Raw genomic sequence first — 144179 nt, forward strand, 5'->3', positions numbered from 1 at the left:
ATTTCTATAAGAATGTAGGCGAGAATATTTTAAAACTACTTCCCAGTTGACTTCCCAAGAACAAGAGGCCGTAGAAGCACTTTGTGCTTTCATCTTTCGAGCCTGGTTTATTTATCCATTTGCACTGTGAAAGTACAATGTTCATAAATAAGAAAAAACAAGAAAACAAATTGCCGGAGGGATTTAAAAAAATCGAGGTCAATGTTCCCATTTTTGGGGTTTGTTTAGGTAATATCGCCTCCTTATAAAACAGTGTCATGTACGGTGCGCTCTAACTAACTTTAAATGAAAAAAATGCGTAAAAACTTATCTGGTGTAAGTACCTTTCATTTAAAGTTAGTTAAGGCGCACCGAGTTTGGTATCCCACACGACAACAACTGAGTTTTATAAATGAGAGTGTGGGTTATTGATTTTACAAAACGTATAATGAAGAAAATAATGTTTATATAGACATAATATAGAATAGCTTGGGTAAACATAATCAATAGGGTAAAAAGGAATAGAGACAATAGATTGATTTTAATACAAACAAGTAAAAAAGTGTCAGTCGGCTTTGCCGACAGAGATATACCCTCAGCCTATGTGAATTGAAACATTCATTTAAGGACAGATCGAATCTATTTAGGGTCTCTTCAAAATTTTGTGGCCCTTTTTGGACATTTGAACTTGCCTTTGAACGTAGAAGTTAAACCAAATTTGGACAAAATATTAGGAGATTCTAAGTTAGGACCAAATTGTTTGCACCGTTCAAAAGATATCGTGCATACCATTATAGTGACATTTTTTAAATGCTGGGGTGAAGTACCGGAAGTTGTGAACCGGCATTGCCCATCTTCGAATTGAAACTACCGGAAGTTGTGGACCGGTATTGTTCATCTTCGAAGTGAAACAAAATTTGAACAAATATGACTAAGGCCAAATTTTGGACCAAATCGGTTGATCAGTTCGAGAGTTATCTCCAGCCACTACATATGGTGCCATAGTTTTTACACCTTTTGGTATGTTTTTTCAAGAAGTATGGATTTGCCTTTACCGTCGTAATGCAGCGAATGCAAGTTGGTTCGAAAATTTTCCAAAAATTTGTGTGGGAGATATCCGAAGAAGTGGACCGATTGAGTCCACATTGGAACCTCATCTAAGCCTGGTGGAAATATCACGATGTGCAAAGCATGGACCAAATCGGTTACTCCCCAAGATGGTGCACACAAATTTTCCGAATATTTTCAAACTTTTGAGTGGAGGGAGTGGACCGATATAACCTATTTTCGAACTTAAACTAATTTTGGGCAAAATATTACGAAGGTCAAATTTTGAACCGAATCGGCAGATCCGTTCGAGAATTATCTTGCGCTCCAACCACTACACACGGTGTCATAGAGGTTTTTTTGTACCTTTCAGGTTATTTTCTCAGGAAGTACGGACTTGCCCTTGATGAAACTTGTACCGCTGTATAGGGGGAAGTAAATAAAAATTGTTACAATAACAAGTAAAAAGTCGTTAAGTTCGGCCGGGCCGAACTTTTTATACCCTCCACCATAAAATAGTCTTAATTAAAACGGAATATTTAGGGTCCTTTCACAATTTTAGGTGTAACAACTTTTCGACAATGGATAGACTCCTACTGCCTCCCACTATTGCTTAAATTACACTGTGAAGACAAATGTTGGGGCAGATATAATTCCTTTTGGAGATGAAAGCCCTTAGTGTGTATATTAAAAACCCCGACGGACAGATGCGCCGTGATCGAACTTTCGAGTTATGGCGTGATGAAGTTTTTGCAAGAGACCCTGTAAGCCATCATGAATTAGCATTATATCTTTGTTTGTTGTTTTTGTAGAGCACTTAAGCAACAGTGAACAAAGATATAACGCTAATTCCTGATGGCCCACCGGGTCTCCAACAAAAATTTCATCACGCTATAACGCGGAAGTTCTTCCCCAAGAGGAATTTTCCGTGCCCCAGACTTTCACCTCCATTTTGTTGCACAGTGTAAAAAATGCGTTCAGCTAGGTGAAAAGTACCACCTACGGGGCTATATCAAAGAGTCAACCTATCTTTAAATTTTTTGGCGGAAAAGTTTTATAGCTGCAGGGAACTTCAAGAGGCAAATTGAGGGTAGTTTCATCAAAACAATGTAGACCTTCAAAAATGGACCCATGTTGACGAATTTTAGTGAAGAATTTTCGTGACCACTGAAAATTCCCGAAAATCGGGAGGTACAGTTATATGGGGGGATATACCAAAACATGGACCTATATTGACGATTACTTTTGAATAGACAAAATTGTAGCTAAAATTCTCAAAATACCGATCATTACTGCTAGTTCGATTAAAAATTGCAGCTAAAATTCTCAAAATACCGAAAATGGGGAGATACCGTTATATGGGGGCTGCACCAAAACATGGACCTATGTTGACGATGTTTCGTTGGAGATGTTTTATGATCACTGAGAACTTCAAATGTCAAATTACAGCTATTTCGGTTAAAAACTGTAGCTAAAATTCTCAAAATACCGAAAATCGGGAGGTACCGTTATATGGGGGCTATACCAAAACATGGACCTATGTTGACGATGTTTCGTGACCACTGAGAACCTCAAATGGCAAATTACAGCTACTTCGGTTAAAAATTGTAAAAATTCTCAAAAATTGATAAAATTCTCAAAATACCGAAAATCGGGAGGTGCCGATATATGGGGGCTATACCAAAACATGGACCTATGTTGACGATGTTTCGTGGAGATGTTTCATGACCACTGAGAACCTCTAATGTCAAATTGCAGCTAGTTCGGTTAAAATTTGTAACTAAAATGCTCAAAATACCGAAAATCGGGAGGTACGGTTATAAGGGGGCCATATCAAAACATGGACCTATGTTGACGATGTTTCGTGGAGATATTTCATGACCACTGAGAACCTCTAATGTCAAATTGCAGCTAGTTCGGTTAAAATTTGTAACTAAAATGCTCAAAATACCGAAAATCTGGAGGTACGGTTATAAGGGGGCCATATCAAAACATGGACCTATGTTGACGATGTTTGGTGGAGATGTTTCATGACCACTGAGAACCTCAAATGTCAAATTGCAGATAGTTCGGTTACAAATTGTGGGTAAAATTCTCAAAATACCGAAAATCGGGAGGTACCGTTATATGGCGGCTATACCAAAACATGGACCTATGTTGACGATGTTTGGTGGAGATATTTCGTGACCACTGAGAAACTCAAATGGCAAATTACAGCTAGTTCGGTTAAAAATTGTAGCTAAAATTCTCAAAATACCGAAAATCGGGAGGTGCCGATATATGGGGACTATACCAAAACATGGACCTATGTTCACGATGTTTGGTGGAGATGTTTCATGACCACTGAAAACCTCAAATGTCAAATTGCAGATAGTTCGGTTACAAATTGTGGGTAAAATTCTCAAAATACCGAAAATCGGGAGGTACCTTTATATGGGGACTATACCAAAACATGGACCTATGTTGACAATGTTTGGTGGAGCTATTTCGTGACCACTGAGAACCTCAAATGGCAAATTACAGAAGTTCGGTTAAAAATTGTGGCTAAAATTCTCAAAATACCGCAAATCGGGAGGTACTGTTATATGGGGACTATACCAAAACATGGACCTATGTCCATATCCTCTGAGATATAAGTTTGTTGATCACTAGGAACCCTAAGTGCCAAATTATAGCTAATTCGGTCTGCAAATGTGCCGAAGAAAGTCAAAATACCTCAAATCACAATTGAAAAAATGACAAAAACACCCTGAAAGGTACCCTTAGTATTTTGGGAACAAGTTCCAAAGTTGCGGAGAGATGCAGCCGATATTTTGAAAATAGAATATGTATACTATAGCACTATCTTCTAAAAAACTTTCATTGGGGGAAAAGGGGGGAACATAACTAAAACTTTACATGAAATTTAATTATACTGATGAAATGACATTTTAAAAGTCCTTCAGTCAAAACACGTATTCAATAATTAATCCCAAACCTTAAAGAACACAAACCTGCATAAAACTTAAGTTAATACATTGTTTTTTAATATTGGAATTAAGTTTGGTCAATATAGAGTTAATTTAGTTTAGGGCTACTCAAGGGCTCTGCTGTCGGTGTGTGTAAATTTGCTCACTCACACAATTGAAAAAGAGAGCTTTTGTTTTTGAAATTAACATTTTCAATACACACCTGTTTTCCATTACACAAGACAACCCAAAAAACCAACATTACTCGAACAAAACATCATATTTGAATTATAAATTTTTGTGTAGCCACTGGAGAATAAACGAAACTTGATTCTCATGAAAATAATGAATGTGTATGCTAATTATCAGCTTATCCGTGTAATTGTAGAATGTATTAATACGAATTGTTTTTCGTAAATTTTATAAAATCAGACTGAAACTATCAATATGTTTGTGTTTCAAAACCAACACAATAACAAAATATGTTTGTAGTTGTATGAACAGCCCATATTTAGTTTGATATTAATATTTTACTTTCACCTTACTTTTGCACTAAACACACCTCGAAATCCTCCAACCTGTTAAAATGTCTCTTTTTTTGATGCTATTCTCAATGAGTACAATAAGAAGCAATCAATAAAAAATATTTTGGAGAAATTTAACATGTTAGGAGTAGATACGAACCCATTTGGTACCAAAAATTAGACTTTTATTTTTTTATACCCTACACCACTATGTGGGGAGGGTATTATAAGTTGGTTTCGGCCAAAAAGTTTGCAACGCATCGAAATAATGGTCGTAGACCCATTCTATATATACCAAAATGAAGGTCTCGACGAGCTGAGTCAATCTGGCTATGTGTGTCCGTCCGTCCGTCTGTCCATCTAAACCTTGTAATCACGCTTACTTACTTACTTACTTAGCTGGCCCGTTACAGAACATTTGTTCTATAGGCCGAACTAAGAAAAGATCTCCAATTCTCTCTATTTGTTGCTTCGCTTTCTGGAATACCGCGCCTTTTCATCTCATCATCCACTTGTTTGCGCTATCTATTCCTTGGCCTGCCAATTCTGCGTGCACCGCCAAGCGGTCCGTGTTTATACACCTTTTTAGCGGGGTCATCATCGCTCATTCTCATGATATGGCCTAGCCAACGCAATCGCTGCATCTCGATACGTTTAACAATATTGATGTCGTTGTACAGCAGATACAGTTCGTGGTTCATGCGACGTCGATATTCACCGTCAACGCAGATTGGTCCGTAGATCTTTCGAAGAATTTTTCTCTCAAACACACCAAGCACTGCCATGTCTGCTTGCGCAAGTACCCAGGCTTCGGAGCCATACATCAGCACGGGTAGTATCAGTGTTTTGTAGAGCGTTATTTTTGTTTGACGAGATGTGGCTTTGTTTTTGAACTGCTTACTTAAACCAAAGTAGCATCTGTTGGCCAATATAATTCTTCTTTTTATTTCACAACTGATGTCGTTTGTTGTGTTTACGGAGGTGCCGAGGTAGACGAAGTCTTTTACTACCTCAATATTATAAGAACCAACTTCCACAGTCGGTCCGAGTTCAATGGACGCATTGCGCGTCGACACCATCAACTTGGACTTCTCACCGTTTACCGCCAGACCCACTTTAGCAGATTCTCCTTCGGCCTTCATAAAGGTATCAGTTATATCAGCTATATCATCAGCATAAGCAAGTAACATGTGACTATTGGTGTAGATTGTGCCACTTCTTTTGACGTTTGCCTCTCGTATAATCTTTTCCAGCAGGATGTTAAAGAGATCACACGAAAGGCTGTCTCCTTGTCTGAAACCTCTTTTGGTACCAAACTCTTCGGAGAGGTTCTTTCCTATTTTAACTGAGGACCTCGTGTCAGTTAAAGTCATTTTGCAAAGACGGATGAGCTTTGCGGGGATACCAAATTCAGACATGGCTTAGAATACCTTTGAACGCAGCGGGCTGTCGAAGGCTGCTTTATAATCGACAAAAAGGTGGTAGGTGTCGATCTGCATCTCTTGGGTCTTCTCCAGGATTTGCCGCAGGGTAAATATCTGGTCAATGGTGGACTTGCCAGGTCTAAAGCAGCATTGATATGGTCCAATTATCTCGTTGACCATAGGCTTTAGTCGTTCGCACAATATCCCTGACACGATCTTGTAGGCAATAGGGAGTATACTTATGCCCCTATAGTTAGAGCATCTAGTCTTATCTTCCTTCTTGTGGACGGGGCACAGGATACTCAGGTTCCAATCGTCGGGTACTCGTTCTTCCTGCCAGATGGTGCTAACTAGCTGATGAATACACCTTATCAGCGTGTCGCCTCCGGTTTTGAACAGCTCGGCTGGTAAGCCATCAGCTCCTGCTGCCTTATTATTCTTCAGCCGATTTATTGCTGTCTTTACCTCATCTTGGCTGGGCGGTATACATTCAATACCATCTTCTGGGATTGGGATTGTGGTGTCATCGTCGTTTTCGCTGCTATTGGATACCAACAGTTTTGAAAAATGTTCTTTTCATATCCTGAGTACACTATCTGTATCAGTTGCCAAATTACCTTGCTGGTCTCTACAGGAGGATGTGCCTGTACCAAAGCCATCAGTTTGATGCTTGACTCTTTGGTAGAATTTTCGGACTTCATTCTGGCTCCTGTACATCTCGATTTGTTCGCACTCCCGCTTTTCCAACTCTCTCTTTTTCCTGCGGAAAAGACGTTTCTCCTCTCTCCTTTTCTCCCTGTATCTCTCTCGTGCGCTACGCGTTGCTACGGATTGTAATGTAGCCCTATATGCCGCATTTTTCTCTTCGGTGGCAGCAAGACACTCCTGATCATACCATGGATTCCTTGGTGGAGGCCTCTGGTATCCAAGTATGGATTTTGCGGCTGTTTGCATGGAGTGGGCAATGCTTTGCCATTGCGCTGATATGTTATCGGGATGAGGAGTGCTTTGATTAAGCAATTGGGCTAGTTGAGTGGAATATGCTGTGGCCATCTGTTGTGATTGCAGCTTACCGATGTCTAACTTTCGTGTTGTGTCTGTTCGTACTTTGTTTGCTACGTTTAAGCGGGTGCGTACCTTTGCTCCAACAAGGTAGTGGTCCGAATCAATGTTTGCGCCTCGGAACGATCGTACATACAACACGCTCGATGAATGTCTTCCATCTATCACAACATGATCAATTTGATTTCTTGTTTTCTTATATGGAGACAGCCAGGTGCCCTTATGAATATCGAGATGATTAAATCTGGTACTGCTAACTACCATGTTTTTTGCAGCTGCAAAGTCTATCAGCCTCATACCATTGTCAGATGTTTCACTGTGGAGGCTGTTGGGCCAAAGATATTCTCCTTTCCAATTTTGGCATTAAAATCGCCTAGAATGATTTTAATGTCATGGGCAGGGCAACTGTAATATGTTTCTTCTAAGCGCTCGTAAAATATATCTTTGGTCTGTTCGTCCTTTTCTTCAGTGGGAGCATGAGCGCAAATAAAGCTGATGTTGAAGAATTTAGCTTTTATTCGAATTGCAGCAAGTCTTTCATTCACTGGAGTGAAGCTGGATACCAGATGTTTTAGTCTCCGACTAACTACAAATCCGCAACCAAACTCATGCTTTACGTCATGGCAGCTATAATACAGTGCGTCACCTTTAGGTGTTGTTGTGACGCCTTTCCCAATCCATCGTATTTCCTGTATGGCAGTAATATCGGCCTTGTACTTTTCAAGTACGTCTGCCAATGCGAAGACTGCACCTTCTCTATAAAGAGTGCGAACATTCCAGGTGCAGATTCGCAGATCATGGTCCTTAAAACGTTTGCGGGGTTCGTCAACTTTAGAGGGGGTTGTTTTTCTTTTCTTTCGTTTTTTCATAGTATGCTGTTTTTTCTAGGGGAGGGTTACTAACCCGACGCCTAAACCCAAGTTTTTAACGTTCTTATGGGAGAACATGTTAGCTCACTACCTTCAACGGGTGTTAAAGGCAGTTCCCCAGGTGACAACACGGGGAGGTCAGTGTCCACTTGAGATGAAAGAGGGACCAAGATAAATCCTGGGCTTTGCCATGTTAAAACCGGTCAGGACCGTTGCTTGGAAGATACCATCCCCTACGTCACGCTACAGGTCGCAATTTTGATCGGATCGTCACGAAATTTTTGAATGTTGATGGGGGTCCCGGAGGGGAAGATTGATTTTGGTGATGGTCGGATAATATTTAGGGGTCGGAATGGGAAAAACATAGGTGGATAAAAAGACAAAGTTTTTTTCCAAAAGCAAAAGCAAAACCTGACAATGAAAGTAGAAAATATCACAATTCTAAAGATGTAAAGTAGGTTCTCGTAGGCGATCAAACAACGAAGATATCAAAATAGTGGCAAATAAAACCCAAATTTTCATTTTTGCTATTTTAATTATAATGACGAATATCACAGCTTTGGTTGGAAACTTTCCAAAAGCAAAGCCTGACTATGAAAGTAGAATATCCCATCTTTACAGTGATGAAAACTAGGTCGGCGTAGGTGACCTACTAACGGAGATGTCGCAATAGTCGGTAATACATCCCATTTTTCCATTTTTTTGGAAATTACGCTACAGTTCGCAATTTGTGGGTCTCACAAGAGAAGAAGCCTATTGATTTGTTTCATGGTCGGATAATATTTAGGGGTCGGAATGAGCAAAAAAAAAATATTTGGAGAAAAAGTCAACATTTTATTCCAAAGCTAATATCTCAGAGTCTATAAAGTGGTCAAACAAAGAAGATATCGCATTAGTCGCTAATAGAACCCAACTTTTCATTTTTGCGATTTTAATTATAATGACGGATATCACACCTGACTAAGAAAGTAGAAAATCCCATCGTTAAAATTATGCAAAGTAGGTTGGCGTAGGTGGTCAAATAATAGAGATATCGCAATAGTGGGCAATGCATCCCTTTTTCCACTTTTTCTGCAATCACGCAACAGGTCGGAATTTTGATCGGATCATCACGAAATTTTCTCACAGAGATAGAAGCCTATTGATGTTGGTGATGTCGATAGTAGTCAAATATAAAATTAAATTTTAATTATTTTGGTTCAGTTCACCTTAAGTCATTTGGTATAAAAGTTAGATAGGTGAAAACTTTCGTATCTCCCTAAAAGAATTGTTTTCGAGTGAAAAGATTATGCATAGAGGTAGTGGTGTATGCTATCACATAGTCGGCACCGTACCGACTATAACCTTTTTCTCACTTGTTTAATTTTGGCCTATGGCAGAGACCACTGTGCATTGTCTTTATTATATAGAATTCAGTTATATTTACAATTTTACTTGTTCATCAAGAAATGTTAAGAACAGAATGGTCTTTAATTTAATGCATAATACGTGCAAAAAGCTTTAACCATTCCAGAGATATGATCGTCAATGTTGTCAAAAAGCCAAAAAATCGAAATTTTCATAACTTCGAGGTCCCATATTCCAATTGTGCTTAAACTTTGACAATCTTATCTGTGATAACCTACAACACTACCCCTGTGCATAAGCTTTTGACTGGTAAAATTTAAAATATTAAAATTTGGATAGCTTTGCGCCTTTGCTCTGAATGTCTTCATTAATACAGGTCAATTTTGTTGGAACGCATTTAAGTGCATCGTCAGTACAACTCAAATAAAAAATGGAAAAGTGGGATGTACGCCAACCATCAATAGGCTTCTTTCTCTGTGAGACCCCCATCAACCCCCAAAACTTCGTGAGGAGCCGATCAAAATTCCGACCTGTAGCGTGATTACAAAAAAATTAAAAATTGATATTGATTGATGATATACCCCATATAAAAGCGAAGATGTTCGCTTTGAAATAAAATGTTGACTTTTTCTCCAAATAAGTTTTTTGCCCATTCCGACCCCTGAATATTATCCGACCATCACCAAAATCAATAGGCTTCTTCCCCTTCGGGACCCCCTTCAAAACCCAAAATTTGGTGACGATCGGATTAAAATTGCGACCTGTAGCGTGATTTCAAGGTTTAGATGGACAGACAGACGGACGGACACACATAGCCAGATCGACTCAGCTCGTCGAGACATTCATTTTGTTATATATATGCATGGGTCTACGACCATTTTTTTCGATGCGTTACAAACTTTTTGACCAGAAACAACTTATAATACCCTCCACACATAGTTGTGTAGGGTATAAAAATGGAAAAGTGGGATGTACGACAACCATCAATAGGCTTCTTTCTCCCTGGAGTCTTCGATTTTGACAACGCCTTTTTCTCTTCGTACATTTGCTGCAGTCGAATCCCCTCATGCTAGCACACATTTAACACATTCTGGAGTTGTTCTGCGATTTTTACAGCTGTCCCATTTTTCAATTTGAGAGCAGCTAACTTGATTTCTATAGATTCATTTTTGGGGACCACGGTATAATATTCAAAACTCTCATGGTGTTTGTTGTCAGATTGCATTGCTCCTCTTCTCCAGATAAAGTGTGCTTACTAAGTAATCCTCCCCCCCGAGTAGAAAGCCTTATGGATTTATGACTGACATGGGGTTGCAATTTCAATGCGTTAAGCTGGTGGTACACCATGGCTGTCTTTTGAAGTACCTATGTATGTTGGAACCTGACGGTATGTTTTGTTCATCAATATCTGTGTGCATTTGTGTGCAGGGTATTCGTAAATGGAGTTCAGAGAGAACTGGAAATGCTTTTCAAAAAGGTGAGTCGGGAATAAATGTCCAATCTTTAGTAATCGCCGTATAAATATCCTACACCACCTTTTTATATCATTAATCATAGTATGATACTCTCCATATTTAGATTATTTTTCTACCGTTATGAAATAATTATTTGCCACCCTTTAAAATACATACTGGCATAAGTTGTTGATCAGTAGCGGAATTCTGTAATAGATTTTTCGAGTTATCGACAAAAATCGGTAAAATTAAAAGGCTTATAATTTCGGTAATTAACGAAACTTTTCGGTAAGTTATCAACCAAGATAAAGTTGTCACTAAGTACTACCGATATCAACAGTGTTTTCAACTTTTATTGATACCTTTCATTAAAAATTTTTAATTTTATCGATTTTTGTCAATAATTCGAAAAATGAATTACAGAATTCCACTACAAGATAAAATTCTGAGTTGATCTAGCCATGTCCGTCTTCCCTAACCATGTGATTCTAGCGTCCGTAATAATTGAGCTAGAGTAGTTCTAATTCGAAGATGGCTATATCGGTTCATTGGTATAGCCCCAATATAACTACACTATTTGACATTTTATGTTCTCAGCTGTTCTAATATTTCTCCAACAAAAATGGTCAATACAGGTCCATGTTTTTGGTGTAGTTCCCATACAACTTTTAACCGAACTAGCTATTATTTAACCTTTGAGTTTCCCAGTGGTTACAAAACACCTCCACCAAAAATTGTCAATATAGGTCCATGTTTCCGTATAGCACCCATATAACGGTATTTGAGGATTTAATTAGATTGTTTGACCGAACTACCTGTAATTTGACGTTTAATGTTACAAGTGTTTACAAAACTGTTCAACTTAAAATTGTCATCATATATAGGTCCATGTTTTGGTATAGCCATCATAAAACGGTACCTCCCGATTTTCGTTATTTTAGGGATTTTAGCTACAATTTTTATTACAAATAGCCGTAATTTGCCCCCTTTAGATGCCTAGCGGTTCACTAAAATTAGGTGTAGGTAATGATTGCAATAATCGATCTTTCGGCTTTTTGATTTGGGTCTAAAACACAGATGGTCGCCCATAGACGTTATCGGATATACACCAAAAACATAAGACTTCCTCAGAGAGATTAATGCAAAAAATATTATGAGCACTAAAGATGCGATTTTTCGGTCTGGCGTTTTAAATTTTCCTAAAACTTGACTTTCGACTTTTTGATAACCGCAGAAAATCGATTATAATCGACTATTCGTACATTTGCGAGTTTTATTTGATGTTTGCACAGAAAACTGCAGAGCCGCCAATGTCAACTAAGGGGTAGTTTACACTATATGTAAATGTCATATGACATGATATTTTCCATCATTATATAGCCGCTAATACGTGCAATATTGGGGATTTTCCTTACGCCATTTACTTTGTGCGTCCACATCAGCAAAAATGTAATAAAATTACGTCTCCACATTGCCTGCGTGGGTAGATATGGAGTGTTTTTATTTCGTGTCATATGATATTTACATATAGTGTAAACTACCCCTAAAATCTATGAGCAATCTCGAAAATCGATCACAAAATAATCGATTATGCGATTATTTACTGTATACCTGTGAGGTTCTGTGACCACTGGGAACCTTAAATGTTAAATTACCGGTAGTTCAGTCAAAAAATGTAGCTAAAATCCTTAAAATACCGAAAATATGAAGGTACATTTATATGGGGTCTATATCAAAACGTGGGCCGGTATAGCCATTTTCAGACTTGACCTGCTTATGCTCGTGGGCAAAAATATAGCGTTCTAGCTCAATAATTCGCCTGTATTAAAAGAAAATCTTTTACTTCTGATAAATTTTCGAAAAAGAAAATGAAATAGAAAATGAGAATAACAAAAGATAATATTTTTAGTGCAGCTTATCGTGATCGTTGATCAAAGCGAAATTGACTCAGATATGAACTTTGAAATGCGTTTTTCTCGAAATGCCATTTTTGCAATTGGTGTTCACTCTAAAGGGGTGTTTACACTAGCCATCAATGTCACATGACCCGAAATAAAACAATATATATCTGCCCACACAGACAATGTGGAAGAGTAAATTCACTGCATTTTTGCTGGTGTGGAATGGACCCTTGGAATCGACCCTTGTGACTAATATTAAAAAAATACTTTCTTTAAACATTTTTTTGAATCATTTGTTCATAGTTCATGAAACATTGCCAGTGTGTTTAAAAATATATTCCCAGTAAAAATACCCATTACAAAACTCCTTATTAATTATTTTAATAAGGACATGTCGCGTGAAGTAAGTACTTATTTTTGGCTACTTAAATAAGTAGTCGCGGCTTTTAGTACCTACCTTTTAAAGTACTTATTTTAGTGGCCAAAAATAACTACGCATTATGCGCGACATTCCCTTGTAAAAATAATGGGTTAGTAGGGGGTTTGTAATGATTTTTTTCTGTGTTTTATGAGTCATTCAGATTTCAAGAATTAGAAACAATATTCCAAAAATAGCTTCCAAAGTTCATACAAATTATCGTTACAGCACATGAGATCTGCTATGTTCGAAAAGGACTAGAGTTGTGTCAATCTAGTTCAGGGACGTAAGCAGGGGGGGCCCGGCCCCCACCCAAAATGGTTTGGTCGACTAAAATTTTTTGAGCTTCTTTAAGAAATTATTACGTTTTTTTACTAAAATATTTTTTTACTTTTGGAATTTTCAAGTGAAAACTTAGATTGCTCTGAATGTCATGTAATAAAAACTTAGTTTATGAACAAGTTGTCTAAGAAATATTAAAAATTTTTTGTTTGAATACTCTTTTTGAGAAAACTTCCAGTGAAATCTGTATTACTTCTTTTTCTCATGTAATTTCATTATGAAATAATAAAGGGTCGAGGAACTTTATAATAAATATAAAGGTCTTGAGGCTTTAAACTCATTCTGTATTCAAAAAATTACGTGTTTGGTTTTGTGCGGATTGGAAGTGCATGAAATTACATGTTTACTGGACAAAATGTACGATATATCAGGTGTTTTCCGTGGATCATATCTCTAAAACCAATAAGAAAATTCTTTTTCTGCCTTAATTTTTTACTATTTATTTTATGGAGAAAAATTTATTGTTGTGCGTCATAAAGTGCTAATATCTGCTATAACCCAGCAAAAAAAGTCCTCCCAAAATCATGGGTTTTGTAAGGGAACTACTCACAAACCCCCTCTTTCTTCCCCATTATTTTTACAAGGGCATGTCGCACTCAGTTTCTAGATATTTTATGACCACTAGAATAACTAGTTATTCTGTGGCCACTAGAAGTTGAAAAGTAAGGTGAAAAAAATTCTATTTTTAGAACAGTTGATGTAGGGAATTTGTTGTTAATTTCATAATATCTCCTACTTTTATTTTACTTTTTTATTTCGCAGTCTTGCGGAATTGAACCCACGAACCCTCTGATTTCTAGCCAAAGACACTACACACTGTGCCACACACACGAATATTAAGGATTGCTTAAGAACTTAAATGTGCACGAACTGTAATTTTTTAATTAACAAAAACTCGCGTGCCGACGGTGAGCGTTGAACACACAACCCTAGGATTTATAGTTGGAAACACACACACTGTACCACCGTTCCTATTACTTAGTGAGGAGTAAAATAAGTAGGTTCACCTTGTAAATTTGTTAGAAAGTAACCCATTACTTTTCAGATTACTTGTAATGGGAAAAGAAGCTTGTTTACATTAGTTTGTAATGGGTTACGTAATGACTAACGGATCCGAATTTTTGCTGGGAAGTAGCATACCCACCTTTCCTATCATTAACAAAGTTGTAGCTGAAAACAACCGCAAACAAAATTAATGCTCAGACATTGGTTAAATGGTATTAAAATCTGCTGTTATTTCGGGCTTTAGGCTAACGATAAAAATGTACCTCATCGAAATAATGGCCGTTGACATCTCATATGTTTCGAAAAAATCCGCTTCAAATAATTTGGTGTCGATTTAGCCCAGTTCTTTCGTCTGTCTGGCTCGAGCATGATAACTCTCGAACGGATTAACCGAACTTTAAGTCATATCGGTCCAGTCCTTTTTTCCCACAAGTCTACCTTTGTCGAAGATTCAAATCGATTTCTTCGAGACATAGATTAGGTTCGAATATGGATTATATCGGTTCACTCCTTCAGGTACCTCCCATACAAAATTTCAATATCCGATTTCACCGAAACTTTCAACATCCTAAAATTACTTCCGGACGTACATATGTATGTATATCAAGTACCAAGAGGGTCTATATGGGACAACATCTTCGGATACTTTCCTCCCAAAATTTCAAAATATGTGTAATATAAGGGCTGTTCGAGAATCCATTGGACATTTTTGCCAATGCTACTCCTTGCGGTCTTGTTTACAGCGATATTCAATTTTTCGTGGGTAAGTCGATGCTTCCTGACATAACGGCTCAAAAGCTCTAAATCTTACCATGACCAACTAAAATGACGGATTGACACGATAACTATCAAGAGGAATGACTTCCAAAGTTAGGTCCACTTCCAAAATGGACCATTCTTGCAGGTATCTTCTCCACAAAAGTGTCGAAGTCAAATTTATGATCACAACATAAACATTTATTCGCAACGATCACAATCGTGAAGTTTTATTCCCAAATGCTTCGATATTTTTGTCGGAAAGTGTATACGTCCTAAAAAGACAACGAAATTCTGAAACTCCCTGACTACACAATTTATAGGACAGAGATATTGGGTATGAAGCCCGTATTCGATCTGTCTATAGATTAAAGTCTATACTTTTACTTTACTTATACTTTTTTTTACTTGTTTTCGAGAAAACTAAAAGTTATGAATTTTCATAAGTTGGTGCCGACAGAAGTGCATAATCTTTGGTCATAGTCCTTGGAAAGTTTTAAATGTCATCGAGTTCATAAACATCTAATCTTATAATTAAGGTAGAAATAAGGCCGAACAACCATTGGGATATCAGATGGAGTTTTTCCGACTTAACCTATTTTGCCAGAACTTAGCTAAAATTTTGCCGAATGTGGTTTCGTAGTCTCAAACAGTACTGCGTGTAGAATTCGGAGTATATGAATCGTAGTTGGTATCGCCCTAATCCTGATAAAAATGTTTTCTGTTCTAAATGTCTGTTCCAGAACCGTCAAGAATCTACAAATTTTTACTACTGAAATGAGTAGATTCTTGCAGAGCTGGAACAGACCATAAATGTAATTTTCTGAATTTTTCAGTTGCATGGACTCTATAACTTCTGGTAAAATAGTAAAGTTTTCGTGTTTTTATGACATAAAAGAATATTATTTTCTTACAATAGCTGGCAATGTTTGATTGGAAATGTTCGCTACAAGTCTAATCTGCTCTCGTGGATTCGAGTTATTCTTTTTTTTGGATTTATTTATTTCAATTAATTCTTCTTCTTTATTTGCTAATTCGTTTTCCGAATGTTAGCGACCAATACAATAATTTTTTTTTTATAAATTCATATGGATACAATTGGTATGTTCCAGAACTGCAAGAATCTACTAATTTTTACTATTTTTTCCGATAACATAAAGGAAAAAATGTTATCGTGGTAAAAAATAGTAGCTTCTTGCAGGTTCTGGAACAGAGCAAATATTTGTAATTTTTTTTATAGATTGCTTAGTATATCTGCAAACGCCTCTCTATCTCTAGCCTTAAACAATAGGGTTGTAATGTCTCGGATGCCAGTCCATTCTGTGATGTTATCGATCCATGTTTTCTTTTTTCTACCTCTAGCAGGCCTTCCTTCTATTCTTGTGCGGATTACAATTTGCAGTAATTTATATTTTTGATTTTGCATTATATGTCCCAAATACGCTGTCTTTCGTCTTTTTATAACTGAGATAAGTTCTCTTTCGCAGTGCATCCTTCTTAGAACATCGGCATTTGTCACATGGGCTGTCCAAGGAATTTTCAGAACTCTCCTATAAATCCACATTTCAAAAGCTTCAAGTCTTCTTATATCAGCAGTTTTTATGGTCCATACTTCCATTGCGTACAATAGCACTGACCAGACATAGGTTTTGATAAAACGAATCTTTGTTTCAAGATTAATGTCATGACTCGTAAACACTCGTCTGTATTTTTAAAATGCTTCTCTGGCCAGTTCAATTCTGCATCGTATTTCTTTTGAACAGTCCCACTGTTCAGTTATTCTAATTCCTAGATATTTGAAACTTTTAACCCTCTCCACATTGGGGTTGTGAATTTTCAATGTTGCATTATGGTGGTCATTCTTTTTGCTTACAACCATGAATTTTGTTTTACTGATGTTTATTTTCAAACCATATTTCTCGCTGTGTGTTGTGAGCTTATTCACAAGATTCTGGAGTCCAGATATGCTATGCGACAGTAAGGTTGTATCATCAGCATATAGTATGTTGTTCAGAAATGTTCCATTTAACGGAATGCCGAGTGGAATTTTGTTTATCGATTCTTGAAAATTTTTTTCTGAATAGATATTGAATAGCAAAGGTGATAATATGCACCCTTGTCTGACTCCCTTGGATATATCAATACTATTTGTCATTTCCCCGTTCACTTCTATTTGTGCATTTTGATTCCAATATAGACTTTTAATACATTGTACTTCTTTCTGATCTAGGTCAATGGAGATGAGGATGTCAATCAACTTATCGTGCAACACTGTGTCGAAAGCTTTTTCGTAATCAATGAAGCATAGAAAAAGGTCTTTTTGTGCGTTTTTACATTTCTGAACCAATGTTTGTATTGAAAAAAGTGCTTCTTCCCATACCTTCCTTGAATCAAACTGGGATGTTCCCATGGCTTTTTCACATTTTGAGTATATTATACGCATAAATTTTTTTAGAGCTTGGCTCACAAGGCTAATAAGTCTGTGTTCGCTACAATATTTTGCATGGCATTTCTTCGGAATGGTAATAAATGTTGATTTTAGCCAATCTTGCGGGAATCGGCATGTATCATATACATGGTTAAATAATTTTGTTATAATTTCTATATTTTCTTCATCTATTAGTTCTAGGATTTCCGAGGGAATCTCGTCCGACCCACAAGCTTTCTTATCTCTCAGACAGTTTATAGCAGTTTCAACTTCTCTTCTACTTATTGGTGTTCCTGTAAGAGGATGTTGCGTCTGTTCTTCAAAAGTTGTTCTATGTTCATCTGTAAAAATTTGTTTTATATAATCTCCCCAGATATTTTTCTTTTCTTCTATGTCAAAAACAGGATCATTATTATTGTTGTAAAGTACTTTTGAGGGAGTTTTGCGGTATACACCAGCAAGTTCTTTTAACTTTCTATGGAGATTAAAATCGTCGTGAAGGCTTTTTAATCTTTCAATCTCCTGACATTGTTTAATTATGTGGTTGTTTTTTGCTATTCTTACAGCGGTTTGGATTTCCCTATTTAGTTCCCAATATCGTTCATAATTTATGTTTTTATGTTTTCGTCTCTCTTCCATCAAGTTGAGAATATCCTGTGTCATCCACTCTTTCTGTTTAGATATTTTGTGGTATCCAAGGGTATTATCCGCTAGGGGCTTGAGCGTAGTCCTTAGTGCGTTCCACAAGTCGTCAACGATTTCAATATTTATGTTTCTCAGCTCTTGATTTATTTTATCTCGGAAATTCGCTTTGAATGTGGTATTTTCAAGCCATGCCACATCGAGTTTACGGCGAATCTTTCGTTTTTTGCTCGTGGCAATTTTTATGCGCAATTTCATCATCAGAAGATTGTGGTCTAAAGGAACATCAGCACCTGGATACGTTGAACATTTCATAACCGAAGATCCGTATCTGGTATTAATTAATATAAAATCTATTTGATTTCTCACAATAGTGTCCCTTCTATCTTGCGGTGATTTCCACGTGTATAGTCTTCTTGGGGGAAGACAGAACATTGTATTTGTTACCATCATTTTATGTTCCTGACAAAACTGAATTAGTCTATCACCCCTTTCATTTCTTTCGCCAAGACCGTATTTTCCTGTTATACCTTGGCACTTTTCTGCTCCTATTTTAGCGTTGAAGTCGCCTTGAATTATTGTTATTTCGTGGCTCTTTGTCATTCTTAATAAGTCGTCGATTTCCTCGTAAAAAGATTCAATTTCATTATTGCTTTTGTCCGCAGTAGGTGCATATACTTGGATTATGTTTATATCAATTGGTTTACATTGAATTTTAAGCACCATAGACCGATCCGACTTCAAAATAGAACCCGTTACACTTTGCGCTATGTTACTTTTTACTATAAGTCCCACAACGTTTCTGTGATGTTCGGTAGAATTGCCAGAGAAGTATATTTTCGCGTTTTGGGAGCTAAATTCACCGTTATTTGACCACCAGGTCTCACTTATTCCGAGTATATCGATGTTTAATCTATTCATTTCCGCTATGGTGTTGGCTAGTTTTCCTGCTTCATAGAGACTGCTTATATTCCATGTTGCAATGTTTAAATGTTGTTTTTTACCTCCGGGGATTCTTAGCACCCTTGTATTGCCGGAGACTAAGGGCCGTGTATTTGTTTCATCACTCATGATTGTATGGTTTTCGAGGGAGAGATACTTCAGTGGTTTCCCGTTGCCTTCTGAAGGGTTAACTGTTTTCCTTCTACGTATTCAGCCGCTCCACTGGAGTACAGATGCTGTTTGCTGCCGATTACTGTAAGACAGACGGAGCTACCTGTTGGTCCGCGGGACGTATTTGATTTCCGTCCTACCACCCATACCACCACCCGTCCTACCACCCATATCTACCACCCTATAGGGGTTACAGGTTCCCGAAGGGTTCAATTAATTAATGGTATACAAATAACATTAATAGGTTTTTTAAATAGATCTTCTTATCAGCATCAGTCCTCGCCGTAAAATGTGTCCAATTGGTAACTTAATAAGGCAAAAGTAGAACAAAACTTTTTTAATGGGACTGAAGTTAATGTGTGATATATGGATATGTATGTACTTTGAAGAATAAGAAATACTGTAAATCTTTGAAACATAATCGAAAATGCCAAATAAGAGCTACTGTGATTAAAAATTCTGGGATGCACTAAAACGTAAACCTACATATGTAATATTCATTTGAAAGATTTTTTAGTTATTGCGTCAATTCTGTTGGAGAATTAGGTTAAAAACTTAAAAATACCAGGCGGAAATTTTGTATGGGGCTATACTGAACGTAATATCATATGCTGCATTTTATTCTGTTCCAAAATAGTATTGTAAACTCTCTCTATTAAAATTATATACTTTGTGTCAATATTTCATATAAAATCAACAAAAAACCCTTTAAAATAGTTTTATGTAACGCTACACTATATTTTTTAATTTCATGATTTTTGGTCAAGTTGGCCCCCCCCCCCCCGAAATGAAATCCTGCGTACGTCCCTGTGTGCCAGTATAGGTCGACGTCCTCAAATAGCCCCATAGGACCGTACCTTCCGATTTAAGGTATTTTGAAAGTTGTGCTCTCAATATACCACCGATATGACTGAAATTTAGTATTTAAACTGTCATGAGTATATTAAATATTGCAACAGAGAATTGTCAGTATAAGCCCTTTTCTTCAAATAACACCCATAGAAGCGTACTTCCCGATTTTCGGTATTTTGAAGGTTGTGTCATCAATATCCCATCGAAACGGATGATATTTAATAGTACGTTGGTGGTATAAAACTTTCCACCCGAAATTTTCCGGTATTGTTCCAAGTTTTTATATAGCCCCATAGAAAGTTCCCTCCCAATTGTCGGTATTTTGAAAGTTTTGGATACATTACTCAACGGAAATAAGTGAAATTTGGTATTAAGTCTTCGCTGGAGTTACGAAACTTTCCTCTAGAAATTTATCGGTACAGGTCAACGTGTTATACAGCCTCCATAGAACGGTGCTCCCGATGTTGTTAACTAATATTGGTCCATGTTTTGGAAAGAACACAAATGTCCCCCCATATGGACTGTTTTGAAGGGAGTATTATCAGTTAAGATGTATGTACTACTCCAGTAATAAAACGAAATTAAACTAATTGTTTCTATTCACTTCAAGACAGTTCGCGGTGGAGGGTATAAAAAGTTTGGCCCGGCCGAACTTAACGCATTTCTTACTTGTTTCTTAATATTTTCTTTTGGAAAAATTGTCTATATTTAATCGATTTTGATGCCCTATATGGAGTTCTTTTTACGTGGTCTGTTCAAAAGATAATTTCTACTAGTTTAGTGCTACAATATTGCCAAAGACGCCAAGGTCAAATTCCTAATCGTTTATGAGATAAATGTCCGATAAATTCAAAAAGCCGTAGTTTTAGCCCGGTTTAGATGAGGCTATAAAATCGGAACTGCATCTGAAGTAGCAGATCCCGGTCCGCGTTGCTGGCCCGTCGTAATGAGTTTTCATGAGAACTTTTAATAGACTTTATGCTTGATACTTCTTCGGTCCATTATCAAACCGAGGAGTTTTTAAATTTATCAACAGATTTTGCCTGTAGACTTTGCTAAGGACTTTGTCGGTTTTTTTTTGCCCATTGATGTTGTTTGGGATTTATTATGTCTTTATCCTAAAGCAATATAATTATAAAAGTTAAATAAATGGTTAAGTCGAATTTTCCCGCTAATTGAGACTTATATGTTTTAGTTTTTCATGGCTTATGGACCGTTGAAACTCACCATTTAAGGAAATTTGTAAATATATAGTTTTTCTTGATCGGGGCGCTACCACCGTTGTCTCGAAAATTTATTTGTGATGCTCTCATACATTTAGAAAATATAGCGATTATAAAACAATAGGGCCGCGAAATTCGTCTACAAATACATATGTATATAGCATTTTGGACCACGGAACATTCCTGAACATTTTCGTAAAATTGCATGAAATCAGGCTCAGTAGTTTTGGAAAAATAATGTATTTAAAAGGGTCATCAGTTTTAAAGACATAACATATTTCAAAAAGTGGGCGTGGTTCGGTATTTTGGCTCTAAATATGTATACACACAAAACCCATTGCCTCCCAAAATTTATGCTCGAACCGATATAACACTGTGCAATATTTTTAAGGTGATCTTGTGCAAACAATTCGAACTAAGGATTTTTTGAAAGTACAGAACCAAACGAAAAGAAACCCTAGTTGGGTTTTGTTGTGTCAGATCCAGCTCGGATTTTATGGCCTCATCTAAACATGGTTAAATATTGAGTTTTTAGAAAAAATCGGGGCTATATCTCTGGAACCATTGCGAATCTTCTTCTGACCTCTAAAACAAATTTGTTGATAAGGACAAGAATAACATATTTGTAGAAATAATGAACTCGAAAAACTAAATTTATTGCCTCAAATTTTAAAATATATGCAAAAATGCCACAGTTTTTGTACATTTCGCACCATATCTCCAAAATCGATAATTTTTTCTGAATATTTTCTTTTAGCAAAATATTCCCTAGAATGTAATACACAACTCTTTAGAACATGTCTTTGTTGTAAAATGCCTCTATCCCGTTGTTTTCAGTACATTTGTCAACGACGATTTAATAAAAATGTCAATAATGCAGTGAAATCCGAAATGCGAGAATAAACTGTTGGTGTGAACTGTGTTTGAAATACATGTTGTAAAAGATATGCTGCAAAATTCCGCTGAAACAACATGAAGTAAACATTTTACAGTTTTAGAATGTTCTAAAGAATTGTTGAGAACTTTATATGGAAGATTTTTGCAAAAGGTTACTTGGTTCAACTCCCAATAGTTTAGCCGATACTGACCAGAATATCAGCAATTATGTAAACTTTTCTATATTTTATAGATTTTGATGCCCTAGATGGAGTTTTTCTTATGTTTTTTCAAAAGATAATTTCTACTAGTTTAGGGCTACAATATTGCTAAAGATAGCAAGGCCAAATTTCTGTTCGTTTCTGAGATAAAGGCCTGATAAATGCAAAAAAGTGTAGATTTAGCCCAGTTTAGATGAGGCCATAAAATCCGAACTGGATCTGACAGGACAAAACCCTACTAGGGTTTTTGTAGTCTAAATATGTACTTTCAAAGAATGCATACTAGAAGTAGTTTGCATTTTCAGTGTTGCATAGTGTAATCATAAGGTTGGCTTAGATATATACCGTTTAAAAGAAAGGCGTGGGGAAGGTATCCCATCTCCTCCGAAATTCATAACATATACATAACAACGGCAAATATTGATCTGACACAACCACAATTGTCTCGCAAATTAATTTCCGATACATTCGGATATACATTTTAATATAGCATTTTAAAGAAATAGGGTATAGGGCAAATTCAACAAATTCAACAAAATATGTAGTCTGTTTTGTGCGGGGGCCATCTCTGAACATTCTCTGACAATTTCAGGAAAAAATTAGTTCAGTTCTTTTTGTAGAAAATATTGAAATTGAAATTTGAAAAAACTAAAATGGATTGGCAATTATTACATCATCCGGAAAATAAATTAACTAAACTGATGATCAAATAACTACAGCTCGGGAATTATATGACCATCCGAGCTAAATAATCTACCTTAATATTTTCTTCAGAAGAAGATTATTTAAATACGAAAGAGGATTTGAAAATGTTCAAATGTGACTATGTGCGTGAGGTATTTTAACGAATCACCTTATAATTAAGATTCTGTTTAATGTGAGGCGAAAACTCATCATAAAAAATGTTTTTTTTTGTGGCTGCACATGAAAAACGTTTGTATGTGAAAATTATACATATTACCAAAACAAAAAAAAAAATAACAAAAAACAGAACTTATTACACCCCCCTTATTCAGATTGTGGCTACGCACTTGATTCTATACGTGTTTTTTTATAACGATGAATTCAATTTTGTCTTCCACTCAATAATGTTATTTGTTTTACTCATTTCCTTTGAATTCAGTTGCCGTTTGATGATTAACGGGTGGAACTGTTGTAACGTTTAAGAAAAAAAATACTGAAAACTTTTTTACAAATGTTCATTCAATCCGGCACCGTCTATTTATCGAACCAATTCAAACTAATGACGCGAAAAAAAATAAAATAAAAAGAAACTAAACTGAAGTTTAATTAAAAATTAACAACAAATTTAAAAAAGTGTTACACTTCTTTTTTGAAAAAATCAACATATATTCGTGGTGAAAAAACGACCACACATTTTAACATTGGTTAACTTATCATGACCTAAAAATAAAATAAACTATGAAAAAGAATCAAATATAAATAAAAATCATAATTTGACCTTTCAAGGTTACTTTAAATTTTATTAAATCAGCAATACAAAAAAATAATCACAATGTGAAAGAATAACACTACAAGCTCAGATAGATAGAAAACAAGTATAAAGAAAAAGAAACAGTAAGGAAAGGATCAAAGTCGGGCGTGGCCGACTATACAATACCCTACACCACTGTGAATATGTAAAATATATATGGGAGCTAAATCCAAATCAGAACAGATTTTGATATAATTTTTCACATTTATTTGTAGACCAAATTCCGTCACATAGTTCAAATTTCATTGAAATAGGACAAATATGGCGTGTTTCGTGCATCAAATACCTCAAATCTGCCTAAAATATATATAATGTTATTAAAAGATAATTTACAAGAATTAGAACAATCTAACAATCGAAAAGAATAAAGTTTTTAAAGCTGAGATGAACACGCCGAGTGTATGTGTATGTTGAGTCATATTTTTATATAAAGGCACATACTCGGCGTCTTCATCTCCGTCTTAAAGACGCCCAATGTGTTCATGGATCATGGATGGCAATATTGTGAGAACAAAAAAAAAAAAAAATAAAAAATAAGAGGATTTTGCAACAACCAATAACTTATAAATGACCTAAGAGGAGTGATGAAAGAGAACACATACAACAGTGTTATATCTGTTTCCCTTCTACCTCTTTCATGTTCTTTTCCCTTCCTTTCCCCATCCTACCCCTTTTATCTCTTTCAGTATAAACGCAATGCTAAACGCGGATCCGGGAGTTTAGTGGCTGTCAACAACCAACGGCAACTACAATAATTAGAATGATGTCTCACATCTAACTGTCCATATGAATCAAGTTCTTAAAGCTGAGATGAACACGCCGAGTGCATGTGTATGTTGAGTCATATTTTTATATAAAGGCACATACTCGCCGCGTTCATCTCCGTCTTAAAGACGCCCAACGTATTCATGAATCGTAGATGGCAATATTGTGGGAACAAAAAAAGAAGAAAATAAGTGGATTTTGCCACAACCAATAACTTATAAATGACTGAAGAGGAATGATGAAATGGAACATATACCACAGCGTTCTGCTCCCCTTAAACCTCGTTCATGTCCTTTTCCCTTCCTTTTTCCCTCCTACTCCCTTTTATCACTTTCAGGATAAACACAATGCTAAACGCTGATCTGCGAGTGAAGTGGCCGTCAACAACCAACGGCAACTGCGCATCCCATAAACTAACCTACGCTACAGTAGCGTGCAAGAAAGTCTAACTTTGTCATGATCTGTTAATAAGAAGTTTGCATAATTACTATGAAAGAATTACAAATCTGCCACAATAATTTGGCGAAGGAAATTAAAAAAAATCTTAACAAAGATTTCAATGCAATTTTCGGCCCAAAATATATTAAGGCCTCTTGGAGCCATAATAGATGTGCGTATCTCTATTAGTCACTAATACAACTTTGGATTTAATTTATATCTTTCCATAAGAAACAGATCGTGTTTGTCAACATGAAGCATTAAACAACAACAACTTTTTTCAATCCCCCAGTGTCGGGTTCTATTTACCTGATTGAGTTGTTGGAATCTTCGACCAGGGGCCGTTCCAGCATATTTTTTCACCATGGGAGCGAAAAAATATATCTTGAAATGCCAGCTCCGAGCTCTTATAGTTCGTGGCGGAATAGAGAAGCACCCCTGAGCATGGATCTGTTCCTTTTTCTATGTCAAGAAAGGCTGCTAACATGTAACTTGAGCCCTCCATATTCCTCTCAATAAGACCTACGACGTCATTTATTGCTGTCTCCATCGATTTGCCTTTTATATAGGCATGTTGGGCAGGACTTATAGCAGTACTTCGAGGCTGGTTCTGATTCCAAGGTCCAACAGTCTTTCTAAGGTTTTTAGTAGAAAGGAAGATAGACTGATCGGTCTATAGTCTTTAGATAGTGTGTGACTTGACTTCCCCGCTTTGGGGAGGTTGAACGAATGAACGTATTGCGTTACAACGGCATAAAAAGTATTACATGATTATTATCACCGACAATATTTGAACTATGAGTCAACAATATACAAGGTGGCGCAAAAGTAATCTTCCGAAGTTTTTTGGTTGTAATTTAAAAAAAAAAAATGAAAAACTTTGATTTTTCTTGTGGATTATTTTTATTTGGTCTTTTAATTTTTTTTACATCAAGTCGAGAATATTACTTACTTAGCTGGCCTTTTACAGAACATTTGTTCCATAAGCCGAACTAAGAAAAAATCTCCAATCCTCTCTGTTTGCTGCTGTATTTTCCCAATCTGGGATATGTAGCTCTGTGATATCTCGTTTCACTTGTTCGCTCCAACGAAGCTTTGGCCTTCCAGATCTGCGAGAACCTCCATGCGGCCCGTATTTATACGCCTTTTTAGCGGGTTCATCATCACTCATTCTTATAACATGGCCTAGCCATCGCAATCGTTGTATCTCGATTCGTTCACCTATATTGATGTCATTGTATAGTTGATACAGCTCGATGTTCATACGACGCCGATATTCGCCGTCAACACAGATTGGCCCGTAGATCTTTCGAAGAATTTTTCTCTCAAACACACAAAGCACTGCCTTATCTGCTTGAGCAAGTACCCATGCTTCGGAACCATACATTAGCACGGGTAGTATCAGTGTTTTGTACAGTGTCATTTTTGTTTGACGAGAGGTGGCTTTATTCCTAAACTGCTTACTCAGCCCAAAGTATCATCTGTTAGCCAACACTATTCTTCTTCGTATTTCACAACTGATGTTATTTGTTGTGTTTATGGCGGTGCCGAGGTAGACGAAGTCCTTTACCAACATTCACAGATGGTGCTGTGTTTATGGACATATTACGCGTCGATACCATCAACATGGTTTTTACGCCGTTTACTGCCATACCAACTTTAGCAGATTCTCTTTCGACTTTTGCAAAGGTGTCAGTTACTTCCTTTACCGATCGACCCATGATGTCAATGTCGTCGGCATAAGCCAGTAACATGTGGCTGTTCGTGTATATCGTTCCATTTCTTTTGACTCGTATGACCTTTTCCAGAAAAATGTTGAATAGATCACACGACAGGCCGTCTCCTTGTCTGAAACCTCTTTTGGTAGTAAACTCTTCGGAGAGGTTCTTTCCAATTTTAACTGAGGATCTCGTCTCAGTTAATGTCATTCTACAAAGTCGAATGAGCTTTGCAGGAATACCAAAATCAGACATGGCTTGGAACACCTTTGAACGTATAGGGCTGTCGAATGCTGCTTTATAATCGACGAAAAGATGGACGGTGTCGATCTGCATTTCTTGGGTCTTTTCCAGGATTTGTCTCAAGGTAAATATCTGGTCAATGGTGGATTTGCCAGGTCTAAAGCCGCACTGATAGGGTCCAATAATTTCATTGATCATAGGCTTTAGTCTCTCACACAATATGCCAGATACTATCTTATATGCAATAGGGAGCAGACTTATGCCCCTATAATTGGAGCACACAGTCTTATCACCCTTCTTCTGGACTGGACATAGTATGCTCACGTTCCAATCGTCGGGTACGCGTTCTTCCTGCCAGATGGTGCTAACTAGCTGATGCATACACCTTATCAGCGTGTCGCCTCCGGTTTTGAACAGCTCGGCTGGTAGGCCATCTGCTCCTGCCGCCTTATTATTCTTCAGCCGGTTTATTGCTGTCCTTACCTCATCTTGGCTGGGCGGTATACATTCAATACCATCATCTGGGATTGGATCTGTGGTATCTTCGCCGTCTTCACTGCTATCGGATACCAACAGTTTGGAAAAATGTTCTTTCCATATCCTGAGCACACTATCTGTATCTGTTACCAAATTACCTTGTTGATCTCTACAGGAGGATATTCCTGTACCAAAGCCATCAGTTTGATGCTTCACTCTTTGGTAGAATTTTCGGACTTCGTTCTGTCTCCTGTACATCTCCATTTGTTCGCACTCCCTCTTTTCCATTTCTCCCTTTTTCCTGCGGAAAAGACGTTTCTCCTCTCTCCTTTTTTCCCGATACCTCTCTCGTGCGCTACGCGTTGCTACTGATTGTAAAGTAGCCCTATATGCCGCATTTTTTTCTTCGGTAGCAGCACGGCACTCCTGGTCATACCACGGATTCTTTGGTGGAGGTCTCTGGTATCCAAGTACTGATTTTGCGGCTGTTTGCATGGAGTGGGCAATATTTTGCCATTGTGCTGATATGTTATCGGGACGAGAAGCGCTATCATTAAGCAATTGGGTCAGTTGAGTGGAATATGCTGTGGCTATCTGTTGTGTTTGCAGCTTGGCGATGTCCAACTTTCGTGTTGTGTCTGTCCGTGCTTTATTTGCAGCGTTTAGACGGGTACGTACCTTTGCGGCAACGAGGTAATGGTCCGAATCTATGTTTACTCCTCGGAACGATCGTACATCCAACACGCTCGATGAATGTCTTCCATCTATCACAACGTGATCAATTTGATTTATTGTTCTTTGGTCTGGAGACAGTCAAGTGCCCTTATGAATATCGAGATGCTTAAATCTGGTACTGCTAACTACCATGTTTTTTGCCGCTGCGAAGTCTATCAGCCTCATTCCATTGTCTGATGTTTCACTATGTAGACTGAATTTCCCAACTGTTTGTCCAAAGATATTCTCCTTTCCACTTTTGGCATTAAAATCGCCGAGAACAATTTTAATGTCATGGGCAGGACAACGGTCATATGTTTCTTCTAAGCTCTCGTAGAATATATCTTTGGTCTGTTCGTCCTTGTCTTCGGTTGGGGCATGAGCGCAGATAAAGCTGATGTTGAAGAATTTTGCTTTAAATCGAATTGTAGCAAGTCTTTCATTCACTGGGGTGAAGCTGGAGACCAGATGTTTTAACCTCCGACCAACTACAAAACCGCAACCAAACTCATGCTTTGTGTCATGGCAGCTATAATACAGTGCGTCACCTTTAGGTGTTGTTGTGACATCTTTCCCAGTCCATCGTATTTCCTGTATGGCAGTAATATCGGCTTTGTACTTTCCAAGTACGTCTGCCAATACGAAGACTGCACCTTCTCTATAAAGAGTGCGAACATTCCAGGTGCAGATTCGCAGATCATGGTCCTTAAAACGTTTGCGGGGTTTTTCAACTTTAGAGGGGTTTGTTTTTCTTTTCTTTCGTTTTTTCATAGTAGGCTGTTTTTTTCTAGGGGAGGGTTACTAACCCGACGCCCAAACCCAAGTTTTTAACGTTCTTATGGGTGAAGGCGCAAGTCGAGAATATGATATCAGATAAATGGCCGCCGCCACAGTTTATTGTCTTTTGAGCCTATTTTATGCCATTTTCCATCACTTTGGCCAAAACTTCCGGCGATAGGTCCTCACATTCCTGTCGGATATTGTCTTTAAGAGCTGAAAGAGTCTCAGGCTTGTTGACATAAACCGGCGACTTCAAAAAGCCCCACAAAAAGAAGTCTGGAGCGCCTCATCACTCAGGATTATTTTTGATGAAAAATCATCTTCCTGTTGGTGGTGATTAAGGATGGCTTGATCGTATGTTAGAAGCGATTGGCGGTCAGCATCTAACAGCTGATGCACCGTCTGGACTTTGTACGGAAACATCTTCAAATCTTGTACCAAAATTCGCTGTAAAGACCGCCAACTGATACCCATTTGCGTGGCACGTCGTCTGGCCTTTGTCGACGGCGCTTCCATGACATCCTCGGCTACATCAGCAATATTCTCTTCAGAACGGATACTCCGGGGTCTGCCATGCATGGCAGCATCACGTGTTGTGCCAGTCTCTTCGAGGCGAGCGGCTAAACGTCTGCGAAGAAATTCACGTTGTGCCAAAGTCACCGACCGATTATTGGCCAAATAAATAGTCACCAATATTCCGCGTTCTGGAGCAGTGTAGCGTAACATTGTTTTTTAACGTGCGTTTTACATGTGTTTACTACACAAATGTCAAAACAGAACTGACATTAGGGGCCAATCGCAAAAATTATAGCATTTTCTGATAGGAGGATTACTTTACAATAATTAGAATGATGTCTCACATCTAACAGTCGATATGAATCAAATTCTTAAAGCTGAGATGAACACGCCGAGTGCATGTGTATGTTAAGTCATATTTTTATATAAAGGCACATACTCGCCGCGTTCATCTCCGTCTTAAAGACGCCCAACGTGTTCATGAATCGTAGATGGCAATATTGTGGGAACAAAAAAAAAAGAAGAAAATAAGAGGATTTTGCAACAACCAATAACTTATAAATGACTGAAGAGGAATGATGAAATGGAACATATACAACAGCGTTCTGCTCCCCTTAAACCTCTTTCATGTCCTTTTCCCTCCTACTCCCTTTTATCACTTTCAGGATAAACACAATGCTAAACGCTGATCTGCGAGTGAAGTGGCCGTTAACAACCAACGGCAACTGGGCATCCCATAAACTAACCTAAGCTACAGTAGCGTGCAAGAAATGCCAGCTCCGAGCTCTTATAGTTCGTGGCGGAATAGAGAAGAACCCCTGACCAGGGATATGTTCCTTTTTTACCCTCCACCATATGGAGCGTATAATTAAATTTGTCATTCCGTTTGTAACACATCGAAATATTCGTCGGAGACCCTATAAAATATATTATTGATCAGCATAAAATTCTATGTCGATTTGACCATGTCCGTCTGTCCGTCCGTCCGTCTGTCTGTCTGTTGAAATCAAGATACAGCTCGCAATTTTAAAGATAGAGAGTCAAAATTTGGTACAGAAGTTTTTATTACTTGCAGGATGGTAGGTATTGAAAATGGGATATATCGGTCCATGTTTTGATATAGCCCCCATAGAACGGTACCTCCCGATTTTCGGTTTTTTTTAAGGTTTTAGCTTCATTATCCTATCAAAATGGCTGAAATTTGGTACGTAGTCTTCTTTAGAGGTATAAAACTTTCCCCCAGAATTTTGTCGGTATCGGTCCACACCTTCATGTAGCCCCCATAGAACGGTACCTCCCGATTTTCGGTATTTTGAAGGTTTTAGCTTCATTATCCTACCAAAATGGCTGAAATTTGGTACGTAGTCTTCTTTAGGGGTATAAAACATTCCCCCAGAATTTTGTCGGTATCGGTCCACACCTTCATATAGCCCCCATAGAACGGTACCTCCCGATTTTCGGTATTTTGAAGGTTTTAGCTTCATTATCCTACAAAAATGGCTGAAATTTGGTACGTAGTCTTCTTTTAGGGTATACAGCTTTCTCTTAGAATTTTGTCGGTAACAGTCCACACCTTCATATAGCCCCCATAGAACGGTACCTCCAGATTTTCGGTATTTTGAAGGTTTTAGCTTCATTATCACACCGTAATGGCTGAAATTTTGTAATTAGTCTACGTTGGTGGTATAAAACTTTCCCCCAGAACTTTGTCGGTATCGGTCCATGCCTTCATATAGCCCCCATAGAACGGTACCTCCCGATTTTCGATATTTTGAACGTTATGGCCTCAATATTCCACGGAAATGGCTGAAATTTGGTATTTAGTCTTCAATGTGATATAAAAATGTTCGTCAGAAATATGTCTGTACATGTCCACGCTTTCATATTGCCCCATTTCTGACTAAAATTCGTCGGTAGGGGTCCACGTTTCTATATAGCCCCCATAGAACGGTATAATCAGTATAGATATACGTCTTCCTATATCCCCATAGAAGCATACTTCTTGATTTTCGGTATATTTTAAGTTTTAGCCACATTCTCTTACCGAAATATAGGATATTTAGTATTTAGTCTTCTTTGAGCTTAAAAACTATCCTTCAGAAATTCGTCGGTATAGATCGACGTTTTGAAATAGCCCCCATAGAATGGTGCCTCACATTGTTTTACCGAAATTGCTGAAGTTTAGTATTAGGTATTCATCCTACACGATAGGAAACTAATTATTCCATTTTACTTCAATACAACTTGTGGTGGAGGGTATAACAAGTTCGGCCCGGCCGAACTTAACGCCGTTCTTACTTGTTCAGATCTGCATCCACCACATGCCAACATCAGTGAAAAGTAATGGAAGTAGGGAATGGGTGCATCTTCGAGGCTGATCGAACTTAGCCTCCTTCAGGACTGCTGCGACTAGAGTTTTGTTGTTGTTTGCAGCGCCAGATATTCTTATTTCAACTTCATCATCAGATTCATGGGAATACGATAATTCATCAGATCTCCTTAAAAGACGTGATGATCGCTGTGATCCAGGAAACAAAGCTCGCCATGACCTGTAGCTTGCAATGTTGCGATGATTACAACGTTTTGCAGTAGAAGCGGATCAGGAAGACGTGCCTTTCTTATACATCAGTCGGTCAAGTAAAGAACTATCTCCCTTGAGCTTCTAGTGTTTCTCCAACTTCGTCGCCAGATTTATTGTCGTCGCTAAAATATGAGACACCTTATTAATCTACTCAACAGCAGCGAACTCAGCACCCTACAACACCTCATGTTGTTGTCCACTGTCCTGCACACAGGGATGCCAAGTTTGTGGTTTTCCCGACACTTGTGGTGATTTTTGACGTACGAAAACTACTTTTTTAGGAGTTGTAGCGATTTTAATTTCTAACATTTTTACACATTTCCGTAGTGCTTTTTGGTCTTAGTGGAGATTTGTGGTGGTTTTTAACACAACTTTTCTCAAGCGATTTTTGAATCGGAACAGTTGGCATCCCCGCCTGCAAATGCATCATTCCTGCAATTCAAATGCAACCGTCTCCGCAACAAAGTCAACGAGATTTTAGAATTTATGAGTGGGAAACGACGCTTGCAAACTTCGAAACAATGCTGCGATGGTTACAATGTTTGCATACAAGAAGCGGAGGACGAGAACTTGCCATCCTTATTCAACAGTCTGTTTCCAATACAGACCTATCTCGCTTGACTCCAGTGACCCATACATGGAATATTTGGGGGCAGCAGTAAAGGGAGCCACCGTCGCACCGTGGTAAGTACGTCCGCCTTGCAATCAGAAGGTCTGAATTTCAGTCCCTGAAATTTATTCCACAGTCTGTTTTCATTACAGATCTATCTCGCATGAGCTTGACTCCAGTGACCCATACATGGAATATTTGGGGGCAGCAGTAAAGAGATCCAACGTCCGCCTTTTAGCCATGAAACACTTCTCTACAAGTGGGATTGTAAGATACGGCGATAAGTAGATCCTATATCATTGAGCCATTAGGATCGGCGTGAACTCATTGATATGAGAGAAGTCTCCATTGTATGTAGCAGCAAAGTGTGGAATAGCCAAAGTAAGATGATGCTTTATATGTATAAGCCGCCGATGAATATCTGTGCCCTGTGTGTTATGCTTGATGTTAGTTCTCCTTTGGAAGGTAATAAACGTCTGATGCTAAGGGACTTCATAAGCTTTAGCATTCCGTCCTAATGAACAGATACAGAGTTGGCCGGGCACGTTGATATTTTCACATTTTGCACGGTGAACGAAGACAGTTCACGAGGATAAGAGGAGATTACACAGCTCGCCAGAAATTACTACTCGGTCTTGCCCTCTCAACCTATCATTTCGCTGGCGTCAGACGACCTTCCTATATTCGTCCCAACAGAGGCGAGATGACTAGCTAATAAGAGAGATGAGCTTTTTCGTACGAATCACGAAGTCCCAAGAGTTAGTGAATTTACTCTTCAAGTCAACACGCCAGTGTTGTGTCTAGTGTAAGTGGATAAAATGGCTGCACCCACGAAGCAATGTAACATTGGTGCCGTATGGAGCAAATGATGGGCAACCGTTAAAAACTGTCCAATTCTCGACTTTAGAAGGGCCGCTAATTTCAACAGCATGACATTGACTGATCCGTAGAGGTGCCTGTGTTATTTTAACCTCCAATTTATTAAGCACCCCTAGAGTGGAGCGTGCTACGCCGTATAAGAGTCAGACGGGTTGGTACTATCACTATTTACGATGAGCGAAATCGACCAAAGCGTTGGATCCATACGGGATTTCCGTGGTAATGCTTAAGCAACTGGATGAGCTCGGAGTTAAGCATGTGACAAGTAATGTATCGATAGCCACCCATGTTGTATCAGAAGTCTGGAAAATTGGCAGGGTGTTTCAGCTACTGAAGCCTGGCAAGGATGTTGACAGAGTACAGCGAATAGTATGGACCAATTTTTCTTATGTCGGCTTTTGCGAAGATTCTAGAAGCACTGCTCCTTCGCATGATTAATAGCTGTTTCCCAACATTAGCATGGATTCCCGAAAATGCACAGTACCACAACAACATTATACGCCATATCCACTAATATCAATCGGGGAAACAAAAAGTCTGTGTGACCAAAAAATTACGGTGACTTTTGACCTATTGAAGGCCTTCGTTACTGTCAACCATGCCAAGCTGTTTGAGGACATGGTCATGTTTGAAACTTTGTGTAAATTTTGCGTCAGGCAGGAATGTCGCCAAGATGTGGTGATATTTTCGAAACTGTTTAAGTTTACCTTTCCGAATTTCTTCACACAACGGACTGCGTAGAGATCGTAATGTATGTGGATAATTGTACGATCTTGGTGTCGGATCCTGTCAATGACGCATCTGTGATAGGTAAAATATATACATAGCTGACTTAGTATAGGTCTTCCATCTGAGGAATATGAAAATGCCCACCGTTAAATCTACTTAGGTTTCCCCTGAGCATGTTGGTCGATGATTCCGATCACTAACTACCTCAAGATTCGCCTACACAAACCATTGCTATTTACGATAAGATCGGAAGTAGGAACAATGGCCTCATGTCGCTGGCCGCCAGCATTTAGGGTGCTGACAATGGAGCTTCTTATAAAGCATAAATCCGGTCTGTGGTATACAAATGTTAGCGTTGCGCACTGGAAGAATATTCAAACCCGTCCAGTGTACTGCAAGCAGTATGAATCTGAAGAACGCCTACTCCATGTCCTCGGATAACTTTGCGGTGTCGAAGCACTTCGATAGTTCAAGATCGTCGACTGATATTTATGGATATATACATGCTGAGGTTGGTCATTTGGGAAACAGCTTCTCATCATGGGATTGAGTAGTGTCTCTAGAATCTTTGCTACTTGTACCCATGCCTGGATTAAGCAGCAAGACCAGGCTGCCCCACTTTCCAGGCTTCCGGCACAATAGGGGATGGATCGCGATAAATTTAGGACCCTTGTCGAATACTCAACTCCGTGTTCATGCAGTTGTTTAGGCATTACCACTGTGATTCCATATTGGCCAAAGGCTTATCCAAGGCCGTTTCGCGTTTCGGATGACATCTGTAACATCGATCATCGTAAATAATTATGGTACCTCTTTTGTCTGGAGGTCTGTTATACACTTCTGTTGGCCCTTTACACTCGTGGTGCCTCGGATATGTCACTGTCACACCGTTTAATGTAACAACCGTTCTATCATCGTTGACCACTGTTTACGATTGACGCAGCTCATCACGCTCATTTACTAGTCCCTTGTCTATGCTTCAAGCAAAAACAAGTATGTAGGTGTGGTTATGTCTCGGAAAATTCTCCCAATCACCCAAAGATCAGGGAAGCTCTCGGAAGTGGTGATTGGTAAATTCTCTGAAGCCTTGATAATCAGTTTTTCATGGTTCAGATAGTACGGCGGTCAGAGGTTATGAAGTCGAGTGGTCTGTTTATCCTTTAATCCTCGTAGAATGGTCTTCGTTTTAGGCGGTGCTAAAATGTGGAGGTATTAATGGATTATGTATGCGGCCTGCGCTGTACCTCTCGCGCCATTGCACAGTGGAGGCATTTACATGGGAAGGTGTGACAAAAATACTTCTAGATAACATATCGAACTGAAATTTTTATCAATGGGTCCTCGTGGCCAAAAAACACTCTAACAAAAATATTGCAGTCCTACGTCCAAGATTTCGCGTGGTCCCCATGTAACGAATCATCTTGAATTTAAGTATTTTACTGTTACCAACACATTGTTCAACTAAATTTGCTGTAATCCGGTACCAGTAGTTATTATTGCATAGTGATGATCCCCCCGAAAAATGTTCTGTACTGGTCCATGATTTAGTTTACTCCCCATATGATTTACATATCCATTTATTTGGGCATATGTCAGCCACATATTCTAACCGAATAGGTATTAATAATGAACTCAGAGTTTAGAACACCACCTTATAAAGAAATTTTATCTCATTTTTAAATCCATTTTTGCTTCAAAATTAGTCATGTTTGTGAAGCTTTTTCTCCTTAAGAACCGCGAAAAATGCAAAAATTGAGTTGAATTTCGAAAAATTTGGAATGTTTTGAAGCGATTTGCATCTTAAAATTTTTAAAACGATGACATGAATTTTTTGATTTTTGTCGTTTGGCGCATCCACTGTGCATTGCCGAGGTCGGAATGCCAAAGTTCATGATGTGGAAAATTATCCTAATTACCCCATGATCTTAGGGATTGGGCAGCTCTCTGAAGTGGTGATTGGTAAATTCTCTGAAACTTTGCATGTTGGAGAAGAGTACAGCGGTAAGGGGTAATGAAGTAAAGTGAAGGTGGTCTCTTAACGAAATCTATGAAAGAATGATGGTCTCAGGCATATGAAATAACGGTTTGTTAGACCTTGTTCCACAATGCTGATGCCTGACAAGCTGTAGCAATCTTCTTTTATCCTCGAAGGACCGCCTTCGTCCACCGTGTTAAATTGTGGAGCTATCAATGTTCCCGGTCTGTGCTGTACCACTCTGGTTATTGTGTAGGGCATAATACCAAAGTCAATGATGAGTGTTTAAGTCGTCCAGCGTCAGCTCTGGTTATTGCTCTCCAAAAGCGAACTTTTGTTAAGCATATAACTCAAGGCACCGCTATTCATCGGTGGTATGTACAAATTACTGCTACTCCCATAAATTCCATGTATCAAGCTTAAGGAAAATAGGTCATTACTAAATAGACTGTTATATAAGGTTATTTAAGGAAGGTATGAGCTCCTCCAGCGCAAAGTATGATCCGCCGTGGGATTATAAAACATTGTTGAAGATGTTTAATGGCCATATTTGATGTTGAATCGAAAGTGGTATTATTTATTGTCAGTATATTTCTTTCGATATCTATTATGGCTCCAAGAGGCTTTAATATATTTCGTCCTAAAATTGCATTATTTCAAAGCGAATATCTCTCTTCTGTAAGAGGTATATCGAAAGCAAACCCTGACAAGGAAAGTAAAAATATCACCTTTACAACGATGTGAAGTAAGTTGTCATGGGTGGTCAAACAACAGAGATATCGCAATAGTCGGTAATGCATCCGTTTTCCATTTTTTGTGCAATCACCACAGGTCGGAATTTTGATCGGATCCTCACGAAATGTTGGTCTCACAGAGACAAATGCCTATTGATGGTTGGTGTACTTCCCACTTTTCCATTTTTTTATTTGAGTTGTACTGAAGATGCACATAAATGCGTTTCAGAAAAATTTACCAGTATTAATGAAGACATTCAGAGCAAAGGAGCTAACCCAGCTAACAGCAGGGTATAATTAAATTTGTCATTCCGTTTGTAACACATCGCAAAATTTGTCGGAGACCCTATAAAGTATATATATTATTGATCAGCATAAAATGCTATGTCGATTTAACCATGTCCGTCTGTCCGTCCGTCCGTCTGTCTGTTGAAATCAAGATACAGCTCGCAATTTTAAAGATAGCGAGTCAATATTTGGTACAGAAGTTTTCATTACTTGCAGGATGGTTAGTATTGAAAATGGGATATATCGATCCACGCCTTCATATAGCCCCCATAGAACGGTACCTCCCGATTTTTGGTATTTTGAAGGTTTTAGCTTCATTATCCTACCAAAATGGCTGAAATTTGGTACGTAGTCTTGTTTAGGGGCACAAAACCTTACCCCGGAATTTTGACAGTATCGGTCCGCACCTTCATATAGCCCCCATAGAACGGTACCTCCCGATTTTCGGTATTTTGAAGGTTTTAGCTTCATTATCCTACCAAAATGGCTGAAATTTGGTACGTAGTCTTGTTTAGGGGTACAAAACCTTACCCCAGAACTTTGTCGGTATCGGTCCATGCCTTCATATAGCCCCCATAGAATGGTACCTCCCGATTTTCGGTATTTTGAACGTTGTGGCCTCAATATTCCACCGAAATGACTGAAATTTTTTATTTAGACTTAGTTGGGGGTACTCAAACTTCCCCTTTAAATTTGTCGGTATAGGTCCACGCCTTCATATACCCCCATGGAAAGGTACCTCCCGATATTTCGTATTTTGAAGGTTGTGTCTTCAATATTCCACAAAAATGACTGAAATTTGGTATTTAGTCTTCAATGAGATATAAAACTATTCGCCAGAAATTTGTCTGTACCGGTCCACGCTTTCATATTGCCCCATTTCCGACTAAAATTCGTCGGTATAGGTCCACGTTTCTATATAGCCCCCTTAGAACGGTACCTCCCGATATTCGTAATACTGAAGATTGTGACGTCAATATGACGTCACCGAAATGGCTAAAATTCGTTATTTCGTCTTCCAAGAGTTATAAAATATTCTAGAAGAGTATTATCAGTATAGGTCCAAGTCTTCCTATATCCCCATAGAAGCGCACTTCTTGATTTTCGGTATTTTTTAAGTTCTAGCCACATTCTCTTACCGAAATATAGGAAATTTGGTATTTAGTCTTCTTTGAGTCTAAAAACTTTCCGTCAGAAATTTGTCGGTATAGATCGACATTTTGAAATAGCCCCCCTAGAACGGTGCCTCACATTGTTTTACCGAAATTGCTGAAATTTGGTATTAAGTCTTCTTCATACACGAAAGGAGACTAATAATTCCATTGTACTACAATACAACTTGTAGTGGAGGGTATAACAAGTTCGGCCCGGCCGAACTTAAAGCTGTTTTTACTTGTTTTTTCTGAACTCAGAACGAAACTCTGCACAAGTTTCTGATTCTGATGCCGAATTCGTTCCGAAATTGGAACAAAATTGTGTGAAGGTGCCCACGAATTCGGAAAGTTTTATCGGAAAAAATCGGAAGAAACATTAGAGTTTCTTTCCGAATTCTAAACGAATTCGTAAAAAACTCATATGAAGTGAAAGGAAATGTTAAGGGAATTTTCGATTTTCTGCACAATTTCGGAAAAAACTCTAAAAGAAAATTCGATACTTACTTAGTTGACCCATTACAGAACATTTGTTCCATAGACCGAACTAAGAAAAGATCTCCATTCCTCTCTGTTTTTCGCTTGACTTTTTGGAATACCGCCCCTTTTGATTTCTTCATCCACTTGTATGCTCCATCGAAGCTTAGGCCTGCCGATTCTGCGTGCACCGCCATGTGGCATGTATTCATACGCCTTTTTAGCGGGTTCATCATCGCTCATTCTCATGATATGGCCTAGCCAACGCAATCGTTGCATCTCGATACGTTTAACTATATTCCTGTCTTTGTAAAGCTGATATAGCTCGTGGTTCATACGACGTCGATATTCACCGTCAACGCAAATCGGCCCGTAGATCTTTCGAAGAATTTTCCTCTCAAACACACCAAGCACTGCCTTATCTGCTTGCGCAAGTACCCATGCTTCGGAGCCATACATTAGCACGGGTAGTATCAGCGTTTTGTATAGTGTTATTTTTGTTTGACGAGATGTGGCTTTGTTTTTAAATTGCTTATTTAAACCATAGTAGCATCTGGTGGCCAATACAATTCTTCTTCTTATTTCACAACTGATGTTGTTTGTTGTGTTTATGGCAGTGCCGAGGTAGACGAAGTCTTTAACTACCTCAAAATTATAGGTACCAACTTCCACAGTTGGTCCGAGCTCTATGGACGCTTTGCGCGTCGACACCATCAATTTGGTCTTTTCGCCGTTTACCGCCAGACCCACTTTCGCAGATTCTGCTTCGACCTTCCTAAAGGTATCAGTTACTTCCTTTACTGATCGTCCCACGATGTCTATGTCATCAGCATAAGCAAGTAACATGTGGCTATTGGTGTAAATTGTGCCATTTCTTTTGACATTTGCATCTCGTATTACCTTTTCCAGCAAAATGTTGAATAAGTCACACAAAAGCCTGTCTCCTTGTCTGAAACCTCTTTTGGTACAAAATTCTTCGAAATATGTTCTTTCCAATTTTAACTGAGGACCTAGTATCAGTTAAAGTCATCTTACCAAGCCGGATGAGCTTTGCGGGGATACCAAATTCAGACATTGCATGGAATACCTTTGATCGGAGGGGACTGTCGAATACAGCTTTATAATCGACAAAAAGGTGATATGTGTCGATCTGCATCTCTTGGGTCTTCTCTAGGATTTGCCGCAGGGTAAATATCTGGTCAATGGTGGACTTGCCAGGTCTAAAGCCACATTGGTATGGTCCAATTATTTCGTTGACCATTGGCTTTAGTCGTTCGCACAATATCCCTGACACTATCTTATAGGAAATAGGGAGAAGACTTATGCCCCTATAGTTGGAGCATACAGTCTTATCTCCTTTCATGTGGACGGGACATAGGATGCTCAAGTTTCAATCGTCGGGTACGCGTTCTTCCTGCCAGATGGTGCTACCTAGCTGATGCATACACCTTATCAGCGCGTCGTCTCCGGTTTTAAACAGCTCGGCTGGTAAGCCATCGGCTCAACGAAAGGGCGTCGGAATCGGTGAGTATTTATATACAATTTATTTGCTTTTATTTTCTATATATTTTTTTGTTTTAGGTCCACCCTAATTTCGATATAACGAAAATTCACAGTTTTTATAGAAAAATATTCAAAATGAATATTGCAAACATTTCTTCGAAAATGTATGGCCAGAAACTATTCTAGGTAAATTGTACTCCCATGAGATTTTACACTTGAAAAACCTATAGACTTCTTTTCGTTGCATTTACTCAAGATTATATACGCAATACTGTTGATTTACTTTTACCTCTTAGTTTTACATACAGTGGCTGTCACTGAAAATAAAAATAAACTGGAATAAAAAATTAAAATAAAAGTTTTTTACTTCTATCAGGACAACGCCGTTAAAGACAAGTCTAATATAGCGCAAACCTGGCTAATACACGACTTTCCATATATCATTAGATTATTACGTATTCTGGACATAACCCTTAATGATTTTTCATAGTCATTTATTGGAAAATAACTTCAAAAACTAGAGATTTCTAGGAAAATTATCTACAAAGGGGCACTAATTACGATCATGCCAAAACTACGTCAGGAACATTATTCTTTCTGTCGGACTCAATGACAAAACTACTGACCATTCTGATTACTAAACTGGTACAACGCCAGCAATATGGTAATTATTAATCAATTATTGTGGTGCATCACTTTCAGTGCTCAATTTTAAAATTTTCATTTTTTGTTTTCCGGCAAAATTTTAGTATAAACGTACGTTAAGCGGAATATTTTTGTATGCCATCTTAAAGACAACATTTCAGCGTTCAAAATTGTTTTTTAATTGTTAAAAAAACAAGTAAAAAAGGATCAGTCGGCTTTGCCGACAGAGATATACCCTCAGCCTGTGTGAATTGAAACACCTTTTTCCCCAAAAAAGGGTTTTGAAAATTTTGGGCGTATGAACCGACAAAAATATGGATTTGGATAGAATCTCAAAAAGTTTTGCGGGGAAGGTGTCGAAAAGAATAGACCGACATATTTCATTTTGAAAGTGGGTCTTATTTTGGGTGTCATTCCCCTCGAAAGATATCGCGACCACCTGTCGTTTCAGTCGGTCACCGTATACTTCACAGGTTTTGGACCATTATATCAGGAAGCATGTACTTGCCTACGAAAAACATGATATCGCTGTAAACAGGACCACAAGGTAAAACTTTTCAAGGGATCCTCGCACAGACCCTTGACCGGGTTGCTCTGTTTATGAGATATCACGCGTACTATTTTAGCTAATATTTTCGAATTTTTGTGGGGGAGGTACCGGAAAGAGTGGATCTACAAGCATCACCTTAGAATTCCATTTAATATTCGAAGAAATATTACGATATGAAAAGTGTGGATCAACTCAGTATTTGGTTCGAGAGTTGTCGTGCTCTCCAGCCACTAGGTGATGCCATAGAGGGTTTTTACACTGTTCGGACTGTTTTCTCAAGAAGTATGGACTTGCCCCTGAAAAAAACTTTTACCGTCGTAATTGAGGCAGCGAATGAAAGTTGCTTCAACAAAAATCAAAGTGATTCCAGAGCAGTTCTTAAAATGAACTTATCTTAGAGTGGACTGAAATGGTTTATCTTCGAACTTAAACTAAGTTTGGACAAAATATTACGAAAGCCAAATTTTGGACCGTGTCGGCAGATCCGTTCAAGAGTTATCTTGCGCTCCAACCACTACATACGGTGTCATAGGGGTTTTTTGCATCATTCAGGCTATTTTCTCAGAAAGTATGCACTTGCCCCTAATGAAAGTTGTACTGTCGTATAGAGGACAGTGAATAGAAATTGCTACAACAAAAACCAAAAGGATTCGAGAGCATTTCCTAAAGTGAACATTTCCAAAATTTTGTGTGGGAGGTACCCGAAGAAGTGGACGGATTGGGTCCATATTGAAACCTCATCTAAGTCTAGTAGATATTTCACGATGTGCAAAGTAGGGACCAAATCGGTTACTCCCTTCAAGAGTTATCGTGCGCACAAAATTTCCGAACATTTCCGAAGTTTTGTGGGGAAGGTACCGGAAGGAGTGGACCGAAAGGCAAATTTTGGACCGAATCGATTGATCCGTTCGAGAGTTATCGTGCGCACCAGCCAGCCAGACAGACAGACGGACGGACATGGCTAAATCGACTCCAAATTTTCTGAAACACATTTCGTCCAAACATACTTGGGGTTTAAAACCATTATTTCGATGAGGCACATTTTGTCCGTATGAAAGTGTATATACCCTTGTTAGCATAAATGCTGAGGGTATAATCGACTCGTTCCGAAGTTATTAACATTTACCTTTTTTATTTCAGTTTGCATCATTTTCAGTGACAGCCACTGTATATCTTGAGACGGTATATTTCGAAATAAGTAACATTAGTCGATTCGTCGCAATGTTATAATTACAAACGTCAACTTGATCCATGTACAGATAAATGCTGAACAAATGTTAAAGAAATATTTTTTATACTTTTTAGGTAAAATAACATATTTTGCACAGTGGGATATGGGAAATACTTTATTGACAAATTTAAAAAAAAAAATTAGAAAAAATAGTAATTATACGAATCCCACTACCAAATAGGACTTAGAATTTTTGTAATTAATCGAAGTTTAATACAAAAAAAATCAAGAAAATCGAAGACTACAATCATTGACAAAATTAATTTTAAATATTAAATAGCGAAAATTGCATCCAAGTCCACTGTGCAAGTTTTTTTTTTATTTTTTATTAGATAGCAACCGTGGTGTAATGGTATGCAGAACTGTTTACCCGTGAAAAGGTTATGGACTTTGGGTAGTTGTGTAGTGTATCAGATAGTCTGACCCGTCTCAACTATAGTTTTTACTCACTTTTTGGTCTAAAATTATTATTTTGATTAGTTCCAAACGGAATGACAAACTTAATATACCTTCCTCGTATGATGGAGGGTAGGTATAAAAATAGCAAATTTAATTATTAAAATACGTACCCACAAAAAAAACCATAACCTCAGAAAAAAATTGACACACACATTTTCCGAAGTTATAGACATATCTCAAAATTTGAAATGTTGAAATTACCACATTCATAAACATTTTATGCTCCGCACAATTCAGTATCTATCTACCTGTTTGGAAAGTATATTTTCAAATTTCTGTCTGTTTTTCCTTATGATGGTGTTGAAATAATTATAACACACATACTCAAGTGATAATGACCAAATTACATGGCATTAATCGACTTAAGTTAATAACTTTTTAATTTACTTGTAACGGAAATACAAAATGTGTCGTTTGATGGTGTAAATGTGTCAAGTGAATGGGGAAATGGGGAATGGGGGATTAACGTCCTGTTTAAAGAGTACTATCATCTCCCAAAGCCTTTATCGTTCTGAGTGAATTTAATGAATGTACACGTTCACCTTTATTGGACAACCAACTTTCTAATTAACTGAATCGTGGAGATCAATATCTGATAAATACATATGTAAGTGTGTAGGTATTTATCTGTTCTTTTTTTAATAAATTTTCAATCGACAAACTAAAATCTACTTTTGGGCTACACAAATAACAGAGGAGATAAAGATCGACCAAGGTGAAACGTGTTATGTAGATTAAAACAAATACGCATTTTTCTAATATTCAATTTGTATTAAAGAAAGATTATTTTAATAGCCTAAGGCCTAGTAGCCAGAGCTTCCCCTTATATTTGTAAATTACTTATAAATATAATTTTTAATAAATAAATAAATAAACCGATAAAAAACTTCACACACAAAATGATTTTAAAAATTGTATTTATGAGGATTTCTGAGTGAAATTATTTTTTGTTTTGGTAATATCAGTATATTTTCAGATTTGTTGACTGTAGGTTCCAGAGATATCACCGCGCCTTGAAAAAGTCGAATTCGGTAAACTTATTTAATATTGGTCCAAATAGAAAAAATCTTTTTTTATATTTTTTTATTTTTTTATCAGCTATAATTGTCCCCCAAACATCCCAGGCGGGACAAGGGAGACTTCTCTCATATCAATGAGTGCACCCCGATTCATATTAGCTCAATGATGTGGGACCTACAGTTTATCGCCGAGTTCGAACGGCCTGTCTTAAGACACCACTTGTAGAGAAGTTTTTCATGGATGTAATACTCCCTTGCCCCCTATGGGATGTTTGTGGAACAATTATAATACTCAGGAAATGTCGCCAACATCCCACCGTTGAAAATTTTTGATGTTGCCAGACCGGGGAATCCAACCCGTGACCTTTAGCGTGCAAGGCAAAATAATAATTTTAGATTAAAAAGTGAGTAAAAACTATTGTTGGGACGAGTCCGACTAGCTGATACACTACACAACTACCCAAAGTCCATAAGCTTCTCACGGGTAAACAGTTCTTTTGGTAATAAAAGGTGATTACAAAAACGTCAAATTAAATATTGGATAACTTGACCACTGTCGCCAATCAACTTGCTCTAAAGCCGCACGCTGAAACTTTCCCATTATTTTGGCGTTTTTAGGTCGAGTTCCCCAATACAGTAATTTCATAAAATTACTTTAGTATAGAACTCTATCTATGAACGCCAAAATAATGGGAAAGTTTCGTATGAAAGTTTTAGCGTTTAGCTTTAGAGTTGGTACTGATTTAACCCATATTGTTTGTCACATTCTTAACACATGAGTGTAGCCAGACCCATATAATTTCTTAGTAAACTTAATTAACATTTTCGTATTAAAAGTTTTAGAATATGTTTAAAGGATCCTAATCTTAAATAAATAATCCTTATTTGTCAAAAAAAGAAACTAAAAATTTAACTACAGTGTTTCATTTAACTTGCTTTGGTGTCTGTTTAGTTCAAATCTAGTAACTCATTTTTAACACATTTAGAAAATGCCTACTAGAAGTTGTTAGTATTTTCAGTGTTGCCCAGTGTTTATAAATGCACTTAAAACTAGAAAATAATTTGTCGCTTAGCATCAATAAGTATATTCTTCCTCGTGATGGAATCTCTAAAATAGAACGCTTGCATTTAAATTAAAAATGGTGGAAAATTTAAACGGCAAGCGTTTTATTTGGGAAGTTCCATCATGAGGAAGGATATACTTATTGAGGCTAAGCGAGAAATTTGGTCTGTTCCAGAACTGCAATAATCTACTAATTTTTACTATTTTTTCCGATAACATAAAGGAAAAAATGCTATCGTATCAAAAAATAGTAGCTTCTTGCAGGTTCTGGAACAGAGCAATTATTTTCTAGTTTTCATGTCAACCTATTACACTCAGAGTTATTGGCCTTCATTTAATAATTTAGTAATATTTCTTACTTTTTGCTCATATAGTATGCATTTTCCACATTTATTCCATGACCCAATACTAAATTTAATACCATTAATTACTTTTCGTAAGCTTATAACTGTATTTTCCAAAACCGCCTCAGTACAAAATTTAGTACCTTTTGGTATCTTACGTCAGGGACGTAGCCAGGATTTCATTTCGGCCCACCTGACCAACATTTTGAAAGTTCATGTTAGCGAAAATTTCTTATTAAGCAATGATGTAAACCTTATTTTAGGCTTATATCACTGATGAAATAATTTTCATTACTATGTTTTAATTAAAATGAAGTAAGACTTCTTGCCCAATTTCCCCTTGTTTTCACACCTTTTTGACAATATATCAGAGTTAATATATGTTGAAAATAATGGATATATTAATAATCTATATATATAAAAGAGTAGTGAGGTGAGTGACTGACTGACTGCCTGACTGACTGATTGACTGACTGATTCATCAGCGCCCAGACGAAACCGCTGAAGCTAGAAAGCTGAAATTTTGGGTGTAGGTTGCTGTTGGGGTGTAGGGGTGAGATAAGGCTGGGTTTTTGGAAATTCGACCTAGAAGTGTACGAAAAGTACTAAAAGGTACTAAATATGGTACCCTTTGTATTAGGTAAACGGTAAGAGCTAGAATTCTGAAATTTGGAATGAGGGTAACTGATGGAGAGCTAGAAAGATGTACCAAAGGGTTTTTGGGAATTCGAACTATAAGTGTACGAAAAGTACAAAAGGGTACTAAATTTAGTACAATTGAGATTTGGGTGAACAGATAGAGCAGGAATCCTGAAATTTGTAATGAAGGTCACTGATGAAGAATAATGATGAAAGGTTTTTGGAAATTCGTACTATAAGGGTACGAAAAGTACTAAATAGTACTAAATTTAGTACAATTTGGATTTCGGTAAACAGATAGAGATGGAATCCTGAAATTTGAAATGAGAGTCGATGATGAAGAATAACGATGAAAGGTTTTTGGAAATTCGAACTATAAGGGTACGAAAAGTACTAAATGGTACTAAATTTAGTACAATTTGGACTTGGGTGAACGGATAGAGCTGGAATCCTGAAATTTGAAATGGAGTTACTAATGGAGAGTAACAAAGAAAGGTTTTTGGAAATTCTACCTATTAGTGTACGAAAAGTACTAAATGGTACTCAATTTAGTACAATTTGGATTTCGGTGAACGGATTGAGCTGGAATCTTGAAATTTTGAATGAGGGCCACTGATGGAGATTAACAAAAGTACTAAATGGTACTAAATTTAGTACAATTTGGATTTAAGTGAACGGCTTGAGCTTGAATCCTGAAATTTGGAATGAGGGTTCACTGATGGAGATTAACAAAAGTACAAAATGGTCCTAAATTTAGTACAATTTGGATTCGGGTGAACGGATAGAGCTGGAATCCTGAAATTTGGAATGAGGGTCACTGGTGGAGAGCAACAAAGAAAAGTTTTTGGAAATTCGAACTGTAAGTGCACGAAAAGTACTAAATTTAGTACAATTTGGATTTGGGTGAACGGATTGAGCTGGAATCCTGAAATTTGGAATGAGGGGTCACTGATGGAGATTAACAAAAGTACTAAATGGTCCTAAATTTAGTACAATTTGGATTCGGGTGAACGGATAGAGCTGGAATCCTGAAATTTGGAATGAGGGGTCACTGATGGAGAGTAACAAAGAAAGGTTTTTGGAAATTCGAAATATAAGCGTACGAAAAGTACTAAATGGTACTAAATTTAGTACAATTTGGATTTGTGTGAACGGATAGGACAGGAATCTTGGAATTTTGAATAAGGGTGACTGATGGAGAGTAACAAAGACAGGTTTTTGGAAATTCGAACTAAAAGTGTACGAAAAGTACTAAATATAGTACAATTTGGATTTGAATTAACGAATAGTGATGAAATTTGGAATAAGGGTCACTGATAAAGAGAATTGAGATATGGAGGTAACTTTAGAAAATCATGCTAATGTGCACGAAGCCGTACTAAATGGTACTAAATTCGATACAATTTGTATTTGCGTGAACAGATTACTGTTGGAGTGTAGGATTGCGGTTACTTTAGAAATTCGTACTTATGAAAAAGTGCTAAATGAAAGTACATTGGCTATAATTTGGATTTAGGTGAACGAAAGAAGTGAGTTATGCAAGTAGTTTTTTGGAAAGCCGTGTACGATAAGTGGCAAATGGTACAAAATTTGGTACCTTTTGGTATTTGCTATATGGTACAGAATTTTGTACAATTTGTGATTCTGTAAAGGGGTGGAATTTTTAAATTTGAAATTCGGTATTAGATTAGCAATTGTTGTTTAGAGTGGAGGCAGGGATGAAGTTTTGAAAATTCGCACTTATTTATACAAAAAGTACTAAATAGTAATATAATTGCTTTCAGCGGAACATATAAAGCTGGAAAAGTGAATTGCGGTCGGGATATTTGTTGAGTATAAGGAAGTAAGCTTTGAAACCTTTAATTATGTGTACGAAAAGTTTGGTAACATGTTGGTACCAAAACCATTTTGGTATTGTGTAAACGGTTAAAGTGAGAAATACCTACTATATATGAACGAAAAGTACTAAATGGTACTAAATTTGGTGTTGGGTTTAGGAACAAAGCTTGGATTATATAATTTGGACAAAAAATACGAAATGGAAAAATATTTGTTATGAAGATCACTCTGAACTTGGAGATAAAGTTCGGAGTTCGGTTGGAAAATGTGCATAAAATCTTCAAAATGCTCTAAGTCTTCAAAATACCTCTATTAATAAAAGTGGATTGAAGTAGACATTTTTTAAATAAAGCTTTTATATCCTCTGAGTATTCAAGGTCCAAATGTAAAGAAAATTGGACAGCATAGATTTGTTCTATTTTTTTAAAAAAACACTTAGTCGTGGGGTACCGTTATATGGGGATATATTTCGAAAATTTTACGAACCTATTCGGGTTCTTGGCGAAACCGCTGAAGCTAGAACCTTGAATTGTGAATGTGCGTTATTGTTGTTGTGAAGGGGTGAGAGAAAGTTTAGTGTTTGGAAATTCGTATTGGGAGGGAATGCTGAGTAAGTGAAGGAGTAAAACCAGAAGTCAAGTCTGAAGTTTGCAATATGAGTCGCGGTTGGTGTATGTCTGTTTCGAAATCCGAAATAAAAAATATGGTAGCTGTGTAGGGGTGTGATACGGCAGATATGTTTTTTGGAATTAAATCGATTAAATGTTGGTATTTAAAATAGGTTTTAATACAACAGAACAGAGTTCATATATATTTTATGCCCTTTCCGCATACGAAGTAGCGGGTATTTGCTAGTCACATATATTTTGGGTGTATCATTTATGAAATAACTCACAACTACAGTGAATGTTATGTAATTCAGTGATGTCACTTCGGTAAGACCAAAAGAAAAATTATACATGGAATGTTGAGGACCTTTTCTTTTTTTCCTACTTCACAAAATTTCAAAATTACGGCTTCAAGTCTCCACTCCAATTTTATTGAGTACTTTATAGAAGGAAAGTAAGATTAGTAGAGAATTTATTTAAGCAGAGGGAACGTTTGGATATCATGGCGTTATCCACTTTTTTGTATTTACAGGTAAAAATTAGGAGTTATTTAAATAAAGGATCTTCGTGTCTTCTTTTTTTGTCTTTTATGACGCTGCCGTGACAAAATATTGTAAATTTCGGAAATTCAATCGTTTTTATTGTCATAAAGAAACCAATTGTAGTTATTTCCCTAAATATATTTTGGTGTCCAATCGTAGATCTTATCACAAAGAATATCTGAAGGCCGATAGTGGTTGTCTTCACTAGTGCTAAGCAATAGTGAGGATGTCCATCATGAAATTCTAACACCCAATCGCGGGTATGTAAATGACAAATTCTGTCGCCCAATCGTGTTAATAGACTAATTTTGGAGTCCAATCGTTTGACTTCTCTTATAGAAATTGTGGTTTCTGAAATGTTTGATTAATTCAAGCTCGAGGTCAATCATTTCACTAACAACAAACAGGTCGAAAATATCAAATTCTTTAAACGAAATTCTGGTTTCCTATCGTGGTTCTTCTCATAAATGAATCAGGATCAAGGATAACTCTGGCAAGCAGTCTCGAATTCTTTTTAAATGAAATTCTGGCGCCCAATCCAAGGACTACACACGTATACATTCTTTTATGCTCTCAGTCTTTAGTCAAAATGTGTCTCATCGAAATAATGGTTTTAGGGCTAAAGTGTGTTTGGAAGTAATCTGTTTCAGAAAACTTGGAGTCGACTTAGCTATGTTCGTCCGCCTGGGTGGCTGCCTGGAGAACACTATAATTCGAACAGATCAACCGATTCGGTCTAACATTTGGCATTCGTGATATTTTGTCCAAATTTTGATCAACTTCGAAGATGGACCATATCGATCCACTCTTCCACCAAAATGTTTCAAAGAAGTGCAGTTTAAGACCTCTATGGATAATTAGTAAATATACCTGGGTAAGCTAAAGACCTCAGTAGTCATGGCTTCACTTCCTTTATGCTAATAATTTAGTTATAAGTAAAAATATGAAATAAATAAATTAATAAATACAAAGACCTCTATGGAAACGCTTTGCCTTTTTGCAACAAGTGTTCTCGGGGCCCCTATTACTACAGTACACGTTTTTTCAGGGGTAAACTTTCAATCTTTGTTTATCGCAATATTTCTGCAAGCCTTATATAAAGTTCGAGGATGGTGATTTGCGGTTTGCTCCTTCTGGTATTTTTCCCCAAATTTCAAGAATTTCAGCTAAAGTGCGTGTTTGTATGTGCGAAAGATTTAGTAATATTTTGTCCAAACTTAGTTTTAGCTCGAAAATGGACCGTACTGGGTACATCCCTCACAGACCTTCGAACTGAATTGACTGATAAGCGTAATATCTTTTAAAAGGAATGACTCCCAAAATAAGATCTACTTCCCAAATGAACTATGTGGGTCCGGTCCATTTCTTCAGACAACTTTGTGATCAAACAGACACCACTTGTGATCAATGATAAAATCCGTCCGTTTGTTGTCAAGTTCATAGTTCCTGATACATAGCTTTGGGTTAAGGATTTTAATTGTGTAGCCACTATTCGTTCTATCCATAGATGAAAGTTTCTGTTCACACAAGCTCAGGGCATATTCCTGTCCGCAAAGCCGACTGATTTTGACGAAGAAGAATCTGTTTTTTTATTTCGTTTGGCGTCACAAAGTCCTTTGCCGAAGAAGGAAAAAGAAAATTTTTTAAAAAAGTGCATCCATTGAAAGTACTTCCCAAAAAACAATTCAAAGAGTAAAAGACAAAAAAATTCTTTTTTGTACAATAGACATTTACTAATTTGTAGCAAGAGGCCAGCTTCAAATAAACTCAGCGGACGACACTACGGTGGAACAGAATTTATATCATAAAAAAATGATTGATATGGTTTTTTTTTTGCAAATTTCAAACATAATAAAGAATTTGTAATTGTTATGATGTTCAAAATAGTTCATTTTGAAAACGTGTTGGAAACTATATGGGGAATTCCAAGTGAAATCGGACAGTTCGGACAAAAGTAATTTTTGATTCAATTGTTTTTGGTTCAATTTATGCTCGTAGCCAACAGAACATTTTAGTATATTTTATAATTATTTTTTGACCAACGGTACAGAGATATCGCCTGTTGAAATTATCGCATTTTTAAAGAACTATGTTCAAATAAATACTCATAACTTCTTTAATATTTCTCCAAATGGGACCATCTTTTTTTTTTTTGATTTGTTTGTTTTTTTTTTATCAGCTATCGCAAGAAATATTTAAAAGAAAAATGCATAGTGGGCTTCAATGCAATTTTCGGGATTTAATATTTAATATCAATTTTTAAACATGATTGCATCCTTCGAATTTTTCAAAAAAATTTTATATTAAACTACGTTCAATTACAAAAATTTTAAGCCCTATATCGTAATGGGATTCGAATAAATACTATTTTTTCGAATTTTTTAAAAAAAATGTTCCTATGCAATATTTGCTAGTTTATCCAAAAAGTAAAAGGTACATTTATTAAATTTTTCTTTTGGTTTTTATTTATGAATTTGTTTTAAACATTTTAAGAACTTTTTCAGTAGTTGATCTTGATCTTTAATGGTCTTTTAACACATGATTATATAACAAAAGAACAATCAGCATTTTTAAAACAAACTAAGGAATCCCTAAAGGAAGGTTGTGATTTGTGATTTTGCTGAAAACTATGCTTTTGTCATACAAAATGCAGCATATACATTTATCTAATGAAGTGCGATATATATACTAGTTTCCAAGCTTTGCCTTCGTCTGCCACAACAATAACATCCTAATCCACCTGAAGATCGGCTTTACCACCCGTGAAACGTAGTGTAATGGTTGGATGCGTGGGACTTCGGTAGACTCCTATTTTTTCAATGTATCTCTAAAGGCCTTACAGCTCAACTCGAAAGAGAATTAATTAGATATCTCTGTACCGTTGGTCAAAAAATAATTTTAAAATATACTAAAATGTTCTATTGGCTAGGAGCATAAATTGAACCAAAAACAATTGAAATCAAAAATTACTTATCTCCGAACTGTCCGATTTCACTTGGAATTCCCCATATACAAAAGTTTAAAACCACAAAATTAAAGAGATTTTATCTTTTATTGTTGAATTGGTCATATAAAAAACTAGCTGACCCGGTCCGCGTTGCTGGCCCGTTGTTTGAGTTCTCCGTGTAAACTTTAGTTATCTATCCAGTATTGATACACCCATAATTAGGCATCCCTCTAGAAACTTCATAATATAAATCAATGTTTTGACATAAATTCCATATAATGGTATCCCCCAGATTTAAGATATAAAATCTCTTTTATTATACCCTTCACCATAAATCGACAGTTTAAAGCACTTTGTGACCCACATATAATGGTCGGTGCACGTCAATTAACATTGCTATATATTGGATTGTTGGTCTCGGTTGGGGTCGTAATTATTACTGCAGAGAAATGTTAGTATAGGTCCACGCTTTGATATAGCTCCCATAGAACGGTACCGGCTGATATTCGCTATTTTTGAGGATTTAACATCATTATCACACCGAAATGGCTGAAATCTGGTTTTAACATATTTTAAAGAGGAGAGCATAAATATTCGTATCGACCGAAAGACACGCCTTTTTATTTGCGCTCGGTATGTAACAGTAATAGGTTCACGTTTTGATATAGCTCCCATAAAACAGTACCTCCCGATTTTCGATAGTTCAGAGATATAGCCACTGTTCAGTATACGTCCTCGTTTTGATATAGCCCCCATAGAACGGTGGCGCCTGATTTTTGCTATTTTTGGTGGATTTAACCTCATTCAGGCCGATCGAACGTAACGCTTTTTTGCTTCGCGCTCTATATGCAATAGTGGTAAAATACCCCTCAGCGAAATGTATGTTCCTTCGGGATATGTATGGCAACATTTATATAATTCATAAAAAAATTACTTCTATAAATTGTAGTTGTTATTATCGAGATTTTGCTGTATTTAAAAAATGTATCTTTACCGAGCTATTCCAAGGACTTAAATAAATGCTCATGAAGTTTCACTTCCCACATTTTGAGATTTTATCCGTAATTATAATATTTTCAAAAATTGAACACGATCGGGGTATTCTGATTCCAATGATGATATTGTATTGTATATCAATAACTTTGTCTGATTTCCAATGGATCTTTTTGGAATTTCGATCTTGTGACATCTCAAGTTATCCGGATTTTACTGTATTCCAAAATGTGGAGTTGATCGCGCTGCCCCACGTATTGTTTAGTGTTCAGCGTTTATAGCGTTTTTTAGGCACGCTTACAAACTTATGTATATTATCTGAAATAATAAATGTTTGCAAATTTTGTGATGACCGCGATATTTCACTTTTCGCGATATTTCACTTCCGCGAAGACCATTCAGGGTCAAGACAGTAATTACAGTAGTATTGCAAACAATCTGTAAACAATACGTTCAAAAATACCATGGACTTCAGATTTAAAAAAAAAAATTTTGAATGAGAACCTCCGGTCACTACACTTAGCCGTATTAAAATAGCTCACGACCGCGCTATCCCACTTGTTCAAGCTAGTGTTTATATCATTTTTGTGTCACGCTTACTAAAATTATGTATATTAATTGAAATAATACATTTTTGAAAACTTTGTAATGATCGCGATCATTCAGGGAAAACAATCTGTAAACAATACGTTCAAAAATATCAAAGATTTCAGATTTTCTTAAAAACATTGTGGGGGAGGACCACCGGTCACTACTCCTAGCCGTATAAAAACAGCTTTCGACAGTTCTAATTAATTGAAATAATACATTTTTGAAAATTTTGGGATGACCGCGATTTTCACTTCCGCGAAGACCATTCAGGGTCAAGACTGCAATTACCATAGCATTGCAAACAATTTGTAAACAATATATTAAAAAGTATCTTGAATTTCGCGGTTTTCTTAAAAAAATTGTGGGGAGGACCACCGGTCACTACACTTAGCGGGATAAAAAAATAGATTACGACCTATTCTCAGACCTAAAAACTCCACATACAAAATTTCATAAGATTTCCCAATCGATTTTTCGGAATTTCTATATAGTGACATCTCAAGTCATCGGGATTTTACTGTATTCCAAACTATGGCGTTGACCGCGTTATCCCACATATTGAAGCCAGTGTTTTAGCGGTTTTGTAGTCACGCTTACTAAAATTAGGTATATTATCTGAAATAATACATTTTTGAATAATTTGGGACGACCGCGATATTTCACTTCCGCGACGACCATTCAAATAAATATATAGCCTATTTTCACCACCGGTGTTCCCAGTACATTATCTGAAATTTTCAAGAAAATCTATTCAGCCGTTTTTGAGTCTATTCGGAACATACAAACATACAAACATACAAACAAACAAACATACTAACATACACACATTGCCTTTTATATATTAGATGTCAAAAACAAAACATCGCAAGAATGTTTTTTTGTTTATAAACCAAAGTATTGGACGTAATATGCTACAAATGTTCAATGAATACAAATACACATCTTGTTCTGAACCCAGTAACACTTACAGTCAGATTAAAAATTACGATTAAATGCTTAAACAACACCTTAAAACTTAACAACAACTATGCAGAAAATTGCTCGAAAACCCTAAATTGTGCATTATATTTATACTTTCAAATATGTTGGACAATAATACCAATGTAGTTAAATAGTTCTCTGTAATACTTCTTGTAAATATTTTACATATTTCATAAAAAAATGGTTATGGTATAGCCCCATATAACGATACCTCCCGATATTCGTTGTTTTGAAGGTTTTAGCCACATTATTACCAAACCAATTACATAGTCTCCGTTGGTGCCATACAATTTTTTTGCACAGAATTGTATGTATAGGTACCCGTTTTAGTACAGCCTGTGTAGAACGGTGTCGGCATACTTTCGCCATTTTTAACTGCAACCGAAATTGCTGAAATCTGGTTCCAATAAAAATTTATCGTGTCAAACAGCCATTTTAGTTGGTCAGATGGACAACCATCGATGAAAAGTTACGCGAAGGTGTTATCCGTTATAGCCCATCTTGGTATTTGATTAAAGTAGTTATTAAAACTTTTGAATTGGGAATCAAAAAGTGGCAAATAGCCTTCCTTTTTGTGAACAAACAAGTAAAAAAGTATCAGTCGTCTTTGCCGACAGAGATATACCCTCAGCCTATGTGAATTTTAACTTTCGTCTACGGACAGATCGAATGTATTTAGGGTCTTTTCAGAATTTTGTGGCACTTTTTGGACATTTGAACTTGCCGACAAAAATGTGGATTAGGATTAAATTTCAAAAGTTTTGCGGAGGAGGGAATGGACCGACATAGTGCATTGCGAAAGTGGATCTTATTTTAAGAGTCATATCTTTTCGATAGATATCGTGCCCACTAGTCATTTCAGTGGGCTTTCGTACACCTGTTGGACCAGTATATCAGGAAGCATGGACTTGTCCACGGAAAATATAATATGGCTGTACATCATCGTTATAAATTTCCAAAGGATCTCCGAACAGACGCTAAACTGCACTTGGACACAAATGTTGAACTTTTGTGGGGGAGTTATCCTAAGGAGAGGACCGATATGGACCATTTTAGAAGTTAAACTAAGTTTGGACAAAATATGACGAAGGCCAAATTTTTGACCAAATCGGTCTATCAGTTCGAGAGTTATTGTGCTCTCCAACTACTACATATGGTGCCATAGGGGTTTTTTACAACTTTAGGGCTGTTTTTCCAAGAGGTGTGGACTTGCCACTGAAAAAACTTTTACCGTTGTAATTGAGACAGCGATTGCAAGTTGCTTCAACAGAAATCAAATTTAGTCAAGAGCAGGTCTTAAAGTGAACTTATCCGAAATTTTGTGTGGGAGGTACCCGTAGGAATGGGCAAATATAGTCCATATTCAAACCTGATCTATATCTGGTAGATATATTAGGATGTGTAAAGTATGGACCAAATCGGTCCGTTCCTTCAAGAGTTATCGTGCGCACAATTTTTCCTAACATTTTTGAACTTTGTGGGTGCGTTACCTGAAGGAGTGAACCGATAAGGCTTATCTTCGAACTTAAACTAAGTTTGTACAAAATATTATGAAGCCAAATTTTGGATTGAATCGGCAGATCCGTTCTAGAGTTATCGTGCGCTCCAACTACTACACACGGTGTCATAGGGGTTTTTTTGAGCCTTTCAGGCTTTTTTCTCAGGAAGTAGGGTTTTTCCCCTGATGAAAATTGTACCGCCGCGGCTTATGGGGGGCCGTGAATACAAGATGCTACAACAAAAGTCAAAACGATTCGAGAGCAGGTCCTAAACTGAACTTTTCCGAATTTTTGTGTGGGAGGTACCCGAAGGCGTGGACCGATTGAGTCGATATTGGAACCTCATCTAAATTTGGTAGAAATTTCACGATTGCAAACTTTGGACCAATTCGGTTACTCCCTTCTAGAGTTATCGTGTGCACAAATTTTCCGAACTTTTTTGGGGAGGTACCGGAAGGATTGTACAAAAATGTATTATCCTAGGTCAACTCCCTCTATTTTTGTCCACGTTTACAAGGAAGCGGCACAACTGTGCACCGTTCTTACTTGTTTGCTATTTTGGGAAATACCGTTTTCACTTCCCAACCATTGAAGGCTAAATGTGGCAACTTTATTTGGCTTCTAATTTGCTCACGCCTCGAACGAAAGCAAAGTAAAGCAACAAATTCTGTCTGCAATTTTCATTTGAGCTCTTGGGTTTTATCAAAACTCACAAAAAACAGTTCTACCAACCACTCTTCTAGTTACAGATATCGGTGCACAAGAGGTTAATAGACAGACAGCCAGCAAGCCAGCCAGCCAGCATCAGCTATAAGATTTCCAAAACTGTCAGAAGAATACACAATTGACCGCAAACCAAATGATGCCAATAAGCGAAGATCACGTTTGAATTGCTGTGGCAAATGTCCAATAATATAAAAAGAAGTGCTCGGCAGAAATATGCATTTATTTGTAGCAAAACCATAGCAGGTCAAACAAACCGAACAAAATTTACATTTCATCATGAACAAATATATCGTAAGTAGCCAAAGCAAATAAGAAGAGCAAGCAATGGAAAAGAATCAAACGAGTGATTTGATGTGATGGGGGGGGGGGGGGGGGATAAATGTGTGTGGCTAGAAATGTGGAGAAAAAATAAAAATGAAAAAAAACAACGAATATCGAACTCAATTGATTTTGTGTGCATGTTGCGGAAGGAAACTTATGCCACTACATAGCCTTCCGCTAGTGTTTTAGAAAACTTTGCAGGAAATTGTGTTGAATGAAAATTTGATTTAATTTTCTTCTTCTTTTCGTTTATACAGTGTTTTGCTACCATCATCTTGGCTGCCATTGCCTCAGTTAGCTGCAGTGGTTATTCCGCTGGCTATGCTGGTGATGCTGCTGCCTATGGCTCTGCACCCAACTACCAAGGCTACTCTGGATACTCAGCCCCTGCTCCTAGCTATGGTGGCAGTTATGCCGCTGCTGCCCCTAAATCCTATGGCCAAAAATACTCCTTCCAACCCGCCTACTCCACCGAATTGTACCCAGGACAAAATGGCTACAAACAATACAACTCCCACCCCACCTACAGCCAAGTTGCTTTGCCCGTTGTGCAAGACGCTCCTTTGGCTAAATTGTACTCTCCTGCCGCTAAATCCTATGGTCATGGTCAAGCTTATGGTGGTCACTCATCTTATGGCAGCCAAGCTGCCTATTAAATCCCTGTAAAACTCCTGGGAAATAGTGTAAATAATTGTTTGAGATGTTAGAATTTAGTTTCAAATTGTTTTTTTTTATTTTCAAAATCCAGTTGTAAAGAAAATTCAAAATTGTTTTTTTAAAAACTATGTTATTTCCTTGTGCACATTGCACAGTTTTTTTTTTTTTTGTAAATTTGTTAAAAGAAAAAATGTGAATTTGGCTTAATTTTATTTTGTTCGGCTTAAGTGTTAACGGTTCTTTTAATAAAAGTCTAGTTTTTTTGCTTGTTATGAAATGTTGCAATTTTTACGTGCGTCTTGAAGAACAAAAGTAGTACCCAAAACAAAATACCAAGAAGATTGAATACACTAATAACAAAAACAACAAAAACCAAAAATCCAATAGCAAAGAGTGTTTTTAATGATATGACGACAATTTCAAAGCGTTTTGCATGGTCTCGGCCACGGCGAACGGTGAATAGTGTTCCGTCAGCAAAAAAGATAAATGCAAAGTTTTGTGCAAAAAATGCATTTCCCCATTTACACAAAATGAAAAAACAACAACCACAAACACACCAACCAACATGAACAAAATGAAGTGACCACCAACAAGAAAACTAGAAAACTGCAATGACAACAACAATTAATTTTATGGGGGTTATCAGTACAAACGACAGTTTCATTGAAGTTGAAATTATTTGTGCTAATTTTTTTTATTTATTATTATGATGTTGTTGTAATTGTTGTATCTAGTGGAAAAATTGGATTAATTTCACAGTGAAAGAGAAGTGAAAAAGTTTGTGTTAAAAATTATCAATTCTAATAAATAATTGTTTTGGACTCCAGAAAATTTGGAGTCGATTTATCCCTGTTCGTCCGTCTGCCAGTCTGGCTGTTGGAGCGCACGATTACCCTCGAAAAACCGGTTTGGTCAAAAATTTGGTTGTCGTGATATTTCTTCCAGACACAGAATCGTGAGAAATATGAACTCTCCTTCAGGAAACCTCCCGCACAATTTAAAGAACATCGTTTTGATTTGATTGCAACAGGTTATACTTGCGGCCTCTATTGCGACGGTACCACTTTTTCGCGGGCAAGTCCATACTTCCCACGATAATGGCGCAACAGCTCTGAAAATCTCTATTTAATAATTAATCAACACGATAACTTATGTATAACTTTTATGAATCTATAGAAAAAATCTACGTTGATCAACTAAAATGACTGGTAGGCACGATAACTAACGAAAGAAGTGACTTACACAGGTTCAACCCTGCACAATATATGACTATGATTAACTGCTTTGACGGACAACTCCATCACAAAAGTTCAAAAATTGTGCTTAAATGCAATGTAAGGGATGCTCGTTAATCGTATTGTTTTTATACCCTCCACCATAGCAATGAGGGAATATTAAGTTTGGTTTTTCCGTTTGTAAGGTATTGAAATACTCATTTGTGACCATATCAAGTATATATGTATGTTAGGGCGACCCAATTGTTTTGGAACTCATACCCCCACATTTTTTCCATTTGATCCAAAAACCTTATATATGAAATATTATGGTGATCGGTTTCCATAAAAGCAGCAATTATGGTCGATGGAAAAAATACGTGTACATTGTTTTTGCCAAAAAAAACGTATCTTACAAAAACAAAACTGTTATAATCGGACCGATTTTCGTTTTTTTGCGCCCTGTATAGCTACACCAAAATCCGAATCGATTTTCACAAATTTTGTTGTAATCACTCTAACGTCCACAACAATTGATATATAGGACTACATTTTTGCACCCGAGTATTTATACCCTACACCACTATGTGTGTGGGGTATTATAAGTTTGTTTTGGGACAAATTCATGTAACGCCGCGAAATATTCGTCGGAGACCCTCAATATGGTATACCAATCTTCATATCTCGACGAGATAAAGCGATTTTGAGATGTGTCCGTCCGTCCGTCTGTCCATTATAAATTGTAAACAAACTCCAGCTCGCAATTATGGACCGATCGTCACGAAATTTTGCATGGAGGTCGGGTTCAGACCAGAATAGATCCCTATTCTTATTGGTGATGATCGTGAAATATTTAGTGAGTGAAATGGACCAAAAACATAATTTTTATCCGATTTTGTAGCTGCTCTGTTAGTCGCAATAATAGCCCGATCGCCGCAAAAATTCGAACAAGGTAACATTATATGACAAAGAAGATACTTGCAATATGAGATGGTGATCGGATGATGTTTAGAGGGTCATATGGACCAAAACTTTTGTGTGAAAATTTTGAAAATTTGTAATATACCGGTTATATCTTTATTCCTGCAAGACACATTCCGGCCACGTAAATAATATTTGGAAGGCCAACTCTTGCCCTTTCCATTGATACCAAATATGTTTATTTACTTGGTCAGGTAACATAGTTACAGCCTAATATATCCAATTTTTTGCTTGTAATGTAATCATAAGCACACTAGAGGTCGCAATTATAGCTCAATAGTAACGATATTTTGCACGAGGTAGGGGTTTAGGTCGAAGAAGATGCCTACAAGTTTGGATGATGATCTGATATTATTTAGCGGGTGTAATGGACCATTACTTTTGTATGCAAAATAAAAACATTTAATTTTTGGTCCATATTTGAATTCCTAAAGGGCATATACCGGCAAAGTCGCCTATATATGGAAAAATAATACTAACCTTTCCTCTGATGAGAGTTGCAATAATATGTGTGCTTGATAACGGGCCTACTACCTAGTATATAATGAGTTTTGTGAAGAAAACCAAATCTTCCTCCGATGCTACAAATTGTCCCTATCATGACTGAGAAATATCCAGTTTTTGCAAATTGCGTGGAGCCCTAGCGTATTACTTGTCCATTTGTCCAAAATTTAAACATGTAGGGGCTAAACAACGCCAATTTTCCAAGTTAAGAATATTTATTAAAAATGTATAACATATAATTGGTCCACAAACATCCCAGTAGGGACAAGGGACCCTTCTCTCATATCAATGAGTGCACCCCGATTAATATTAGCTCAATGATATGTAGGCAGCGGAATTTTATGCAACACCTATTTTTGTCAAATTTTGGGGCTGGGCATATTTTTGGCTTCTGAATAAATTCCAATTGAAATATATCACATATGTAAAAATAACAAAAATGTATAAATTATGCATATGCAAATATTATTTTTTTGCATATGGAAAATTTATGTATTTTACATATTTTCTTAAGCAACATATATTTCAATAATATCTTCGAAAATGTTTATGTGTACATTTTTTCTGTTTGAAATTCACTTCAGACAAGTCAAAAAAATAGAGAAATCTGTAACCAGAGCCACAATCTTCAAAATGTCGAAAATGGGGAGCTATCGTTCTGTGGGAGCTATACGAACGCCCAGACCTATACCGACAAATTTCAGGTGGAAAGTTTAATACCCCAGGTCGAAAATTGTATACCCCCAACGAAGACTTAATACTGTCAATTCGGTGGGATATTTAGGCCACAAAGTCCTGCATATGGTTTTGCATATGTTCATTTTATGCAAATATGCAAAATTAGGTCCAGACTGAATGTCCTTGGTAAAATTATTTATTGGTGCCACCGTGGAACAATTGTATGCACACCCGCCTTGCACGCTGAAGGTAGGGCGTTCGATCCCGGCCAGCAAACATCAAATTTCCAACTATGGCAAAATACCCCTCAGTAAAGTTGGCGAAATTTTCTGAGTATTTCAACCACGTTAAACTTCTCTACAGGTGGTGTCTTCAGACGTGCCTTTCGGACTCGGCGACCGTAGGACCCATATCATCGATGTAATATGAATCGTGGTGCACTCCCTGTCCCTTCTGGTATGTTTGTGGAAATATTATTTTATTATTATTTAAACTTAATGTGATAAGGTTGAAGACTCAAAAAAGTTATTACTTATAATGAGTTTAATTGCCCAAAAGGAATTTTGATTTGCTGAAAGCTAATTCGCAGGGTAGTGGTGTAGGGTATCGTATGGACGGCCCTGTCTGACTATAGCCTTTGCTTACTTGTTTTTCCATAGGCAGGTTAAGTTCAAAGATGAGCATTTTGAGTTTTAAAGCTACATATTTTCACTGAACTACCCTAATTTGACATTTGAAGTTCCCTGCTGTCACGCAACAGCTTCACCAAAAATTATCAATATCGTTCTTTGTTTACGTGTATCCCCAATTTAACGGCACTTCCCAATTTGCAATATTTTGAGGGGTTTAGTTAAATTTTTTGACATAATTACCCGTAATTTGACATTTAAATTTCTCTGCAGTCACGAAATTTCTGCGCCGATAAAATCAACATAGGTCCCCCATTTAACGGTACCTTTCTATTTTCGTTTTTATACCCTCAGCATTTATGCTAACGGGGGTATATACACTTTCATACGGACAAATTGTGTCTCATGGAAATAATGGTTTCAGACCCCATGTATGTTTGGACGAAATCTGTACGTCCGTCTGTCTGTCTGGCTGGCGAAACAAATTTTGGGTATCGCAATATTTTGCCTAAACTTAGTTTAAGTTCAAAGATGGGCCATATCGGTCAACTCCTTCGGGTACCTCCCCCACAGAAGTTGGAAAATAATCGGAAAATTTGTGCGCACGGTAACTCTTGAAGGGAGTTACCGATTTGGTCATGATTTGCACATCCCGAAATTTCTACGAGACTTAGATGAGGTTCCAATATGGACTCAATCGGTCCACTCCTTCGGGTACCTACCACACAAAATTTCGAAAAACTTCAGTTTAGGACCAGCTCTCGAATCGCTTTGAGTTTTGTTGTAACAACTTTTATTCAATGCCCCTCCCATACGAAGATACAAGTTTCATCAGGGGCAAGTCCATACTTCCTGACAAAATAGCCTGACAGTTGTAAAAAACCACTATGACAGTGTAGTTGTTGGAGCGAAAGATAACTCTCGAACGGATCTGCCGATTCGGCTCAACATTTGGCCTTCTTAATATTTTGTCCAAACCCATATCGTCCCACTCCTTCAGGTACCTTCCCCACAAAAGTTCAAAACTGTTCGGAAAATTGTGCTCACGATAACTCTTGTAGGTAGTGACTGATTTGGTCCATACTTTACACATCCTAATATATCTACCAGGTATAGATCAGGTTCGAAGATGGTCTACATTTGTCCACTCCTTCGGGTACTTCCCACACAAAATTTCGGATAAGTTCACTTTAAGACCTGCTGTCGAATCACTTTGATTTTTGTTGAAGAAACTTGCATTTACTGACCCTCTTTACGATGGTACAAGTTTTTTTAGTGGCAAGTAAATACTTCCTGAAAAATAACCCGAAAGTTGTAAAAATCCCTATGGCACCATGTGTGGCTAATATTTTGTCCAAATTTAGTTTAACTTCCAAAACTGGCCCATATTGGTCCTCTCCTTAAGGTACCGTCCCTGCAAAAGTTCAACATTTTTGTTTAGGTGCAACTTAGGGTCTGTTCGAAGATCCTTCGGAAATGTATACCGATGATATTCGTTGTGGTCCTGTTTACAGTGATATTATGTTTTCCGTGAACAAGTTCATGCTTCCTGGCATACTGGTTCAAATGTTATACGATGACCCACTGAAATGACTAGTGGGTGCGATATCTATCGAAAAGATATGACTCCCATAATAAGATCCACTTTCATAATGGACTATTACGGTCCATTCCTTCAAGTACCTCCTCCGCAACACTTTTGAACTTTAATCCTAATCCACATTTTTGTCTGTAAGTTCAAATGTTCAAAAAGGGCCTCATTCTGAAAGACCCTAAATACATTCGATCTGGCCGTAGATGAAAGTTTCAATTCACAGAGGCTGAGGGTATATCTCCGTATTTTTAACCGAACAAGCTGTAATTTGATATTTAAAGCTCTTAGTCAACATAAGTTTATGTTTAGGTATATGGTAATATTCAAAAAAGTTTTACAATCGTTCAAGTTGAGGTTCACCACTTAATAAGTCGCGATCTGTTAATATATTTTATAAAATATGAATACATTTATATACGAGGGAAGTTCGGAAACTTCTTAGCCTAGCACAAAAAGCGCGGTATAAACAGAAAAAAGTTAAGTGTTTTGGAAACTTCCATCTCTGTTATGAGCACATGTTATATTTTGTTTCGATCTGGCAACTCCTTCATATAGAAACAGGTGTTCAAAAAAGACGCATCCGCAATTTTTTTACAATGGAAAAATTAGAAATGCGTGCTGTCATTAAATATTTACATAAAAAAGGTTTACCGGGACAAGAAATTCATAATGATATGGTGAATGTGTTAGGTGAAAGTGCTCCTTCATATGCAACAGTAAAAAATTGGGTTGCTGAATTTAAACGTGGTCGTACAAGCATTGAAGATGAACCACGTAGTGGCATCCAAAAACAGCAACAACAACAGAAATTGTAGCCAAAGTGCATGATATGGTATTAAATGATCGACGAATAAAAGTGCGTGAAATTGCTAATATCATTGGCATCTCAAATGATCGAGTCCATTTAATTTTGCATGAAGAACTACAGATGAAAAGGCTTTCTGCAAGATGGGTGCCGCATTTGTTAACAGTCGAATGAACATTTCTCAAGCTTGTTTGGATCGTTTTAAGCGAAATAAAATGGATTTTAAGCGTCGTTTCATAACTGTTGATGAGACATGGATCCACCACTATACTCCAGAGACAAAAGAACAATACAAACAATGGACAGAAGCTGGAGGAAGTGACCCAAAGAAGGCAAAAACAATTCAATCGGCTGGTAAGGTTATGGCAACGGGTTTTTGGGACTTCAAAGGTATTTTATTGATTGACTATCTGCAAAAGGGTAAAACAATAAATTCAGAGTACTATTGCAACCTTTTGGATCAATTAAATGTACAAATTCGAGAAAAACGTCCTGGCTTACAACACAAAAAAATAATTTTTCATCAAGACAACGCACCAGCGCACAAGAGTGTTTTAACAATGGCTAAAATCAACGAATTAAAGTACGAGTTGCTTGACCACCCACCTTATTCTCCTGATTTAGCTCCCAGTGAATTTTACTTGTTCCCAAATCTAAAAAAAATTCCTTGCTGGCAAGCGTTTTACCTCAAATGAAGATGCAATTACAGTTGTAAACCACTATTTTGAAGACCTGGAGGAAAACTATTTTAATCAAGGGATAGAATTGCTAGAAAAGCGTTGGACTATGTGTATTGAAGTTTCAGGAGATTATATTGAAAAATAAAAATATTTTTGAAAAACTAACTATTCTCTTTCATTGATAGGCTAAGAAGTTTCCGAACCGCCCTCGTATATTGAAGTGTTTTAGCTACGATCTCATAATATGGACCATAACAAATAATTTTCGTGGAAGCTGCGCTGGTGGTAATATAAAAAAATGGGAAAAATGTGTTGAAGTTTTCAAGTTTTTTGTGCTCTTTCTTGATTTCTGACCAAACCACGGAAAATTCAAACCTGTGCTCAAAGAAAGAACTAAAAAATACCCCTTAGGCAATATGGTTCTAGTGTATGAATTTTCGATATATACACTGCATCCCCCTAAAAACGATGCTGACATTTTGAAGTTTTGAATTCAGTGTTTTTCGAATTTTTCTTATAATTAGATGGTGCAACTAGATAATAATCGAAACTAGTTTATTGGATTGTAGAACTCGCGATTCCACGTCGTTCGATGTATATCTCATGAGTGTGCTCCATACAGCTTCCTAGTAATAGGAGTCCAAAGGCGAAAATTTGGTGCGTAAATTTTCTGAAAAAACCTATTTTTTGGCTTTAAAATTTACAACTGTCGTACAGGTACCCCTGAACCCCGCGTGATTTTAGTTTTTTACGTGCCGGATCTAATGAGCTCTTCCGCGGTCGAATCCATCCACCAAAACGCCGGATATAGATACCTTGAAAGTAGGAAAATCTGCAAAAATATATTTTGACAATTCCGCGAATTGAACCGCGATTTTCTTTGATTATTTTTGCATAAATGTAATCCTTTTTACGCGATTATAATATTTGCCAAAAAGGTTTGTCACAAATTGCAAAGATTCAGGAGTAATATCCCTATTTATCCCAAAATAGAATGCGGTGGCACATCCGCAGCTCTTGACGAATCTGTCTAAAATAATTTATATTGACGTATTTTTAATAGGGGGCCATTGAAATCGGATGCACCTTATAACCATATGCACATCGCGTAATTTTTGCCCACTTGAAGGTTTTTTGAATAGTAAGATGCAACTGATGGCACACTTTGGCCTCAGCATGAAACATGGGAAAATCCATGCATATTGATAGACATGGACTCCCTGTATCCGAAAAGCACATGCACCTCAACCGATTTAAACCGATTCGCGAATTATACGGTTTTTAACTTCTATGTTTTTTCTTTGATTGTAATTTAAATATTACTCTGTACTTCTTAATTTTATTGCTAATCACAGAAAGCAAATATACTTTCACGATGACTAATTACTTTTCTCGTAGAAGTTTAAGCAAAATACTTCAGGATTTGTATGGAAATTTAGCGAAATAATAGAAAAACTCCCAACATTTATTTTTCAAATTTTTCGTATTTAACCAAAAATATATTTTTGAAATCATTTCCAACAATAAGTTTCCGTTCTTTGTTGTTGCTGTAATATGCAAGTTATAAACGCGATCTTTATAATTTTGGTCTCACATTTTTCTACGCGTTGTCTAGATTCTGTTCGTATTTTTAAATTATTTTTTTGGAGATTTTTTGGACTCTGATTTAGAATAAATAAAATGTATTCCAAGATTTCTTCAATATTTTTTGATTTTCCGCGAAAATAAAAATAAATTTAGCAACTATTTTAGCATCTACGGATAGATATCAAATGCTGCTAACGATTCATATATACATGTTCATATTACAACACAATAGGAATTTTTAAATATTTTTTCTTTACAAGAGAGTAAAACCGCATATAACTTTTGAGTGCAGCATCCAATTTTGTGAACGCGAACAGATTTGAAACCACGATTTTTTTCATAACTCATGTACCAAAAATGGAGGATGTGCTCGCCAAAAAAGTTTTTATTTTTTTTCTATGTAATTGTTAAGGTAATTTGAAATTTACCATATACCTTATGTAAATATGCCTTGGATAGGACCAATTTCAGTTTTTTAGTTGTTATCTACATTTTCGGGAAATATTGAATATCGTTTGGCACTGGTAGTTTAAAACTTTTTTATCAAAAATTGTGAACATTGGCCCACGTTGTGGTATACCACACACATATACCATTAGAGTACCGCCTGTTTTTAGCTGACGAAATTAGCTAAAATTAGGTATTTGGTGTATCCAATATTCAAAAAAAATTCCAATAACATTGTGAAAATTAATTATTCCATGTAAGATCAGAATATATCATGGTTGATGACATAAAAAGTTCGACCCAGCCGACGTTTTTACTTTTTACATGTTTTTCTCGCAGGCCCTATTACGACGGTACAATTTTTTTCAGGCGCAAGTCCATACTTCCCGAACGCTTTAAAAACCCTTACGTCTATCATATGTAGTTGCTGGTGCGCACGACAATTTTTGAACCCGATACTGCGTTGGTCCGAATTTTGAATATCATAATATTTCTGTGAATTTTTAATAAATTTAAATGCAATGCAGTTAATGACTATTTTACTCTCAGCCTTTAAGTTAACTTGCGTATATTAACTTTGTCATCGAAACAACGTTTTTTTGACTCAATATATGGGCGTTAGGAAATAAGTCCCCAATGAAATAACTCCCCAAACTGAAAATGAAATAAGTCCCCAAAATTTTGTACACAAAACAACAACAACTATAATTTAAATTTTTGGGGATTTATTTCAATTTTCTGGGGATTTATTTCATACAAAAATTTGGGGATTTATTTCATTATGAAATAACTCCCCAAATTTAGAAATGAAATAAATCCCCAAAAATTAATTTGGGGACTTATCTCATTTTTCTAAAATTGCAAATTATATCCCGCTGGACTTACCACGCAGTCGTTGTGCTTTGTCATGTAGTTATTGCTTATCAAGTAGTTTTTTGAAGAGCGTCTACTGATCAGTATGGAAGCGAAATTATTGCCGCTGAGAAAAAAGTTCGAAGGTATTATATATTCCAAAAATGATTTACACACAACACCTGCATTTGCAGCATAAAAGGTTGCAAATCAAGAGTGAATGTGGAAGATGGAAAGTTTGTTTAACAAAAATATATGGAGCTTAGTCATTAGAATGAAGAAGGAATATATATAACTAAAAGCATAGGGAAATATTATTGTGAAAGTAAATCGTTTTCGATGAATGGTAGTACGAGTAGTTGTTTGTGGGAAAAAGGACGTGTCTTGGTATCAAGTTAAAAATTCGCGCGAATTTTTAACTTGAAACCATGACACGTCCTTTTTCCCACAAACAACTACTCGTACTACCATTCATCGTATTTGATCGTAAATTATTTTGTTGTGAAAATAGGTTGATATTTTGGTATGAAACCAAAATTCGCGCGAATTTTTGTTTCATACCAAAATATAAACCTATTTTCACAACAAAACAATTTACATTCAAATTCTTAATATTTCAAAGAAATAGATAAGTCAACAGAGTTATTGGAAAACGTTAAGATAACGGTGCAAATCTTTTTAACTTGGATAATATATGAGAGAAACGGTACGTGTACAAATGTGGTGCCAAAAGTAAATATTTCCCAAGAGGAAATTCGAAAAGTTTGTTTTTCAGATGAAAATAAAATCTTTGAAAAATAACTCAATTGCAGAACAAAATAACGCCTTCAAGTGGCCTTGTTGCCTAGAAAATTTGTATCGTAATTGATGTTGTATAACTGTATATGTTATCAATTACTATTTTTGCTGCATACGAACAAAAAAACATAACAATCGATGAAAGTTTTTGGGAAATTATTTCATTTTTAAAATTGGGGACTTGTTTCATAATGAAATAAGTCCCCAAATTTGGGGAGTTATTTCATTTTATTTTGGGGAGTTATTTCATTTCGTTGGGTAGTTATTTCATTTAAATTTTTGGGGACTTATTTCATTATGAAATAACGCCCCAAATTTGGGGACTTATTTCATTTTCAGTTTGGGGACTTATTTCATTGGGGACTTATTTCGTAACGCCAATATATGGAGCGCACGATAACTCTGAAGCGGAGTAATTGGTCACTCCAAATTTTGTACATCATAACATTTTCACCAAACTTTGTTTATGTAGATGGGCCATATAGGTCCACTCTTTCGGCCACCACCCCACAAAAGTAAAAAAATGTTTGCCAAATTGTTGCGAAAGATAACCCTCTAGGAAAGTAATTGGTAACTGATTTAACCCAAACGCATAGCAATATTCTTAAAAACCACTCCTTCAGGCACAACATTTTCTTTTATGATGGTGCAGTTTTTTTTCGGGGGCAAGTCCATACTTTCTGAGATAATGGATCAAAAGCTGTTAAAAACAAGTGAGCAAAGACTATACTCGTGATACCATAAACCACTGCCCCGTGCATAAACCTTTACGAGAAAACATTTTTCTGAGGGAGATACTAATGTTATCAGCCACCCTGAATTGTATGTCAGATGACTTCCCAGAAACAAATACGGCTCCGTTAGTCAGCACGTAACCCATTACATAGTAATCCAAACAAAAAGTAACTACTTGTATTACCCCTGACTAAGTTATGAGTACGGTGGCACAGAACTTGTGTGTCTGACTACAAATCTGTGGGTTGTGTGTTTAATAGGCGGCATACTGGTCGACACATAGCGCGAAAACCCAAAAATCAAACTATAAAACTGTGAAATGTTTTTTATACCCTCAGCATTTATGCTAACGAAGGGAATATACACTTTCATACGGGCAAAATGTGCCTCATCGAAATAATGGTTTTAGACCCCAAGTATGTTTGGACGAAATCTGTTTCAGACAACTTCGGAAATGTTCGGAAAATAGACTTAGATGAGGATCCAATATGGGCCCAATCCACTCCTTCGGCTACCTCCCACACAAAATTTCGGAAAAGTTCAGTATAGAACCTGCTCTCGAATCGCTTTGATTTTTGTTGTAACAGCATCTATTCACTGCCCTCTATACGACAGTACAAGTTTCATCAGGGGCAAGTCCATACTTCCTGAGAAAATAGCCTGAAAGTTGCAAAAAAAAAAACTCTATGACACCGTGTGTAGTGTGTAGATAAGATCTGCCGATTCGGTCCAAAATGTGGCCTTCGTAATATTTTGTGCAAACTTAATTTAAGTTCGAAGATAAATAAGCCATATCGGCCCACTCCTTCAGATACCTCCCCAAAGCTCAAAAATGTTCGGAAAAATTGTGCGCACTATAACTCTTGATGGGAGTGACCAATTTGGTCCTTCCTTTGCACATCTTAATATATGTACCAGATATAGATCAGGTTCGAATATGGACTATATTTGTCTACTCCTTCGGGTACCTCCCACACAAAATTTTTGATAAATTCACTGTAAGACCTGCTCTCGAATCACGTTGATTTTTGTTGAATCAACTTGCATTTGCTGCCTCAATTACGACAGTAAAAGTTTTTTCAGGGGCAAGTCCTTACTTCTTGAGAAAACAACCCGAAAGTTGTAAAACCCCCTATGGTATCACATGTAGTAGCTGGAGAAATCGAACCGAATACTGCGTTCGCCCACACAAAAGTTCGAAAATATTCGCTAAAATTGTACGATTTCTCAAAGACGTAGCAACCGATTTGGTCCAAACTTTGGATTTCGAAATATTGTCGAAACTTTGTTTATGTTCAAATGTGGGCCCTATCTGTCCAATCCTTGTGGTACCAACCACACAAATGTTTAACATTTTTGTGTGTTTAAGGGTCTGTTCGAGGAGCCTGTGGACATTTTTACCGAAGGTTTTCTTAGTGGCCATGTTTACAGCGATATTATGTTTTTCGTAGGCTAGTGTGCTAAAAAAGCCCTATCTATTTTTATACCCTCCACCATAGTATGGAGGGTATATTAAGTTTGTTTTTCCGTTTGTAACGCATTGAAATACTCATTTGCGACCCTATAAAGTATATATATTCTTGATCAGGGTAAAATTCTGAGTCGATCTGAGCACGTCCGACCGTCCGTCCGTCCGTCCGTCTGTGGTAATCACTCTAGCATCCACAAAAATGGAGATAGAACGCTGAAATTTTGGGAAAATGCGTCTTTTGTTTGCAGGCAGGTCAAGTTCGATGATGGGCTATATCGGTCCACGTTTTGGTATAGCCCCCATATAACGGTACCCCCCGATTTACGGTATTTTGACGTTTTTAGCTACATTTGCAGACCGATTTAGCTATAATTTTACATTTAGGGTTCTTAAGTGTCAAAAAACTTATATAACAAATGTTGTGGACATATGTCCACGTTTTGGTATAGCCCCAATATAACGGTACCCCCCGATTTACGGTATTTTGGCGTTTTTAGCTACATTTTCAGACCGATGTAGCTATAATTTGACATTTAGGGTTCTTAAGTGTCAATAAACTTATGTAACAAAAGTTGTGGATATAGGTCCACGTTTTGGTATAGCCCCCATATAACGGTACCCCCCGATTTACGGTATTTTGCCGTTTTTAGCTAAATTTTCAGACCGATTTAGCTATAATTTGATATTTAGGGTTCTTAAGTGTCAGTAAACTTATATAACAAAAGTTGTGGACATAGGTCCACCTTTTGGTATAGCCCCCATATAACGGTACCCCCCGATTAACGGTATTTTGACGTTTTTAGCTAAATTTTCAGACCGATTTAGCTATAATTTGACATTTAGGGCTCTTAAGCGTCACTAAACTTATATAACAAAACTTGTGGACAAAGGTCCACGTTTTGGTATGGCCCCCATATAACGGTTCCCCTAGATTTATGGTATTTTCACGTTTTTAGCTACATTTTCAGACCGATTTAGCTAAAAATTGACATTTAGGGTTCTTAAGTGTCAATAAACTTATATAACAAAACTAGTGGACGTAGATCAATGTTTTGGAATAGCCCCCATATAACGTTACCGCCCGATTTCAGGTATTTTGACGATTTAAGTCGCATTTCTAGACCGATATAGCTATAATATGATATTTAGGGTTCTTGGTGACCAGAAAACTTATATTCGAACAAATTGTGAACATAGGTACATGTTTTGGTATAGCCCCATATAACGGTACCTCCTGATTTTCGGTATTTTGAGATTTTTACCAACAAGTTTTAACAGAATTAGCTGTAATTTGAACTTTTGACATTTGAAGTTCTTAGAGGTCACCACACCTCTCCACCAAAATTGTCTGAAATTTTGGGAAAATGCGTCTTTTGTTTGCAGGCAGGTCAAGTTCGATGATGGGCGATATCGGTCCACGTTTTGGTATAGCCCCATATAACGGTACCTCGGTATAACGGATTTCGGAATTTTACCTACAAGTTTTAACCGAATTATCTGTAATTTGAACATTTGACATTGTAATTTGAACATTTTAACAAAATTGTCATGAAAGGTCGATGTATTGATAAAGCTCCCATATAAAAGTACCTCCCGATTTTCAGTAATTTGATGATTTTAGCTACAATACTAAACCGAACTAGCAGTAATTTGACATTTGAAGTTCTTAGTGGTCACAACACCTCTCCATAAAAAATTGTCAACATAGGTCCATGTTCGGATATAGCTCCCATATAACGGTACCTCCCAATTTTCAGTAATTGGCAATTTTAGCTACAATTTTTAACCGAACTAACGGTAATTTGACATTTGAAGGTTGTAGTGGTCACTACACATCTGCATCAACAATTTTCAACATAGCCCCAATATAACGATACTTCCCGATTTTCGGTACTTTGAGGGTTTTACTTAAAATGTTTAACCACGTAGGTCCTTGTTTTGGTATAGCCCCAAAACAAACCTCCCAAATTTCCGTACCTTAGCTTTATTTGTTGGACGAAGTTTCTGTAATTTGAAATTTCAAAGCCAACAAAAATTCTGCAACAAAAATTGTTCATTTAAGTTCATATTTTCGTATAGCCCACATACCTCCGAACTAGCTGTTAATGAAATTTGAAGTTCCCACGTTATGTACCGATTTTCGGTATTTTGAGGATTCTAGCTACAATTTTTAACCGAATTAGGAGTTATTTGACATTAAAGGCTCCCATCAAAAACTGTCAACATAGGTCCATGTTTTATTATAACCCCTATATAACGGTACCTGCCAATTTCTCGCCCACCAAAAATTGTCAACATACATAGTTAGATATAGGCACCATAAAAAAAGGCCTCCCGAATGAAGCATGTTATGTACATTATCTGACATTTTAAGGTACCCACTTTAAGTTGGGGACAGGACAAAAACTAATTATTCCATTTTAGTTAAGAATATATTATGGTGGAGGGTATGAAAAGTTCGGCCCGGCCGAACTTAACACTTTTTTACTTGTTTTCTTTCTTTTCTTCTTGGAAATGTTCTTTTCTAAAACATATTCCGAATCAACGAAATGTGATAAGCTGAATTTTGATAATCTATGCATGTAGGTATGTACATTAGGGTAACTCAAAAAATTCAAGGTTTTTTGAAAGGTCTACACCCTCATTTTTTTCAATTTGTTGTTGTTAAAAAACGAAACGTTTAGTTCAGTTTTATGTCCTATCTAAACATGGCTAAATATTGACTTTATAGAATAAATCTGGACGATATCTCTGAAACCAATTTGAATCTTGTTTTCACCTCTGCAGCGAAATATGAGAATAAATTGTACGTGTGAACAGTGTTTGAAACAAATTATGTAGAAGGTGTGATATGTGATACCATTGTAACAACATTAACTAAGAACTTTAGAGGTTCAGAATGTTACTGGGCACATTATTTAGACAAATTTTTCGAAAGTCTAATTGTTTTAACTCCCAATAGTTTTACATACATTTTACACCGATATCACCAACGTAGGTAGATGGGCTGCCCTCTCGCGAAATGTTAACTTTATAGACATTTTGCTTTGTTAACAAAAAAAGTGTGTAGTGTGTTTGGCTACAAATCAGAAGTTCGCATTATTAAATAAAACAAGTAAACATATGGTTTATCTTCGAACTTAAACTAAGTTCGGACAAAATATTACAAAGGCCAAATTTTGGAACGAATCAGCAGACCCGTTCTAGAATTATACTGCGATACGCCCACTACACACGGTGTTATAGGGTTTTTTCTGCTCATTTCAAGGTTATTTTCTTAGGAAGTATGGATTTGATGAAACTTGTACCGTCGTATGGAGGGCAGTGATTACAAGTTGTTACAACAAAAATCAAAGCGATTCGAGAGCAGGTGCTAAACTGAACTTTTCCGAATTTTTGTGTGAGAGGTTTCCGATGGAGTGGACCGATTGAGTCCATATTAGAACCTAATCTAAGCCTGGTAGAAGTTACACGTTGTGGATCAAGTCGGTTACTGCCTTCAAGAGTTATCGTGCGCGCAAATTTTCCGAACATTTTCGTACTTTTGTGTGTGAGGTACCGGAAGGAGTGGACCGATATAACCCGTCTTCGAAATTAAACAAAGTTTGGACAAAATATTATGAAAGCCAAATTTTGGACCGAATCGTTTGATCCGCTTGAGAGTTATCGTGCGCTCCGGCCAGACAGACAGACGGACGGACATGGATAAATCAACTCCAATTTGTCTGAAACGGATTTCGTCCAAACATACTTTGGGTTTAAAACCATTATTTCGATGAGGCACATTTTGCACCTATGAAAGTGTATATGGTAAATTTCAAATTTCTTTTGCAATTCCATTGGAAGAAATGTTACAAAAAATTTTGCGAGCACATCCGCAATTTTTGGAACATAGATTAATAGAAAAAATCGTGGTTTCAAATCTGTTCGGGTTCACAAAATTGGATGCTGCGCCCAAAAGTTATGGACGGTTTTATTTCCTTATAAAAACAAAATATTTAAAAATTCCCTTTGTGTTGTAATACTAAAATGTACATATAAATCGGTAACAGCATTTAATATCTATCCGTGGACGCCTAAATATTTACTAAATGTATTTCTATTTTCGCGGAAAATCAAGAAATACTGAAAAAATCTTGGAGTAAATTTAATTTATTCTAATTTAGAGCCCAAATAAAACTCGAAAAAATAAATTAAAAATACGTACAGATTCTAGACAACGCGTTAAAAATATGAGACCAAAATTTTAACGATAGGATTTATAACTGCCATATTACAGCAACAACAAAAGACGAAAACTTATTGTTGGAATATTATTCCAAAAATATATTTTTTTGTGTAATATGAAAAATAGAAAAAACATTTTTGGGAGTTATTCTACTATTTCGCTAAATTTCGATGCAAGGACTGACGGACTTCGCTGAAACTTCTTCAGGGAAAATGCAATGACAAACCCGAAAGTGTATTTGCTTACTTTGATAAACAATAGGATTATGAAATAGAAATTAATATTGAAATTACAACCAAAGAAAAAACATAAAAGTTAAAAAACGTATAATTCACGAATTCGTTGAAATCAGTTAAGGCGCATGCGCTTTTCAGATACAGCGAGTGCATCTCTATCAATATGTAGCGATTTTTCCACTTTTCATTCAGCGGCCAAAGTGTGCCGTCAGCTACATCTTACTGTTCAAAAAACTTTTATGTGGGTAAAAATTGCGCGATGTACATAAGATTATAAGGTGCATCCGATTTCAGTGACCGCCTATAAAAAATACGTCATTATAACAAATTTTAAACAAATTCGTCAAGAACCGCGGATGTGCAACCAAATTCTATTTTATACGAAATACGAATATTACTCCAGAATCTCGGTAATTTATGCCACAAGGTTTTGGAAAATAATATAATCGTGTATAAAGGATTCCATTTATGTAAAAATAACCAAAGAAAATCGCGGTTCAATGCGCGGAATCATCAAAATATAATTTTGCAGAATTTCCTACTTTCAAGGTATCTATATCCGCCGTTTTAGTGGATGGATTTGAAAGCGGAAGGGTTCATTAGATCCGGCGCGTAAAAAACTAAAATCACGCGGGGTTCAAGAGTACCTGAGTCACAGTTTTAAATTTTGAAGCCAAAAAATAGGTTTTTTAAGAAAATTTACGCACCAAAATTTCGACTTTGGAATCCTATTACTAGGGAGCTGTATGAAGCACACTCATGAGATATACATTAAACGACGTGGAATCACGAGTTCTACAATCCAATAAATAGTTTGGGTAATTATCTGGTTGCGCAATCCAATTATAAGAAAAATTCAAAAAACCCAGATTTCAAAACTTCAAAATGTCAGCATCGATTTTAGGGGGATGCAGTGTATATATCGAAAAGTCATACATTAGAACCATGTTGCCCAAGGGATATTCTTCAATTCTTTCTTTGAGCTCGGGTCTAAATTTTCCGTTGTTTGACCAGAAATCAAGAAAGAACACAAAAAAACTTGTAAACTTCAACCCATTTTTAACCATTTTTTAATATTACCACCAACACAGCTTCCACATAAATTATTTGTTAGGGTTCAGTTTATGCGACCCCCGCTAAAACACTTCAATTAATATAAATTTATTCATATTGTATAAAATATATTGACAGTTCGCGACTTATTAAATGGTGAACCTCAACTTCAACGATTGTAAAACATTTTTGAATATTACCATATACCCTCGTTAGCATAAATGCTGAGGGTATAATAAAACAAGTGAGCCAAGGCTATAGTCGGGTCGGGGCCGACTATGTGATATCCTACACCATTACCCCTGTTTATAAGCTTTTGAATAATAAAATTCAAAATATTAAAATTGGGATCGATTAGCGCCTTTGCTCTGAATGTCTTCATTAACACAGGTCAATTTTTTTGAAACGCATTTAAGTGCATCGACAGTACAACCCAAATAAAAAATGGAAAAGTGGGATGTATGCCAACCATCTTTCTCTGTTAGACCCCCATCAACCCCCAAAATTTCGTGAGGGTCAGATCAAAATTTCGTAGTGTGATTGCACAAAAATGGAAAAAGGGATGCATTACCGACTATTGCGATATCTCTGTTGTTTGACCACCTATGACAATCTACTTCACATCGTTGTAAAGGTGATATTTTCTAATTTCCTTGCCAGGTTTTGCTTTCGATATACCTCCTACAGAAGGAAGATATTAACTTTGAAATAAAACGTTGGTCTTTTTTCCAAATATTTTTTTTTTGTCACATTCCGACCCCTGAATAATATCCGACCATTATCAAAAATCAAAAGGGTTTTTCCTCTGTGGGACCCCCAATAACACCAAAAATTTCGTGACGATCCAATTAAAATTGCGACCTGTAGCGTGATTTCCAAAAAAGTGGAAAAATGGGATGTATTACAGTTCTTTGGGTACCTACGCCAACCTGCTTAACATCATTGTAATGATGGGATTTTTTACTTTCATTGTCAGACATTGCTTTTGGAAGGTCCCGAACCAAAGCTTTGATATTCGTCATTATTATTAAAATCGCAAAAATGAAAAGTTGTGTTCTATTAGCGGCTTTTGCGATATCTTCGTTGTTTGACCACCTACGACAACCTACGTAACATCGCACATTGGGCCCAATGGCAGGTTTCTGAGGCAAAAAGTCTAGTTTTGAAGTCATATATTTGTATAAATTAGTAACGGGATTAGATTCTTAACACTTTGAGCCACTTAGAAACAAAATCATTTCAACCTGGCAACGCTTCGTGGTCACATACCGAGCTGTCAAAGATATTGCATGTTACTTTGTAAAATTTTATAAAAATTTATCCAACGAAGAACAAATTTGTTTCGCTCGGCAATTAAAAACCGCTGATTTAATAAACAGTTTTTTTAATGGATAAAACGTGTAAAGGTATATAAATTAATATTCTGATTAAGAAATAAAAGAAGTTAGATTTGGTAAGGAATATTTGAAGTAGACTTGTGGTGTATTTTTTGTGTAGTTCGTATTGTAGTTTAAATAGTTTTTGGAATAAAACTCGCGGTATTGCGACGTATTGTCGAAACTATATATATCTGATAGAAGGTAATAGTGAGTACTATATGTGTAAAAAAATTTCATGTCCGTATGGATCCGAATACTTATAGAAAATTACTTACAGATAGCGTGACACTTAAAAATGTGGATATTTTAATTTATTAGACTGGGTTGGGACTGGACGATGCTCAATATGACACAAGTCGCCAAAATTTATAGTAATCTTATCCGAGTTACACCAAGCATTGAAATCTTCAATATTCTAGATCTTTAAATTTAATAACTGGTACTACAAACACCTACTAAATTTCAAGATCTTAACCTGTAATTATAAAGTTTTCAAATAACGGACGCGATCGCGGTTTTCTACTTCCAAAACATAAATTAATGATAGAGGTCACAATTACTATTGTTTTGTATACCAATGCGTCTAATAATCTCTGAGATTTCGCGTTTGGCTAAAACTTGTTGTGGGGGAGGTCCCCCACCCCCTCCATTTTTCGGTATAAAAAGTACCTTACGATCTATTCTCAGACCTTATGAATCTACAAACAAAATTTTATCAAATTCGGTCCAGCCATTTCAGAAGATTTATATTTCGAACATCATGGTATACCTGAAAAGGTTTCTATATATATGTAGATATATATCTGAACCGATCAGAGCCAAATTTTCAGGACCTGATTCTAACCTGAACAGGATTTACCATATCAAATTTTAAGGCGATCGGATGCAAATTGTGACCTTTGTGGGGCTTAAAAATAAAATCGGATGAAACATATACATGAAAACTATATCTATATCTGAACCGATTCTTACCAAATTTTGCAGAAGTACTTTTATGCCCATTAAAAACATTGGAACGAAATTTGGTAGCTCTAGCTGCTTCCAGTGACTTGTTGCCTCAAAAACCTGTCATTGGGCCCAATGTGCATCGTTGCAAAGGTGATATTTTCTACTTTCATTTCAACATTTTTGATATACCCCTTTTAGAAGCGGAGATATTCGCTTTGAAATAAAACGTTGACTTTTTCTCCAAATAAGTTTTTTTGCCCATTCCGACCCCTGAATATTATCCGACCATCACCAAAATCAATAGGCTTCTTTCTCTGTAGGATCCCCATTAGCCCCCAAAATTTCGTGACGAGCCGATCAAAATTGCGACCTGTAGCGTGATTACAAAAAAAATGAAAAAATTGGATGTATTGCCGACTATTGTGATATCTCCGTTATGTGGCCACCTACGCCAACCTACTTTGCATCACTGTAAATATGGGATTTTCTACTTTCATAGTCAGACTTTGTTTTTGGAAGATCCCCAACCGAAGCTGTGATATTCGTCATTATTATTAAAATCGCAAAAATAAAAAGTTGGGTTCTATTAGCGTCTATTGCGATATGTTCGTTGTTTGATCACCTACGAGAACCTACTTTACATCATTAGAAATGCGATATTTTCTACTTTCATGGCCAGGTTCTGCTTTTGGTATACCCCATATTGAAGCTGAGATATTCGCTTAGGAAAAAAATGTTGTCTTTTTTTCCACATAAGTTTTTTGCCCATTCCGACCCTAAATATTATCCGACCATCACCAAAATCAATAGGCTTCTTTCCCTCCGGGACCCCCATCAACATCCAAAATTTAGTGACGATCCGATCAAAATTGCGACCTGTAGCGTGATTACAAGATTAAGATGGACAGACGGACGGACGGACTGACGGACGGACGGACACACATAGCCAGATCGACTCAGCTCGTCGAGACATTCATTTTGGTATATATAAGTATGGGTCTACGACCATTATTTCGATGCGTTACAAACTTTTTGGCCAAAACCAACTTATAATACCCTCCCAACATAGTGGTGTAGGGTATAACAAGTAAAAAAGTATCAGTCGGCTTTGCCGACAGAGATATACCCTCAGCCTGTGTATATTGAAACATTTTTTTTCCAAAAAACGCATGTATTTAGGGAGTTTTAAAAATTTTGGGCGTTTGAACTGACAAAAATGTTTATTAGGATTTAATATCAAAAGTTTTGCGGAGGAGATACTAAAAAGAATGGATCTCCATATGGTAATATAGGGGTTTTTTAGAACTTCAGGGATGTTTGCTCAAGAAGTATGAACTTGCCCCTGAAACAACTTTTACCATCGCAATTGAGGCAGCAATGCAAGTTGCTTCAACAAAAATCAAAGTGATTCGAAAGCAGGTCTTAAAGTGAACATGTATCCGAAATTTTGAGTGGGAGGTACCGGATGGAGTGGACAAATATAGTCCATATTTGAACCTGATCTATGTCTGGTAGATATATTAGGATGTGTAAAGTATGGACCAATTCGGCCACTCTCTTCAAGAGTTATCGTACGCACAATTTTTCCGAACATTTTTGAACTTTTGTGGGGGAGGTACCTGAAGGAGTGGACCGATATGGCTTATCTTCGAACTTAAACTATGTTTGGACAAAATATTACTATGTCCAAACTTTGGACCGAATCGGCAGACCTGTTCGAGAGTTATTTTGCCCTCCAACCTCCTCACACGGTGTCATAGGTTTTTTTTTGCAACTTTCAGGCTGTTTTCTCAGGAAGTATGGACTTGCCCCTGATGAAACTTATACCGTCGTATGGAGGGCAGTGAATACAAGTTGCTAAAGCAAAAATCAAAGCGATTCGAGAGATGTTCCTAAACTGAACTTTTCCAAAATTTTGTGTGGGAGGTACCCGACGGAGTGGACCGATTGAGTCCATATTAAAACCTGATCTAAGTCTGGTACACGCTCCACGATGGGCAAAGTATGGACCAAATCGGTTACACCCTTCAAGAGTTATCGTGCGTACAAATTTTCCGAACATTTTCGAGCTTTTGTGGGGGAGGTACCGGAAGGAGTGGACCGATATAGCTCATCTTCGAACTTAAACTAAGTTTGGACAAAATATTACGAAAGCCAAAATTTGAACCGAATCGGTTCATCCCTTCGAGAGTTATCGTGCGCTCCAGCCAGCCAGACAGACAGACAGACGGACGGACATTGCTCAATCGACTCCAAATTGTCTGAAACACATTTCGTCCAAACATACTTGGGGTCTAAAACCATTATTTCGATGAGGCACATTTTGCCCGTATGAAAGTGTACATACCCTTCATAGCCTAAAGGCTGAGGGTATAAATATGAAGTGTGCAGAAATTAAAACAAATTCTCACCGCAACAATTCTAAAAAAAAATAGAAAAACGTACATATATTTTTTAGCTTATTTTTCTACTAGTTATTCTATTGGTCGTAGAGGAACTATTTATTCTACATCTACGTAAGTAGATGGGCTGCCCGGAAGCCGGGCCTCCCCCGCAATGTTAACTTTATAGACATTTTGCTTGCAAAAGTGCAAGTATGCTTCGCTGGCACCTCTCTCCCCAAAAAATGGTGTCGAGGTTCAAAATAGTAAAAACTACGAACAAATTATGAGGGTCAATCTTCTAGAACATTTTTACAGCTACAATATTTTCCTTAGCCTCATTTCGATAGGACTTATCGTTTTCAAGCAAAATCGTGAAAACCTAAAAAAACCCTAAAGATATAAACGTTGACCGCGATTTATTTCAACATCCCTCCAGCGATTTTTTCTTGTTTTTGGATTTTTGTCATCTACAGAAATAGCTGTTTCAGAATCCGCAAAAAAAATCCTAGGTATAAGCCGTTTTCACGTGCATGATATTGTTTTATAAGGAGACGATACCGTCAGTGCATTGTCCTAATTTGAACTTCTATATCACAAAAACGGTAAAACCTACGAAAATATCATGAAGGTCAATCTTGTATAGAGTTTTCACTGCTACAACGTGTTCTTTACTCCCATTTCTATAAGACTTCCGATTTTCTAGTAAACTCGTGAAATTTTAAAAAACCCTTTATTTAAAAACCCCTCCGACGATTTTTTAATTTTTTGATTTTTCTCATCTATAAACATTGCAGTTTCAGAATCCGCAAAAACTTCCCAGGTGTAAGCTCCTTCCATTTAAATTTGTCTAAGGCGCACCGCACTATATATTATGATATTTTGCAATACGTATTAGTTTGCGAAGGTTTGCAGCCGCTGACCACTGGTACATTCAAATGTGAAATTACATGTACATCAACTCAGAATGTTATCCTGATGAAGAATATAGTTATGGTAAAAACCAATTTCTTTGCAATTTCAAAAAAATTAAAAAAAAAAATAGTAGGCACATCTGCGATTTTTAGTATATATAAAATTTATAGCGGTTTTTATTCTCATACTAGCAGACACCGGTCCGCGTTGCTGTCCCGTCGTAATGAGCTTTAATGACAACTTTTTATGGACTTTATGCTTGACAATTCAAAAATTGGCATTTCCTACCTAACATCTTCTGTCCATTGTCAAACCGAGGAGGATTTTAAATGTATCTACAGATTTTGTCTGTAACTTTCTATTCTCGTACGGATTTTGTCGTATTTTTTCGCACATTGATGCTGTTTAGAATTTATTATCGTCAATATCCCCTGTCTTTTTACTAAAGCGATCTAATTTAAAATGTTAAAAAAAATGGTTAAGTCGAATTCTCCCGCTTATTGAGACTTATATGTTTTAGCTTTTCATGGCTGATGGACCGTTGATCCTCACCTATCGTTTTCAGTGGTTTTGCCATTGATTCCGATAGAAAAAATTATGTTCCTGACTTAAATTTTTCATGATTGTAATTAATGTCCCTTTGTAGGAAATTTGGCTAGAAATTTCTAGTTTTTATACCCTCCACCATAGTCCGTCCGTCTGTGGTAATCACTCTAGCATCCACAAAAATGGAGATAGAACGCTGAAATTTTGGGAAAATGCGTCTTTTGTTTGCAGGCAGGTCAAGTTCGATGATGGGCTATATCGGTCCACGTTTTGGTTTAGCCACCATATAACGGCACCCCCCTATTTACGGTATTTTACCGTTTTTATCTACATTTTCAAACCGATTTAGCTATAACTTAACATTTAGGGTTCTTAAGTGTCAATAAACTTATATAGTAAAAGTTGTGGACATAGGTCCACGTTTTGGTGTAGCCCCCATATAACGGTACCCCCGATTTACGGTATTTTGACGTTTTTAGCTACATTTACAGACCGATGTAGCTATAATTTGACATTTAGGGTTCTTAAATGTCAATAAACTTATATAACAAAAGTTGTGGACATAGGTCCACGTTTTGGTATAGCCCCCATATAACGGTACCCCCGACTTACGGCATTTTGACGATTTACGGCATTTTGACATTTTCAGACCGATTTAGCTATAAATTGACATTAAGGGTTCTTAAATGTCAATGAACTTATATAACTAGTGGACATAGGTCCATGTTTTGGAATAGTCCCCATATAACGCTGCCGCAAGATTTCAGGTATTTTGACGTTTTGTGTCACATTTCTAGACCGAATTATCTATAATTTGGTATTTAGGGTTCTTAGTGACCAAAAACTTATATTCGAAAAAATTATGAACATAGGTCCATGTTTTGGTATAGCCCCATAAACTTATATAACAAAAGTTGTGGACATGGGTCCACGTTTTGGTATAGCCCCCATATAACGGTACCCCCGATTTACGGCATTTTGACATTTTTAGCTACATTTTCAGACCGATTTAGCTGTAATTTGACAATTAGGGTTCTTAAGCGTCACTAAAGTTATATAAAAAAACTTGTGGACATAGATCCACGTTTTGGTATAGCCCCCATATAACGGTACCCCCGATTTACGGTATTTTGACGTTTTTAGCTACATTTTCACACCGATTTAGCTGTAATTTGACAATTAGGGCTCTTAAGCGTCACTAAACTTATATAACAAAAGTTGTGGATATAGGTCCACGTTTTGGTATAGCCCCCATATAACGGTACCCCCCGATTTACGGTATTTTACCGTTTTTATCTACATTTTCAAACCGATTTAGCTATAACTTAACATTTAGGGTTCTTAAGTGTCAATAAACTTATATAGTAAAAGTTGTGGACATAGGTCCACGTTTTGGTGTAGCCCCCATATAACGGTACCCCCGATTTACGGTATTTTGACGTTTTTAGTTACATTTGCAGACCGATTTAGCTGTAATTTGACAATTAGGGCTCTTAAGCGTCACTAAACTTATATAACAAAAGTTGTGGATATCGGTCCACGTTTTGGTTTAGCCACCATATAACGGCACCCCCCTATTTACGGTATTTTACCGTTTTTATCTACATTTTCAAACCGATTTAGCTATAACTTAACATTTAGGGTTCTTAAGTGTCAATAAACTTATATAGTAAAAGTTGTGGACATAGGTCCACGTTTTGGTGTAGCCCCCATATAACGGTACCCCCGATTTACGGTATTTTGACGTTTTTAGTTACATTTGCAGACCGATTTAGCTGTAATTTGACAATTAGGGCTCTTAAGCGTCACTAAACTTATATAACAAAACTTGTGGACATAGGTCCACGTTTTGGTATAGCCCCCATATAACGGTACCCCCCGATTTACGGCATTTTACCGTTTTTAGCTACATTTTCAGACCGAATTAGCTATAATTTGACATTTAGGGTTCTTAAGTGTCAATAAACTTATATAACAAAAGTTGTGGATATAGGTCCACGTTTTGGTATAGCCCCCATATAACGGTACCCCCGATTTACGGTCTTTTGACGAATTAGCTATAATTTGATATTTAGGGTTCTTAGTGACCAAAAAACTTATATTCGAAAAAATTATGAACATAGGTACATGTTTTGGTATAGCCCCATATAACGGTACCTCCCGATGTTCGGTATTTTGAGATTTTTACCTACAAGTTTTAAACGAATTAGCTGTAATTTGAATATTTGACATTTGAAGTTCTTAGTGGTCACCACACCTCTCCACCAAAATTGTCTGAAAGTTTGGGAAAATGCGTCTTTTGTTTGCAGGCAGGACAAGTTCGATGATGGGCTATATCGGTCCACGGTTTGGTATAGCCCCCATATAACGGTACCCCCGATTTACGGCATTTTGACGTTTTTAGCTACATTTTCAGACCGATTTAGCTGTAATTTGACAATTAGGGCTCTTAAGCGTCACTAAAGTTATATAAAAAAAACTTGTGGACATAGATCCACGTTTTGGTATAGCCCCCATATAACGGTACCCCCGATTTACGGTATTTTGACGTTTTTAGCTACATTTTCACACCGATTTAGCTGTAATTTGACAATTAGGGCTCTTAAGCGTCACTAAACTTATATTACAAAAGTTGTGGATATAGGTCCACGTTTTGGTATAGCCACCATATAACGGTACCCCCGATTTACGGTATTTTGACGTTTTTAGTTACATTTGCAGACCGATTTAGCTGTAATTTGACAATTAGGGCTCTTAAGCGTCACTAAACTTATATAACAAAACTTGTGGACATAGGTCCACGTTTTGGTATAGCCCCCATATAACGGTACCCCCCGATTTACGGCATTTTACCGTTTTAGCTAAATTTTCAGACCGAATTAGCTATAATTTGACATTTAGGGTTCTTAAGTGTCAATAAACTTATATAACAAAAGTTGTGGATATAGGTCCACGTTTTGGTATAGCCCCCATATAACGGTACCCCCGATTTACGGTCTTTTGACGAATTAGCTATAATTTGATATTTAGGGTTCTTAGTGACCAAAAAACTTATATTCGAAAAAATTATGAACATAGGTACATGTTTTGGTATAGCCCCATATAACGGTACCTCCCGATGTTCGGTATTTTGAGATTTTTACCTACAAGTTTTAAACGAATTAGCTGTAATTTGAATATTTGACATTTGAAGTTCTTAGTGGTCACCACACCTCTCCACCAAAATTGTCTGAAAGTTTGGGAAAATGCGTCTTTTGTTTGCAGGCAGGACAAGTTCGATGATGGGCTATATCGGTCCACGGTTTGGTATAGCCCCCATATAACGGTACCCCCGATTTACGGCATTTTGACGTTTTTAGCTACATTTTCAGACCGATTTAGCTGTAATTTGACAATTAGGGCTCTTAAGCGTCACTAAAGTTATATAAAAAAAACTTGTGGACATAGATCCACGTTTTGGTATAGCCCCCATATAACGGTACCCCCGATTTACGGTATTTTGACGTTTTTAGCTACATTTTCACACCGATTTAGCTGTAATTTGACAATTAGGGCTCTTAAGTGTCAATAAACTTATATAATTAAACTAGTGGACATAGGTCCATGTTTTCGAATAGCCCCCATATAACGTTACCGCCCGATTACAGGTATTTTGACGATTTTAAATCACATTTCCAGACCGAATTAGCTATAATTTGATATTTAGGGTTCTTAGTGACCAAAATACTTATATTCGAAAAAAATTTGAACATAGGTACATGTTTTGGTATAGGCTCATATAACGGTACCTCCCGATGTTTGGTATTTTGAGAATTTGAACATTTGACATTTGAAGTTCTTAGTGGTCACCACACCTCTCCACCAAAATTGTCTGAAATTTTGGGAAAATGCGTCTTTTGTTTGCAGGCAGGACAAGTTCGATGATGGGCTATATCGGTACACGGTTTGGTATAGCCCCCATATAACGGTACCCCCGATTTACGGCATTTTGACGTTTTTAGCAACATTTTCAGACCGATTTAGCTATACATTTACATTAAGGGTTCTTAAATGTCAATGAACTTATATAACTAGTGGACATAGGTCCATGTTTTGAAATAGCCCCCATATAACGTTACCGTCCGATTTCAGGTATTTTAACGATTTAAGTCACATTGCTAGACCGAATTAGCTATAATTTGATATTTAGGGTTCTTAGTGACCAAAAAACTTATATTCGAAAAAATTGTGAACATAGGTACATGTTCTGGTATAGCCCCATATAACGGTACCTCCTGATTTTCGGTATTTTGAGAATTTTACCTACAAGTTTTAACCAAATTAGCTGTAATTTGAACATTTGACATTTGAAATTCTTAGTGGTTACCACACCTCTCCACCAAAAATTGTCAAGAAAGGTCGATGTATTGATAAAGCCCCCATATAAAAGTACCTCCCGATTTTCTGTTATTTGATTTTAGCTACAATATTAAGCCGAACTAGCAGTAATTTGACATTCGAAGTTCTTAGTGGTCACAACACCTCTCCATCAAAAATTGTGAACATAGGTCCATGTTCGGATATAGTTCCCATATAACGGTATCTCCCAATTTTCAGTAATTTTTGCAATTTTAGCTACAATTTTTAACCGAACTAACTGTAATTTGACATTTGAAGGTTGTAGTGGTCACCACACACCTGCATCAACAATTTTCAACATAGCCCCAATATAACGATACTTCCCGATTTTCGGTACTTTGAGGATTTTACTTAAAATGTTTAACCGAACGTAGGTCCATGTTTTGGTATAGCTCCAAAACAAACCTCCCGATTTTCCGTACCTTAGCTTTATTTTTTGGACGAACTTTCTGTAATTTGAAATTTAAAAGCCAACAAAAATTCTGCAACAAAAATTGTTCATTTAAGTTCATATTTTCGTTTAGCCCACATACCTCCGAACTAGCTGTTAATGACATTTGAAGTTCCCACGTTATGAACCGATTTTCGGTATTTTGAGGATTCTAGCTACAATTTTTAACCGAATTAGGAGTTATTTGACATTAAAGGCTCCCATCAAAAACTGTCAACATAGGTCCATGTTTTATTATAACCCCTATATAACGGTACCTCCCAATTTCTAGCCCACAAAAAATTGTCAACATACATAGTTAGATATAGACACCATAAAAAAGGGCCTCCCGAGTGAAGCATTTTATCTACATTATCTGACATTTTAACGTACCCACTTAAAGTTGGGGACAGGAATGAAAACTAATTATTCCATTTTAGTTCAGAATATTTTATGGTGGAGGGTATGAAAAGTTCGGCCCGGCCGAACTTAACGCTTTTTTACTTGTTTAAGTTATTTTCTAAAAATGAATATGAAGAATCATTAAGGGTTATGTCTTACTTACTTACTTAGTTGGCCCATTACAGAACATTTGTTCCATAGACCGAACTAAGAAAAGATATCCATCCTCTCTGTTTTTCGCTTGACTTTTTGGAATACCGCGCCTTTCCATTTCTTCATCCACTTGTATGCTCCATCGAAGCTTAGGCCTGCCAATTCTGCGTGCACCGCCATGTGGCATGTATTCATACGCATTTTTAGCGGGTTCATGATCGCTCATTCTTATGATATGGCCTAGCCAACGCAATCGTTGCATCTCGATACGTTTAACTATATGCATGTCTTTGTATAGCTTATATAGCTCGTGGTTCATGCGACGTCGATATTCACCGTCAACGCAAATCGGCCCGTAGATCTTTCGAAGAATTTTCCTCTCAAACACACCAAGCACTGCCTTATCTGCTTGCGCAAGTACCCATGCTTCGGAGTCATACAATAGCACGGGTAGTATCAGCGTTTTGTATAGTGTTATTTTTGATTGACGAGATGTGGCTTCGTTTTTAAATTGCTTACTTAGATCATAGTAGCATCTGTTGGCCAATACAATTCTTCTTCTTATTTCACAACTGATGTTGTTTGTTGTGTTTATGGCAGTGCCGAGGTAGACGAAGTCTTTACCTACCTCAAAATTATAGGTACCAACCTCCACAGTTGGTCCGAGCTCTATGGACGCTGTGCGCGTCGACACCATCAATTTGGTCTTTTCGCCGTTTACCGCCAGACCCACTTTCGCAGATTCTGCTTCGACCTTCCTAAAGGTATCAGTTACTTCCTTTACTGATCGTCCCATGATGTCTATGTCATCAGCATAAGCAAGTAACATGTGGCAATTGGTGTAAATTGTGCCATTTCTTTTGACATTTGCATCTCGTATTACCTTTTCCAGCAAAATGTTGAATAGGTCACCCGAAAGGCTGTCTCCTTGTCTGAAACCTCTTTTGGTACTGAACTGTTTGGAGAGGTTATTTCCAATTTTAACTGAGGACCTAGTATCAGTTAAAATCATCTTAGAAAGCCGGATGAGCTTTGCGTGGATACCAAATTCAGACATTGCATGGCATACCTTTGATCGGATGGGACTGTCGAATGCTGCTTTATAATCGACAAAAAGGTGAAATGTGTCGATCTGCATCTCTTGGGTCTTCTCTAGGATTTGCCGCAGGGTAAATATCTGGTCAATGGTGGACTTGCCAGGTCTAAAGCCACATTGGTATGGTCCAATTATTTCGTTGACCATTGGCTTTAGTCGTTCGCACAATATCCCTGACACTATCTTATAGGCAATAGGGAGAAGACTTATGTCCCTATAGTTGGAGCATACAGTCTTATCTCCTTTCTTGTGGACGGGACATAGGATACTCAGGTTCCAATCGTCGGGTACGCGTTCTTCCTGCCAGATGGTGCTAACTAGCTGATGCATACACCTTATCAGCGCGTCGCCTCCGGTTTTAAACAGCTCGGCTGGTAAGCCATCGGCTCCTGCTGCTTTATTATTCTTCAGCCGGTTGGTTGCTGTTTTTACCTCATCCTGGCCGGGTGGTATACATTTTATACCATCTTCTGGGATTGGTTCTGTGGTATCATCGTCTTCGCTACTATTGGATACCAGCAGATTGGAGAAATGTTCCTTCCATATCCTGAGCACGCTATCTGTATCAGTTACCAGATTACCTTGCTGGTCTCTACAGGAGGTTGTGCCTGTACCAAAGCCATCTGTGGGATGTTTCACTCTTTGGTAGAATTTTCGGACTTCATTCTGGCTCCTGTACATCTCGATTTTTTCACACCCTCGCTTTTCCATTTCTCTCTTTTTCTTGCGGAAAAGACGTTTCTCTTCTCTCCTTTTCTCCCGATATCTCTCTCGTGCGCTACACATGTTAGCTCACTACCTTTTACGGGTGTTAAAGGCAGTTCCCCAGGTGACACCACGGGGAGGTCAGTGTCCACTTGAGATGAAAGAGGGATCAAGATAAATCCTGGGCTTTGCCATGTTAAAACCGGTCAGGACCGTTCATTGGTATCTTCCATCCCCTACGTCACCCAAGGGTTATGTCTAGAGTACGTGAAAAAACAATCTAATGATATTTGGAAAGTCCTGTATCAGCCAGGCTGGCCCCATATTAGACTAGCCTTTAACGGCATTGATCTGATAGATCATAGAAAAAAGTTTTCGCACTTTTCTTTGAAAATAGTTTTAAGAAGAATTGTTAATAATGTCACGATCATGTTTACATTTATAAAAACAAAAATTTCAACGCCCATTGTTGCCATTCAAGCCAAACAATACTAATCCCTTCTTGTTCCATATTCTACTCACATAAACGGAAAAGATGTAATAATTGCATACAAATTACTTTTTACGATGATTGATGGCAAAATTCGTAATAATGTCACTCTTACGAAGTCAAACATGCGTTGCTATCTGTGTAACGCTACGTCTAAACAGTTCAATAAATTGGACGAAGTTTTAGCTTTGTCAGTTGAGGAAGCAAATTTGCGGTATGGTTTAGCCACATTACAGGCTTGGATCCATTTTATTGAATATTTCATGCATTTGGGATATAAATTAGCAAACAAAAAGTGGCAAGCCCGCTCAAAAGAAGATAAAAGAAGATTGGGAGAAACAAAACGGGAAATACAAAAGAGTTTCAAACAGAAATTGGGGCTTATTATTGACATGCTAAAAGTTGGAGGGTTCGAAAACAGTAATGATGCTAACACAGCCCGATGGTTCTTTACCGATTCGGAGAAATCTGCCGCAATTTTAGGTTTAGATTCCGAATACATTAACCGAGCACACGTTATAATGTAAGTTTTATCTTGTGGTTTCGCAGTAGATATAAATCTTTTTAAGCAGTATTGCTTGGATACTGCAAAATTATTAATAAAGACGTATCCGTGGTATTACATGCCCACATCAATTCATGAAGTTTTCTCATTATTGAGTAGGCACCACTGCCCATCGGTCACCTTTCCGAAGAAGCTCAGGAGTCCAGGAATAAAGATATTAAGAAATATCGGGAAAACTTTTCTCGAAAAACTTCTAGAATAAACACAATGACAGATATAATGAATTGGTTACTTGTATCCTCAGATTCTCTCATTTCAAGTCTGCGTTCAGACCATCCAAAAATGAACAAAAAGCTTTCCTCAGCTGCTATTAAATTATTATCTACTAACGTCATTGAGAATGCTGAGGTAGTACCTGTAAACCCCAATATAGATTCTGAATCATCAGACGAGTACGACCCTGACGGCGAATAGTATTGACTTATTGTGTGTATTTTCATAGTAAACGAAGCAATTACATATACATATATCATGTATATATATAAAATGGACCTTTTCACCTTATTTATAATTATAACAATTTATACTTTTTTTAAATGATCAAAAATAATATGAAAAAAATTTGAAAATTTGGTTCTAAAATTTAAAAATTTAATTAGCGAAACATAAGAACCAAAGGTTAGGTAAAAATCCATTCATTTTTAGAGTTTTGGCCAGGTTTTTTCGGAAAATCGGACACTGTGCGTTAAATGCTAGCCTAATGGTTGATACATGACTTCCCATATATCATTAAATTGTTTGTACGTACTTTAGATATAATCGTTAATGATTTTTCATAGTCATATGCTGGAAAAAAACCTTAAAAAATTAGGAATATCTAGCCAAATTGCCTACAAAGGGACACTAATTACGATCATGCCAAAATTACGTCAGGAACATAATTATACCCTCAGCATTTATGCTAACGAGGGTATGTACACTTTCATACGGGCATAATGTGCCTCATCGAAATAATGGTTTTAGACCCCAAGTATGTTTGGACGAAATGTGTTTTGAGACAATTTGGAGTTGATTTAGCCATGTCCGTCCATCTGTCTGTCTGTCTGGCTGGCTGGTGCGCACGATAACTCTCGAACGGACAACCGATTCGGTTCAAAATGTGGCTTTCGTAATATTTAGCCCTAACTTAGTTTAAGTTCGAAGATGGGTTATATCGGTCCACTCCTTCCGGTACCTCCCCCACAAAAGTTCGAAAATGTACGGACAATTTGCGCGCACGATAACTCTTGAAGGGTGTAACCGATTTGGCCCACACTTTGTACATCGTGAAAGTTCTACCAGACTTAGATGAAGTTTAAATATGGACTCAATCGGTTCACTCCTTCAGGTACCTGCCACACAAAATTTCAGAAAAGTTCAGTTTAGGAGCTGCTCTCGAATCGCTTTGATTTTTGTTGTAACAACGTGTATTCGCTTTCCCCCATACGACGGTACAAGTTTTATAAGGGGCAAGTCCATACTTCCTAACAAAATAGCTTGAAAGTTGCAAAAAACCCCTATGACACCGTGTGTAGTGGTTGGAGCGCAAGATAAATCTCGAACGGATGAGCAAATTCGGTCCAAAATTTGGCCTTCGTAATATTTGGTTCAAACATAGTTTAAGTTCGGAGATAAATCATGTCGGCCCACTCCTTCAGGTACCTCCCTCACAAAAATTCAAAAATCTTCAGAAGAAATATGCGCACGATAACTCTTGAAGGGAGTGACTGATGTAATCCATACTCTGCACATCCTAATATATCTACCAGATATATATCAGGTTCGAATATGGACTATATTTGTCCACTCCTTTCGATACCTTCCACACAAATTTTCCGATAAGTTCACTTTAAGACCTGCTCTCGAATCACTTTGAATTTTGTTGAAGCGATTTGCATTCGCTACCTCCATTACGAAGGTAAAAGTTTTTTTCAGGGACAGGTCCATATTTCTTAAGAAAACATCCCGAAAGGTGTAAAAAGCCCTATGTCACCATATGTGGCTCGCGTACTGTTCTACCGATTTGGTGCAACATTTGGTCTTCGTCATATTTTACAAAGACATTGAATTGTAAAGACTGGAAAAGGTGCATAATGCAAATAGGTTTATGAAACAAATTATATAAACATTTTATCACCAACAGGAGTATGTTAATGTTAAAAACTCCATTAAAGTGCATTTCGGCCTATACGAATTGTAGGAAAGCAAAAAGTTGGACTTAGGATTGTATTCCATAGCAGTTTCCAGTTCATTGAATATGAACTAAGCGGTTAAAAACGCCTGAAATTGTTAACTACTTAACAGAATTTTGTTATGATATCGTATCAACAGAGCTTAACTCCATCTATTGACAAATGTTAACAATTGACTTTTCCCATCTTGGTATATTTACATCTTTGTATTTTATCCAAACATAGTTTCATGGGGCAACTTCCGCTACTTCTCCCCAATATTTACAAAATGTCACTAAAATGTTAGGACGATATCACTTGAATGGTGCAGCCAATTTGGTCCAAACTTTGGATCTCCTAATATTTTGTCAAAATTTAGTTTAACTGCTAAAATGGCCCATATCGGTCCTCCCTAAGGCTACCTCCCCCACAAAAGTTCAACATTTGTGTTAATTCCTAATCCACATTTTTGTCGGCAAGTTCAAATGTTGAAAAAGGGCCACAAAATTCTGAAGAGACGCTAAATACATTCTATCTGTCCGTAAATGGAAGTTTCAATTCACATTGGCTGAGGGTATACCTCTGTCGGCAAAGCGACTGACACTTTTTTACTTGTTTTTTTTTCTATCGGAATCAATGGCAAAACTACTGAAAACCATAGGGAACCAATTATTCCATCATTCTGATTACTAAAATGAGATAAAAACTAAAAATTAATCGATTATTGTGGTGCATCATTTTCAATGCTCAGTTTAAAAATGCCCATTTTTTGGTTTCCGGTAAAATTTTAGTATAAAGGTACAGTAAACGGAATATTTTTTGTATGCCATCTTCAAGACAACCTTTCAGCCTACAAAATGTTGAATTGTTAGAAAATCTTAACTCGTTTCCAAGTTATCAACGTTTACATTTTTTATTTCAGGTTGCATCATTTTCAGTGACAGTCACTGTATATCGTTTTTCTTGTTCGGAGGCGGAATGCACTCAAATATAGTGACTATAAAATTCGTCTATGAATAAAGGGCATTTTCTGAAAATTGCATGGAGTGGACGTGGTCATTAGTTTTCAATATATAACATATTTTAAAAGTGGTCGTGGTCCGGTAATTTAGCTCCAAATATGTACAACCCCATTGTCTCCCAAAATTTATGCTGAAAGGGATATAATCATAGGTAGAGATTGACAGTGGGTAAATAACCAATGGGTACATTGGGTAAATACCCATTTGTGGGTATTTACTATATTGAATCGCCAATGCAACATCTTACACCCTATTTCTGGGTTTAGGTTGTGAAATCGTTTCAAAATGGATAGTTTTATAATACTTTAAACAAGTGGGTAAATACTTGGGTAAATACCTGAGTATTTACCCATATGTTGGGTAAAAACTCTTTAACTGCCGAACCACTTGCCGTAGGCTAACAAAATTTGGCTAAAATCTGTCTTATATCAATAGTATTAAAAGTATTGAAAATGGAGTACCTGGGTCCATGTTTTGGTATAGCCCCCATATAGTCGTACCTCCCGATTTAAGGTATTTTTCACCTATTAGCCACATTATACAACCAAATTGGCTGTAATTTGACACAGTGAGTCCTCAATGAGTATAAAATATCCTTGCAAACATTTGTCACCCTAGGACCACGATTTCTTAAAGCCCCCATATAAGGGTACCCCGATTTCGAGTATTTACCCAAAGCTAGGGTAAAAACTCTTTAACTGCCGAACCACTTGACGTAGGCTGACGAAATTTGGCTCGAATCTTACTTATATCAAGAGAACATCTGGTATTGAAAATGATTATAAAATATTTTTTCAAAATTTTGTCAGCGTAGGTCCACGTTTTCTTATAGCCCACATATGCGGGTACCCCGAATTCGAATATTTACCCAAATATAGGGTATAAAAACTCTTTATCTGCCGAACCACTTGACGTATGCTGAAATTTGGCTCAAAACTTTCTTATATCAATAGTATTAAAGGTATTGAAAATGGAGTCCCTGGGTCCATGTTTTGGTATAGCCCCCATATAGCCGTACCTCCCGATTTAAGGTATTTTTCACCTACTATACACATTTTACAAAAAAAAAAAAAAAAAAAAAAAAAATTGGCTGTAATTTGGCACAGTGAGTCCTCAAGAAGTATAATATATCCTTGCAAAAATTTGTAAACATAGGTCCACGTTTTCTAATAGCCCCCATATAAGGTACCCCGATTTCGAGTATTTACCCAAATATAGGGTAAAACTCTTTATCTGCCAAACCACTTGACGAAGGCTGACAAAATTTGGCACAGTGAGTTCTCAATATGTAGAAAATGTCCTTGCGAAAGTTTGTCAACATAGGTCTACGTTTTCTAATAGCCCACATATGAGGCGCTCAGCGTCAAAACGGCCTAACCCACATTTTCAAAAAAATCAAACTGACTATGCTGATCGAACCGGAACCTTTTGTAATATATACTAAAAAATCCCTAATTGCGTAGGTTAACCCGAGTGAGTTCATAGACTCCATTTTCAGTATCAGATGTTCTCTTGATATAAATAAGATTTGAGCCAAATTTCATCAGCCTACGTCAAGTGGTTCGGCAGTTAAAGAGTTTTTACCCAAGGTTTGGGTAAATACTCGAAATCGGGGTACCTTTATTGGGGGCTATAAGAAAACTTGAACCTACGCTGGCAAAATTTTGCAAAGATATTTTATACTCATTGAGGACTCACTGTGCCAAATTTCAGCCAATATGATTGTAAGATGTGGCTAGTAGGTGAAAAATACCTTAAAGCGGTAGGTACGGTTATATGGGGGAAGTTAAAGAGTTTCTACCCAACATTTGGGTAAATGTTCGGGAATTTACCCAATTATTTACCCACTTGTTTAAAATATTATAAAACTATCCATTTTGAAACGATTTCACAACCTAAACCCAGGAATAGAGTGTAAGATGTTGTACTGACGATTCAATATTGTAAATACCCAAATAAATACCCACAGATGGGTATTTACCCAATTTACCGGTTATTTACCCATTGGATATTTACCCACTGTCCATATCTACACCACAATACATTTGTTTTAAACATTTTGCAACATGCGCGGTATTTGAACACATACATCATCACAATTGGCATTAATGAAAAGGCTGGGTGTCCACCTTTCATATTCAGTGCGCTTATAAAGCAAAAATGCCCGTCTAGTATACCTTTTCGTTGCAAAATAAATTATTAAATAGAAATTATCAGATGTTTATGCAAAAGTTCGATCCTTTGTCTCCGCCAAATATCATTCGATGATCGTCCAAAGTTGTAGGCTGTTTCTTTGCAATGTACCCTGACCATAGATAACGTTTATCATTATATCTGAACTTCATTAGCTGTGGTATTGTTTCAAAATATTAATTTTTCTGTGGACTTACGACCTTTTCCTACAGGAGCAAAACATATAGAAAAAACCGACATAATATAATTTTCTTTATATCATACGACGTGTTTTAACTTGTACTATCATTATGGAAAAAAACGCGATTTCAAAAAAAAGTGGACTAACGAACTTTTCGTGTGTAGCAGATAATATTGAGGAGATACTTGAAAAGAGTAACAGCTTTGATCCATACTTTGCACATCGTGAAATTTCAACTAGACTTAGATAAGGTTTCATTATAGACTCAATCAGTCCACTCTTTAGAGTGCATCCCATACAAAATTTCGGAAATGTCCAGTTTAGGACCTGCTCTCGAATCGCTTGGGTTTTTGTTGTAACATCTTATATTCGCTGTGCAAGTTTCATCAGGGACAATTCCACACTTCCTGAGAAAATAGCAAAACAACCCTATGACACCGTGTGTAGTGGTTGGAGCGCAAGATAACTCTAGAAACGGATCTGCAGATTCGGTTCAAAATTTGGCCTTCGTAATATTTTGTTCAATTAAGTTCAAAGATAAGCCATATCGGTCCACTCTATCAGGTCCCCCCCCACAAAAGTTCAAAAATGTTTGGAAAAATTGTGCGCACGATAACTTTTGATGGGAGTGACCGATTTTACAAAAGACGATGTTATGTATATGACGACAGATTTTGTAAATTATCAACTCCCCAGCAGGCAAAGTATTGAACTCTTATTCCGTGTGATCTTGTACTCTTGTGCCTACGACTGTGTGTATCAGATTAAAGGTCATGACTACACACACACACGACGTTGCGCTCAAAGCAGCGTTCCAATGTTCTCTATTCATTACTAAAATAGATACGAATTATTGTTTGTAAATAAAATATTTTTGAATAAAAAATCAGAGCCTTACGAGCACTCACTAAAAATACACTCCTCTTCGCCTTATAAAAGAAAGTGATATAAGCCAAGAGAAATGACAGGTTGTCAGGACAGGCCATTTATCAGACTACATCCCACAATGGTGATGTCTGGCGAGCTTAGGCAATCTCCTCTTATCCTTGTAAAAATCTCACCCAAGAGCTAAGAGCAGATTGCCGCGTCCATGGTACGCTGACACAGACATATAATTGTTGTTGTGGCGATTCCTATCGAAAATTCCTCCGAGTTAATCAGGTGCATAGTGGGGGTGATTAACGGTGATAAACCATGGCAGTTGTTCCTTTTCGTACGAACCCACTTATTAAGTTGTTTGATCTGATGATTTTCTACAGCTTTACAATAATAAAGTTGCAGCAAATGTAACTGAGTAGTTGTACGTTTCTCATTGTTAGCATTACATTCGAATTCTCCTATCATTCCAAAAGAAAGTACAAATTCAAATTCATGACCATTCCATATGAAGCTCTGTATCAAATTCTTAAATACTTTCCAAAAACCTTCTCCCTTATTGAAACGTAACTTTCTTATTGACGTTCAGACTCATTGTCGTCGTTCTTGTCGTTTGTTTTAATTGACTTCCTTCTTATCAACGGAACTGAATACATGAAACTGTAGGAAATTCTATCGTCAGACGTAGAAACCAGACCTGAGGCAACAAAAGCCAATAAAAACCCACACAGCGCGTAAAACCAAACACAGCAGCATACGTCGTAGTTTTTACCAATCAATCAGCCAACTAACCAAACAGCCAACTAACCAACCAGTTAGCCACTCTGCCAGTCAGTCAGTCATGTTGTTTTCGGTTTTAATTGGGTTCTGTGGGAGATGATGACTTGGTTTCGGTTTGGAATAGCGTAACACAAACACAGCAAAAGAGAAAAGAAAAAGATGAATTGAAATGAAAGAACACAAAAGACTTTGCGGATTTGATGGCACCTCCCGCACATACAACCCCCACCGTTCACATCCAGAGTGCAAATTTCTTTGGCAATTGCAGAATTTGTCACGTAACCTGGGTAAAGAGATCTGGGAGGCAAGCAATTTGTTCTTTGACTATAAAAATGTTTTTATGCCAGTGGGTCAACATTAGTTTCACACTTTCGTTTCCTGAAGATACATTAGAGGAGAGATCCAATTTTTGTTGGCGCAAATATGAAATTCACACAAAATATTACCTTGGCTGTCGTTGCCGTTTTCGGTTTGTGCGGCTGTGCTTTGGCCAGTTATGCAGCAGCTCCTGCAGCCTATGCTCAAGCTGCCCCCGCTCCCGCCTATCGCAGTTATCAATTGGATCCCGTCTATTCGCCCGAAGCCGCTGAAGCAGCTGCATCTGCCTACACTGATGTTGCCGCTGCCAAAGCTTCTTCTGCTAAACTTGATCATTTGAACTTGGCTGCCCTCAATCATTATGGCCATCAAGTTGGTGTACCTCTATTGGTCCGTGACTATGGCCGTTTGACTCCTTTGTACTCGGCCTTGGCTCCCAAACGCAGTTTTGTTGGAACAGTCGATGCTGGTTAGTATTTATGACTAGTTTTGAACGCAATATTCTCGAATCAAAACGAATTGAATGACAAGTGACTAATTCTTCGTATTCGTTTCTTTGTTTTGTTTTGCAGGTTTCTATAAGAGTGCCAATGGTAAACTCAAATTCCGTGATGAATACGCCGTTGGTGCTGTTGCCGTCTAAATTAGCTGTTAATTTAGTTCCTTATGGCTAAAGCATCTTTAGTGAAAAAAATTACGTGCTAAGTGTACCTTAAAGAAAACAACAAAAACCAAACAAAGATTTTTTAGTTTTAATAAAACTAAATTTTGCATTGAGATGCCTTTTTACTGAAACGAAAATCAAACAATTTCTTGCCTATTTTATTTTGAATGTGGGTTATGCAATGGTCTGTGAAGATCTGCTAAGGAATATTTTTACTATGGGATAATATTGGCTATTCTTGTCATAGTGGGGAGGGCATATTAATTTTATAATTTCCTTTGAATATTTCAAAATCTTTATCCTAAGCTCCACACCAAAGATTTCTATTTTCTAACATGCAGGACAAGATTTGTTATTGGAAAAAAATTCTACATTTTCCTAAGCATAAACTAACGGCTAATTTGATTTTTACAGTGTTTTATTTTTCAAGTGAGTATATATTTGTATCCCTGCTATAAGCGATCATTATTTATATGGGTATATAATTTCAGATATAATTCTTTAACACTTATTTCCTTCACGCGGATAACAGGAAATATAATGAATGTTATGTGGATCTATAATATGTAGGTGAGTCTAAAATATGAAATATGTATGTTATCATAATGTATGTAAATATATGAAAATGTTAGGCAGTAACTAATTTACAAAATTGGGAATATGCATGTATATACACTAGGGTGGGGCGATTTGTGTGGAAGGAAAAAACCTTAATGAGCCCTTCGCGTTTCTGATTCCTGGGATTGAACTGAGCAAGAAAGTCCTCTGGACCATATATCTACCGTGAAAATCGAGCCTCCCGATTTTAACTTTAAGTTTTTTATTGACGTTTTTTGGATATTTTGGCATATAACAGCCAAACCATTGCGATTTTCGATCCAACACAAAGACAAAAATTTTAGCCAAGACAGTAGTTGAAAACTCTCTAATACATCGCAAAAGCATTGGAACGCTCCTTCAGGCAGTTTTGGCCTTAAGAATGTGCAAACTTTTCGGAAAATGTCGATAAATGACATTGTGCTACAAAATTTGACCAGAAAATTATTCAAGCGTTCTGATGCAAAATTCCATCGTGCTGGGATCCATGGAGAACGAAAATGCCTTTACTTCGTTTGGGTCACTTCGTTTTATTTTTTTATAACAGTAAAAGTAGTGAAAATCTGAGTATCTTATATTTTCAAATTTAAACGGGCATATCTTATTTTTTCCACAACGGATTTCTTTTGATCTTTCTTCCTTTTAAAGGTGTGAATAATATCTTTTTAATAAGCTATTATGGTTTTAAATCGGTTAACAAATGGCTAAGTTATAGTGGATTATGTCTGAAAACCCCCTGGGAAGTTTTTGCAGATTCTGAAACTACAATGCTCATAGATGAGAAATATCAAGAAAAAAAAATCGCAGGAGGGATTCTCAAATAAACCGCGATTTAAGTTCACATTTTTTGGAGTTCTTTAGGTTTTCACGATTTTGCTTGGAAACCGCGAGTCCCATGTAAATGGGCCTAAATAAAATGTTGTAGCCGTGAAAATCCTCCACAAGATTGACCTTTATGATATTTTCGTAGGTTTTACCGTTTGTGAGATGAGCATTGTAGTTTCAGAATTTGCAAAAACTTCCCAGGTGTAAGCAACTTCCTTTTAAATTTGGTTAAGGCACACCGTGTATAGTAAAGAAAACAAGAATGGCATTAAGTTCGGCCGGACCAAACTTTTTATATCCTCCACCACGAGTATTGAGTATTGTATTGAAGAATATCGATTTCATTTAAACAAGGTTTAATACGTACATCTATATCCGCAATTACAGTGTCGGCCAAAAGTAAAGCACCACCTTTTTCATTTCATAAAATAATTTATAACTGATTTCTTCTTCTTTATTTGCCTATCCGTTATCCGGATGTAAAGCGATCATACAATATTACATTTTATTACAATGCAAATATCTAGTTTATGTGGAAAGCGATAATTGTCGGTTTTTAGCCGCTGTTAGAAGACTGAGTTCATCGCGGTATCCGGTCCAGTCTTGAATATTTTTTAGCCAGGACAATTCTCGTCTACCTCTACCACGTCTTCCTTCAACTTGGGATTTGAGAATGATCTGCATGATCTTATATTTATTGTTCCTCATCAAATGTCCCAAATAGGAAACTTTCCGGGTTTTGATGGTTTTAATTAGCTGCCGTTGAACATTCATTCTTCGTAGAACTTCGGCATTTGACACTCGATCGGTCCATGGAATTTTGAGCACACGTCGGTATGCCCACATTTCAAATGCTTCCAATTTCTTCTCGTCTGCTGATTTTACAGTCCATGTTTCAGCCCCGTACAATAGAACAGACCATACATAGCACTTGATAAAGCGGGTTTTAAGCTCAATGTTGATGTCGTGGCTGCTTAGTACTTTTTTGTATTTGAGAAACGCTTCTCTCGCCATTTCTATACGACATCGTATTTCATTAGAAGATTGCCACTGCTCATTTATTTGTGCTCCCAAGTATTTATATGATTTTACTCTCTCTATTTCTGATTCACGGATTTTTAGTGTGGAGTTGTAGAAATTGGTACTTTTACTAACGATCATATATTTTGTCTTATTAAGATTAGTGTGTAATCCGTATGAATTACTTATCTCGTTGAGGGAACTTAAGAGACTTTGGAGTCCAACTAAAGAACTCGCTATTATCATGGTGTCATCAGCGTATCGAATATTGTTAATGAATTGTCCATGTATTTGTATCCCAATCCTTTTTCCTTCTACGCATTCTCGAAATATTTGTTCAGCATATACATTAAACAATAATGGTGAAAGAATACACCCCTGTCGAACACCTTTTGATATTACTACTTCATCTGTAGTTTCACCGGATACTTCTACTGATGCTGTCTGGTTCCAGTATAGATTTTTTATGCATCTTATGTCATTGTTTTCAATGCCTATGGATGTCAGAATTTCCATTAGCTTGTCGTGTTTAACAGTGTCAAAAGCCTTTTCATAGTCTACAAAACACATAAATACGTCTTTTTGGACATCGCGACACTTTTGGATTAGCACTTGAACACCAACTAGTGCTTCTCGAGTTCCCATTCCCTCTTTAAATCCAAATTGCGTTTCTCCCATTGCTGCCTCGCATCTGGGGTATATTCTTTTGTGAATTATACGTAGGAATACTTTTAAGGCGTGGCTCATTAGGCTAATTAATCTATAATCGTTGCATTTTCTGGCGTTTGCTTTCTTTGGTATGGGGACAAATGTAGATTTCAACCAATCTCGCGGATATTGTCCTGTGTCGTATAAATTATTGAACAGTTTCACAAACAATTGTATATTGTTTTCATCGATTAATTTGAGCATTTCGGCGGGAATTTCATCTGGACCAACGACTTTTTTGTCCTTTAACGATTTTACTGCATATATGACTTCTTCTTTGGTAATAGGATTTACACTTACAAGAGAATTTTCGTTTATGTCAGAGTTTTCATTACGATCACAATCTGATCTTTCATGATCTGTAAATAGTTTTAATATGTATTCTTTCCATATTTGCTTTCTTTGCGAGATTTCAAAAACGGCTTGGTTATTATCATCAAAGAGTATAGATGGAGGTTTCCGTTTGTATATTCCGGCTGTTTCTTTCAGCTTTTTGTGCATATTAAAGTCGTCGTGGAGTGTTTGTAGGGCTTCAATCTCTTCACATTTTCGTTTGATTTCCCTTTCTTTGTTGATTTCCCAATATCTTTCGAAGTTTATGTTTTTACATCTTTTTCTTTCTGATCGAAGTTCTCTTATCTCATCAGTCATCCATTCTGCGTATGTTGGTGTTGGATCTTTTTTTAGAGCACTTCTCATAGTAGTTTTAATACTATCCTTAACATCATTCCATACAGTTTCTATTCCATCTTGATGAATTCTTCTAAGGTCTGCGTTTATTGTATCCGTAAGTGCTTGTTTAATTGTCGGGTTGCTCAACTTATTGAAATCGGGTTTCGATACTTGCTTTTTGCGCTTAATTGTTGCAAGTTTTGTCCGAACATTTGCCATAAGAAGGTTATGATCTGATGGTATATCCGCTCCACGATATGTAGAGCATTTTGTTATACAGGAACTAAAACGTCTGTTGATCAGAATGTAATCTATTTGGTTACGAACCACATTGGTTCTATGGTCCTATCGGGATTTGATATTATAAAATTGTGTTCTTGACAGAACTGTACGAGTCTATCTCCCCTTTCGTTTCTTTCCCCCAATAACTGATTTAAAACTTTTAAGAAAATTAACTACAAAGTAGTAGCCGTTACAAATCGAACTATATTAAAAATTTGCCTTCAAACCTATTTTAAACAAAAAGTTTTTGTAAATCCATTGAAATACTTTCTGAAAAAACGAAAAGCGCCGCAACAATATTTTCACAATTTAAAACTTCTCCGAACTGCTACTTACGTAATTTCGGGCATAATTTTGTGTTTAAATAATTTTATGAACTCAGGAGGATTTTGTGGATACTTCGGCATTGGTTGACACTTAGGCCTTCTCAAATGTATAATTCCGCTTACATTCTATCTTCTACTCTAAAATTAAAAAAAAATAAATATCTAAAAATTTCAAAATTAAGCAAAGAAATAATTTATAAATTAAGAAAAAAATCTTTGGGAGTTATGTCCGCTTTTTTTTCACGGACATAAATTCCAACGAATTTTGGGAGTTATGTCCGCAAAGCGCAGCGGACATAACGCCCAAAATCATTTGGGAGTTATGTCCGGGCACCCTAGGATGTTTGCTATTGCAAATGGGCTATATCTGTCCACGTTTTGATATTACTCCCATAGAACAGTACCACCAGATTTTCGGTATTTTAATGGTTTTAGTCTCACTAACACACTGAAATGGCTGAAATTTGGTACTTAATCTTCGTTGGGGGTATAACGTTTCCCCAGAAATTTGTCGGTATAGGTCCACGCCTTCATATAGCCCCCATAGAACGGTACCTCCCGATTTGCGGTATTTTGAAGGTTTTGGCCTCAAATTTGATATTTAGTCTTCGTTGTGAGTATAAAACTTTACTCCCAGAAATTTGTTGTTACAGATCCACGCCTTATTATAGCCCCCATAGAACGGTACCTCCCGATTTTCGGTATTTTGAAGGCCTTGGCCTCAATGTTCCACCGAAGTGACCGACATTTTGTATTTTGTCTTCGTTGTGGGAATAAAACTTACCCTCAAAAAATTTGTGGGTACAGGTCCACGCCTTAATATAGCCCCCATAGAACGGTACCTCCCTATTTTCGGTACATTGGAGGTTGTGGACACAATAATCCACCTAAATAGCTGAAATCTGGTATCTGGTCTTCATTTGGGGTAATAAACGTTCCATATTAAATTTGTCGGTTTAGGTCCATGCCTTAATACAGCCCTCATGGAACGTACCTCCCGATTTTCGGTATTTTGAATGTTGTAGCCACAACAGCCCACCAAAATGGCTGAAATTTGGTAGTTAGTCTTTGTTGGAGGTAAAAACCTTTCTGACTGAAATTCGCCGGTTTCAATATAGCCCTCATAGAATGGTACCTCCCGTTTTTCGTAAATCTGTAGGTTGTGACGTCAATATCCCACCTAAAGACTAAATTTTTATACCCTCAGCATTTATGCTAACGAGGGTATATACGCTTTCATACGGGCAAAATGTGCCTCATCGAAATAATGGTTTTAGACCCCAAGTATGTTTGGACGAAATGTCTTTCAGACAATTTGGAGTCGATTTAGCAATGTCCGTCCGTCTGTCTGGCTGCCTGGTGTGCACGATAACTCTCGAACGGATGAACCGATTTGGTCCAAAATTTGGATTTCGCAATATTTTGTCCAAACTTAGTTTAAGTTCGAAGATGGGTTATATCGGTCCACTCCTTCCAATACCTCCCCCACAAAAGTTCGGAAATGTTCGGAAAATTTGTGCGCACGATAACTCTTGAAGGAAGTAACCGATTTGGTCCATACTTTGCACATCGTGAAATTTCTACCAGACTTAGATGAGGTTCCAATATGGACTCAATCGGTCCATTCCTTCCTGTACCTCCCACACAAAATTTCGGAAAAGTTCAGTTTAGGACCTGTTCATTAATCGCTTTGATTGCAGCAGCTTGCATGCACTGCATACTTCCTGAGGAAATAGCCGGAAAGGTACAAAAACCCTATGACACCGTGTGTAGTGGTTGGAGTGCAAGATAACTCTCGAACGGATCGTCCGATTCGGTCCAAAATTTGGTCTTTGTAAAATTTTGTGCAAATACCAAAGTCCATACTGCTTGAGAAAACAGCCCGAAAGTTGTAAAAAAACCCCTATGGCACCATATGTAGTGGCTGGGGGGCTCGAACCGAATATATTACGGAATATAGCTATATTATGTTTTCCGCAGGCTACTGTGATAAAAAATCTCTATCTATCGATATCCCCGCAAATTTTTAAGCTTTAATCCTATCCATACTTTTGTCGGTGCATACGGTCAAAATTTTGAAAACCCACCTAAATACATAAGTTTTTTTTGGGAAAAAAAAGTATTTCTGACTGAGGGTATATCTCTGTCGGCAAAGCCGACTGATACTTTTTATACCCTCAGCCTTTACGCTAAAGAGGGTATTTACACTTTGATACGGCCAAAAATGTGCCTCATCGAAATAATGGTTTTAGACCCCAAGTATGTTTGTACGATATCCGTTTCAGACAATTTTGAGTCGATCTAGCAATGTCCGTCCGTATGTCTGTCTGGCTGGCTGGTGCGCACGATAACTCTCGAAGGGATCAATCGATTCGATTCAAATTTTGGGTGTCGAAATATTTTGTCCAGATTTGATCTAAGTTCGAAGATGTGCCATATCGGTCCACTCCTTCAGGTACCTCCCCCACAAAAGTTGAAAAATGTTCGGAAAAATTGTCAGCACGATAACTCTGGAAGGGAGTAACCATACTTTGCACATCGTGACATTCCTACCAGACATAGATGAGGTTCCAATATGGACCCTATTGGTTCACTCTTTCAGGTACCTCCCACACAAAATTTTGCTTAAGTGCAGTTTAAAGCCTGCTCTCGAATCGCTTTGATTTTTGTTGCAGCCACTTGTATTCACTACCCTCATTACGACGATATAATTTTTTTCAAGAGCAAGTCCATATATCCTCAGAAATCAGCACGAAAACTTTAAACAACCCATATAATACCATGTGTCGTAGTTGGAGCGCACGATAACTCTCGAACGGATCAACATATTTGGTTAAAATTTTGGGTCTTTCAATATTTTGTCCAAACTTAGTTTAAGTTCGAAGATAGACCATATCGGTCCACTCCTTCCGGTACCTCCTCCACAAAGGTTCAAAATTTTTCGCCAAGATTGTGGACATGATAACTCTAGGAGGGAATAACCGAATTGAGCCAAACTTTGCTATTGGTAACACTACTTTCAGGCATAGATCGAGTTCTAATATGGACTATATCGGTCCACTCATTTGGGTACCTCCCACACAAAATTTGAAAAAAGTATAGTTTAACAACTCCTCTCTGATCTTAATAATTTGTGATGCAGCAGGTTGCACTTGCGGCCCCTGTTACGACAAGTCCATACTTCCTGAGATAATGACCCAAAAATAACCCTTTAAGAGAGAAATCGATTTAGCTCAAACTTTGTAAATTGAAAAGTAAAATTGTAATATATTTAAATTCAGTAAAATTAAGTACAACATATTTAATTATATAGTCTGTAAGGAAAATATCCATAGACTAATAAAGAAAAAAATATTTCCTACAGATTTGTATTAGGTCCGAATATGTACTACATCGGATCACTCCTATGGGTACAACCTACCCAAAGTTTGGATAAAATGCACTATTCTTGGATCATTCTGAATTTTGTTGCAACATGTAGTTTTTTGCGGCCCTTTCCATCCTGGAAAATTTTCCCAACAGCTAAAAAACCTACAGAAGTATTGTGTTAACTTTTTTCTTCGGATACGTGGCTGAGGGTATATCTCAGTCGGCTCAGCTGACTGATACTTTCTTACTTGTTACTTGTTTTATTTAGTCTTCCATAGGGTTATACAATATTCCAGAAGAGAATTATCAGTATAGGTCCGTGGGTTCCTATTTCCCCCATAGAAGCGTAGCTCTTGCTATAGTCCCTATGGAACGGTACATCCAGAATTTCCGTATTTTGAAGGTTAGCCATATTGTTTTACCGAATTTGCTGAAATTTGGTATTTAGTCTTCTTTACAAACGAAAGGAAATTAATTGTTCCATTTACTTCAATACAACTCATGGTGGAGGGTATAACAAGTTCGGTCTGGCTGAAATTAACGCTGTTCTTACTTGTTTTTGATTTTTTCTTTTTATTTATTTATATCTTTACTAGCTGACCCAGATCCGTGTTTTCGGTGTTCTGTGTAAACATTAATAACCTATATACATATTTATCTACATCTTTTTCAGATGTAATTCGAGTCATTTTAGTTGTAATTTGAGAATTCGTAACATTTTATTTTGTAATTCGAGTACACCATTTGTAATTCGAAACATGTCAATTGTAATTCGAATTATTCCATTTGTAATTTGAATTATTCCATTTGTACTTCGAATTATTTCATTTGTAATTCGAATTTTTCGATTTGTAATTCGAATTATTCATTCCATTTGTACTTCGAATTAGTTTAGTTATAATTCGAATTATTTTATTTGTAGTTCAAATTATTCCATTTGTAATCCGAATTACTCCATTTTTAATTCGAAACATTTCATTTGCAATGCGAACAAGTAGGAAAAGCGTTAAGTTCGGTCGGGCCGAACTTTTTATACCCTCCACCATAAATTTCAGCCATTTCGGTGGATTAATGTGGCCACAACTTTCAAAATACCGAAAATCGGAAGGAACCGTTCTATGGGAACGTTTTATACCCCAACGAAGACTAAATACCAAATTTCAGCCATCTCGGTGTGATAATGAGGCTAAAACCTTCAAAATATCGAAAATCGGGAGATATCGTCCTATGGGGGCTATATCAAAACGTGGACCTATATAAACATTTTATGTTAGCCTCTGGAAACACAAAATACAAAGTTACAACCGATGGGACTAATATATTCAAAATATATTAAAATGACGCGTACTTTATATGGGGGATATGCCAAAACGTGGACCTATATAAACCAACTTTGGTAGGAATGTTTGTTGACCTCTGGAGACACAAAATACCAAATTACAACCAAGTCGGTGATAAAATGGGACAAATATCTTAAAAATTCCTTAAAACGACGACACGCCATTTTGTATGGGGGCTATACGAAAACGTGGACCTACATAGCCCGCTTACAATACCAAAACTCCTACGTACATATAATAGATTCTACCAAAATTTCATCTACCTACTTCAATCCGTTCGGACGCTAGGGTGATTTCCACAGACGGACGGACAGACGGACGGACATGGCTATATCGATGTAGAATTGTACGCTGATCAAGAATATATATAGTTTGTGGGGTCTACAATGATTATTTCGAGTAGCTACAAACGGAATGACAAACTTAATATACCCCCATCCTGTGGTGGAGGGTACACAAATTAGCACAACTCTCTGATTAAAAATAGAAAATTGTAACACTTCGAAATATTCTTGGTTAGCATAAAACTGAGTCAATATAGCGATATCCTTCAGCTGAAATCAAGGTACAGCTCGCAATATTTAACATAGAAGTTTGTAATTTGGTACAAAACCCGATTTTAGGTATTTTTAAGGTGTTAGCCGTATTATCCTACCGAAGTTGCTTAAATTTGGTGTTTAGTGTTCGTTGGGGATATGTTCGTCGGAGTAGGCCCAGGGTACCTCCCGGTACCCAGAAGGCAATCTCCAAGTTTTCGGCAATTCCAAGGGTTTTAGCTAAATTAATCAATCAAAACTGCTATAATAATTCGGTATTAAGTCTCCCTTGGAGGCATAATGTTTTTTTTTTTGTTTTACTTTCTTTATCCTATCGAAATGGCTACAATTTGGTATTTAGTCTTCTTTGTGCCTATAAAACCCTTCCGCATGAAATATTTCGTACAGATATAGATATAGCTTCCAAAGAACGGTACTTCCCGATTTTCGGTATTTTCAAGGTTATATCCACAGTATTCAACCGAAATGACTATGTTTGGTAATTAATCTCCCTTCGAGGTATAAAATATTTTGACAGAGAATTGTCGGTATAGGCCTACGTTTTGATATAGCCCTCATAGAACGATACCTCTCGATTTTTGGAAATAATGAACGTTTTAGTAACACAATCCAACCGAAATGACTGAAGTTCTACCCAATTAAATTTAACGCCGTTTTTAAATGTTGTTAACAAATTGCTGCTTCATTGAAAATATTTATACCCTACAACACTATGTGGGTAGGGTGTTATAAGTTGGTGTTGGCCAAAAAGTCGCTGAGTCGATCTGGCTATGTGTGTCCGTCCGTCTGTCCATCTAAACCTTGTAATCACGCTACAGGTCGCAATTTTAATCCGATCGTCACCAATTTTTGTGTGTTGATGGGGGCCCCGGAGGTAAGAAGCCTATTGATGTTGGTGTTGGTCGGATAATATTCAGTGGTCCGAATGGACAAAAAACTTATTTGGAGGAAAAGTCAACATTTTATTTCAATATCTCCGCTTCTATATGAGGTATATCAAAAGCAAATTTTTCCATTTTTAAATCACTCTACAGGTCGCAATTTTGATCGGATCATTACGAAATATTGAAGGTTAATGGAAGAAGCTTATATATTTTGGTGATGGTCGGATAATATTCAGGGGTCGGAATGGGCAAAAAACGGTGAACGATGATGAACATTCAACGTTTTATTCATATGCAGATAGCTCTACTTCTAGTAGGCGTATTCCAAAAGGAAAGCCCATTAATGGAAGAAGATAATATTTGCTTTACATTGTTCCAAAGTACATTGGCATAGGTGGTCAAATAAAGGTGATATATGTAATTTTTCCATTATTTGTAATCACACTACAGATCGCAATTTTGATAGGATCGTCACGCAATTAATAGGGCTCCCAGAGAAGAAGAAGCTTATTGAGTTTGGTGATGGTCGGAAAATATTCAAGATTTGGAATGGGCAAGAAAACTTTTGTGGACAAAAATTTAAAGTTTTATTCATATGCGAATATCTCCGGTTTTTGTTGGCGTATTGTAGAGGAAAGCCCGTCAATGGATGAGGAACATATCAACTTTATTATGATGCAAAATAGGTTGGCGCTCATCCCACTTTCATATTTTTTTATTTTGAATTGTACTGACGAGTATCTCAGTTTTGGTTGGATGCCTTTCAACCAAGAAAACATTCTGAGCTTTAAAATGTTCCCAATTGCGTTACCAAAATTGGTGAAATGCTTGTGATGTTGAAAAAGGCGCTGGGATTCCAATTTATTGAATTTTATTTCCATGTCAGATATTTCTGCTTCTGTTGGACAAATTCCAAGGAGAGAGTTTGATAATGGAATTTAACCATTTGAGCTTTAAATTAATACAAAATGTGGCATTTATGGTATCAGTATTATTGAAAAAGGCGCTAAGTTATTACAATTTTAATATTTCGAAATTTTTACTTTAATCAGTAGTTAAATATAAAATTAAATATTAATTATTTTGGTTCAGTTCGCCTTACGCCATTTCGAGAAAACTTTAGTGTCTCCCTAAAAGGCATGTTTACGAGTGAAAAGCTTATCCACAGGGATTGTGGGGTAGGGAATCGCATAGTCGGCCCCCTCCCGACTGTAGTCTTTTCTCACTTGTTTTGTTTGTTCTGACATTTTAACAGCAGGTTTACCGCATTACGAGAGTATAATTTTTTCGGGGATATAATTCCTGAAATGGTTATCCTAAAGCTGCAAAAGCCTTAAGGTCACTAACTAAAATTACTAGGTTTTAAAAAAAATCGATGTCGAATTTTTTATACGATAACAATGTTGTGTAGCGTTACGTAAAGCTATTTTAGAGGTTTTTAGTTCATTTTGTATGTAATATTGCCACAAAGTGCATACATTGAATAGAGAGAGATCACAATATTTTAGATAAAAGTTTGAAATTTGAATGTTTAGAATTTAAAATGAACCATATAAGACCACGTTCGATAAAGTCCTCATATAAAAGTTTTTAACCAAATTCTCCAACAAAATTTAAGCAATAACCAAAAAGCTTTCAAATGAATATTACCCATACAGGTTTATATTTTGGGGTATCCCAGAATTTTCAACCACATTTGCTCTTATTTTGGCAATTTGGGTTCTAACTCCTGAGAGAATATCGGATATAGCTCCATTGTTTCGCTTTCGAAAGATTTTTAGTAATTCGCAGCTGCTAATTTTTAAAAATATCGTCTGCAATATGGATTTGCAAATCCTTTTGTTGGCAGAACCTCCGTGCATTCGAGAATATTTCGAACAGTTCTGCCCGAACATAACGCCATATCTTCATTAAAGTACATATGCAGACATCGCACACTAACTTCTCTCACATTAAACATGTTTTGTATTATCGTAAGAAAATAATATTATGTTATGTCATGAAAACACCAAAGCTTTACTATTCAGTTCAAATTCAGAAAATTGCATTAAAAAAGAAAACATTTTTATCAGGACTCGGGTGATAAATGCTACGACTCGTAGACTCCGAATCCAACTCGCAGCGTAGCACAGAGGGGAAATTTGTGTTAAAAGTTGATCAAAAGCCCTAGAAAGCTCATTTATAGTCGGATTGATATAACATTTTGCACAAAGCATATCTTCTGTACAAGGATTAATCCTATAGAAAATCGGTCCAGATTTGGATGCAGCTTCAATATATATTCGCATCTGATATGAGATAAAAATGCACCAAAATCACTGAAATTTGACACATGCAACCTGAACTAGCCTTAAAAAACATTGAGCCAATTTTCAAACAAATCAGTACAGATGTATATATAGTCCCATATACATATATTTCATTCCAAATTTTATTTTTTGAAACCTCTTAAATTAAAATTTTCTCAATTCACATGAGAAAAGCCGTGAATGTTTCTGAATAATGCAAACATATTTGATAGGTGTTGGTTTAGTCTGATAAATAAGAGTCCCGGTTATAAGGCCGAACAATATTTAGTGTAAGTAAACATTGCAATTCCATATAAAAATATTTCATATTTTAGTTGAGAAAAATTAGATTTTTTTCGGAATGGCGCAAATATGCGCAATTTTTATACCCTCCACCATAGTATGGAGGGTATATTAAGTTTGTCATTCTGTTTGTAACACATCGAACTAATCATTTGCGACCCTATAAAGTATATATATTCTTGATCAGGATAAAATTCTAAGACGATCTAGCCATGTCCGTCTGTCCGTCTGTCTGTCCGTCTGTCCGTCTGTTGTAATCACTCTAGCGTCCGCAATAATTGAGATAGAGTGCTGAAATTTTGCACCCGAGGGTCTTTTTTCCATAGGCAGGTCAAGTTCGAAGATGGGCTATATCGGTCCACTTTTTGGTATATCCCCCATATAACGGTACCTCCGGATTTGAGGTATTTTGACGTTCTTCGCCACATTTGCAGACCGAATTAGCTATAATTTGGGATTTAGGGTTCCTAGTGATCAAAAAACTTATATCCTAAAGGATATGGGCATAGGTCCATGTTTTGGTATAGTCCCCATATAACGGTACCTCCCGATTTTCGGTATTTTGAGAATTTTAGCCACAATGTTTAACCGAAATATCTGCAATTTGACATTTGAGGTTCTCAGTGGTCATGAAATATCTCCACCAAACATCGTCAACATAGGTTCATGTTTTGGTATAGCCCCCATATAACGGTACCTCCCAATTTTTGGTATTTTGAGAATTTTAGCTACAGTTTTTAACCGAAATAGCTGTAATTTGACATTTGAAGTTCTCAGTGGTCATAAAACATCTCCAACGAAACGTCGTCTACATAGGTCCATGTTTTGGTATAGCCCCCGTATAACGGTATCGCCCCCTTTAACGGTATTTTGAGAATTTTATCTGCAATTTTTAACCGAACCGGTATTTTGAGAATTTTAGGTACAATTTTGTCTATTCAAAAATAATCGTCAATATAGGTCCATGTTTTGGTATATCCCCCCATATAACTGTACCTCCCGATTTTCGGGAATTTTCAGTGGTCACGAAATTTCTTCACTAAAATTCGTCAACATGGGTCCATTTTTGAGGGTCTACATTGTTTTGATGAAACTACCCTCAATTTGACTCTTGAAGTTCCCTGCAGCTATAAAACTTTTCCGCCAAAAAATTTAAAGATAGGTTGACTCTTTGATATAGCCCCGTAGGTGGTACCTTTCCCCTAGCTGAACAAATTTTTTTAGATTAGATCAGATAACACTTTGCAACAAAATGGAGGTGAAAGTCTGGGGCACGGAAAATTTCTCTTGGGGAAGAAAGGCCTTGGTGAGTATATTATGAACCCCGAATGACAGATCCGCCGTGAGTCGAACTTCCGCGTTATGGCGTGATGAAATTTTTGTTAGAGACCCTGTGGGCCTTCAGGAATTAGCGTTATATCTTTGTTCACTGTTGCTTAAGTGCTCTACAAAAACAACAAACAAAGATGTAATGCTAATTCATGATGGCTTACAGGGTCTCTTGCAAAACCTTCATCATGCTATAACGCGGAAGTTCGAATCACGGCGCATATGTCCTTCGGGGTTTTTAATATACACACACCAAGGGCTTTCATCTCCAAAAGGAATTATCTCTGTCCCAACATTTGTGTTCACAGTGTAATTTAAGCAATAGTGGGAGGCAGTAGGAGTCTAACCATTGTCGAAAAGTTGTTCCACCTAAAATTGTAAAAGGACCCTAATTATTCCATTTTAATTAAGACTATTTTATGGTGGAGGGTATAAAAAGTTCGGCCCGGCCGAACTTAACGACTTTTTACTTGTTTATGATTGAATCTGATATTTGAGACTCAAGCGCATAAAACATTAGAAGAAACTATGGTCCGGAAACGACGGGGAAATAGACTTTTTCACTATTGAAATTGTAGTAATCTTAAAAATTACCATACAAAATTTTCATAAAGAGTATATGTATCACCATTATTAAAGAGCAGAAATGTAAAATCAACCTGAAAATTTTAAATGCTAATCTTGTTCGGAGACTTTACAAAAACAATAAATCTTGAAAAATATAAATTTTCGCGAAAATAACGTCATTTTAATGTTCACCTAATTTCTTAGTTTTCGAAAATTTACTTTTTGTTTTCAGTATGGCTGAGTTCGTTCGACTGCTGCATTGGATTGGTTTATCTTACAAAGTCGAGGATGGTTATAGCAAATGTAGAAAAGAGTCTGGTTGCCGTTTATCAACATTTTTTTTCATAAAAAAACGATTTTCATATTTTGAGTTTTGAGCAACATTAGGCCTATGTTTCCCCTCTGTGCGTAGTCTCAAACGCTTTAAAAAAAGCTCGGCAAAATTTTAGTCCTGAAAAAATGGGTTAAGTCGAAAAAATTCAATCTGATACCTCAATGGTTGTTGTTCCCGTTTATTTCTATCTTTATTGTACGAGTTCATGTTTATGGACTCGATGACATTAAAAACTTTCCAAGGACTGATCACTTCTGTCTGCACAGTGGTGGCAAACTTATGAAAATTCTTAACTTTTGTTTTCTGGAAAACAAAAAAGTACTCGTATAAGTCGAGTTTGCCGACAGAGATATACCCTCAGCCTGTGTGAGTTGAGACTTTTATCTGTGGACAGATTGAATACGGGCTACATAACCAAAATCTTTTTCCTAAAAATTGTGTAGTCATTATATAAAGTTTCCGACAAACGTATTGAAACATTTAGGGTATATAACTTCACGATTGTGGGAGTTGGAAATAAATGCTTGTGTTGTGGTCGTAAATTTGACTTCGATAAATGCGCAAACATCAAATCAGATAATTGAAATTTTGTGTTGTAGGTACTGTGAAGGTGGAAGTCGCACACTCGTTTCTAGCACACATACACTTGTTTATTATTATTATTTGTTTTCTTATTATTATCATTTTTGTTTTATATTATTTTCATTATTACTGTTGAATTTCAATTGAATTATTAAAATGAATTACCAAATTAACTTTTTTGTTTATTAATAACATGGTTCCCTGGCAGTTTAAACCCCCCTCCTTACCGTTTTTCCCGCCTGAGTGAGTGGCCCTCATTGTTGTTTACGCCAAAAATGCATCAAAACAACATACCGTTTGGCCACAGTGCGATCGCCAAAAAACCATCAAAACAAGTAGCAACAACGCACATGTGTAAAGGGATCGTTGCGAGTGATGGACGAAAACAACAAGCAACAACATACATGCGTAAAGGGCATCGGTTGGCGACTAGTAGGTAAACAACTAGCAACATCGACCATGCGTTAGGAAATCTAATGTATGGAATGAGAACACCTGCGAACGGACAGCATAATGGTGTTGTTGCTAGCTATAGAAGAGTGATGTTATTAACGACATTATGAAAGGGAGTTGATGACACTGAAAAAGGAGTCAGTGAAAGTGTTAAGTGCAGGTCCCACATCAATCAGTGCAGGAATAAAGTGCAACCCCTACGCGTAGTGCAGCCGAGACGAAGTACCCTGGAAATTATTATTAGAAGCTGGTGAGTAGAGTGTCAAGTGGAAACCGGGAAGACGACGAATTATACTGACGCGAGTGCCGACTACAAACCAAGCGAGTGACCAAACGGATAAGCGTGTTTCGTTCGCCGCTTATCACTGTGTTCAGGTTTTCGCCCCGGATAAGCGTGTTTCGTTTGCCGCTTATCGCAGTCTTCGGGTTTTTGCTTCGGATAAGCGTGCTTCGTTTGCCGCTTATCGCAGTCTTCGTGTTAGTGCCTCGGATAAGAGTGTCTCGTTTGCCGCTTATCGCAGTCCTCGTGTTAGTGCTTCGGATAAGCGTGTTTCGTTTGCCGCTTATCGCAGTCTTCGCGTTAGTGCCTCGGATAAGCGTGTTTCGTTTGCCGCTTATCGCAGTCTTCGGGTTTTTGCTTCGGATAATCGTGTTTCGTTTGCCACTTATCGCAGACTGCGGGTTTTGCCTCGGACAAGCGTGTTTTGCTGGTCGCCTGTCCCCAACTACGTAGTTCCGACGTAGGAAACGTGTTTCGCACGCCGGCTAGTGCAGACTCGGCATTTGCGACTCGGACAGACGCGTTGCTCCCTCTACAAGCAACGACCTCGGTGGGGACCTCCTTTATATGCGTGTTGTGATACGCCGCTTACCCGTAACAACGGCCCGGACGGACGTTCCCCGCTCGCCGCCTAGGAAGACGTTCAGGCCTACATCCCGGCTAGCGTGTGCCTTACGCCGCTAACCGTCGGCAGAAGGACGAAACCGGATCGGACTGCTGAGGACGCCTGAACAGAGCCCAAAAAGCAGCCTAGTCACGATCTGAAGCGTGTTTTCTTCGCCGCTTCCGTCGTCAGCACAAAGGAGTTCCGTACCAGGTCTCCTACCGGTCGCGCCGGAGCTCTCCAGGACAAGTTGATCTTTTGCGTTTATCTAGACGATATATCTCGAAGCCAATAAACAGAAACAGATCCCAAACAAAGTGTGTTTCCTTTACTCAGGTCACTGAATCAAACAAATTTTCTGTGACGTAACCTTGGCCACCGCGAGCTTACCCTAGCAAACGGAGGCAATTGTGTCGTTACAGTACCTGAAACAGTGAATCTTAATAATCCATTTTCGAACCTAATATACATATGTATGTCTCGAGAAAGTCGATTTGCACTTTCGAGAGTTATTGTGCTCACCATTTTAGGGAAACATTTTAAAGTCTTGGGGGGGAAATGCCCGAAGGAGTGGACCGATACCATTTAAAGTTTGGACAAAATATTGAGAGACCCAAAATTTGGACCAAATCTAGTGATCTGTTCTAGCCAGACAGACGGACGAACTGAGCTAAATCGACTCCAAATTGTTTGAAGCGGTTTTCGTCAAAACATATGATTAGTCTAAGACCGTAATTTCGATGAGGTACATTTTTATCGTTAGCCTAAAGGCTGAGAATACAATATACAATACAAATTACATCAGATTTTAATACCATATACCCAAATATGCAATTACATTCCAAGAAATCACAAGGTTAAAGCTTTTCATTGCCTTGTAATACATCACAAACCATCTGCTTATTTACGTAACCAATAACCCATTTCAAGTTTCGTCTTGATATCCCTTCAAATCCCTACATCAGAAATGGACGAAATGGAGTTAGTTTGGAATGTCGAAACAGGAAAATCCGTATTCCACTAAGTTTCCGGCCTTTGTGTATACTCCAAAAATATTATTGTGATTTAAAATACAAAGAAACTGAAATCACAATAATGTAAAAAAAATTGTTAACTGAACTCTGAATGGCCGACCTTCTGTAGGCCTTGGATAGAAGTCTAGGTGCCATACCGTGGTGCAATGGTAGAGTAGGCAACATTAAATTTTTAAGCGTGAGCTAGTGTAATGTTGGGCACATTTCCTGGGTACTTCAGACATGTAAAACTACTTCACAAGTGGTGTCGTAAGACATGCCGTTCGGACTCCGCCATAAGTGGTATAACCCATACCCTTGAGCTAATATGAATCAGGGTGCATCCATTATTCCTTCTGGTATATTTGGGGAACAATTACAATTACATAACTATCCTCGGATAAATTTTAAAGTTTATTTAATATAGTTTTCGCAGTTCTTTTTACAACCATATTGCGCTTTTTGGAGAACTTCATACTTTCCCAGATGATGGCCCAAGAGTTAAACAAGTAGGAAAAGCGTTAAGTTCGGTCGGGCCGAACTTTTTATACCCTCCACCACAAATTTCAGCCTTTTCGGTGGATTAATGTGGCCACAACTTTCAAAATACCGATAATCGGAAGGTACTGTTCTATGGGGGCTATATGATGGCTTGGACCTATACCTACGAATTTCTGGGGGAAAGTTTTATACCCCAAGCGAAGACTAAATACCAAATTTCAGCCTTCTCGGTGTGATAATGAGGCCAAAACCTTCAAAATACCGAAAATCGGCAGATATATCAAAACGTAGACCTATATAAACATTTTATGGTAGAAATGTTTCTTAGCCTCTGGAAATGCAAAATACAAAGTTGCAACCGATTCTGTTGTCAAATAGGACTAATGCATTCAAAATATATTAAAATGACGCGTACTTTATATGTGGCGTTATATGGGGGTTATACCAAAACGTGGACCTATATAAACCAACTTTGGTAGGAATGTTTTTTGGCCTCTGGAGACACAAAATACCAAATTACAACCAATTCGGTGGTAAAATAGGACAAATATCTTAAAAATTCCTTAAAACGACGACGCGTCACGCGTCCGCTATACGGACAGGCTGACGGACATGGCTATATCGATGTAGAATTGCACGCTGATCAAGAATATATATAGTTTGTGGGGTCTACAATGATTATTTCGAGTAGTTACAAACGTAGTGACAAACTTAATATACCCCCATCCTATGGTGGAGGGTATAAAAAAGACACAGCTACCCAGCCTGACAATGTGATACTATAACAAGTAAAAAGTCGTTAAGTTCGACCGGGCCGAACTTTTTATACCCTCCACCATAAAATAGTCTTAATTAAAATGGAATAATTAGGGCCCTTTAACAATTTTAGGTGTAACAACTTTTCGACTATGGATAGACTCCTACTGCCTCCCACTATTGCTTAAATTACACTGTGAACACAAATGTTGGGGCAGAGATAATTATTTTTGGAGATGAAAGCCCTTGGTGTGTGTATATTAAAAACCCCGAATGACAGATGCGCCATGAGTCGAACTTCCGCGTTATGGCGTGATGAATTAGCATTATATTTTAGTTTGTTGTTTTTTGTAGAGCACTTAAGCAACAGTGAACAAAGATATAACGCTAATTTCTGATGGCCCACAGGGACTCTAAAAAAAGTTAATCACGCCATAACGCGGAAGTTCGACTCATGGCGGATCTGTCCTTCGGGGTTCATAATATACTCACCAAGGCCTTTCTTTCCCAAGAGGAATTTTCAGTGTCCCAGACTTTCACCTCCATTTTGTGGCACAGTGTTATCTAATCTAATCTAAATAAATGTGTTCAGCTAGGTGAAAGGTACCACCTACGGGGCTATATCAAAGAGTCAACCTATCTTTAAATTTTTTGGCGTAAAAGTTTTATAGCTGCAGGGAACTTCAAGAGTCAAATTAAGGGTAGTTTCATCAAAACAATGTAGACCATCAAAAATGGACCCATGTTGACGAATTTTAGTGAAGAAATTTCGTGACCACTGAAAATTCCCGAAAACCGGGAAGTACCGTTGTATGTGGGTTATACCAAAACATGGACCTATATTGACGATTTTTTTTGAATAGCCAAAATTGTAGCTAAAATTCTCAAAATACCGAAAATCGGGAGATACCGTTATATGGGGGCTATACCAAAACATGGACCTATGTTGACGATGTTTCGTTGCAGATGTTTTATGACCACTGAGAACTTCAAATGTCAAATTACAGCTATTTCGGTTAAAAACTGTAGCCAAAATTCTCAAAATACCGAAAATCGGGTGGTACCGTTTTATGGGGGCTATACCAAAACATGGACCTATTTTGACGATGTTTGGTGGACATGTTTTATGACCACTGAGAACCTCAAATGGCAAAGTACAGCTATTTCGGTTAAAAATTGTAACTATAATGCTCAAAATACCGAAAATCGGGAGGTACGGTTATAAGGGGGCCATACCAAAACATGGACCTATGTTGACGATGTTTCGTTGGAGATGTTTTATGACCACTGAGAACCTCAAATGTCAAATCACAGCTATTTCGGTTAAAAACTGTAGCCAAAATTCTCAAAATACCGAAAATCGGGAGGTACCGTTTTATGGGGGCTATACCAATACATGGACCTATTTTGACGATGTTTCGTGGAGATGTTTCATGACCACTGAGAACCTCAAATATCAAATTACAGCTAGTTCGGTTAAAAATTGTAACTATAATGCTTAAAATACCGAAAATCGGGAGGTACGGTTATAAGGGGGCCATACCAAAACATGGACCTATGTTGACGATGTTTCGTTGGAAATGTTTTATGACCACTGAGAACTTCAAATGTCAAATTACAGCTATTTCGGTTAAATACTGTAGCCAAAATTCTCAAAATACCGAAAATCGGGAGGTACCGTTTTATGGGGGCTATACCAAAACATGGACCTATTTTGACGATGTTTGGTGGACATGTTTTATGACCACTGAGAACCTCAAATGGCAAAGTACAGCTAGTTCGGTTAAAAATTGTAACTATAATGCTCAAAATACCGAAATTCGGGAGGTACGGTTATAAGGGGGCCATACCAAAACATGGACCTATGTTGACGATGTTTCGTTTGAGATGTTTTATGACCACTGAGAACCTCAAATGTCAAATTACAGCTATTTCGGTTAAAAACTGTAGCCAAAATTCTCAAAATACCGAAAATCGGGAGGTACCGTTTTATGGGGGCTATACCAAAACATGGACCTATTTTGACGATGTTTCGTGGAGATGTTTCATGACCACTGAGAACCTCAAATGTCAAATTACAGCTAGTTCGGTTAAAAATTGTAACTATAATGCTCAAAATACCGAAAATCGGGAGGTACGGTTATAAGGGGGCCATACCAAAACATGGACCTATGTTGACGATGTTTCGTTGGAGATGTTTTATGACCACTGAGAACTTCAAATGTCAAATTACAGCTATTTCGGTTAAAAACTGTAGCCAAAATTCTCAAAATACCGAAAATCGGAAGGTACCGTTTTATGGGGGCTATACCAAAACATGTACCTATTTTGACGATGTTTGGTGGACATGTTTTATGACCACTGAGAACCTCAAATGGCAAAGTACAGCTAGTTCGGTTAAAAATTGTAGCTAAAATTCTCAAAATACCGAAAATCGGGAAGTACCGTTTTATGGGGACTATACCAAAACATGGACCTATTTTGACGATGTTTGGTGGACATGTTTTATGACCACTGAGAACCTCAAATGGCAAAGTACAGCTAGTTCGGTTAAAAATTGTAACTATAATGCTCAAAATACCGAAAATCGGGAGGTACGGTTATAAGGGGGCCATACCAAAACATGGACCTATGTTGACGATGTTTCGTTGGAGATATTTTATGACCACTGAGAACTTCAAATGTCAAATTACAGCTATTTCGGTTAAAAACTGTAGCCAAAATTCTCAAAATACCGAAAATCGGGAGGTACCGTTTTATGGGGGCTATACCAAAGATGGACCTATTTTGACGATGTTTGGTGGACATGTTTTATGACCACTGAGAACCTCAAATGGCAAAGTACAGCTAGTTCGGTTAAAAATTGTAGCTAAAATTCTCAAAATACCGAAAATCGGGAGGTACCGATATATGGGGGCTATACCAAAACATGGACCTGTTTTGACGATGTTTCGTGGAGATGTTTCATGACCACTGAGAACCTCAAATGTCAAATTACAGCTAGTTCGGTTAAAAATTGTAACTATAATGCTCAAAATACAGAAAATAGGGAGGTACGGTTATAAGGGGGCCATACCAAAACATGAACCTATGTTGACGATGTTTAGTGGAGATACTTCACGATCACTGAGAACCTCAAATGTCAAATTGCAGATAGTTCGGTTACAAATTGTGGCTTAAATTGTCAAAATACCGAAAATCGGGAGGTACCGTTATATGGGGACTATACCAAAACATGGACCTATGCCTATATCCTTTGGGATATAAGTTTGTTGATCACTAGGAACCCTAAGTGCCAAATTATAGCTAATTCGGTCTGCAAATGTGGCAAAGAACGTCAAAATACCTCAAATCCGGAGGTACCGTTATATAGGGGCTATACCAAAGAGTGGACCGATATAGCCCATCTTCGAACTTGACCTGCCTATGGAAAAAAAGACCCTCGGGTGCAAAATTTCAGCACTCTATCTCAATTATTGCGGACGATAGAATGATTACAACAGACGGACAGACGGACAGACGGACATGGCTAGATCGTCTTAGAATTTTATCCTGATCAAGAATATATATACTTTATAGGGTCCCAAATGATTAGTTCGATGTGTTACAAACGGAATGACAAACTTGATATACCCTCCATACTATGGTGGAGGGTATAAAAATGTGTCGATTTAGCCGTGGCCGATCTATCTGTCTGGTTGGCTGCAACGCACGATAACTCTCTATCCCTCTCAGCATAATATTTCTTTTAAAATTAGTTTATGTTCGCAGAGTGGCCACCATATCAGCCTACGTTTTACTACGCTACGAAAACTTTGGATTGTAGGTATTTTAGATGTTAACCGCCTTTTTCACCCCATTTATCTCTAGATTGACATTGCGAACTAGAAGTTTCACGGTGCTCTTGAAACAATTTTAAATGGAAGGTGCTTACACCTCGGAAATTTTTGCGGATTCTGAAACTACAATGTTTATAGATGAGAACAATCAAAAAACAAAAAAAAAATCGCCGGAGCGCTTTTTAAATAAATCGCGATTTAAGTTGACATTTTTAGGGGTTGTTTAGGTTTTCGCGATTTTTCTAAGAAACCACATTTCCTATCAAAATGGGACAAAAACAAATGTTGTAGATATGAAAATTCTCTACAAGATTGGCTTTTATGATATTCTCGTCGGTTTTACCGTTTTTGAGATATAGAAGTTCAAATTGGGACAATTCAAATTCAATTCAATTCTGTATCGCCCCCTTATAAAACAATGTCATGACTGCAAATTCCCAACTTAAACTTATATATCTAAAAAAATGTTACAACTAAGGTTAAGTTACTTAAGCCAGTTTTGTAGAGAATTTTCACAGCTTTAAGATTTTCTCAGGTCACATGTCGATACGACTTACCGTATTCAAGCAAATTCGCGAAACCCTAACAAAAAAACCTAAAAATTTAAACTTAGCTTCTTTATCTCAAAAATGGTACATGCTGGGAACAAATGATAAACGTCAATCCTCTAGAGAATTTTGACAGCTACAACATTTTCTTTAGCTCCATTTCGATTGGACTTGTGGTTTTCAAGCAAAATCGTAAAAACCTAAAAAACACCTAAAAATGTGAATTTTGACCGCGATTTATTTAAAGATCCCTACAGCGATTTTTTCTTGTTTTTGAATTTTTCTCACCTATGAACACTGCTGATTCAGAATTCACAAAAGCTTTCCCTGTGTAAACGGTTTTCATCAAAAGTTAGTTAAGGCGCACCCTACATGACATTGTTTTATAAGGGGGCGATACAGTCAGTGCATTCTCCCAAGTTGAACTTCTATATCTCAAAAATGGTAAAAACTACGAAAATACCATAAAAGTCGATCTTGTAGAGAATTTTCATAGCTACAATATTTGTTTTAGTGCCATTTTGATAGGAAATGTGGTTTCTAAGCAAAATCGCGAAAACCTAAACAACCCCTAAAAATGTCAACTTAAATCGCGATTTATTTAAAAAAGCGCTCCGGCGATTTTTTTGCTTTTTGATTGTTCTCATCTATAAACTTTGTAGTTTCAGAATCCGCAAAAACTTCCGAGGTGTAAGCACCTTCCATTTAAAATTGTTTCAAGAGCACCGTGGTTTGCATACCAGAAATTGTCGTACAAAAAATTTCAAGTCCTATTTGGTTGGGATTCGAATAATTAATATTTGTTCTTAATTTCTTAAAATTTGTCAATACAAGTTTTCCTTTATACTAGGGCTGCTCAAAGGGCGCACTTCTGCTGTCGGTGTGTGTCAATTTGCTCACTCACACAATTGAAAAAGAGAGCTTTTCTTTTTGAACCCAATAAAAAATCGAGTCTTCGATGACATTTTCGTCGACGATTCGTTGACGAATGGTCAAACTTCTGAGTTATGGCGTGATGCATACATTCTTGATGAACTCTAAGAGCACGACAATAAACGCGTAACATAAATTCCATTTCGCTATAACTCAGAAGTTTGACCTATGGCATAACTGTCCTTCCGGGTTCATAATACTAACTTCATCGACTTTCATCGGCAAAAAGAATATTTCACCCACCAAGCTTGTATCTTCATATTTACGCGCAGTGATATTTCTCCTCAAAAACGGTTCAAGAATACGGGTATTTTGTTTTAGCACCGAACTCAGGTAAGATGCTGTCAAAAAATTTATTTAACTGATTGGCAATTTTATTAGATTTCTAATGGTATACATATAAGCTTAATCGGTTACTTAAAATCGGTACAAAATCCGGGTTTTATATCGCTATATCCGGTTCAAAATATTAGATAACCGGATCTATTTTCTAAGAAAATTTGTCATAAACATGTTCAGCATATCGGGAGCTATATATGGTAAATATTTCAGATACATACCAGATGTCAATATAAGCGATAACCAATGGGTATGTCTACCTACCAATACATAACAAATAACGAATATACAGAAAAACAAAACATTGATTTTTTCTGAACAAAACCCGGGTAAATGTCAAAAAAGACAATGAAAACGTGACAATATCGATTAGTTGTCAGTGAGAACCGTACCTAAAATTCTCTGAGCAACATTTTTGTGGAATATTTGGATGCTGTAAAATCTCATCTTGTGGTACTTTTACTACGGTTCAAGAAAGAAAGGACGAAAAGGACATGAAAGGAATTGAGTTAGATGAATGAAATGTTATACAAAAAGATTCGCCATTCGATTTGACTGAAGACATGTAATCTCAAAACGAAGCTACAATAACGGCAAACAGAGATATAAAGCTATTTTCTGAAGCATCATAGGCGAAAATTCAAAAAATTCATCGCGCGATATCTCAGATACTTGACCTATGGGGAAAATTTCCTTTTGGGTTCTTAATATACTCACTAAGGGCTTTCATCTCCAAAAGGAATTTTCCACCGCACAGAAACCTTGTTGCACAGTGTTATTAGCTTATCCGTGTAATTGTAGAATGTATTTATAGTTTCCCAACATACCATTCAGTCTTAGCAATAAAAAACCGCTAAGTGCATACAATTTTTGTCCGCATCCGGTTTCAGTGTTACCATGAAAATTTCAAACCACCAATCATGAACAGTGGATGTAGCATCTCACACTATTTTTGGTATAAAACGAATTTCAAACCATCAATCAGGAACAGACGATCAATCATGAACAGTGGACATAGCATTTGGTATAAAATGAATGTAGCTCTTTTTCCGGAAATTTTCAAAAACGCTTAACATCTGGTCTCAAAATGTCATCATTATTTAAGTACCACCCGATTTTAGGTATTTTGAAGGTTTTAGCTTCATTATCTTATCAAAATGGCTGAAAATTGGTACTTAGCCTTCGTTGGGGTATTAAATTTCCCCCCAGAGTTTTGTTGGTATGCGTCCACGCCTTCGTATAGCCCCCAAAGAAGGGTACCTCATGATTTCCGGTATTTTGAAGTTTGTGTCCTCAAATTCCTCCGAAATTGCTAAAATGAAATTTGTCGGTATAGGCCCACGCCTTGATATAGCTCCCATAGAAGCCGAAATGGCTGAGATTTGGTATTTAGTCTACGTTGGAAGTAAAACCCTTTACGACTGAATTTCGTCGTTATATGTCCACGTTTCGATATAGCTCCCATAGAACGGTACCTCCCGATTTTCGTAATTGTAAAAGACGTGTTTATTTAGTCTTTCATAGGGATATAAAATGTTTCAGAAAAGAATTATCGGTATAAGTCCACGTCTTCTCATACCCCCCATAGAAGCGTACCTCTTGATTTAGGGTAGGGATTTAAGGTAATTTGGTATTTAGTCTTCTTTGAGCCTAAAAACTTTACGCCAGAAATTTGTCGGCATAGATCGACGTTTTTATATAGCTCTATATTCATATAGCCCCCTTAGTACGGTACCTCCCGAATTTCGGTATATTGAAGGTTAGTGACATTGTTTTACCGAAATTGCTGAAATTTAATATTAAGTCTTCCTCATAAAAGAAAGGAAACTTATTGTTCCATTTTACTTAAATACCACTGGCGGTGGAGGGTATAGCAAGTTCGGCCCGGCCGAACTTAAAGCCGTTATTACTAGTTATACCCTCAGCCTTTAGGCTATGAAGGGTATATACACTTTGATACTACGAAAATGTGCCTCATCGAAATAATGGTTTTAGACCCCAAGTATGTTTGGACGAAATGTGTTTCAGACAATTTGGAGTCGATCTAGCCATGTCCGTCCGTCTGTCTGTCTGTCTGTCTGTCCTGCTGGCTGGAGCGCACGATAACTCTCGAACGGATGAACCGATTCGGTTCAAATTTTGGCATTCGTAATATTTTGCCCAAACTTAGTTTAAGTTCGAAGATGAGCTACATCGGTCCACTCCTTCCGGTACCTCCCCCACAAAAGTTCGAAAATGTTCGGAAAGTTTGTGCGCACGATTACTCTTGAAGGGAGTGACCGATTTCGTCCATACTTTGTATAGCGTAAAATTTCTACCAGAGTAATATGAAGTTCCAATATGGTCTCAAGAGGTCCACTCCGTCGGGTACCTGCCACACAAAATTTGGGAGAAGTTCAGTTTAGGGCCATCTCTCGAATCGCTTTGATTTTTGTTTTAACAACTTGTATTCACTGCCCTCTATACGACGGTACAAGTTTCATCAAGGGCAAGTTCGTACTTCCTGAGAAAATAGCACGAACGTTACAAAAAACCCCTATGACACCGTGTGAGGTGGTTGGAGCGCAAGATAACTCTTGAACGGATCTGCCGATTTGGTCCAAAATATGGCCTTAGTAATATTTTGTCCAAATATAGTTTAAGTTTGAAGATAAGCCATATCGGTCCACTCCTTCAGGTACCTCCCCTACAAAAGTTCAAAAATGTTCGGAAAAATTGTTCGTACGGTAACTCTTGAGGGGAGTGGCCGAATTGGTCTACACTTTAAACATCCTAATATATCTACCAGATATAGATCAGGTTCAAATATGGACTATATTTGTCAACTCCATCCGGTACCTCCCACACAAAATTTCGGATAAGTTCACTTTAAGACCTGCTCTCGAATCACTTTGATTTTTGTTGAAGCAACTTGCATTCGCTGCCTCAATTACGATGGTAATAGTTTTTTTAAGGGCAAGTCCATACTTCTTGAGCAAACAGCCCGAATAGTGTAAAAACACTCTATGGCATCATATGTTGTGGCTGGAGATCCACTTCCATAACGGTCAATGTCGATCCATTCCTTTTAGTATATCCTCCGCAAAACTTTTGATCTTTAATCCTAATCAACATTTTTGTCGGTTCAAACGCCCAAAAGTTTTAAAACCACCTAAATACATACGTATTTTGGGAAAAAATTGTTTCAATATACACAAGCTGAGGGTATATCTCTGTCGGCAAAGCCGACTGATACTTTTTTACTTGTTTTACATAAATATAGCCAATTTTTGCCAATTCAAAAACATTTCATTTTATCCAAAAGCATTTAATTTGTATAATATACAACCACAATTCGCGAGTTATAAAAGGTTAAAACGTGGGTTCAACTTTGTTAACTTTTCAAAAATATTGCCCATATAGCATTTTGGGCCACGGGATATCCCTGAACATTTTCTGAAAATTTCACGAAATTAGGTTTGTTTTGTTAGTTTTGTCCAGCCATTCTCAACGAACGACATTTATTATACCCTATACCACAATCTGGAAAAGGGTATAATAAGTTTGTTTTGGTAAAAATTCATGTAACACCGCGAAATATTCGTCGGAGACCCCAATGTGGTATACCAATCTTCATATCTCGACGAGATAAAGCGATTTTGAGATGTGTGTCTGTCCGTCCGTCTGTCCATTATAAATTGTAAACACGCTCCAGGCCGCAATTATGGACCGATCGTCACGATCGTCACGTTGTATGGAGGTCGTGTTCCGATCAGAATAGATCCCTATTCTTATTGGTGATGATCGAGAAATATTAAGCGGGTGAAATGGACCAAAAACAAAATTTTTATCCGATTTTGTAGCGGCTCTGTATGTCGCAATTATAGTCCGATCGCCTCGAAATTTTAAATCATGTAAGATTATATGACAAAGAAGAAGCTTGCAATTTGAGATGGTGATCGGATGATGTTTAGAGGGTTAAATGGACCACAACTTTTGTGTGAAAATTGTGAAAATTTTTAATATACCGGTAATATCTTTATTCCTGGACCACACATTCCGCCCACATAAATAATATTTGGAAGGACAACTCTTGCCCTTACAATTAATGCCAATTATACTGATTTATGTGGTCAGATAAAAGAGTTACAGCCTAATATATCGAGTGTTTTGCTTGTAATGTAATCAAAAGCATACTAGACGTCGCAATTATAGATCAATAGTCACGAAATTTTGCACGAGGTAGGGGTTTAGGTCGAAGAAGATGCCTAAAATTTTTGATGATGATCTGATATTATTTAGCGGGTGCAATGGACCATTACTTTTGTATGATAAATAAAAACATTTTATTTTTGGTCCATATTTGAATCCCTCGAGGCCATATACCGGTAAAGTCGCCTATATATGAAAACTTAAGTACCGATCTTTCCTCTGATGGAAATTGCAATAATTTGTGTGCTTGGTAACGGACCTACTACCTAAGATATAATGAGTTTTGTGAAGAGAACCACATCCTCCTCCCATGCTACAAATTTTCTCTATTATGACAGACAAATTCCCAGTTCTTACAAATTGGGTGGAATCCTATTACCTGTCCAATTGTTCAAAATTTAAAGATGTAGCAGAAATTGCTAAAGAACGCCAATTTTCAAATTTAAGAATATTTCTTAAAATGTACTGTATATAATTGTTCCACAAACATACCAGTAGGGACAAGGGAGCCTTCTCTCATATCAGTGAGAGCAACCCGATTAATATCAGCTCAATGATATATAGACAGCTGAATTTTATGCAGCACCTATTTTTGTAAAATTTGCATATTTTTGGCTTCTAATTAAATTCCAATCGAAATATATCACATATGCAAAAAATATGCGAAATGTATAAATTATGCATATGCAAATATTATTTTTGCATATGGAAAATTTCTGTATTTCATATATTTTCGTATGCTACATATATTTCAATAATATCTTCTAAAATGTTTATGTGTACATTTTTCTGTTTGAAACTCACTTCAGACAAGTGAATAAAATAGAGAAATCTGTAACCAGAGCCACAATCTTCAAAATGTCGAAAATGGGGAGCTTTCGTTGTATGGGAGCTATATGAACGCCTTAATACCAAGTTTTAGCAAATTCGGAGGGATATTGAGACCATAACCTTCATAGTACAGAAAATCGGTAGTTTCTGGTTATGGGAGCTATATGAAGACGTGGACATACTTAGCTGGCCTTTTACAGAACATTTGTTCCATAAGCCGAACTAAGAAAAAATCTCCAATCCTCTCTGTTTGCTGCTGTATTTTCCCAATCTGGGATATGTAGCTTTGTGATATCTCGTTTCACTTGTTCGGTCCAACGAAGCTTTGGCCTTCCAGATCTGCGAGAACCTCCATGCGGCCCGTATTTATACGCCTTTTTAGCGGGTTCATCATCACTCATTCTTATAACATGGCCTAGCCATCGCAATCGTTGTATCTCGATTCGTTCAACTATATTGATGTCATTGTATAGTTGATACAGCTCGATGTTCATACGACGCCGATATTCGCCGTCAACACAGATTGGCCCGTAGATCTTTCGAAGAATTTTTGTCTCAAACACACAAAGCACTGCCTTATCTGCTTGAGCAAGTACCCATGCTTCGGAACCATACATTAGCACGGGTAGTATCAGTGTTTTGTACAGTGTTATTTTTGTTTGACGAGAGGTGGCTTTATTCCTAAACTGCTTACTCAGCCCAAAGTAGCATCTGTTAGCCAACACTATTCTTCTTCGTATTTCACAACTGATGTTATTTGTTGTGTTTATGGCGGTGCCGAGGTAGACGAAGTCCTTTACTAGCTCAAAATTATAGGTACCAACATTCACAGATGGTGCTGTGTTTATGGACATATTACGCGTCGATACCATCAACTTGGTTTTTACGCCGTTTACTGCCAGACCAACTTTAGCAGATTCTCTTTCGACTTTCGCAAAGGTGTCAGTTACTTCCTTTACCGATCGACCCATGATGTCAATGTCGTCGGCATAAGCCAGTAACATGTGGCTGTTCGTGTATATCGTTCCATTTCTTTTGACCTTCGCGTCTCGTATGACCTTTTCCAGCAGGATGTTGAATAGATCACACGACAGGCCGTCTCCTTGTCTGAAACCTCTTTTGGTAGTAAACCCTTCGGAGAGGTTCTTTCCAATTTTAACTGAGGATCTCGTCTCAGTTAATGTCATTCTACAAAGTCGAATGAGCTTTGCAGGAATACCAAAATCAGACATGGCTTGGAACACCTTTGAACGTATAGGGCTGTCGAATGCTGCTTTATAATCGACGAAAAGATGGAAGGTGTCGGTCTGCATTTCTTGGGTCTTTTCCAGGATTCGTCTCAAGGTAAATATCTGGTCAATGGTGGATTTGCCAGGTCTAAAGCCGCACTGATAGGGTCCAATAATTTCATTGACCATAGCCTTTAGTCTCTCACACAATATGCCAGATACTATCTTATATGCAATAGGGAGCAGACTTATGCCCCTATAATTGGAGCACACAGTCTTATCACCCTTCTTGTGGACTGGACATAGGATGCTCACGTTCCAATCGTCGGGTACGCGTTCTTCCTGCCAGATGGTGCTAACTAGCTGATGCATACACCTTATCAGCGTGTCGCCTCCGGTTTTGAACAGCTCGGCTGGTAGGCCATCTGCTCCTGCCGCCTTATTATTCTTCAGCCGGTTTATTGCTGTTCTTACCTCATCTTGGCTGGGCGGTATACATTCAATACCATCATCTGGGATTGGATCTGTGGTATCTTCGCCGTCTTCACTGCTATCGGATACCAACAGTTTGGAAAAATGTTCTTTCCATATCCTGAGCACACTATCTGTATCAGTTACCAAATTACCTTGTTGATCTCTACAGGAGATGCCATCAGTTTGATGCTTCACTCTTTGGTAGAATTTTCGGACTTCGTTCTGTCTCCTGTACATCTCCATTTGTTCACACTCCCTCTTTTCCATTTCTCTCTTTTTCCTGCGGAAAAGACGTTTCTCCTCTCTCCTTTTCTCCCGATACCTCTCTCGTGCGCTACGCGTTGCTACTGATTGTAAAGTAGCCCTATATGCCCCTTTTTTTCGGTAGCAGCACGGCACTCCTGGTCATACCACGGATTCTTTGGTGGAGGTCTCTGGTATCCAAGTACTGATTTTGCGGCTGTTTGCATGGAGTGGGCAATATTTTGCCATTGTGCTGATATGTTATCGGGACGAGAAGCGCTATCATTAAGCAATTGGGTCAGTTGAGTGGAATATGCTGTGGCTATCTGTTGTGTTTGCAGCTTGGCGATGTCCAACTTTCGTGTTGTGTCTGTCCGTGCTTTATTTGCAACGTTTAGACGGGTACGTACATTTGCTGCAACGAGGTAATGGTCCGAATCTATGTTTGCTCCTCGGAACGATCGTACATCCAACACGCTCGATGAATGCCTTCCATCTATCACAACGTGATCAATTTGATTTATTGTTCTTTGGTCTGGAGACAGCCAAGTGCCCTTATGAATATCGAGATGCTTAAATCTGGTACTGCTAACTACCATGTTTTTTGCCGCTGCGAAGTCTATCAGCCTCATTCCATTGTCTGATGTTTCACTATGTAGACTGAATTTCCCAACTGTTTATCCAAAGATATTCTCCTTTCCAATTTTGGCATTAAAATCGCCTAGAACAATTTTAATGTCATGGGCAGGACAACGGTCATATGTTTCTTCTAAGCGCTCGTAAAATATATCTTTGGTCTGTTCGTCCTTTTCTTCAGTGGGAGCATGAGCGCAAATAAAGCTGATGTTGAAGAATTTAGCTTTTATTCGAATTGCAGCAAGTCTTTCATTCACTGGGGTGAAGCTGGATACCAGATGTTTTAGTCTCCGACTAACTACGAATCCACAACCAAACTCATGCTTTACGTCATGGCAGCTATAATACAGTGCGTCACCTTTAGGTGTTGTTGTGACGCCTTTCCCAATCCATCGTATTTCCTGTATGGCAGTAATATCGGTCTTGTACTTTTCAAGTACGTCTGCCAATGCGAAGACTGCACCTTCTCTATAAAGAGTGCGAACATTCCAGGTGCAGATTCGCAGATCATGGTCCTTAAAACGTTTTCGGGGTTCGTCAACTTTAGAGGGGTTTGTTTTTCTTTTCTTTCGTTTTTTCATAGTAGGCTGTTTTTTCTAGGGGAGGGTTACTAACCCGACGCCCAAACCCAAGTTTTTAACGTTCTTATGGGTGAACGCGCGGCACATGTTAGCTCACTACCTTTAACGGGTGTTAAAGGCAGTTCCCCAGGTGACACCACGGGGAGGTCAGTGTCCACTTGAGATGAAAGAGGGACCAAGATAAATCCTGGGCTTTGCCATGTTAAAACCGGTCAGGACCGTTGCTTGGTATCTTCCATCCCCCCGTCACTTAATGCGTTACGTATAAGGACTAATATAATGACATATTTGTGGACTTTCAGTATAAATTTATAACTCAAATTCTTCAAAATAAAACAATGTACTTATACACTCTCTGCAGTAAACGGTGCATTAGTCCAGATTTACATTAGGCATTTTTCCTTCCGACAATTGTCGGAATTGATGAAAAGAGAGACTAGGTACATGGAAACACTTTACATCTTTATACTCTCTTTAGTCGTCAAACTGACATTTAACGCAAGTAAAATCGGCATATGTAAATCCGGACAAAGAGGAGACTCTATAACTATATGTATTTTAATTCATTTCCATATTTATGTGCGGCCCATACGCTTTGGGCATGTAGGACAGCATTTGTAATAGTATGTATTAGTAAATTTTTGATTTTTTTCTATCCTGCATGAAATACTCACACATACTTTCACAAGTACTTCAAAATTTATTAATACAATTACAAATGCTGTCCTGCATGCTTATAGTGTATGGACCTCATTAGGAACAGTTTTCCAAATATCAAAATATCAGACTCTTTCGCAGTTTTTTGACCAGAAAAAACAAATACCACTGACAGCGGTGTATATAAACAATTGTATATAATAGTTTTTAGGTGTTGTCCAAAACCACTAAAACCAATATCCCAAAAACACCCCTTCTATATTAGATCAATTAACAGCATTTTGCTTTGAGGAGATTGTTGTCTTGCCTTGTAATTGAATTCAACAATTCAGTGTGTAAGGCTGATTAGCATGCCTAGGACATTAATATTTTGAGAAAACATTATGAACATTTTGTACTGATAAGTAAAAAATAAAGGACATTTGTCTCTAAAATCAGACAATATGTCTGCGCGTATAAATATGATCTTTCTCTTTGATGTTACGTTTTCAAATAAGATCTGTGCATTGTCAAAACAATTTAAAGGAACAAGTTGAGTTTAGGGCCCGGTCCCGGATCTTGATGATATATGTACCACAGATAGCCCTTGGGTTCCTGAATCTGACGATATAAATATTGTCTTGCACAAGTCCATACTTCCAGAGTTATGGGCCTTCAACGTTCCACAATCACCAAAGACATTTCTCATACACATGTAAAGCCCCACGGTCCCGAATTTTTTTTTTAATTGTATGGTTTTTTCCAATTGTCCTATGGACAGGAGCCAATCTAGGGCACGGGAACAACATTTTTTTTTGTTTTGCCTTATTAAGGCGAAGGTCATTTTTAGAGGGATATTTGAATAAATTCTCTTTCGAGTTGAGCTATTTAGACCTAATAGGTACATTGAAAAATTAGGAATCCACCGAAGTCCCACACATTCAACCACTATGCTACGTTTCACGGGTGGTTAGACCGATCATCAGGCATATTGAATGGTGTTTTTTAGTGGGTGGACGAAGGCTAAGCTTGGAGACTAGCATTTATATCACAAATCATTCGAAATTTGTATATTCGAATTATTTATTTATTTTAATGTTAGTCATTTAATTCCAAACCTTTCCTATAGTCCGACTTGGCTGGTAACCCTATTTTTCAACGCTTTATTACAAATACTAAGGCAGCTTTTTTCCACCTTTATTTTACTTGTTCTTCTGTATCAGAAGATTTTGATCATCAATATTTGTCATCGGAATCTTTGACAAGTTGATGGTGGCTTAGAACGCTAAGACGCCTGCAACCGTGTCACTTGGTTGTTGGGGTCCCAGGTTCGAATCCCAGCCTGGCTCATGCTGAAGTCATTTTTTTGTTTTGCCTTATTAAGGCGAAGGTCATTTTTTTTAATTTAAATTTTTTTCTTACTTTAACAAGGGAATTTTCAGAATTTCAGAGGCTCATATCTCGGGAAGTATGGAATTGTGCAACACAAAATTTATATCGTTACTAGCTGACCCGGTCCGCCTTGCTGGCCCGTTTGTAGTTTTCCGTGTAAACATTTATAACCCATCTACATATTTATATATCTACACCTTTTTAGATTCAATTCGAATCATTTTAGTTGTAATTCGAGAATTCCATTTTTAATTCCTAACATTTTATTTGTAAGTCGAGAATTGCATTTGTAATTCGAAACATTTCAATTGTTATTCGAATTATTCAATTTGTAATTCGAATTTATCTGTTTGTATTTTGAATAATTATATTTGTAATTCGAATTATTGCATTTGTAATTCGACTTATTTTACTTGTAATTCGAACTATTTTATTTGTAATCCGAATTATTCCATTTGTTCATTTTTGTTCCTTTCCTTTTTATAAATGGAATAATTTTATAAATGGAATAAGTCGAATTACAAATAGAATAGTCGAGTTACAAATGGAATAATTTGAATTACAAATAGAATAATCGAATTAAGAATGAAATGTTGCGATTTTCGAACCGAATTGACGTAACTATGCATTCTTCTTGATACTTCATAAAATAAAATGTTTAGCAAAACTCTCATGTAATTGTATCTCCAGATTAAAAATAGAAAATTCTTTTAATTATACCCTCCACCATAAGATGATCAGAATAAAAATGAGTTAATGTAGCGATGTTCTTTAGCTGAAATCAAGATACAGGCCGCAATATTTAACATTGAACTTTGTAATGAATTTCTGCTAGGATGTTTGGTATTGGAAATGGGTTATACCGGTCCACGTTTTGATATAAACCTCATGGAACTGTACCACCCGATTTTTGGTATTCGCCATTAAATGAGATTTAGTCTTGCTTGGGGTATAAGCATTCCCATTCTGTGTCAAGTTTTTGATAAAGCACCCGATGTTGGGTATTTTCAAGATTTTAGCCAAATTATTAAACTGAAATTGCTATAATTTGGTTTGTTGGTGTTTGTTTGGGGGTCGTAAATACTCCTGCAGAGTATTGTCGCTACAGGTCCACTTTTTGATAAAGCTCCCATAGAACGGTACCTCATGATTATCTATAGTAAAGATAAGTCCACGTTCTGATATAGGTACCATAGAACAGTTTGGAGGTTTCCCACCGTCATGGCTACAATTTGGTATTTAGTCTTCGTTGTGGGTAGAAGACATTCCCACATAAACTATTCGGTACATGTTTAGGTTTTTAGATAGACTACATAGAACGGTACCTCCCGATTCTCAGTATATGCAAGGTTTTAGCCGCATTATTCAACCGATATGGCTATACTTGGTATTGAGTCGCCCTTGGAGGTTTCAGCCAGATTATCCAACCGAAATGGCTAAAATCTGGTTTTAATATAAATTGTGGTGAATGGTAAAAAAATTCGGCGCGGTCGAACTTAACGCCGTTTTTACTTCTTTTTAACAAAGTGCTGATTCACTGAATACGTTATTTTTTTAAGCTCCTAAACATGTAAACATCAGTGATTCATGAAAAATGAATTCAAAATGCTAGTTGACTTTATCTAGACTTTGCTGTATAAAAACGTGATCTTGATCGAGTTATTCTAAGCAGTCAACGATCATGGCGTGTTTGCAGTAAGAATAAAGTTTTCAAAAATTGGCCGTTATTGCGGCATTCTGCTTCCAAAACACCCATAATGGCAGAGGCCACCATTGCTGATGTATTGAATACTAATATGTCTAATAATCTCTGAGATTTCGCGATTTGTTAAACGCGATGTGGGGGAGGTCCCCAACCCACTCCATTTTCGGTATTCTTCAGCCGATTCGGAAGTTTAATTTAGAACATCATGTCAGTCTTAAAGAACCTCACATACATTTAGGTAAATTATAGATACACCGCATTGTTGGACCATCGAACAGTGCAAAATATGGGAAGTTTAGTGGAACTATAAGGAATTTTGGAAGTACATAAAATTAATTTAATTATACCCTCAGCCTTTAGGCTATGAAGGGTATATACACTTTCATACGGGCAAAATGTGCCTCATCGAAATAATGATTTTAGACCCCAAGTATGTTTGGACGAAATGTGTTTCAGACAATTTGGAGTCGATTGAGCAATGTCCGTCCGTCTGTCTGTCTGTCTGCTGGCTGGCTGGAGCGCACGATAACTCTCGAAGGGATAAACCGATTCGGTTCAAATTTTGGCATTCGTAATATTTTGTCCAAACTTAGTTTAAGTTCGAAGATGAGCTATATCGGTCCCCTCCTTCCGGTACCTCCCCCACAAAAGTTCGAAAATGTTCGGAAAATTTGTACGCACGATAACTCTTGAAGGGTGTAACCGATTTGGTCCATACTTTGCCCATCGTGGAGCGCGTACCAGACTTAGATCAGGTTTTAATATGGACTCAATCGGTCCACTCCGTCGAGTACCTCCCACACAAAATTTTGGAAAAGTTCAGTTTAGGAACATCTCTCGAATCGCTTTGATTTTTGCTTTAGCAACTTGTATTCACTGCCCTCCATACGACGGTATAAGTTTCATCAGGGGCAAGTCCATACTTCCTGAGAAAATAGCCTGAAAGTTGCAAAAAACCCCTATGACACCGTGTGAGGAGGTTGGAGCGCAAAATAACTCTCGAACAGGTCTGCCGATTCGGTCCAAAGTTTGGCCTTAGTAATATTTTGTCCAAACATAGTTTAGGTTCGAAGATAAGCCATATCGGTCTACTCCTTCAGGTACCTCCCCCACAAAAGTTCAAAAATGTTCGGAAAAATTGTGCGTACGATAGCTCTTGAAGAGAGTGGCCGAATTGGTCCATACTTTACACATCCTAATATATCTACCAGATATAGATCAGGTTCAAATATGGACTATATTTGTCCACTCCATCCGGTACCTCCCACTCAAAATTTCGGATACATGTTCACTTTAAGACCTGCTTTCGAATCACTTTGATTTTTGTTGAAGCAACTTGCATTGCTGCCTCAATTGCGATGGTAAAAGTTGTTTCAGGGGCAAGTACATACTTATTGAGCAAACATCCCTGAAGTTCTAAAAAACCCATATGGTACCATATGTAGTGGCTGGAGAACCATTCTTTTTAGTATCTCCTCCGCAAAACTTTTGATATTAAATCCTAATCAACATTTTTGTCAGTTCAAACGCCCAAAATTTTTAAAACTCCCTAAATACATGCGTTTTTTGGAAAAAAAAATTGTTTCAATATACACAGGCTGAGGGTATATCTCTGTCGGCAAAGCCGACTGATACTTTTTTACTTGTTTTAATTGAATTCGTTAGCTAAGTACTGCACTGCAAAAGACCCATACTCAGTTTGGCGATTTACTCCGCGAAACGAATTAACAATGCACTTAAAATGCAATCACTAATTTTAACAAATCATGATTTCTGTTAAATTAAGAATCCTCTCGCAATTTTTCATAGTTTGGACCTGTAAATGTTGGTGATTTATATATAGTGCAACATTTTTTATTGCTGTGGTGCAATAACCAATATACGTTAAAATTGTAATGCAGTTCCAACCTGAACTTGATCTCAGAGGCATTATTAATAAAATTAATGGTACAGACCTGCAAACCTACAAACATTATAGATACAAATGAATACAAAAAATTATTGGCATTTTACTCCTTAATGGATGTGCAGGGTTGTGAGGCTTCACGCAAAGTGGACCTATGTTGACAGCTTTTATGTGAGGAGGATTTTTATTCGCTAACATCTTAAAATTTACATTTGCACCAAAATCTGTTTTTGTCTTCAACATTTAAAATACCTAATATGAGGGAACCCGTCATATGGAGTCTATATCCAAAACGCGTACCTACGATGTTAATATTTCGCACAGAGGTTTTCTATCTACGAAGAACATAAAATGCCAAAATACAACCAAATACGTTGGAAAATGTGTCTGTAACATTTAAAATATGTCCCATCGACCGGTACCGTTCAATGGGGTCTATACCAAAACGCGAACCTATATTGAAAATATTTTGTACATAAGTTTTCTATCCGCTGAATACTCAATATACCAACTTACAGCAAAATCGATTGAAAAATGAATGAAAAACGTAAAAACGACATCCGCCGTTACATGAACGCTACGGGAAACCGCGGGCCTATGTGGCCCAATTTGAGCCCCACACTATAATTTTAGGAATCTACCTACGCCCTTTACTTTAAAAGTTATTAGTAAAGTTCCGCTAAAGTGCTCATATTTCGCACTGTGCATCGTTTAGTGACCAATGCAAATTTTATAGACGTTCTAGTTATTTAACCATCTTTAAAATTAGGTTTTGCCTGATTTCTCAATCGATTTTTTTGGATCTTCGGTCAAGTGACATTTAACATTCTACTGTATACCAAAATGTGGGTTGATCGCGCATTGCCACTTATTGAAGCCATGGTTTATAGCGTTCGTGTAGTCACGCTTACTAAAATTAAGTATATTATCTATAATTATACAATTTTGAAAAATTGAGCTGACCGCGATATTCCACTTCCGAGATGACCATCCAGGATCAAGACAATTATTACCATAGTATTGCAAGCAATTTTTAAACAATACGTTCAAAAATATCTTCGATTTCACGTTTTCTTAAAAAATTTTGTGGGGGAGGTACCCTGGGCACTCCACTGACCAGTATAAAAAATAGCTAAAAACCTATTCTCAGACCTAAAAACTCCACATACAAAAATTTGCCGTATTTGGTCCAGCCGTTTCGGAGGAGTTTAATTTCGAACATCATGGCAGACTCGAAGAATTTTATATATATATAGATATTCAGGAACCCAAGGGCTATCTGTGGTATATATATCATCAAGATCCGGGACCGGGCCCTACACGCAACTTATGCCCAAGAATGTTTTGTATTGTTTTTAATTTTTATTATTTAATTAAATACTTTTAATCTGAATATATTCTTCATATTTTCTAATTTACTAACAATTCAGTTTTGTTCTAAACCTATAAAATAACAAATTTGAAAAATTTACTTCAAACTTCTTCTTTATTTGCGAATCCGATATTCGGATGTAAAGCGATCATACAATATTATTGTTTACATGTTTTAAAATGAATTTCAAATATAGATATTATCTAGTTGTAGGTAAGTTCTCGATTTTTAGCGGCATTTAGTAAGTTGGTTTCATCTCTGTATCCCGTCCAGTCTTGAATGTTTTTTAACCAATATATCTCTCTCCTGCCTCTGCTTCGGCTTCCTTCTATTTCCCTTTTTATAATATGTTGTAGAAATTTGTATTTTGTATTTCTCATAAGGTGACCCAAGTATGAGATTTTTCGGGATTTGACAGTATGTAGGAGTTGTCTTTCCTGGTTCATTCTTCTCAGTACTTCCTGGTTTGTTATGTGAGCAGTGTATGGTATCTTCAAAATTCGTCGATATAACCATATTTCGAACGCTTCGATTTTCTTTTCATCTGCACTTTTAATTGTCCACGTTTCAGCTCCATATAATAACACAGACCAAATGTAACATTTCGTGAATCGTATCTTTGTTGCTAGACTTATCTCGTGATTTGTTAGTACGTTCTTATATTTGAAAAATGTGTCTCTGGCCATCTCCACTCGACGTTTGATTTCGTTTGATGTATTCCATTTGTCGTTTATTAGAACACCAAGGTATTTGAAGTTCTTTACACGTCCGACAGTCTCGTTCTTTATTTGTAGTGTTGTATCAAGAATCAAATCGTTTCTACTGACAACCATATATTTTGTCTTTTTTATATTTATCCTGAGACCATATATTTCGCTTGTGTGTGTCAGTTTTTGTAGGAGTTTTTGTAAATCAGATATACTGCTAGCAACTATGGTGGTATCATCGGCGTATCGTATATTATTTATCATTTTGCCGTACATTTTTATGCCCATGCGTTCTTTTTCAATTGATTCACGAAATATTCGTTGGGAGTATATATTGAAGAGGAGGGGTGATAATATGCATCCTTGTCTAACACCTTTGGATATGAGAACTTCGTCTGTCAATTCGCCGTTTATTTCAAGTCTCGCCGTCTGGTTCCAATATAAACTGCGTATGCATCTAATTTCATTTTCTTCAATTCCAATATCTCTCAGTATGTCAATCATTTTATCATGTTGGACAGTGTCGAATGCCTTTTCGTAGTCTATGAAGCATATGAACACATCCTTATGAACGTCTCTACATTTTTGAACAAGTACTTGAAGAGATAATAGAGCTTCCCGGGTACCCATACCTTCTTTGAATCCGAATTGGGATTCTCCCATAGCAATTTCACATTTAGAGTATATTCTCGTGTGTATTATTCGAAGAAAAATTTTTAAAATATGACACATGAGACTAATTAATCTGTATTCACAGCATTTTTTTGCATTCGACTTTTTTGGTATCGGTATAAAAGTTGATATTAGCCAATCGTTTGGGTATTGACCTGTGTCATATATATAGTTAAACAGGCGGACAATCAATAACACATTGTTTCCATCTATAAGTTTTAAAATTTCAGATGGAATTTCGTCAGGTCCAGTTGATCTCTTATCTTTCAATGATAGAATGGCATATTCCACTTCTGATTTAGTGATTGGGTTTCCAGATAGATTAGCATTTCCGTTGTGTTGGTATATTGAGCGTCTATCGTCGGTAAATAGTTGTTCAATATAGTTTTTCCATGTATTCTTTATATGTACTGTCTCAAAAATTGGTTGATTGTTATTATCCATCAGTAGTGTTGGCGATGTTCTCCTATATATCCCAGCGGCTTCTTTTAACTTTTTATGTAAATTAAAATCGTCATGTATATGTTGCAAATGTTCGATCTCTTGACATTTTTGATTGAGCAGGGAATTTTTGGCAGCTCTGGTTGCTGTGCGAATCTCTTTATTGATCTCCCAATAGCGTTCGTAATTAAGATTTTTATATTTTCTTCGTTCCTCTCTTAGTTCCATAATCTCGTTGGTCATCCATTCCTCTTGGGTTCTTCTTGTGTGGGTTCCTATGTAGCTTTTTGTTACTTTACATATCGCATCCTTCACCTTGTTCCATATATTATCTGCATCGTTTGCATCGATATCTTCAAGTTTGTTGTTTATTTGTTGTTTTATTTCATTTCTGGCTGTTGTATTTTGAAGTATTTCAATATTTATTTTATGGGATTTCTTCTTTCTTTTTTGAATCCGAGCTAGTTTAATTCGAATATTGCACATCAAAAGATTATGATCTGACGGCACATCAGCTCCTGGATATGTCGAACATTTGGTTACACAGGTCCTAAATCTGTTGTTGATCATTATATAGTCTATTTGATTTCGTACGACATTTCTTTCGTTATCTAATGGTGACTTCCATGTGTATAATCGTCTAGGATGTAGCCGGAATATTGTGTTGGTTATTGTCATTTTAAATTCTTGGCAGAATTGGATTAACCTGTCTCCTCTTTCATTTCTTTCACCAAGTCCATATACTCCCGTTACTCCATTTATTTCTTCGTTTCCCACACTCATTTTTATTTTTTGAAAATGACACATTTATCCGAAAAAATTACACTTTTACAATCGCTTAAGTATTTCATGTTTTTTTAGAAATGATTTTAAGACTTTCAACTATATACGGGGTCCAACACCGGTTAACGCGGTTAAATCTCCCTTTGTTATAAAAAGCTTAGGTTGGTTGCAGGCCTTCGGCCCTGATTTTAGACTTCCACCTATGGGCAGGGTCCAACACCGGCTAACGCGGTTAAATCTCTCTTTGTTATTAAAAGCTTAGGGTGGTTGCAGGCCTTCGGCCCTGATTTTAGACTTCCACCTATGGGCAGGGTTCAACACCGACTAACGCGAGAAAAAAAACATGTATTTACGGAACTTTGAAGCCCCATATCTCGGGAATTATGGACGTGTGGATACGGTGTGATATGGTCCTGATGTGGACAAAATGCATATCAGTAGTGCGACTCTCTAACACATTTTTTGAGTTACCGACAAACATCGGTAAAACTTAAACACAAAATTATGAATGAAAAGTTCAAATAAAAGTTGACAACACTCTTGCTGTCGGTGGAATTTTACGGCTGTTTTTTATTCGTCGCTAACTTACCGAAAAACATCGGTAATTAACGAAATTATAAGCATTTTAAATTTACCGACAATTGTCGTTAACTCAAAAAATGAGTTAAAGAATCGCACTACAGGGCTATCTGTGGATCTTGGCGGTTAACGTTGAACATCCTTCTTTCTACTCCATCCACCTTAAACAGTTGCTCATGTTTTATCCTGAAATCACAACAAATTAGAACTTTTACATATTTTATATTTGTTTTGTCACTTACCAATACTTTTTTTACTTCTTTTTACCCAACCTTTACACATGCCAGTGACAGTTCGAAAAATTCAATACATACACGATTTTTTACTACCACAATTACATTTTTTGAATTGTCGACTCCACTGGCACTAGATTTTTCATGCCAGCAAAATTTTGAGCTGGCTGCCAGTGATATGTCGAAAATGAAAAAAGAGTTGCCGAGGCTATTTTTTAATCCATGTACATTTTTGTTTCTTTTAAGAATGCAACGATTTAATGCATATTTTCAAAAAGATTAGGAAACACAAATAATACGTATTGGCAGCTGCAATATATTAGTGGTTAGTTAAGACATAATTTTGATGTTTTTCATGCAAATATAGGTTGATAAATAATTTCCCCTCTGGGATTATACAATATTGAAAAGGCGGCAATACCAGATTCATTATGTTTATGACTGAAAACAATCTTTTTAAAACGAAATAAAATAAAAATAGTAGAATATGTTGTGAATTGTGTTTTAAATCTGAAATATAATGCAATTTTGTGTATTATATGCGGCTTAAAATAATTTTGAAATTGAACTGGCACTGGCATGTGTAAACACACAAGAAAACTGCATGCCAGTCGAACACTTTTTCGGCATTTTCGAGTATAATACATGTACTCAATTGGCACCAATTCACTGGCATGTGTAACGGAAGTGTTATTCATCATTTTTTCCTGGAAAATTGTTTTGTTTATAAGCCGAACATGATTACTGCGGCGACAGTTATAAATTGACGCCGTTGTTTTTGTGACCTATTCGTTTGTGTAATTTAAAACACAATTAAAGCGTCTGAATATTATAGTAAGTTTAGATTTATAAGCCCAGTCGAATTCAAATGTCTATTTCGTAGCATAATCACCAAATAAACACTAGTTAACTAGTTATAAGTCCACGGGAATTTTTTTTTTAAATATATGTTATGGAATTGAAATTTGAAATCGATTGGATTTCGTAAATCTAAACTTATATATGCTATCATATTGCTGATTGACGACGTTATTGTGTGCACGACTGAATATCAACCGCCACTTTTACCAACGCCGT

General features: G+C 37.1%; 2 protein-coding genes across 6 annotated transcripts; both read left to right on the forward strand.

The window, feature by feature from the left end:
- Window positions 1–23778: 23778 nt before the first annotated feature.
- Cp19 (Chorion protein 19) lies at window positions 23779–58225 on the forward strand. 5 transcript variants are annotated; one of them, XM_073983224.1, is made up of 8 exons: window positions 23779–23789; window positions 32044–32418; window positions 32486–32842; window positions 32921–33233; window positions 39911–40525; window positions 40583–40690; window positions 57204–57471; window positions 57759–58225. In XM_073983224.1, the coding sequence occupies exons 7-8, from the start codon at window positions 57457–57459 to the stop codon at window positions 58155–58157; spliced, it is 414 nt and encodes a 137-aa protein (XP_073839325.1). In that variant the 5' UTR covers window positions 23779–23789; window positions 32044–32418; window positions 32486–32842; window positions 32921–33233; window positions 39911–40525; window positions 40583–40690; window positions 57204–57456; the 3' UTR covers window positions 58158–58225. The 5 variants fall into 5 exon arrangements, with proteins under 5 accessions (XP_073839325.1, XP_073839322.1, XP_073839323.1 ...); XM_073983221.1 differs by lacking the exon at window positions 23779–23789 and adding an exon at window positions 23794–23901 and having other exon boundaries at window positions 31884–32418; XM_073983222.1 differs by lacking the exon at window positions 23779–23789 and adding an exon at window positions 23974–23990 and having other exon boundaries at window positions 32011–32418.
- A 39899-nt stretch (window positions 58226–98124) lies between these two features.
- Cp16 (Chorion protein 16) lies at window positions 98125–99355 on the forward strand. The gene is made up of 2 exons (XM_073984584.1): window positions 98125–99047; window positions 99151–99355. Exons 1-2 carry the CDS (start codon window positions 98684–98686, stop codon window positions 99219–99221), a joined length of 435 nt encoding a protein of 144 aa, XP_073840685.1. The 5' UTR covers window positions 98125–98683; the 3' UTR covers window positions 99222–99355.
- Window positions 99356–144179: the final 44824 nt, after the last annotated feature.

This window comes from Musca autumnalis, unplaced genomic scaffold (genome assembly GCF_047663935.1).
Source record: "Musca autumnalis isolate F117 unplaced genomic scaffold, ASM4766393v1 scaffold_4, whole genome shotgun sequence".
Classification (NCBI taxonomy): domain Eukaryota; kingdom Metazoa; phylum Arthropoda; class Insecta; order Diptera; family Muscidae; genus Musca; species Musca autumnalis.

Coding starts and splice junctions, on each gene's coding strand:
- Cp16 (XM_073984584.1), top strand. CDS start 98,684: ATGAAATTCACACAAAATATTACCTTGGCTGTCGTTGCCGTTTTCGGT. Junction 99,048..99,150: donor TGTTGGAACAGTCGATGCTG/GTTAGTATTTAT, acceptor TTTGTTTTGCAG/GTTTCTATAAGAGTGCCAAT.